The 144,179-nt window shown below is 47.9% G+C and overlaps 2 protein-coding genes and 1 long non-coding RNA gene across 3 annotated transcripts in view; 1 reads left to right on the top strand and 2 right to left on the bottom strand.

Annotated features, from left to right (window-relative positions):
* bmper (BMP binding endothelial regulator) overlaps positions 1 to 27,789 on the top strand; it is a 116,070-nt gene extending 88,281 nt beyond the window's left edge. The window contains exons 13-15 of the mRNA XM_085993737.1: positions 17,120 to 17,456; positions 24,166 to 24,296; positions 25,892 to 27,789. Coding sequence (XP_085849863.1) covers positions 17,120 to 17,456; positions 24,166 to 24,296; positions 25,892 to 26,070 — 647 coding nt within the window. The 3' untranslated portion in view covers positions 26,071 to 27,789. The remainder of the gene's footprint in view (positions 1 to 17,119; positions 17,457 to 24,165; positions 24,297 to 25,891) is intronic.
* On the bottom strand, positions 26,051 to 34,613 carry LOC147115309 (uncharacterized). Its single transcript, XR_015079109.1, has 3 exons — positions 34,514 to 34,613; positions 26,380 to 26,514; positions 26,051 to 26,145 (listed from the first exon to the last, which is right to left on the bottom strand). It is a non-coding gene; the product is annotated as an uncharacterized LOC147115309 (long non-coding RNA).
* Positions 34,614 to 35,274: 661 nt separating this feature from the next.
* On the bottom strand, positions 35,275 to 133,442 carry dpy19l1l (dpy-19-like 1, like (H. sapiens)). The gene is made up of 22 exons (XM_085993736.1): positions 132,973 to 133,442; positions 128,300 to 128,324; positions 121,256 to 121,343; positions 119,400 to 119,537; positions 116,670 to 116,778; positions 116,482 to 116,575; positions 104,573 to 104,630; positions 96,784 to 96,875; positions 96,574 to 96,673; positions 94,385 to 94,462; positions 92,125 to 92,211; positions 89,274 to 89,336; positions 84,962 to 85,042; positions 80,247 to 80,348; positions 75,508 to 75,579; positions 54,261 to 54,316; positions 52,990 to 53,014; positions 50,209 to 50,328; positions 47,993 to 48,167; positions 39,206 to 39,305; positions 36,796 to 36,921; positions 35,275 to 35,677 (listed from the first exon to the last, which is right to left on the bottom strand). Exons 1-22 carry the CDS (start codon positions 133,214 to 133,216, stop codon positions 35,509 to 35,511), a joined length of 2,202 nt encoding a protein of 733 aa, XP_085849862.1. The 5' UTR covers positions 133,217 to 133,442; the 3' UTR covers positions 35,275 to 35,508.
* Positions 133,443 to 144,179: the final 10,737 nt, after the last annotated feature.

Here is a 144,179-nt window from a genome sequence, read left to right as displayed (position 1 = left end):
ATGATGTAGCTTCTACAGCTTTCTGGGATAACAAGCATCAGATCAGTGATGGAAATAACAACAACAACTTGCATTTATATAGCGCATTTAACTTGGTAAAACATCCTAAGGCGCTTCGCAGGACAGGAGCGATTATCAAACAAAATTTGACACCGAGCCACATGAGATATTAGGGCAGGTGACCAAAAGCTTGGTCGAAGAGGTAGGTTTTAAGGAGCGTCTTAAAGGTGGAGGGAGAGGTAGAGAGGCGGGGAGGTTTAGGGAGTGAATTCTAGAGCTTAGGGCCCAGACAGCTGAAGGCGCGGCCGCCACTGGTGGAGCGATGGAAATCGGGGATGTACAAGAGGCCAGAATTGGTGGAGCGCAGAGATCTCAGAGGGTTGTAGGGCTGGAGGAGGTTACAGAGAGAGGGAAGGGGTGAGGCCACGGAGGGATTTCAACACAAGGACAAGAATTTTAAAATGGGAGCTGCTGGTGGACCGGGAGCCAGTACAGATTCCCACGATAAGCTGATTGATGGGCAGCGTACAGTCTGACAGAGTTCAGATGGCTGAGTCCTCACTCCTGGGGGGGATTGTTCGCAGGGAATGAGGTGCAGGAAATCACAGACAGTCGTCCTCCCACCATTCAGTCATGTTCCGTTCACTTACGCAGAACTCCCCTGGTGGAAGCTTGGGAGCACAGAGCTGACCTGAGTCTTGCAGGCTACAAACTATGAATCAGATTTAGTAAGAGCGACAACAACAACAACTTGCATTCATATAAGCGCCTTTAACATAGACAAACGTCCCAAGGCATTTCACAGGAGGGTAATCGGCACCACATAAGGAGACATCAGGACAGGTGACTAAAAGCTTGGACAATGAGCTAGGTTTTAAGCAGCGTCTTAAATGAGCAGTGGGAGGTGGAGAGATAGGAACATAGGAACAAAAGGAGGCCATTCAGCACCTCGAGCCTGTTCCGCCATTCAATTAGATCATGGCTGACCTGCAGCTTAACTCCATTTACCCACCTTGGTGCCGTAACCCTTAATACCCTTGGCCAACAAAAATCTATCCGTCTCAGTTTTGACATTTTCAATTGACCCCCAGCCTCGCTGCTTTTTGAGGGAGCAAGTTCCAGGTTTCCACCACCCTTTGTGTGAAGAAGTGCTTCCTGACATCACCCCTGAACGGCCTGGCTCTAATTTCAAGGTTCTGCCCCCTTGTTCTTGATTCCCCCCACCAGAGGAAACAGTTTCTCTCTATCTAGCCTATCAACTTCTTTAATCATCTTAAACACCTCCATTAGATCACCCCTTAATCTTCTATATCAAGGGATTACAAGTCTAGTCTATATGCAACCTGTCCTCATAATTTAACCTTCTAAGCCCCGGTATCATTCTGGTGAATCTGCGCTGCCCCCCTCCAAGGCCAATACATCCTTCCTGAGGTGCGGGGCCCAGAACTGGACACACAACTTCAGATGGGGTCTGACCAGAGCTCTGTACAGCTGTATCAAACCTTTCACCCTTTGGTATTCCAGCCCCCTTGGGACAAAGGCCAACATCCCATTAGAACTTGTAAATTATTATTTGTACATCGAGAGGTTTAGGGGGCGATTTGCAGAGCGTGAGGTTTTAGGCAGCTGAAGGCACGGCCATCAGTGGTGGGATGAAAGGAGGGGGAGATACACAAGAGGCCAGAGGCAGAGGAACAGAGAGCTTGGGGTTGTAGGGCTGGAGGACGTTCAAAAGCAAGAGCGACCTCCAACCCGTCACCATCGGAATATCCCGAATAAAACAGGAGAGGGAGTTACCTTGAGGTTGGGTTTAAAGGGATAGAGTAGAGGCAGCTTTCCTCTACCATGTGTCGTCACTTGCCTTACCTGGGAGTGCGTGACGTTTACATGGATGCCTAACATGGGCAAGTACTTTATTCCCCAGCATTAACACCCCTCTACTGGGCAGGACAACAATCACCACTAAGATTTACTGGATTGTGGATCCTGGAGGTGAAAAGTAGGTTTTAAGAAGAGAAATTTACAAAATGACTGGACTCATTGCTCATATATTCTATAATTAACACATATCTTGCTTTCAATATTTGAGCACAATTTAAAAACTAGAGCTTTGTTCCTTGCGACAGATCTAAAACACGCCGTGTGTGGAAAATGAGTTAATTTGTAAAACCTTCAGGGAACTGTATGTCTGGGATAAGTTTCCTTCTGCTAGGTTGAATCTGCCAAAGTAAATGACGCACAGCCCTCAATTCCATCTGTGTTGAAAGTATTCAGACCATTTCCAGGTCACTCAGTGGAAGGTTTACCTCAGTAATTCAGCGTCCAATTTTGGGTTGCGAGCCTTTTTCCTCTGGCAGGACTCGTGATGTTTAATTAAAAAGGATAGAAACATAGAGAAATAGGAGCAGGAGTAGGCCATTCGGCCCTTCGAGCCTGCTCCGCCATTCAATATGATCATGGCTGATCCTCTATCTCAATACAGGAAACTCTTTATTATCCGGCACCAACGGGACCGGCGTGGTGCCGGTTTATCAAAAAGTCCGGATTACAGAGAGGTGTAGTTAAAAGGTACGAGAGCTCCGTACACAGCAACAAATCCAGGCTTCCCTGTTGCTCAGCAACATGTGCAGGAACTCCGGCCACAGACCAAGTGTTCCTGTTGCTTAGCAACAAGTGCACGAACCCCAGTTACACAGCCACAGATCCAGGAACTGCCACTAATATGAAGTAAAACTTACCTGAACCTACTCCTGAATTTTGCCGGTTAACACAGATTTCCGGTTATTTAGGTGCCGGTTAAAAGAGAGTTTCCTGTACCATATTCCCGTTCTCTCCCCATAACCCTTGATGCCTTTTGTGTCTAAAAATCAATCTATCTCCTTGTCATGAATCTTATCATGACTCATGAAGTAACACTGGACGGCCAGCTGGTGGCGCCGTCCAAGGAGTATAAATACTCGGGCGTGGGCCCAGCTTGCTCAGGATGTTTCTGTAACCAGGAACTAGTGATGTAACTAGAATCTCATGGTTGTGAAACAGTTGATTAAAGCCTTGTTTTATACTCAAACCAAGTGCTCAGTAGTCTTTTTACATCGCTCCTTCTTAAATATATTCAGTGACTTGGCCTCCACTGCCTTCTGCGGTAGAGAATTCCACAGGTTCACCACCCTCTGAGTGAAGAAATCTCTCCTCATCTCAGTCCTAAATGTCCTACCCCATATCCTGAAACTGTGACCCCTCGTTCTAGACCCCCCCAGCCAGGGGAAACATCCTCCCTGCATCCAGTCTATCTAGCCCTGTCAGAATTTTATACGTTTCCACCAGATCCACTCTCATTCTTCTAAACTGGATGGGTGCGCACACCTCACCCAGGGCTCAGTGAGCAATGCAACAAAGGACCTGAGGTGTAAAACCATTCAGATCAGGGACAGCCATCATTTAGTCCTTGGCCGGTAACGAGTGACTTGAGGCGTTTCAGAGCAACCTTCTCAAGGTCATAGAATCTCATTGCACAGAAGGGGGCCAGTCGGCCCATCGTGCCTGTGCCGGCTCATTGATAAAGCTCTCCAATTAGTCCCCCCACTGCCCCCACCCCCACCCCACCCGTTGTCTCCCCATAGCCCTGCAAATTTTTCCTTTTCAACTATTTATCTTTTTGAAAGTTACTGTTGAATCTGCTTCCACCACCCTTTCAGGCAGTACATTCCAGATCACAACAACTCGCTGCTGAAAGCATTTCTCCTCCTCTCCCCTCTGGCTTTTTTTTTTTAACCAATTATCCGAAATAGAAAAGGTAGATTCCCGCATCACTATCTCCAGTTAAACCACGACCGCATGTCAAGGGAACTTCCTACAAACTAGTAAAAGGGCAAGCTCAACACTGATGTCAGGAAGACCCAGCGCGGTTCAAACCCCACTCCCGAGACTTGAGCACATAATCCAGGCCGACACTCCCAGTGCAGTACTGAGTCAGCGCTGCGCTGTCGGAGGTGCTGTCTTTCGGATGAGACATTAAACCGAGGCCCCGTCTGCTCTCTCAGGTGGATATAAAACATTGTACGGCCACTATTGGAAGAAGTGCAGGAGAGTTCTCCCCGGTGTCCTGGCCAATATTTATTCCTCAGCCAACATCACTAAAACAGATTATCTGGTCGTTACCACATTGCTGTTTGTGGGATCTTGCTGTTCGCAAATTGGCTGCCACGTTTCCTACATTACATCAGTGACTACACTTCAAAAGTGCTTCATTAGCTGTAAATCGCTTTGGAACGTCACGAGGTCATGAAAGGTGCTATATAAATACAAGTCTTTATTCAATTCAAAAGCCCCTCCCCTTAAAGACTGGAGTCATAACCAAGCATTTGAATTTGCTCTGAAGTGTGAGGGCTAGAAATTGTAGGAATTAAATTGTTGTCATAATCTGTGTCAATCCGATTTCATGGGCAAATTTGAATTAGTTTTAAAATAATATTTTCACAATCTGAAAGCTAATATTGTTTCACCGAGCTCATTGCAGGAACAGCTATAAAAATACATCACACACTAGAGCGTGATCAGAACTCCAGAGCGAACTGGGGCCAATCTCAGTCACAGGAAGCTATTAAAGTTCAGGAGAAGGCTCGCGATTTTCTAACGGGCAAAAATCAACATTTTGTTTACATTTTTCTCCTCTTCCCCTGAGCCAATAATAAGTCCTGCCTCTGCCTGTACCCGTGTGTCTGACTCTACCTGTACCCGTGTGTCTGACTCTACCTGTACCCGTGTGTCTGATTCTACCTGTACCCGTGTGTCTGACTCTACCTGTACCCGTGTGTCTGACTCCACCTGTACCCGTGTGTCTGACTCCACCTGTACCCGTGTGTCTGACTCCACCTGTACCCGTGTGTCTGACTCCACCTGTACCCGTGTGTCTGACTCCACCTGTACCCGTGTGTCTGACTCCACCTGTACCCGTGTGTCTGACTCCACCTGTACCCGTGTGTCTGACTCCACCTGTACCCGTGTGTCTGACTCCACCTGTACCCGTGTGTCTGACTCCACCTGTACCCGTGTGTCTGACTCCACCTGTACCCGTGTGTCTGACTCTACCTGTACCCGTGTGTCTGACTCCACCTGTACCCGTGTGTCTGACTCCACCTGTACCCGTGTGTCTGACTCCACCTGTACCCGTGTGTCTGACTCTACCTGTACCCGTGTGTCTGACTCCACCTGTACCCGTGTGTCTGACTCCACCTGTACCCGTGTGTCTGACTCCACCTGTACCCGTGTGTCTGACTCCACCTGTACCCGTGTGTCTGACTCCACCTGTACCCGTGTGTCTGACTCCACCTGTACCCGTGTGTCTGACTCCACCTGTACCCGTGTGTCTGACTCCACCTGTACCCGTGTGTCTGACTCCACCTGTACCCGTGTGTCTGACTCCACCTGTACCCGTGTGTCTGACTCCACCTGTACCCGTGTGTCTGACTCCACCTGTACCCGTGTGTCTGACTCCACCTGTACCCGTGTGTCTGACTCCACCTGTACCCGTGTGTCTGACTCCACCTGTACCCGTGTGTCTGACTCCACCTGTACCCGTGTGTCTGACTCTACCTGTACCCGTGTGTCTGACTCCACCTGTACCCGTGTGTCTGACTCTACCCGTACCCGTGTGTCTGACTCTACCCGTACCCGTGTGTCTGACTCTACCCGTACCCGTGTGTCTGACTCTACCCGTACCCGTGTGTCTGACTCTACCCGTACCCGTGTGTCTGACTCTACCCGTACCCGTGTGTCTGACTCTACCCGTACCCGTGTGTCTGACTCTACCCGTACCCGTGTGTCTGACTCTACCTGTACCCGTGTGTCTGACTTTACCTGTACCCGTGTGTCTGACTCCACCTGTACCCGTGTGTCTGACTCTACCCGTACCCGTGTGTCTGACTCTACCCGTACCCGTGTGTCTGACTCTACCCGTACCCGTGTGTCTGACTCTACCCGTACCCGTGTGTCTGACTCTACCTGTACCCGTGTGTCTGACTCTACCCGTACCCGTGTGTCTGACTTTACCTGTACCCGTGTGTCTGACTCTACCTGTACCCGTGTGTCTGACTCTACCTGTACCCGTGTGTCTGACTCTACCCGTACCCGTGTGTCTGACTCTACCCGTACCCGTGTGTCTGACTCTACCCGTACCCGTGTGTCTGACTCTACCCGTACCCGTGTGTCTGACTCTACCCGTACCCGTGTGTCTGACTCTACCTGTACCCGTGTGTCTGACTCTACCCGTACCCGTGTGTCTGACTCCACCTGTACCCGTGTGTCTGACTCTACCCGTACCCGTGTGTCTGACTCTACCCGTACCCGTGTGTCTGACTCTACCTGTACCCGTGTGTCTGACTCTACCCGTACCCGTGTGTCTGACTCTACCTGTACCCGTGTGTCTGACTCTACCTGTACCCGTGTGTCTGACTCTACCTGTACCCGTGTGTCTGACTCCACCTGTACCCGTGTGTCTGACTCCACCTGTACCCGTGTGTCTGACTCTACCCGTACCCGTGTGTCTGACTCTACCTGTACCCGTGTGCCTGACTCCACCTGTACCCGTGTGTCTGACTCTACCCGTACCCGTGTGTCTGACTCTACCTGTACCCGTGTGCCTGACTCCACCTGTACCCGTGTGCCTGACTCCACCTGTACCCGTGTGTCTGACTCTACCCGTACCCGTGTGTCTGACTCTACCCGTACCCGTGTGTCTGACTCTACCCGTACCCGTGTGTCTGACTCTACCCGTACCCGTGTGTCTGACTCTACCCGTACCCGTGTGTCTGACTCTACCCGTACCCGTGTGTCTGACTCTACCCGTACCCGTGTGTCTGACTCTACCCGTACCCGTGTGTCTGACTCTACCCGTACCCGTGTGTCTGACTCTACCTGTACCCGTGTGTCTGACTCTACCCGTACCCGTGTGTCTGACTCCACCTGTACCCGTGTGTCTGACTCTACCCGTACCCGTGTGTCTGACTCTACCCGTACCCGTGTGTCTGACTCTACCTGTACCCGTGTGTCTGACTCTACCTGTACCCGTGTGTCTGACTCTACCCGTACCCGTGTGTCTGACTCTACCTGTACCCGTGTGTCTGACTCTACCTGTACCCGTGTGTCTGACTCTACCTGTACCCGTGTGTCTGACTCCACCTGTACCCGTGTGTCTGACTCCACCTGTACCCGTGTGTCTGACTCTACCCGTACCCGTGTGTCTGACTCTACCTGTACCCGTGTGCCTGACTCCACCTGTACCCGTGTGTCTGACTCTACCCGTACCCGTGTGTCTGACTCTACCTGTACCCGTGTGCCTGACTCCACCTGTACCCGTGTGCCTGACTCCACCTGTACCCGTGTGTCTGACTCTACCCGTACCCGTGTGTCTGACTCTACCCGTACCCGTGTGTCTGACTCTACCCGTACCCGTGTGTCTGACTCTACCCGTACCCGTGTGTCTGACTCTACCCGTACCCGTGTGTCTGACTCTACCCGTACCCGTGTGTCTGACTCTACCCGTACCCGTGTGTCTGACTCTACCTGTACCCGTGTGTCTGACTCTACCTGTACCCGTGTGTCTGACTCTACCCGTACCCGTGTGTCTGACTTTACCTGTACCCGTGTGTCTGACTCTACCTGTACCCGTGTGTCTGACTCTACCTGTACCCGTGTGTCTGACTCTACCCGTACCCGTGTGTCTGACTCTACCCGTACCCGTGTGTCTGACTCTACCCGTACCCGTGTGTCTGACTCTACCCGTACCCGTGTGTCTGACTCCACCTGTACACGTGTGTCTGACTCTACCCGTACCCGTGTGTCTGACTCCACCTGTACCCGTGTGTCTGACTCTACCCGTACCCGTGTGTCTGACTCTACCCGTACCCGTGTGTCTGACTTTACCTGTACCCGTGTGTCTGACTCTACCTGTACCCGTGTGTCTGACTCTACCTGTACCCGTGTGTCTGACTCTACCTGTACCCGTGTGTCTGACTCTACCTGTACCCGTGTGTCTGACTCTACCTGTACCCGTGTGTCTGACTCCACCTGTACCCGTGTGTCTGACTCTACCTGTACCCGTGTGTCTGACTCCACCTGTACCCGTGTGTCTGACTCCACCTGTACCCGTGTGTCTGACTCCACCTGTACCCGTGTGTCTGACTCTACCCGTACCCGTGTGTCTGACTCTACCTGTACCCGTGTGCCTGACTCCACCTGTACCCGTGTGTCTGACTCTACCCGTACCCGTGTGTCTGACTCTACCTGTACCCGTGTGCCTGACTCCACCTGTACCCGTGTGCCTGACTCCACCTGTACCCGTGTGTCTGACTCTACCCGTACCCGTGTGTCTGACTCTACCCGTACCCGTGTGTCTGACTCTACCCGTACCCGTGTGTCTGACTCTACCCGTACCCGTGTGTCTGACTCTACCCGTACCCGTGTGTCTGACTCTACCCGTACCCGTGTGTCTGACTCTACCCGTACCCGTGTGTCTGACTCTACCTGTACCCGTGTGTCTGACTCTACCTGTACCCGTGTGTCTGACTCTACCCGTACCCGTGTGTCTGACTTTACCTGTACCCGTGTGTCTGACTCTACCTGTACCCGTGTGTCTGACTCTACCCGTACCCGTGTGTCTGACTCTACCCGTACCCGTGTGTCTGACTCTACCCGTACCCGTGTGTCTGACTCTACCCGTACCCGTGTGTCTGACTCTACCCGTACCCGTGTGTCTGACTCTACCCGTACCCGTGTGTCTGACTCCACCTGTACACGTGTGTCTGACTCTACCCGTACCCGTGTGTCTGACTCCACCTGTACCCGTGTGTCTGACTCTACCCGTACCCGTGTGTCTGACTCTACCCGTACCCGTGTGTCTGACTCTACCTGTACCCGTGTGTATGACTCCAGCTGTACCCGTGTGTCTGACTCTACCTGTACCCGTGTGTCTGACTCCACCTGTACCCGTGTGTCTGACTCTACCTGTACCCGTGTGTCTGACTCCACCTGTACCCGTGTGTCTGACTCCACCTGTACCCGTGTGTCTGACTCCACCTGTACCCGTGTGTCTGACTCCACCTGTACCCGTGTGTCTGACTCCACCTGTACCCGTGTGTCTGATTCTACCTGTACCCGTGTGTCTGACTCTACCTGTACCCGTGTGTCTGACTCTACCCGTACCCGTGTGTCTGACTCTACCTGTACCCGTGTGTCTGACTCTACCTGTACCCGTGTGTCTGACTCTACCCGTACCCGTGTGTCTGACTCTACCCGTACCCGTGTGTCTGACTCTACCCGTACCCGTGTGTCTGACTCTACCCGTACCCGTGTGTCTGACTCTACCTGTACCCGTGTGTCTGACTCTACCTGTACCCGTGTGTCTGACTCTACCTGTACCCGTGTGTCTGACTCTACCTGTACCCGTGTGTCTGACTCTACCCGTACCCGTGTGTCTGACTCTACCCGTACCCGTGTGTCTGACTCTACCTGTACCCGTGTGTCTGACTTTACCTGTACCCGTGTGTCTGACTCTACCCGTACCCGTGTGTCTGACTCCACCTGTACCCGTGTGTCTGACTTTACCCGTACCCGTGTGTCTGACTCTACCCGTACCCGTGTGTCTGACTCTACCCGTACCCGTGTGTCTGACTCTACCCGTACCCGTGTGTCTGACTCTACCCGTACCCGTGTGTCTGACTCTACCTGTACCCGTGTGTCTGACTCTACCTGTACCCGTGTGTCTGACTCTACCTGTACCCGTGTGTCTGACTCTACCTGTACCCGTGTGTCTGACTCTACCCGTACCCGTGTGTCTGACTTTACCTGTACCCATGTGTCTGACTCTACCCGTACCCGTGTGTCTGACTCTACCTGTACCCGTGTGTCTGACTCCACCTGTACCCGTGTGTCTGACTCTACCTGTACCCGTGTGTCTGACTCCACCTGTACCCGTGTGTCTGACTCTACCCGTACCCGTGTGTCTGACTCCACCTGTACCCGTGTGTCTGACTCTACCTGTACACGTGTGTCTGACTTTACCTGTACCCGTGTGTCTGACTCCACCTGTACCCGTGTGTCTGACTCCACCTGTACCCGTGTGTCTGACTCTACCCGTACCCGTGTGTCTGACTCTACCCGTACCCGTGTGTCTGACTCTACCTGTACCCGTGTGTCTGACTCCACCTGTACCCGTGTGTCTGACTCCACCTGTACCCGTGTGTCTGACTCTACCCGTACCCGTGTGTCTGACTCTACCTGTACCCGTGTGTCTGACTTTACCCGTACCCGTGTGTCTGACTCTACCTGTACCCGTGTGTCTGACTCTACCTGTACCCGTGTGTCTGACTCTACCTGTACCCGTGTGTCTGACTCTACCTGTACCCGTGTGTCTGACTCTACCTGTACCTGTGTGTCTGACTCCACCTGTACCCGTGTGTCTGACTCTACCTGTACCCGTGTGTCTGACTCTACCTGTACCCGTGTGTCTGACTCTACCTGTACCCGTGTGTCTGACTCTACCTGTACCCGTGTGTCTGACTCTACCTGTACCCGTGTGTCTGACTCTACCTGTACCCGTGTGTCTGACTCCACCTGTACCCGTGTGTCTGACTCCACCTGTACCCGTGTGTCTGACTCCACCTGTACCCGTGTGTCTGACTCCACCTGTACCCGTGTGTCTGACTCCACCTGTACCCGTGTGTCTGACTCTACCTGTACCCGTGTGTCTGACTCTACCTGTACCCGTGTGTCTGACTCTACCTGTACCCGTGTGTCTGACTCTACCTGTACCTGTGTGTCTGACTCTACCCGTACCCGTGTGTCTGACTCTACCTGTACCCGTGTGTCTGACTCTACCTGTACCCGTGTGTCTGACTCTACCTGTACCCGTGTGTCTGACTCTACCTGTACTCGTGTGTCTGACTCTACCTGTACCCGTGTGTCTGACTCTACCTGTACCCGTGTGTCTGACTCTACCTGTACCCGTGTGTCTGACTCTACCTGTACCCGTGTGTCTGATTCTACCTGTACCCGTGTGTCTGATTCTACCTGTACCCGTGTGTCTGACTCTACCTGTACCTGTGTGTCTGACTCTACCTGTACCCGTGTGTCTGATTCTACCTGTGCCTGTGTGTCTGATTCTACCTGTACCCGTGTGTCTGACTCTACCCGTACCCGTGTGTCTGATTCTACCTGTGCCTGTGTGTCTGATTCTACCTGTGCCTGTGTGTCTGATTCTACCTGTACCCGTGTGTCTGACTCTACCCGTACCCGTGTGTCTGACTCTACCTGTACCCGTGTGTCTGATTCTACCTGTGCCTGTGTGTCTGATTCTACCTGTACCCGTGTGTCTGACTCTACCTGTACCCGTGTGTCTGATTCTACCTGTACCCGTGTGTCTGACTCTACCCGTACCCGTGTGTCTGACTCTACCTGTACCTGTGTGTCTGACTCTACCTGTACCCGTGTGTCTGACTCTACCTGTACCTGTGTGTCTGACTCTACCTGTACCCGTGTGTCTGACTCCACCTGTACCCGTGTGTCTGATTCTACCTGTACCCGTGTGTCTGACTCTACCTGTACCCGTGTATCTGACTCTACCTGTACCCGTGTGTCTGACTCTACCTGTACCCGTGTGTCTGACTCTACCTGTACCTGTGTGTCTGACTCTACCTGTACCCGTGTGTCTGACTCTACCCGTACCCGTGTGTCTGACTCTACCTGTACCTGTGTGTCTGACTCTACCCGTACCCGTGTGTCTGACTCTACCTGTACCCGTGTGTCTGACTCTACCTGTACCCGTGTGTCTGACTCTACCCGTACCCGTGTGTCTGACTCTACCTGTACCCGTGTGTCTGACTCTACCCGCACCCGTGTGTCTGACTCTACCTGTACCTGTGTGTCTGACTCTACCTGTACCCGTGTGTCTGACTCCACCTGTACCTGTGTGTCTGACTCTACCTGTACCCGTGTGTCTGACTCTACCTGTACCTGTGTGTCTGATTCTACCTGTACCCGTGTGTCTGACTCTACCTGTACCCGTGTGTCTGACTCTACCTGTACCCGTGTGTCTGACTCTACCTGTACCTGTGTGTCTGATTCTACCCGTACCCGTGTGTCTGACTCTACCTGTACCCGTCTGTCTGACTCTACCTGTACCTGTGTGTCTGACTCTACCTGTACCTGTGTGTCTGACTCTACCTGTACCCGTGTGTCTGACTCTACCTGTACCCGTCTGTCTGACTCTACCTGTACCCGTGTGTCTGACTCTACCTGTACCTGTGTGTCTGACTCTACCTGTACCTGTGTGTCTGATTCTACCTGTACCCGTGTGTCTGATTCTACCTGTACCCGTGTGACTGACTCTACCTGTACCTGTGTGTCTGACTCTACCTGTACCCGTGTGTCTGACTCTACCTGTACCCGTTTAACAGAGGAGCAAATAAATTAACAGAGGAGCAAATAAATTAACAGAGGAGCAAATCTTGCTCCCAAAATGGTGACAGGTATTTCACAGTTTCAGCCGGTGCTGGGGAATCGGGACCTAAACAGTTGCCAAAATGGTATTTGAGCTGCCGAGGTTAATGCCAAATAAAAACAGATGTCTGAATGAAGCCACACACTTGTGTAACCTGAGGTATTCATCGACAATCCCTCCAAGGCCTCAATCCTCCTTATCTCTGTAACCTCCTCCCGCCCTACAACCCTCCCTATCTCTGTAACCTCCTCCCGCCCTACACCCCTCCCTATCTCTGTAACCTCCTCTTGCCCTACACCCCTCCCTATCTCTGTAACCTCCTCTTGCCCTACAACCCTCCCTATCTCTGTAACCTCCTCTTGCCCTACAACCCTCCCTATCTCTGTAACCTCCTCCCGCCCTACAACCCTCCCTATCTCTGTAACCTCCTCTTGCCCTACACCCCTCCCTATCTCTGTAACCTCCTCCCGCCCTACAACCCTCCCTATCTCTGTAACCTCCTCCTGCCCTACAACCCTCCCTATCTCTGTAACCTTCTCCCGCCCTACAACCCTCTCTATCTCTGTAACCTCCTCCCGCCCTACAACCCTCCCTATCTCTGTAACCTCCTCCCGCCCTACAACCCTCCCTATCTCTGTAACCTCCTTCAGCCGCCTACAACCCTCCCTATCTCTGTAACCTCCTCCCGCCCTACACCCCTCCCTATCTCTGTAACCTCCTCCAGCCCCCTACAACCCTCCTTATCTCTGTAACCTCCCCCTGACCTACAACCCTCTCTATCTCTGTAACCTCCTCCTGCCCTACACCCCTCCCTATCTCTGTAACCTCCTCCCGCCCTACACCCCTCCCTATCTCTGTAACCTCCTCCCGCCCTACACCCCTCCCTATCTCTGTAACCTCCTCCTGCCCTACACCCCTCCCTATCTCTGTAACCTCCTCCAGCCCCCTACAACCCTCCTTATCTCTGTAACCTCCCCCTGACCTACAACCCTCTCTATCTCTGTAACCTCCTCCTGCCCTACACCCCTCCCTATCTCTGTAACCTCCTCCCGCCCTACACCCCTCCCTATCTCTGTAACCTCCTCCCGCCCTACACCCCTCCCTATCTCTGTAACCTCCTCCCGCCCTACAACCCTCCCTATCTCTGTAACCTCCTCCCGCCCTACACCCCTCCCTATCTCTGTAACCTCCTCCTGCCCTACACCCCTCCCTATCTCTGTAACCTCCTCCAGCCCCCTACAACCCTCCTTATCTCTGTAACCTCCTCCTGCCCTACAACCCTCCTTATCTCTGTAATCTCCTCCCGCCCTATACCCCTCCCTATCTCTGTAACCTCCTCCCGCCCTACAACCCTCCGAGATCTCGGCACTCTTCTAATTCTGGCCTCTTGCGCATTCTCGATTTCCATCGCTCCACCATTGGTGGCCGTGCCTTCAGCTACCTAGGCCCTAAGCTCTGAAATTCCTTTCCTAAACCTCTCCATCTCTCTCTCCTCCCTTAAGATGCTCCTTAAAGCTTAACCTCTTTGTCTGCCCTAATATCTCCTTATGTGGCTCGGTGTCAAATTTTGTTTGCGAACGCTCCTGTGAAGCACCTTGGGACGTTTTACTACATTAAAGGCGCTGTATAAATGCAAGTTGTTGGATTCATGCTGTACTATTTACTGGGTTCGGATTGGTCGAGCTCGTGGACCCTAGAAGTGAGCAGAGAGAGAAAACTTTCAATCTATTCACCCGGCTGGGTTCAGAGCGCTCTGCCAAAAATGTGAATCATTGTGAAATAGGTTTCTAACGGTTAGCTCATTCTTTGAGCTGTCAGTCACACTGCCAGCATCCTCTGAATGCAAAGCTGTCTTTTGCTCCCGTCCAGCTCATTCCAAATCCCACTGTTGGAACCTGAGACTTATGTTTTGTCGTATGGGTCCCTTCAGCAAAAAACAGCCCTGGAAACAAACACAAGGCACTGCTTCTCTGGGACGGGAATCTCAGAGAATCAGATATTCCCCCACCCCGCACCCCCGTGGCCCAAAGTTCAGAACGAAGCAACATGCCAAAGTCGGATCACTGGGGAAACAGATGTGTTGGATGAAGGTCCAAGTTAGATTGCCAACGAACTGGACACCTCCGATACAAAGTCCTTCAAACCACCAGCACGACAGATGCTTCAGGTATTTAATTTTCCCCTGGCTGCCGGGGGAATCTGACACACGGAGCCTATATGGTGATCGGCACTGAGTACGAGTCGCAATCTCAGCACATTACAGGGGAGAGGAAGGAGAGAGTGAGAGCGAGAGAGAGTGAAACCAACCGTGGTGTTATTTAAATATAGGCGCTGCATTACACTTAAGTGGAAGATGAGCAGAAAGAAGCAGGTTACTTTGTTCCAAAAAAAATAGAGTTTCCTTCCAAAAAAGGAAGATCTGTCAATGTTAACCTCGAAGGTTAAACAACATGTGCACAAATAACAATGAAAGTAAAATGAAAAAAACATTTACCATTTTCTTCCAGCTGCTGGCTCTGTAACGCTGACACTAATCACGTCGCGCAAACTCCTTTTGTTATTATGGCATTCTTCACAGTCACCGGACTCTGACAGAGTATGTGGCTAGTTTACAGTAATCCCAGCTCAATTCTGCAAATCCCAGCTCAGCTCTGCAAATCCCAGCTCAGTTCTCCAAATCCCAGCTCAGCTCTCCAAATCCCAGCTCAGCACTCCAAATCCCAGCTCAGCTCTCCAAATCCCAGCTCAGCTCTCCAAATCCCAGCTCAGCTCTGCAAATCCCAGCTCAGCAAATCCCAGCTCAGCTCTCCAAATCCCAGCTCAGTTCTCCAAATCCCAGCTCAGCTCTCCAAATCCCAGCTCAACTCTGCAAATCCCAGCTCAGTTCTCCAAATCCCAGCTCTGCAAATCCCAGCTCAGCTCTCCAAATCCCAGCTCAGCTCTCCAAATCCCAGCTCAACTCTGCAAATACCAGCTCAACTCTCCAAATCCCAGCTCAGCTCTGCAAATCCCAGTTTAGGGACACCTCCTCCCAAACAATACCAGCAATAAAGCCATGAAGGGCTGCCGTCGGTACATAGACACATTGACTCAACACAGGAACACACATTGAGGAACTGATGGAGCTGGTCGATCGGGACTCTTCCTTTGCAGATACTTAAGTTTTAATTAAATATAAATGACATCAAAAATGAAATGTTCGTCATTTTGTCACATCACAATTACACGCAGTTTAAGCATCTAACTAATTTGTTCAGGATCTCTTGGGACACCTGACCTCTTGCCCACTCAATCACCCCCAACTTTCCCTGCTCGCTCGACATGCTTCACTGGACAAGCCCAGTCAGTTATTATATTTATGTATCTGTGTGAACCCTTCAGTACTGTGGGTCAGTCTGAATCCATTAACAGCGCAACGACTTGAAACCTCTGTAAAATCGGACAAAATTGTAGATTGTCTTTTTCCAAATCAGAATAGATCCAGATTTAAATTTTAAGTGGAAATTTCCTTAGGGATTCTCCGATCGCCTGTCATAATTTTGGTTGGGAGAATCTGAGAGGGGAAAGAGAGAGAGAGGGAGAAGAGAAACAGAGAGAGGGAGAAGAGGAGAGACACAGAACCAAACTGAGAAAGACAAAGGCAGAAAAGGAGGGAGGACGAGAAAAAAGGCGGTAGGGAAATAAAGAATAAAAGAGCAAATGAACTAGTCACTGGGGGAGGGGAAGGATGGGGAAAGGAGCAGGAGGATGGAGGGGAATGTTGGAGTTCAGGTGCTTTGCGTAGTCTTAAGGTTTGATGCACAGTGAGTTTTTTTGTGTGTGAGTGGATCTCGATTTATGTGTCTGGGGACTTGCAATATTACACAATCGTATGTGGCCCACCCACTGGTTTGGACACGAGTGTCTGGCCCCCCCAAGGGCTGAAAATCCCGGCACTGGACAAGATGTGCAAGTAATGGAGACCCAGGGCAGAAAATTGGGCCCATCATTTTCTGGCCCTCGCTCTGACCTGCACTCCCAGTCAGCGACGCTTCACACTGGCAACAGGTCCAAATTCCAGAATCACCCTGGTATGATAGAGAAGGCACAGTGAGGGCACTCGAAGAAAGAAAGTCTTGCATTTATATAGTGCCTTTCGCCAGCTCAGGACGTCCAAAGCGCTTTACAGCCAATGAAGCACTTTTGACGTGTAGTCACTGTTGTAGTGTAGGAAACACAGCAGCCCATTTGCGCACAGCAAGCTCCCAGAAACAGCAATAGGATAATGACCAGATCATCTGTTTTAGTGATGTTGGTTGAGGGATAAATGTTGGCCCAGGACACCGGGGAGAACTCCCCAGCTCTTCTTCCAGTAGTGCCGTGGGATCTTTTACGTCCACTTGAGAGAGCAGACGGGGCCTCGGTTTAACGCCTCATCCGAAAGACGGCGCCTCCGACAGTGCAGCACTCCCTCAGCACTGCACTCGGAGTGCCAGCCTGGATTTTGTGCTCAAGTCTCTGGAGTGAGACGTGAACCCACGATCTTCTGACTCCGAGGCGAGAGCGCTATCCACTGAGCCACGGCTGGCAGTGAAAGGCTGCGTCTTGTCGTGAGTTCCCAGTTTAACACGTTTTTCCTTTGTTTAGGTATCGTGATCTCCTGGGACGGAGACAGCTTTGTGGAGGTAATGGCGGCCCCTGAACTGAAGGGAAGACTTTGTGGCCTGTGCGGAAACTACAACGGGCACAAGCGAGACGACCTGATTGGTGGAGACGGCAACTTCAAGTTTGACGTTGACGCGTTTGCCGAATCGTGGCGAGTGGAAACGAACAAAGTCTGTCACCGACCCCAGCGGAGGCTGCGGCCTCACCTCTGCTCGGGAATCGTAAAGGCCAAGTTCCGCGCTCACCGGGAATGCCAGAAACTGAAGTCCTGGGCATTTAAGAACTGCCACTCGAAGGTAGATTACGTCTTGTTCTACAGGTGAGTTGTTCACCTGCGAGTCTTCCAATTGGCTACAGGCAGCGCCCATCACCCCGTGTCAGTTAAAGTGACCATGAAGCTGTCCGATTGTGGTTCCTCTTAGGCAGTCCCTCGGAACCGAGGATGACTTGCTTCCACATTAAAAATGAGTTCTCAGGTGGCTGATGAGACCAATGCGGGACCTACAGTCTCTGTTACAGGTGGGGCAGACGGTGGTTGAAGGGGCGGGTGGGTGGGGTGCTTGGGTTGACTTGCGCTCCTTGCGCTTGGCTTTCGCCTGCTTCCGGCGAAGAGACTCGAGGGGTTCGGCGCCTTCCCGGATACTTCTCCTCCACTTTGTGCGGTCTTGGGGCCAGGGATTCCCAGGTGTCGGTGGGGATGTTGCACTTTTTCAAGGAGGCTTTGAGGGTGTCCTTGAAGCGTTTCCTCTGCCCACCTGGGGCTCTCTTGCCATGCCGGAGCTCCGAGTAGAGCGCTTGTTTTGGGAGTCTCGTACCGGTTAAAACCCAACTGGTTCACTAATGTCCTTGAGGGAAGGAAACCTGCCGTCCTTACCCGGTCTGGGCCTATACGTGACTCCAGTCCCTCACCAACGTGGTTGACTCTTAACTGCCCTCTGAATTGGCCTAGCAAGTTGTATCAAACCTCTCCCGGCGGCTCAAGAAGAAGGCCCACCACCACCTTCTCAGGGCAACTGGGGATGGGCAATAAACACCGGCCTTGCCAGCAATGCCCAAATTAATATTAAAAATCCTGCTGGTTTTTGGGCAGCGTTGAACAAGCCCCTCCCCCCCCCCCCCCCCCCCCCATGGAGCGGGTAGCCACCACCACATTTTGCGACCCCACGACCCCCACCCCCCTTACTGCACCATGGCCACTCCCTAGTGATGCGGGTGGCCTCCCCCAGACCCCACCAGGCTGTTCCGCCCGGCCCTCACCCCGACAGATTTCTGTGGCCAGGAAGGTTTGTGATTATTACAGGGTCACTGTCCCCAGTAATAAACATTCGACAAACCTTTCACAGGGACAGAGCAGCCCTGCCTCATAATTTGCCACAGTTATGTCCCATTCAAGTGAACAAGTCGCACGTTTTGGAGAGATATACATTAAATTGTGTGTTTTTAAGCTCAGAACAGAAAGACCTTCATAAAGACCGCGCCCCCACTAAACACAAACTTGCCCTGTTAGGGGCACTGTCTGAGGTTTGAGAACAAGCGCCCAGTGGCCTCCTCTGATTTTATTCTGGCGAATCCTGATACTGGGGGCCTGAGCTCGTCAAATGTCATCAGGTGTTTGGATCCGCTCTCCCGAGAGAGACAAGGGCCCATATCTCGCCCATTCCTTGCTGTGGTGACAAGGCACTGGCAGTGAATCTCTGAGCAATTATCACCTTCAGGGCATTGAGTCAACCGTGTGGTGCGGGATTGGAGTCACGCGTAGGCCAGACCGGGTAAGGGCGGCAGATTTCCTTCCCTGAAGGACATTAGTGAACCAGTTGTGTTTTTGTGACAATCCGGCAGCTTCACGGTCACTTTATCTGGTGCCAGCTACAAATAGCCAGATTTATGGAGTTGAATTTCCCAACTTGGCCTAACCATGAATGAGTTTGGTGTTTTTTTGGGTACAGATTTGCTGGAGCGGGTTATCTGCATAATTGAGCAAAGCCGCGGTGGGAAACAAAGACAAGGTTTGGCAGAGGGTTTGAGGGGAGTTGTGATAATCCAGTGAACTGTACGGTGTGTTCCTAAACCCTTCCTGCCTGATATGACTCACCAGCATTCTTCCCGTGAATGTGTGCAGTGCCGCCTGTTGATAGCAGTGGTTGTACAAAACTCTGCCAGAAACAGTTGGTGTCAGAGGAGCGCTGCAGTTGATGGGAGCATCGAGAGAGAGTCACAGGCTGTTCCTCCTCTGAGGAGGCAGTTTAAACAATATGTGAAAAGTATCTGATTCTGGACACGAGTGAGTCACCTGGGAGAGATCACTGGCTCAAACTAAGGAAACATGTTTCACATTTCACCCAGTTTACAAACTCAAGCTTGGTTTGGCAGTTTCAACAGATGGGTCAGTGAGGAACTGATCGGCCAGCTTGATCCACTGCTGAAAGTCAACAGTTGGCGGTTTTAGTGTCTGTTGTGCTCTGGTATTAGAAGTTACTGAGCTAGCCTTGAAGGCAGTGAACTCTTCTTCACGGGACAGGGCTGGGAAAGGTATTATTTCATCTACTGCTCACTTAGATCATTGCAATTTCAAGCGTAAATTCCTGTATCCCTGGGAGACAGCCAGTCTGTTGTAAATACATTTCAGTGTGCGCGTTGCATGAAACCAGCGTTAAAGCACGACCTTCCCTGCTGTTCATCATGGTCATCTTCCTGTACACTCAGAATACATCCCAATCCTGCACAAAAAACATTAAAAAACAGAACGTGAGCTGTGATCAGTGTCTGATAGTGCAAGGCTCCTGTTTCACCTGTTAGTGAGCTGTGATCAGTGTCTGATAGTGTTTCACCTGTTAGTGAGCTGTGATCAGTGTCTGATAGTGCAAAGCTCCTGTTTCACCTGTTAGTGAGCTGTGATCAGTGTCTGATAGTGTAAGGCTCCTGTTTCACCTGTTAGTGAGCTGTGATCAGTGTCTGATAGTGTAAGGCTCCTGTTTCACCTGTTAGTGAGCTGTGATCAGTGTCTGATAGTGTTTCACCTGTTAGTGAGCTGTGATCAGTGTCTGATAGTGTTTCACCTGTTAGTGAGCTGTGATCAGTGTCTGATAGTGTTTCACCTGTTAGTGAGCTGTGATCAGTGTCTGATAGTGTTTCACCTGTTAGTGAGCTGTGATCAGTGTCTGATAGTGTTTCACCTGTTAGTGAGCTGTGATCAGTGTCTAATAGTGTAAGGCTCCTGTTTCACCTGTTAGTGAGCTGTGATCTGTGTCTGATAGTGTTTCACCTGTTAGTGAGCTGTGATCAGTGTCTGATAGTGTTTCACCTGTTAGTGAGCTGTGATCAGTGTCTGATAGTGTTTCACCTGTTAGTGAGCTGTGATCAGTGTCTGATAGTGTTTCACCTGTTAGTGAGCTGTGATCAGTGTCTAATAGTGTTTCATGGGTTAGTGGGCTATGATCAGTGTCTAATAGTGTAAGGCTCCTGTTTCACCTGTTAGTGAGCTGTGATCAGTGTCTGATAGTGTTTCGCCTGTTAGTGAGCTGTGATCAGTGTCTAATAGTGTAAGGCTCCTGTTTCACCTGTTAGTGAGCTGTGATCAGTGTCTGATAGTGTAAGGCTCCTGTTTCACCTGTTAGTGAGCTGTGATCAGTGTCTAATAGTGTAAGGCTCCTGTTTCACCTGTTAGTGAGCTGTGATCAGTGTCTGACAGTGTTTCACCTGTTAGTGAGCTGTGATCAGTGTCTAATAGTGTTTCACCTGTTAGTGAGCTGTGATCAGTGTCTAATAGTGTAAGGCTCCTGTTTCACCTGTTAGTGAGCTGTGATCAGTGTCTAATAGTGCAAGGCTCCTGTTTCGCCTGTTAGTGAGCTGTGATCAGTGTCTAATAGTGTAAGGCTCCTGTTTCACCTGTTAGTATTTGCCCATCCAGCGTTTCAAGAGTTCAGCCCAGGAAAAGGCTGCTTTTCGGCTCCTACTTCAGTCTGATGTGACCAGACATTGTTAATAAAAAAGACTGATTTTTTTTAAAAAACAGCCCATAAATCGTATTTCCCAGGAGTGTGGAGTGGGTGAGGCAGTTTCATGTTTAAATATTAATTCTTCCGATTCATGGACTCTTCCTGATAAAGCAAATAGTCTGGAACTTGTTAACGAGCAAACTTTAAGTTTCTTTTTGCAGGAATGGTGTCCTGAAACGTCGATTACATTTATCATTGGACTTGTTTTAAGTTTGTTCACACTGAGCTGTCCGGCTCAGCTGTGTCCTGATTCTCCACTAGGTGGCAGAGTGAGCCTAGGGTGTGAAATCTGGGCAGACACGAGAGGATTTCTTTTCTCAATATACGCACGGGATTATTTTGTTTATGCTTCTGTGTAATCTCGGGTCTGTTCCCGTTTGTGCCAGGTTTTGTGCCATTGCTGATTACTGTGGGAACACGGGATAGTGAACAGGCTCTCGTGTTTGTGTAAAAGCTGCTTGCACCAGGCTCAGAATCTCAGCTAGTCAGCAGCTCCATAAAGGCCAGAATAAACCTGCTAATCTAAAGGTCCATTTAAACCCCTAAAATCATCCTGTGAAGCGGTCGCTGGCTTGAAATGAATGAACCTGTGCCGAGAATTTTACTGTCTGGCCTTTGTTGGGAGTTGGTTTTACTTTGCAACTGAAACAAGAAAACAGATTATCATTAATTTAGTGTCTTCCCCACTCCGTCCAGCAACATCTAGACTGAGGGACAGACACTGCAATCCTATAAACCAATGTCTAGACTGAGGGACAGACACTCTGATCCTGTAAACCAACGTCTAGACTGAGGGACAGACACTCTGATCCTATAAACCAACGTCTAGACAGGGACAGACACTCTAATTCTGTAAACCAACGTCTAGACTGAGGGACAGACACTCTGATCCTGTAAACCAACGTCTAGACTGAGGGACAGACACTCTGATCCTGTAAACCAACGTCTAGACTGAGGGACAGACACTGCAATCCTATAAACCAATGTCTAGACTGAGGGACAGACACTCTAATTCTGTAAACCAACGTCTAGACTGAGGGACAGACACTCTGATCCTGTAAACCAACGTCTAGACTGAGGGACAGACACTCTGATCCTGTAAACCAACGTCTAGACTGAGGGACAGACACTCTGATCCTGTAAACCAACGTCTAGACTGAGGGACAGACACTCTGATCCTGTAAGTGAAAAGTGTGAGGTGATGCATTTTGGGAGGACTAACAAGGCAAGGGAATACACAATGAATGGTAGGACCCTAGGAAGGACAGAGGATCAGAGGGACCTTGGTGTGCATGTACATAGATCCCTGAAGGCAGCAGGACAGGTAGATAAGGTGGTTAAAAAGGCATATGGGAGACTTGCCTTCATTAGCCGAGGCATAGAATATAAGAGCAGGGAGGTTATGATGGAGCTGTACAAAACGCTAGTTAGGCCACAGCTGGAATACTGTGTTCAGTTCTGGTCGCCACACTATAGGAAGGATGTGATTACATTGGCGAGGGTGCAGAGGAGATTCACCAGGATGTTACCTGGGCTGGAGCGCTTCAGCTATGAAGAAAGACTGGACAGGCTGGGGTTGTTTTCCTTAGAGCAGAGAAGGCTGAGGGGGGACCTGATTGAGGTGTACAAAATTATGAGGGGCATAGATAGGGTGGATAGAAAGGAACTTTTCCCCTTAGTAGAGGGATCAATAACCAGGGGACATGGTTTCAAGGTAAGGGGCAGGAGGTTTAGAGGGGATTTGAGGAAAAACTTTTTCACCCAGAGGGCGGTTGGAATCTGGAACTCTGCCTGAAAGGGTGGTAGAGGCAGGAACCCTCACAACATTCAAGAAGCATTTAGATGAGCACTTGAAACGCCATAGCATACAAGGCTACGGACCAAATGCTGGAAAATGGGATTAGATTAGACAGGGCTTGATGGCCGGCGCGGACACGATGGGCTGAAGGGCCTCTTTCTGTGCTGTATAACTCTATGACTATAAACCAATGTCTAGACTGAGGGACAGACACTGCAGTCCTATAAACCAACATCTAGACTGGGGAACAGACACTGCCAAGCCATAAACCAACGTCTAGACTGAGGGACGGACACTCTGATCCTATAAACCAACGTCCACACTGATTGACAGACACTCTGATCCTATAACCAATGTCTAGACTGAGGGACCGAGAGTCTGAGTGTCTCATACCAGGAAGCTCCAGTGATGGAAGGGATCATGTATGAAGAACTAGGGGTGAGGTTAATCTGGCCAATTGTGGGATTTGGAACATGGAGACAACCAACAGCAACAAAGAATTGCGTTGGTCGCGTTGCGCTCATCTCCCCAGTGATTGGAGTGAGGCAGACGGGGCCTGAGCTACTGCTGAACTGGGTGATGGGTGTCGGGAGCAGAGTCCAGCTCGATGAAAGATTGCATTGCACAGGCTGTGAAACTGATTCCCACCCCCTCCTGCATGGACCCGTCATGGGGAGGACTGAAGATCAAGTCAAGAAAGAAAGAACTTGCATTTCTATAGCGCCTTTCACTACTTCAGTACGTCCCAAGGCGCTTTACAGCCAGTGAAGTACTTTTGAAGTGTAGTCACTGTTGTAACGTGGGAAACGCAGCAGCCAATTTGCGCACAGCAAGATCCCACAAACAGCAATGTGATAATGACCAGATAATCTGTTTTTAGGTGTTGATTGAGGGATAAATATCAGCCAGGACACCGGGGAGAACTCCCCTGTTCTTCTTCCAATAATGCCAGGGGATCGTTTACGTCCACGAGAGAGAGAGCAGATGGGGCCTTGGGTTAACGTATCATCCAAAAAATATGAGGATAGAGTATTGAAGAGAAACACTTAAAAATGAAGATGTAGCGGAGGGAGCTTTAATGTACAGATAGGTGGAATTTTAGGTTTGCTTCTTCGGCAAGTTAAACATCCCGTCGCTCAATTGGTCAATTGCAACGTCAGTCACTCCCTTCTTGGACCCCGTTGCTTCCTTATTTCCTCCGTCATATTCTAATGTGGACGTTGTGTTTCTCTTAGGTCGTGTGTCACAGATATGTGTGAGTGTCCAGTACACAAGAACTGTTACTGTGAGTCTCTGATCGCCTACACGCGAGCCTGTCAGAGAGAGGGTGTCCACGTCCACTGGCGGCCGGAGATGAGCTGCCTCGGTAAGGTCACAGTTATGGACAAGGAGCCGGGCAAATCTGCATGTTGCTCGATCCTTGCAAGAATGTTTTTGTAAACTTTACCACATTGATCTGCTGCAGATGGAGATCTGGGCATTGAGCAACTTCATGCACACACTTTCTCCAGATTTGACCTTTTGTAGCAGAGGTGTGGATTTGTGCGGAGTGGGCGTTTCAGGGACTTTCAGCTTGTTCTTCCACCCCTGGGACCTGTGTTCAAATCCACCCCTGGGACCTGTGTACAAATCCACCCCTGGGACCTGTGTACAAATCCACCCCTGGGACCTGTGTACAAATCCACCCCTGGGACCTGTGTTCAAATCCACCCCTGGGACCTGTGTTCACATCCACCCCTGGGACCTGTGTTCAAATTCACCCCTGGGACCTGTGTACAAATCCACCCCTGGGACCTGTGTACAAATCCACCCCTGGGACCTGTGTTCACATCCACCCCTGGGACCTGTGTACAAATCCACCCCTGGGACCTGTGTACAAATCCACCCCTGGGACCTGTGTACAAATCCACCCCTGGGACCTGTGTACAAATCCACCCCTGGGACCTGTGTACAAATCCACCCCTGGGACCTGTGTACAAATCCACCCCTGGGACCTGTGTACAAATCCACCCCTGGGACCTGTGTTCACATCCACCCCTGGGACCTGTGTACAAATCCACCCCTGGGACCTGTGTACAAATCCACCCCTGGGACCTGTGTTCAAATCCACCCCTGGGACCTGTGTACAAATCCACCCCTGGGACCTGTGTTCAAATCCACCCAGACTTCGTCAGCTGATTGTAAGGGTCTTCGGTTCAATGTGTTTGGGCACAGTTCCCTATCTAGAACTTCCTTTACACCTGGTGTGAGAGCTCCCAATTCTGGGGATTCTCCAGGGCGATCTTCTCAACATGAGGCAAATATTCACCACCCTCCAAACACACGGCATCCTGTTTCGTTTCATAAATGTTCTTCTAATGATCAGTTTATGGAAAGTATGAAAGACTTCACCTGGTTCTATTCTTATCTATCCAGTGATAGCCAGAGAATCACCTGCAACGGCTTCTCTTCCCACTCCCGCATCGTTACCTCTGGGGTCCCCCAAGAATCTGTCCTTGGCCCCCACCTATTTCTCATCTACATGCTGCCCCGCCCCCCCATCTCTAAATTGTCAGATTGTTGTCCCACATCCACTCCTGGATGAGCCGCAATATTTTCCAGTTAAACATTGGGAAGACTGAAGCCATTGTCTTTGGCCCCCGCCACAAACTCTGCTCCTGCTCTGGCTGACATAGGCGAGTCGTAAAGGGGACTCCTCATCTGTTAACCCACCTCATAATCCCTTGGGTTTAGAATTCCCAAATGCAGCAACAGTGAACGATTACTGAAACTACCCCCCCCCCCCCCCAACCCCCCACCCCCCCCCCCCCCAACCCCCCACCCACACCACCCCCCCCCCCCACCCACACCACCCCCCCACCCACACCACCCCCCAGACAAACCAAGGAAAGAAGTTTCACTTCATAACGATGAAACAAAGCGCGTCAGTGTTTTTAAAATCTTTATTCATTCTCCTTTCAGCTACTCAGTGTAAGCACAGCGCTGTGTACGACACATGTGGCCCAGGCTGCACCAAGACCTGTGAGAACTGGAATGAAATTGGCCCTTGCATTAAGCCGTGTGTGGCGGGCTGCCATTGCCCAGCAAGCCTGGTGCTGCACAGAGGACGCTGCATTAAGCCAGCCTTTTGCCCCCGGTGACACGATCGGGGAAATCCAGACCTCGTGAAAGCAGCTTCCTTCACCAGCCTTGGGGCGACTGCTCTGTCATTGTATCTGCAACACGTAAAGAGGACCGCATGTATATTTTCAATATCAGCTAATTGATGGATAACCATTGGACAAAATATGTAAACTATTTGCTGAATGTATAAACAGACAAAATCTTTAAATTAATATAAAGAAAAAGACTGAAACCAGTCAAACAAAATCATTTATTTTACAGTTCTACGGCATTTAAAATACTTTAAAAAGACAATGGGTTTAATATTTAAATGTTGGCCTTTGCACCTGTTTCTGTAAGTGTGCTGAAGACAGCCGACTGCATCAGTGAAGAATTAACAGCTCGAATGGTGTATGAATGAAGGGCAATTCTCTCATCAGGGATTTTCAACATGTTAGAAATGTGATTCTGCGCCTTTTGGTCTGTGGACAGATTTAAGACAAGACGGGGTTTTATTTGATGTCAAGATGAATTGTTCTACTTTCCATCCTTCACCAAGGCAGAAGATAACGGAGCCCAGCAATGGGCAGCCTTTAACGTCTTATTAAAACATTTATCTTGTCTTGAAACAACCCTCAGTTACAGGTTGACACACAAGACCCAGACAGATGTGTGAGTGAAACTCCAAACACAATGTTAGGAGGATAGCATCCAGTGAAGGTGTCTCTCCGCCCTCTCCATCAGCCCCTCCACACAAGATGGTGGCACCCAGCGACTCCCAAACTAAATTCACTCTTTGCTTTCTGATCTCAAGAATTTCTGCCTTTGTATGTTTCAGGCATTTTATCGCAGATCAAACTTGTCATTGCTTTCAGTCAAGATCACCCTCGTTAACCTACAGTGATCACGGAAGGTCTACGTGACTCCATGCTCAGAAACCAATAATGCCACCTGCCGTGGGTTTTACCTCCTTCAAGGTGTACTCAGTCACTGCTGTTTAGGGTGATGCACTGGGAGGGGATGTTCTGGTATGATGGATTTCAGCTTCTTGTCCTATTCCAGAGTGCAGCCTGTTAGAAAATCACGTGACTAGAAATTACCATCAAGAAGCACATGCGAGATTGATCCAGCTCGAAGTTACTGAAGAAATGACCAACACTCAACTTAAGGCACGAAGCAGAGTTGCATTCCGCACACAATGGAGGGGGTGTAAACTGCTAATTGTGGAGAAAAGGTGAATTCTTCGATGAATGTTGCCACACACTCTCCATTGTCCTACATGAAATCCCTGCGGTGACAACAGCACCATTACAAGCAGTGATGATGCCACTGTCCTGGTGCTTGGAAAAGGAGCGAAAAGTGCAAGAGAATAAATGTTCCTGGGCGATCTGACTTCTGTCACTGTGTGACATTCACCAACCCAACAGACTCCATTGCTTCAAGCAATGCAATCACAGTTCTGTACATGTTCTACTAGTGTTCTTAATCAGGGAGTTCCAATGCTATTTTTGTGGGCAAAATCTGTAGCTCTAAAACTTCCTACTGCCTGTTTATGTTTATTTACTTTTTAAATATTCTGTAAGCTATATTTGACCATTTGGTTAATCTTGAATGTTGTGTGGCTGGGTTACGGGTCGACACCTGCCAGTGGCCAGTTTTCCTTTTTTCATGAGATGCAGAATGAGGCAAAAAAGTAAAAACCTGCTTGGAACAACCACAATGGACACTTTTATTAAAAGGGCAATGTCTTATTTCCATTTTTTTTTAAAGAAACATTACTTGATTTCTACATCCAGTGTCAAGGTATAACTAAGTTACTATGTCAACATTCCTCATTCAATTTTGCTACATCAATTGTCAGTGTAGTTGCAGACTCTGGCCACTATGCAGCTCGGTGGAGCAAGTTTCCCAACTCACCACCTTTTGTGGAAAAAAACAAAAATGGCAAATTTGTTTGCGCGGCGCCCGTTTTTCAGGCGCAAAATGAATGCCAAAGGGTCCAATATGGCGTGCAGCATGGGCAAGAACTCAGTCAACGCCAAAAGTGCGTCGCACACCATATTGGTTAGGACACCCGTCAGAAACTGGTGTTGGGCCCATTGCCTGTGCAATTCGGGGGGCCACTTTCTGTAATTGGTTAGTGATTGACCACAGTAGGCAGAGTGCATGTGGTCAGTTCCCTCGGGTGCACAGCTGCCAAATCAGGAGGATTAAAGGGACCACTGGAGCCGCCACTAATAAGGTCAGTAAAACAATCTTTCACTTATCTGAATGTTCAGGAAGTGGCTCCTCGTAGCTCCACATTACAAGTGCTGGCCACCGCAGTGCTCTCCCCTCCCAGCCTTACCTGCTGCCCTGGTCAGTCTCCGGTACTATCCTAATGAGGCTGGCGGTCTGGGTCATTGCATAATTCCACCCCCATGCCAATGAAGAGATTACCCGAAGTGTTTTAGGGTTCCTTAATGCCAGCCGTGACGCAGTGGTAGCTAATTCACACCCGAGTCAGAAGGTTGCGAGTTCAAATCCCACACCAGGTAGAACTCCCCAACTCTTCTTCGAAATAGTGCCATGGGACCTTTTACGTCCACCCGAGGGGGCAGATGGGGCCCTCGGTTTAAAGGCACCTCCGACCATGCTGCACTCCCTCAGTACTGGCACCAAGAATGTCAGGCTGGATTATGGGCCGAAGTCTCTGGAGTGGGACTCAAACCCACAATCTTCAGGCTCAGAAGCGAGAGTGCTACCCACTGAGCCACGGGCTGAGGACGAAGGGTGGATCACCCTGGGCTTTAACTTGTATCCATACTCTACTGACCGTATCTGAACAGGAGGGTTCCCGACTATCCTACTGGTCCATGGTCTGATGGTCAAAGAGGAGGGAAGGTGACACAAAATAAACACAAAATTGCTGCAAGTGAACCTTGTTGGGTATTTTTATAATAGACTAGCTGGGGGTGCCGAGGCTTTTTTGAGGGCATGTTGTTGTTGGAAGGGAGAGAGGGAGCGACTGGGGGGGAAGAGAGAGACTGGGAGTGTGAGAGAGAGACTGGGAGTGTGAGAGAGAGAGTGGGAGTGTGTGAGAGGGAAGGAGAGCGAGAGAGAGAGATTGGGGGGAGAAGAGAAAGAGAGACTGAGAGTGTGAGAGAGAGAGAGAGAGAGACAGACTGGGAGTGTGTGAGAGAGAGGGAAGGAGAGAGAGAGACTGGGAATGTGAGAGAGAGAGAGGGAAGGAGAGCGAGATGGGGGGGAAGAAGAGAAAGAGACTGGGAGTGACAGAGAGAGAGAGGGAAGGAGAGAGAGAGAGATTGGGGGGGGAGAAGAGAAAGAGACTGGAAGTGTGTGAGAGAGGGAGACTGGGAATGTGGGAATGTGAGAGAGAGAGAGACTGGGAATGTGTGGGAGAGAGATTGGGGGGGAGAAGAGAAAGAGAGACTGGGAGTGAGAGAGAGACTGGGGGAGAGAGAGAGAGAGATTGGGAATGTGAGAGAGAGAGAGAAGGAGAGCGAGAGACTGGGAATGTGTGGGAGAGAGAGATTGGGGGGGGGAGAAGAGAAAGAGAGACTGGGAGTGAGAGAGAGAGACTGGGGAGAGAGAGATTGGGAGTGTGAGAGAGAGATTGGGAGTGAGAGAGAGAGACTGGGGAGAGAGAGATTGGGAGTGAGAGAGAGAGACGAAGTGAGAGAGAGATTGGGGGAGAAGAGAAAGAGACTGGGAGTGTGAGAGAGACTGGGAGTGTGAGAGAGGGAAGGAGAGAGAGGGAGAAGGAGAGGAGAAAGAGAGACAGAGTGTGAGAGAGAGAGAGAGAGGGGGACTGGGAGTGTGAGAGATGGAAGGAGAGAGAGTGGGAGTGTGTGAGAGGGAAGGAGAGAGAGAGAGACTGGGAGTGTGGGAGTGAAAGAGAGTGAGAGTGGGAGAGAGAGAGACTGGGCCGCCACGGCCGCTCACCTGATGGCTTTGGGTCAGGCTCTGGGGCGGGGCAGTTTTGTGCGCGGCGGCTCCCGGCACGGCCCGCCGCGGCCGGTGACCTGGTGGCTTTGGGTTGGGCTCTCGGGCGGGGCTGTTGACGCCGCGGGGAAGTTTTGTGTGCGGCGGCTCCCGGCACGGCCCGCAAATCAAGGGCCCGTATTCCCGGGCTGCTAGGCCGCGCCCGGCGCCGGCACAGCTGCTCGAAATGGCCGTCAAAGTAGGCGAGCCTCCGCGCGAAGGGCAGGTGATCACTTCATTTCCTACTGTTCCTAAATACAATTTAAAACTCAAATAAATTGTTATTTTCCTTAGTTCCCTAACACACAGAAAGTGTGGGAAAAAAATCATGAAGAATCAAGATGGTGGCCACTCACCTCGGTTCAGAATGATAAGGCCCGCCCAATTGGTCAACCATCAGGTCACTGAACTGTAGGATTGGTCAATCGTCAAGTCACTCAACTGTAGGATGGCCCGCCCGCACGCGCAATGAACCCGCCCCCGTGACGCAGCGATCGGTCAACTGTCAGGTCACTCGACCGCATGATTAGCATTGAGTGACGTGAAGGTTGACCAATGAGCGGAATTTTGAACATTTTTGGGATACCGTGGGCACGATTTTTGTCTGACGGAAAAGTAAATACGCCTATGACCGGTCCGGAATCGTAAGCTTTCTTTTGATGTGACACGCGTGTAGTTACGCTCTATAACTTTCGAATGTATAGAGAACGGACAGACAGACAGAAGAGCAATTATATATATACTAGCTGGAGTGCAGAGGCTTTTTCAAGGGCATGTTGTTGGAAGAGAGAGCGCGAGCGACTGGGGGGAAGAGAGTGCGACTGCGGGGGGGGGGAAGAGAGAGCGCGACTGGGGAAGAGAGAGCGCGACTGGGGGGGGGGGGGGAAGAGAGAGCGCGCGACTGGGGGGGGAAGAGAGAGCGCGCGACTGGGGGGGGGGGAAGAGAGAGCGAGCGACGGGGGGGAAGAAAGCGCGAGCGACTGGGGGGGGGGAAAAGAGGAGAGCGAGCGACTGGAGGGGGAAGAGCGAGCGACTGGGGGGGGGGAAGAGAGAGCGAGCGACTGGGGGGGGAAAAGAGAGAGCGAGCGACTGGGGGGGGAAGAGAGAGCGAGCGACTGGGGGGGACTGGGGGGAAGAGAGAGCGAGCGACTGGGGGGGGGGGGGAAAGAGAGAGCGAGCGACTGGAGGGGGAAGAGAGAGCGAGCGACGGGGGGGGGGGGGAAGAGAGAGCGAGCGACTGGGGGGGGGGGAAAAGAGAGCGAGCGACTGGGGGGAAGAGAGAGCGAGCGACTGGGGGGAAGAGAGAGCGAGCGACTGGGGGGAAGATGAGAGCGAGCGACTGGGGGGGAAGAGAGAGCGAGCGACTGGGGGGAAGAGAGAGCGAGCGACTGGGGGGAAGAGAGAGCGAGCGACTGGGGGGAAGAGAGGAGCGAGCGACTGGGGGGAAGAGAGAGCGAGCGACTGGGGGGAAGAGAGAGCGAGCGACTGGGGGGGAAGAGAGAGCGAGCGACTGGGGGGAAGAGAGAGCGAGCGACTGGGGGGGAAGAGAGAGCGAGCGACTGGGGGAAGAGAGAGCGAGGCGACTGGGGGGAAGAGGAGAGCGAGCGACTGGGGGGAAGAGAGAGCGAGCGACTGGGGGGAAGAGAGAGCGAGCGACTGGGGGGAAGAGAGAGCGAGCGACTGGGGGGAAGAGAGAGCGAGCGACTGGGGGGAAGAGAGAGCGAGCGACTGGGGGGAAGAGAGAGCGAGCGACTGGGGGGAAGAGAGAGCGAGCGACTGGGGGGGAAGAGAGAGCGAGCGACTGGGGGGAAGAGAGAGCGAGCGACTGGGGGGAAGAGAAGCGAGACTGGGGGAAGAGAGAGCGAGCGACTGGGGGGAAGAGGAGAGCGAGCGACTGGGGGGAAGAGAGCGAGCGACTGGGGGGAAGAGAGCGAGCGACTGGGGGGAAGAGAGCGAGCGACTGGGGGGAAGAGAGCGAGCGACTGGGGGGAAGAGAGCGAGCGACTGGGGGGAAGAGAGAACGAGCGACTGGGGGGAAGAGAGCGAGCGACTGGGGGGAAGAGAGCGAGCGACTGGGGGGAAGAGAGCGAGCGACTGGGGGGAAGAGAGCGAGCGACTGTGGGGGGAAGAGAGCGCGCGACTGTGGGGGGAAGAGAGAGAGCGACTGTGGGGGGAAGAGAGAGAGCGACTGTGGGGGAAGAGGAGCGAGGGACTGGGGGCAAGAGAGCGAGCGACTGGGGGCAAGAGAGCGAGGGACTGGGGGCAAGAGAGCGAGCGACTGGGGGCAAGAGAGCGAGCGACTGGGGGCAAGAGAGCGAGCGACTGGGGGCAAGAGAGCGAGCGACTGGGGGCAAGAGAGCGAGCGACTGGGGGGCAAGAGAGCGAGCGACTGGGGGCAAGAGAGCGAGCGACTGGGGGGGGGGAAAGAGAGCGCGACGGGGAAGAGAGAGCGAGCGACTGGGGGGGGAAGAGAGAGCGAGCGACTGGGGGGAAGAGAGAGCGAGCGACTGGGGGAAGAGAGGCGAGCGACTGGGGGGAAGAGAGCGAGCGACTGGGGGGAAGAGAGCGAGCGACTGGGGGGAAGAGAGCGAGCGACTGGGGGGAAGAGAGCGAGCGACTGGGGGGAAGAGAGCGAGCGACTGTGGGGGGAAGAGAGCGCGACGGGGAAGAGAGAGAGCGACTGTGGGGGGAAGAGAGAGAGCGACTGGGGGCAAGAGAGCGAGCGACTGGGGGGTAAGAGAGCGAGGGACTGGGGGCAAGAGAGCGAGCGACTGGGGGCAAGAGAGCGAGCGACTGGGGGCAAGAGAGCGAGCGACTGGGGGGGGGGGAAGAGAGCGCGACGGGGAAGAGAGAGAGCGAGCGACTGGGGGCAAGAGAGCGAGCGACTGGGGGCAAGAGAGCGAGCGACTGGGGGCAAGAGAGCGAGCGACTGGGGGGAAGAGAGAGAGCGACTGTGGGGGGGAAGAGAGAGAGCGACTGTGGGGGGAAGAGAGCGAGCGACTGGGGGCAAGAGAGCGAGCGACTGGGGGCAAGAGAGCGAGCGACTGGGGGCAAGAGAGCGAGCGACTGGGGGCAAGAGAGCGAGCGACTGGGGGCAAGAGAGCGAGCGACTGGGGGCAAGAGAGCGAGCGACTGGGGGCAAGAGAGCGAGCGACTGGGGGCAAGAGAGCGAGCGACTGGGGGGGGGGGGAAGAGAGCGCGACGGGGGAAGAGAGAGAGCGAGCGACTGGGGGCAAGAGAGCGAGCGACTGGGGGGGGGAAGCGAGCGAGCGACTGGGGGGGAAGAGAGCGAGCGACTGGGGGGGGGAAGAGAGCGAGCGACTGGGGGGGAAGAGAGCGAGCGACTGGGGGGGGAAGAGAGCGAGCGACTGGGGGGGGGGAAGAGAGCGAGCGACTGGGGGGGGAAGAGAGCGAGCGACTGGGGGGGGGAAGAGAGCGAGCGACTGGGGGGGGGGAAAGAGAGCGAGCGACTGGGGGGGGAAGAGAGCGAGCGACTGGGGGGGGAAGAGAGCGAGCGACTGGGGGGGGGAAGAGAGCGAGCGACTGGGGGGGGGAAGAGAGCGAGCGACTGGGGGGGAAGAGAGCGAGCGACTGGGGGGGGAAGAGAGCGAGCGACTGGGGGGGGAAAGAGAGAGCGAGCGACTGGGGGGGGAAGAGAGCGAGCGACTGGGGGGGGAAGAGAGCGAGCGACTGGGGGGGGAAGAGAGCGAGCGACTGGGGGGGGGAAGAGAGCGAGCGACTGGGGGGGGAAGAGAGCGAGCGACTGGGGGGGGAAGAGAGCGAGCGACTGGGGGGGGGGAAGAGAGCGAGCGACTGGGGGGGGGGGGGGAAGAGAGCGAGCGACTGGGGGGGGGGGGGGAAAGAGAGCGAGCGACTGGGGGGGGGAAGAGAGCGAGCGACTGGGGGGGAAGAGAGCGAGCGACTGGGGGGGGGGGAAGAGAGCGAGCGACTGGGGGGGGGGGGAAGAGAGCGAGCGACTGGGGGGGGAAGAGAGCGAGCGACTGGGGGGGAAGAGAGCGAGCGACTGGGGGGGAAGAGAGCGAGCGAGAGACTGGGGGGAAGAGATAGCGAGAGACTGGGGGGAAGAGAGCGAGCGACTGGGGGGGGAAGGGAGAGGAAGGGGGGGAGGGAAGGGGTAGGGAAGAGATAGATGACAATGGTTAAATTATTTTCCACAATGAGCTGCCCAGGAACTTTGCTCAGCAAATGGCACTGTTTAAAACAAGAACCTTGGCCTCCTCTGGGGCTGGACATATTTCTGCAGGTATTCAGGCTCAGGAACACCACTGTATCCTGCCCAAAGCCATTATCTTGGAACGTGAGCATCAACTGCACCCGGGGTGGGGAGGGGGGGATACAAAAATCAGTCTCCCCACCGCCTCATGTGTTCAAAAAATATTGGTACTGGAAATCAAATAACAGAAAATGCTCCTCAGCAGATCAGTCAGCGTCTGTGGAGAGAAGGGGCGGTGAAATTAATGGCCCAGAAACACTTACCTAGCGCGCCGGCAGTTGACCTCTTGGCCTGCGTGGAATGCCTGTCCCAGAGGCCGGCGCGCTGTGCGGGCGTGTCCCGGGGCGTAGTTAGTGCGATGCGTCCCCTGGGATCACGTGAGCAACAGGCAGCCAATCGGAGCAGGGAATACTCCATTCATAAGTCTTGACAGATAGACCTGTCAAAACGTATAAATGCTGAGGCTGTAAAACTGTACTTTACCTTCAAATAAATTAAAAAAAAACATCACACTTTGTAAATAAACTATAAATGACAAATAACTATTTTAAACAAAAATTTAAATTTTTGAAAAAAATAATTTCATAAAAAAACAGGGCTAAAAATAAACTTACCTTGCTTTAAAGTATTTAAAGTAAAAAACCTGTGGAAAAAATGTTTTAATTTTAAATAATTGACCACTTACCTTTGAAAATGAAGTCCTTACGGCTGCTTTTTACATTTCTAAAATGTACAGACTTACCCGCACGTTAAAACCTGTAAAAAAAAAAGTTCAACGCGCGCGCGCAGATTCCCGCGCGCACGCGTTCGACCTCTGAACCCCTTGGTTCAGAGGATCGGAAGTGCCGGTTTCCTGCGTAGTGCATGCAAGATTCCGGCACTTCCATCGGGTCCACGTGTGAGTACTCCGTCCGTACTCACGCGTTGGGACCCGAATTTCTGGGCCATTATATACGGGATAGAAAGAAGCATAACAGAAAATGACCAAAACATTTGCAAAGGCAAATAAGGACAACACCTCACATTTTACTCACAAAATCTTTATTGAGAATAATCACATATGCATAACTCCGTAAAGACATTAAAATACTGTTTATAAAGAAACACTTACAAAGATCATATACTTCTACATTTGTTTCCATCTTCATTCACACCTCCTGTTGCCATGTTCAAGCAATTTGGGATATTTCACCTGCACAGAAATGTTCAACCAGACTTGCCCTTGAAATCCTCTGTTCATCCAAATTACCACGGACTTCTATATCCAGTTGAGGCTTTTCTTTATCTTTAAGACTTTGTAAACTTCATTCTGAAACACAGGAGTAAAGTGGGGACCGGGCGACTGGGAAAGAACAGAACACAGGGGAATTTTCTTCGCATTTTGCACATCTTCCACATCCCAAATTTCTGGCATACTGCAACCAGGCCTGTGAGAAACATAATTCAGTTAATTAACCCTGTAAGCAAAGGCTTGTGCAAATAACTTCCCTGCATTATTACTCAAAACAATGTTACATTCATTTTAAATAGACATTGAGGTCCAAAATTCTGAGTTGGAAGAGCCCATAGCCAGTAATTGGTGTCATTAAATTGATTGGGTTTACAAGCCAGTCAGGTGCTACCCGTTAGCATCAACTTTACTGTCTGTGCGTGGTTCTGACCGGATGCCACTAATTCAGCGCTCACGTCACCATGTATTCCTCCACACCAGTACTTACAGTTCTAATATCAGCACTCAAATGAACTATTCGAATAAAAAGGGCAGAAATAAACCAAAAGATGTTGAGTTTAATGGACTGGATTTCAGTCTAACCACCTCCCCATGGCAATACCATTGCCAAAAATCCCTTACCATCATACTGGGGATAACCATTGACCAGAATCTCAACTGGACCAGCCACATAAATGCTGTGGCCACTAGAACAGGCCAGAGGCTGGGTATTCTGTAGCAAGTGGCTCATCTCCTGACTCCCCAAAGCCTCTCCACCACCTACAAGGCAGGTCAGGAGTATGATGGAAAACTCTCCACTTGCCTGGATGAGTGTAGCTGCAACAAGACTCAAGAAGCTCGACACCATCCAGGACAAAGCAGTCCGCTTGATTGGTAACCTAACCCCACCACCAGTTTAAATATCAATCCTCTCCCCACCGGCTCTAACTGAAATGGCTTGAGCTCAAGTTTTCAGAATCTGAGATGGAGTTGGAGACATGGAAGAGGGAGAGGCGCTTGTTTCAGATGGCAGTGCGTACACTGGCCACTGAGGTTAAAGGGGTGCAATCTAATGCCCATTCTGCAATAATTTTAAATTAAAACTTTACAGGTGTTACAGAAGGATCATTCATTTAAACACAAATGAATCATGGAACACAGAAATAAATGCTACGGAATTAATTTATTCTGTTGCACACAACAGGAACAAGTACCAACAGAAGAAAAATAACTGAGGCAATATTATCCTCAAATTTATATTTCGGTTGGATCAATGAACAATTTAAAGAGGAAAAAGAAAATGATGATCAGAAAAGCTTTAAATCAGACATTTACCTTGTTTTTCTCAAACACCAGGAATCTTCAAAAATAAAATAGTCTATGCCCAATCTGATGAGCCCATTCTTCACTTCCTCCACTGACTTCCGACTATACATAGCGTACACTTGCTTTGTTCTTTCCCTATTTGAGAACAAGCAGAGATTTTGATATATTTTCGAATTCGAGCTGTGGGCGGGGCAAAAACAGTACTTCCATAATGGGAATTTGACGGGGGGGGGGGGGGGGGGGCTGAATGAGGAGCAGAGCAGTTTCATTCAAATTTCAGTACAGTAGATAAAAATATAAACTTAACTATCATTTCCAGTAAGAACGGCAGCACAGGAAGGGACAGTGATGGGTCAATCCTGCAGGATAGGGAGGTACGTGTAACAGATGTTAACTTAGACAAACACACCTGCGGGAAGCGCCTCCAACTGAAATGGCTTGAACTCAGGATTTCAGAATCCGAGGTGGGAGTTGGAGACATGGAAGAGGGAAAGTGGCTTGTTTCAGATGGCTGTCACCTTGCTGGGAGATGGGACCTGGCAGTGCTGGAGGAAGGAATGATGATCATTCATAGGTCAGGGAATGCAAAGAGAGACAGGCTACAGCAGAAAAGTCCAGAGCAAATGGCCTTCCCCAACAAATCTGGAGGCAGTGGTTTCCTAGTGGGGGAGGGGAAACTCAGAACAGGATCATCAAATGGATTAAAATCTGTGAGTTGCTGGGGAGGGGTTAATAATTCTGTGAGGAATGCAGTAATAAATAAGAGACTCAACAATTAGAGAAGCGGACATTATCTTTTGCTGTCCAGACTAAGTTCTCCAGATTTTTTGTTGCTTCCTGAGTACCAAGATCAGAGAGACTGGAAAAGATTATGCAAGGGGAGGGACAGGTCAGGAGCCAGTCATCATGGTTCAAGCTAATGACATAGTAAAAGAAAGGCACAAATCCTGCAAATGGAGCTCAGGAGATTAGAAAGCAGGTTTAGGAACAGGGCTTCAAGGATGGTAATCTCTGGATTTACCCCTAGCCATGTGCTAGAATAGGGAAAGATAGTTAGGAGTGAGGAGCTCAGCACATGGCTAAAGGGATGGGGTCAGGAAAAAAGTTTCCATTTTGTGGAGCATTCTGGGGAAGATGGGAGCTATTCTACATGCAGGAGCTAGGACAGGACAGGAGCGAATGAATTGGGCAAACAGATAAACAGAGAAATGAAGAGTTATTTAAATTAGAAAAATGAGGCACAGTGAAAATAAAAGTAAAAACAGAGAAGGTAGAACTAAAACAATTTGCATAATCTGACCACAAAGCAGTGCAGTAATATCTTCTCTCCACAAATCGCTCAAAATGTTTTCTAAAAAGTTTTTATCTGTCTATTTTTCCTCAGTAACTGAAATTTCTAATGTCTAAAATAAGGATTTAAACAAAATGAAAATTCAAAAACTTACCGATTTTAAAATAGTATGATTAAATTTATTCATTATTGTTTTTTGTGTTTTTAATGACTTCATTAAAGTTTTTACTTGAAGACCTCAGCATCTCACAATAGCCTGGGCTTGGATTTGATATTTGTGCCCAAGAGCCATGATGCTGTGACCTGAATTTGGATTGTGCAGTCTGAGCGTGTACTAATTTCCAAGGATGTGTCACTACGGTTCAGTCAGCTACACTGATGGAATATTGTTCTTCAATTTCTACTCAGCTTTTCAAAATTATTTGAAGAAAAGCTGGACGACAAATTTCAAAAGCTTCGTTTAGGTAAAGTTCATATTAAGCATTTTTTTTAAAAAGACAAAGTGTGTGTGTGTGAGAGAGAGAGAGAGAGACCATGTACAAATGAGAGCCTGCACGAGTGAGCGTGCATGAGTGAAACAGAAAAAAGTGACTACTGATTACATACCTGTTGTAGATTCTGTTTTGTGTTCCTTAAATGTCAAAAAGTGCATTTATTTCTATTATAAATTCTTATGTCCACTTTAATAATGGGAACTGCTCAAATAAACTGGCCACACTGTAATTATACCCTCCTGCCAGTGGTGGTAATGCGGGGAGTAGGTCTGCGTATCCCAGCTTCTCAGCCTACACGTCACAGAAACTCCTAAGCTGCAAGCAACTCAACGTCCCAAGGTGCTGCAAGTATTACAGTCTAACTATAAATAGTATGTAAAATCAGAGAATGCATAACCTTACATTGGGAACTGAATTATATCTTGTGAGCCCTAGTCCAATTAGCCCCACCCTCTAACTCTGCTACAGCTAAACACCGTACTTGTCTCGACTACCAGAGCAAAAAGCCATGGGAATCGACTCGTAATAGGAATTAATTCCCAACCGGCTATTACACCCCTGTGTAATTCAGTACATTGCCTAAAGTTATCACACTTTGAGTGTAATAGTGAGGGAACAGCAAAAGACTACTAACCTCAGCCCTGCATCTTCATAGTGTGGGTGATTTACAATAGGTCGTCCTGTAGATAACTTGATGCTTGCCATTGTGGGCATAGCTCCAGCAAACACAGCATCTGAATGTGAAGGAATGATTTTATAGCTCATCAACACCTCCATTTTATTAATATCTACCTTTAAAAGTCATTAGTTTTCAGTTTCAAAATAAAATGGAATATAATTAAGACCTTGTCAGTCTGTATATACACACACACACACAAATACAATAGGGTACATTTTTCTCTGCTCTGCTCCCAAATAGCACCCCAATTACAGGTGTAAAGCGGGGGAAAAATGGACGTTAAATGTCTTGTGCCTGAATAGCACTGCCCCTGAAACTCTACCACTTTTTTTGCTGTCTACACCACTTTAAATTCTAGGCAAATGGGCACCAAATGACCGGTTCCCTTCTCCTGACCACACAACTACTCCATCCCCACCTTAATAACAAGGGAAGCCTCAGTCAAACCAGCACCCTCTTTCCACACTCTCACTCATTTTCCCTTTCCCTCCACAGTCAGAATCGCTATAATAGATCACCAACACAGCTTTATCTAAAATAATTCACCCCCGGCTCCTCACCAATGTGCTTCCCTTTCCCCTACTACCTCAAGGGCTAACTGCAGGGGCACCCTGACTTTTGCTTGGACTAATGCCGCCATCTTAAATTTCTGCAGCAGCAAGAGTACAGTCACAGGGGAAGACGCGTTAAAGGCTACGGGAAGAGCAGAGAGAAGCAAATCAAAGCTTCAGCCGGTAAAGGACACATTTTAGCTATCTTAAAAAATGCAGGAACGACTGAGCCCCAAGTTCCCAAGCACAGGGCTGAGAAACATCGCCCCCCCATTATCTTTCACCACTCTTTTTAAGTTTCTGGATTGGAGGAAACAGAGTGTACTTAAACAGAGTGTTTTTTGGGGGGAATTCGGAGAAGAGGGTGAAGGAGTTGCTGGTTTTTGCCGACACTTCTTGTAGTGCTTTGTGTTACAGGTAGATATTTAATTTCAATACCCTTAACTTAATCTAGATCAAGTAAGTAGTCAAGAAACCACACTGTAAACTAAGCTACCTAATCACAAATTTAATTAAATAAATCAAGGTTCGATAGGGATGGCAGTGCAGGCGGTGTGCCGCAACTGCAGCATGTGGGAGTTTGTGGAGAGCATTGTGATCCCAGACAACCACGTTTGCAGTAAGTGCCTGCATCTTGAGGACCTTCAACTCAGTTTTTGAGCTGGAGTCTTGAGGTGCAGACATTGCGGGGCATGAGGGATGGGGAGAGTTACCTGAACACTTTGATCCAGGAGGCAGTCACACCCCTTAGGTTAGGCAGTGGTACAGGTCTGGTTAGTGGTCAGGGACAGGAGGGTGTGACTGCAACTCAGGCAGGTAAGGGGAACCCAGGTGAAGTGCTGGAGGAGCCTCAGCCTTTGCCCTTGTCCAACAGGTATGAGGTTCTTGCTGCCTGTGTGGATGAAGGAAAAGCCTGCAGGATGGATGAGCAAGCTGACCATGGTGCAGGAGGCCATTCAAGTGGGGGGAGTGAAAGGGAATGTAGTTGTGATAGGGGACAGTATTGACAGGGGGATAGATACTGTTCTCTGCAGCCGCGAGTTCCGAAGGTTGTGTTGCCTGCCTGGTGCCAGGGTTAAAGACATCTCCTCGCGGCTGGAGGAGAACTTGGAGTGGGAGGGGGAGGATCCAGTTGTTGTGGTCCACGTAGGAACCAACAACATAGGTAGAACTAGGAATGAGGTTCTGCTGAGGGAGTTTGAGTAGCTAGGATCCAAATTAAAACACAGAATCTCAAAGCTAATAATCTCTGGATTGTTACCTGAACCACGTGCAAATTGGCACAGGGACAAACAGATTTGAGGTTTAAATGCGTGGCTCAAAGTGTGGTGTGGGAGGAAGGGGTTTCAGTTCATGGGGCACTGGCACCAGTACTGGGGAAAGAGGGAGCTGTTCCGTTGGGACGGGCTCCACTTAAACCGGGGCTGGGACCAGTGTCCTGGCAAACCGAATAACTAGGGCAGTAGACAGGGCTTTAAACTAATGAAGGCGGGGTGGGAGGATTCAGGAAAGAGTAAATTTAAAAGCAGCAAGAGAATTGTCAAGGCTCTAGAGCAGAGTAGAGTTCTGGGTAAAAATAAGCAGAGTGGGTCAGGAAGGGACAGAGAGAGTAACAAAGGTAATAGGGCATCAGTGACTAAGGTGACATCAGGGACAAATAGAAATAAGTCAAAGCTAAAGGCACTATATCTGAATGCGCGAAGCATTCGCAACAAAATAGATGAATTAATAGCGCAGATAGAAATGAATGGATTTGATCTAATAGCCATTACGGAGACGTGGTTGCAATGTGGCCAAGGTTGGGAACTAAATATTCCAAGATACTTAACTTTTAGAAGAGATAGGCAAAATGGAAAAGGAGGAGGGGTAGGCCTGATAATAAAGGATGGGATAAAGACAGTAGAGAGAAAGGATCTTCGCTCCGAAAATCAAGAAACAGCAAGGGGCAGAACACATTGGTGGGAGTTGTTTATAGACCCCCAAACAGTAGTTGTAATGTAGGGCAGAGTATAAATCAGAAAATTAGAGGCGCATGTAACAAAGTTAATACAGTAATCATGGGGGACTTTAATCTACACAGAGACTGGGCAAACCAAATTTGCAGAAATAGTGCAGAGAACAAATTCATGAAATGTATGCAAGATAGTTTTCTAGATCAGTATTTTGAGCAACCAACTAGGGAACAGGCTATTTTAGATCTAGTATTGTGCAACGAGAAAGGGTTAATTAATAACCTTGTAGTAAAGGGGCCTTTAGGGAATAGTGACCATAATATATCTGAAACTAGGGTCTTAAATCTAAACAAAGCAAACTACGTAGGTATGAGGGGCGAGTTGGCTACGGTAGATTGGGAAACTACATTAAAAAGTATAATGGTAGACAAGCAATGACTAGAATTTAAAGAATACATAATTTACAATAATTATAGATTCCTTTAAGGCACAAAAACCCCACAGGAAAAGTGGTCCAACCCTGGCTAACAGGAGAAGATAAAGATAGTATTAGATCAAAGGAAGAGGCTTATAATGTTGCGAGAAATAGTAAGCCTGAGGATCGAGAGGATTTTAGAATTCAGCAAAGGAGGACCAAGAAATGTAAAAGCTTCTATAACTATGTAAAAAGGAGAAGATTAGTGAAAGTAAATGTGGGTCCCTTACAGGCTGAGACAGGAGAAATTATAATGGGGAATAAGGAAATGGCAGAGAAATTAAACAAATACTTTGTGTCTGTCTTCACGGTAGAAGACGTAAAAAACTTCCCAGAAATAGTGGAGAACCAAGGGTCTAGCGAGAATGAGGAACTGAAAGAAATTAGTACGAGTAAAAAAAATAGTACTGGAGAAATTAATGGGACTGAAAGCCGATAAATTCCCTGGACCGGATGGCATACATCCTAGGGTTTTGAAAGAGATGGCTGTAGAGATAGTGGACAGTATTATCACCATCCCTGGGTATGTCCTGTCCCACCGGTTGGACAGGCCCACCAGGGGTGGCGGCACTCAGTGGTATACAGTCGGGAAGGAGTGGCCCTGGGAGTCCTCAACATTGACTCCGGATCCCATGAAGTCTCATGGCTGCAGGTCAAGCATGGGCAAGGAAACCTCCTGCTGATTACCACCTACCGCCCTCCCTCAGCTGATGAATCAGTACTCCTCCATGTTGAACACCACTTGGAAGAAGCACGGAGAGCAGCAAGGGCACAGAATGTACTCTGGGTGGGAGACTTCAATGTCCATCACCAAGAGTGGCTCGGTAGCACCACTACTGACCGAGTCCTGAAAGACACAGCTGCCAGTCTGGGCCTGTGACACGTGGTGAGAGAACCAACACGAGGAAAAAACTTACTTGACCTCATCCTCACCAATCTACCTGTCGCAGATGCATCGGTCCATGACAGCATTGGTAACAGTGACCACCGCACAGTCATTGTGGAGACGAAGTCCCGTCTTCACACTGAGGACACCCTCCATCATGTTGTGTGGCACTACCACCGTGCCAAATAGGATAGATTCAGAACAGATCTAGCAGCTCAAAACTGGGAATCCATGAGGCGCTGTGGGCCATCAGCAGCAGCAGAATTGTATTCCATCACAATCTGTAACCTCATGGCCCGGCATATCCCTCACTCTACCATTACCATCAAGCCAGGGGACCAACCCTGGTTCAATAAGGAGTGTAGAAGAGCATGCCAGGAGCAGCACCAGGCGTACCTAAAAATGAGGTGCCAACCTGGGGAAGCTGCAACACAGGACTACATGCATGCTAAAAAGCAGAAGCAGCATGCTAGACAGGGCTAAGCGATCCTACAATCAACAGATCAGATCAAAGCTCTGCAGTCCTGCCACATCCAGTCGTGAATGGTGGTGGACAATTAACAGGAGGAGGAGGCTCCATGAACATTCTCATCCTCAATGATGGTGGAGCCCAGCAAGTGAGTGCAAAAGACAAGGCTGAAGCATTTGCAACCATCTTCAGCCAGAAGTGCCGAGTGGATGATCCATATTGGCCTACTCCTGAGGTCCCCACCATCATAGAAGCCAGTCTTCAGTCAATTTGATTCACACCACATGATATCAAGAAACGGTTGAGCGCACTGGATTCAGCAAAGGCTATGGGCCCCGACTACATCCCGGCTATCATGCTGAAGACTTGTGCTCCAGAACTAGCCGCACCTCTAGCCAAGCTATTCCAGTACAGCTATAACACTGGCATCTACCAGACAATGTGGAAAACTGCCCAGGTATGTCCTGTCCACAAAAAGGACAAATCCAATCCAGCCAATTACCGCCCCATCAGTCTACTCTCAATCATCAGCAAAGTGATGGAAGATGTCGTCGAAAGTGCTATCAAGCGGCACTTACTCACCAATAACCTGCTCACTGATGCCCAGTTTGGGTTCCGCCAAGACCACTCGGCTCCAAACCTCATTACAGCCTTGGTCCAAACATGGACAAAGGAGCTGAATTCCAGAGGTGAGGTGAGGCGAGAGTCATTGCCCTTGACATCAAGGCAGCATTTGACCGAGTGTGGCATCAAGGAGCCCTAGTAAAACTGAAGTCAATGGGAATCAGGGGGGAAAACTCTCCACTGGCTGAAGTCATACCGAGCACAAAGGAAGATGGTTGTGGTTGTTGGAGGACAATCATCACAGCCCCAGGACATTGCTGCAGGAGTTCCTCAGGGCAGTGTCCTAGGCCCAACCATCTTCAGCTGCTTCATCAATAACCTTACCTCCAACATTAGGTCAGAAATGGGGATGTTTGCCAATGACTGCAGTGTTCAGTGCCATTCGCAACTCCTCAGATAATGAAGCAGTCCATGCCCGCCTGCAGCAAGACCTGAATGACATTCAGGCTTGGGCTGATAAGTGGCAGGTAAAATTCGCACCACAGAAGTGCCAGGCAATGACTATCTCCAAGAAGTGAGAGTCTAACCACCGCTTCTTGACATTCAACGGCATTACCATCGCTGAATCCCCTACCATCAACATCCTGGGGGGTCACCATTGACCGGAAACTTAACTGGGCCAGCCACCTAAATACCGTGGCAACAAGAGCAGGTCAGAGGCTAGGTATTCTGCGGCGAGTCTCTCACCTCCTGACTCCCCAAAGCCTTTCCACCATCTACAAGGCACAAGTCAGGAGTGTGATGGAATACTCTCCACTTGCCTAGATGAGTGCAGCTCCAACAACACTCAAGAAGCTCGACATCATCCAGGACAAAGCAGCCCGCTTGATTGGCACCCCATCTACCACCTTAAACAATCACTCCCTCCACCACTGGCGCACCGTGGCTGCAGTGTGTACCATCTACAAGATGCACTGCAGCAACTCGCCAAGGCTTCTTTGGTAGCACCTCCCAAACCCGTGACCTCTACCACCTCGAAGGACAAGGGCAGCAGGCACATGGGAACACCACCACCTCCAAATTCCCCTCCAAGTCACACATTATCCTGACTTGGAAGTATATCGCTGCTCCTTCATCGTCGCTGGGTCAAAATCCTGGAACTCCCTCCCTAACAGCACAGTGGGAGTACCTTCACCACAGGGACTGCAGCGGTTCAAGAAGGCAGCTCACCACCACTTTCTCAAGGGCAATTAGGGATGGGCAATAAATGCTGGCCTTGCCAGCGATGCCCACATCCCATAAATGAACGAATAAAAAAAAATACTGGATGCACTGGTTGTCATTTTCCAAAATTCCATAGATTCTAGAATGGTTCCTGCAGATTAGAAGGTAGCAAATGTAACCCCACTACTTAAGAAAGGAGGGAGAAAGAAAACGGGGAACTACAGACTAGTTAGCCTGACATCACTAGTAGGGAAAATGCTAGAATCTATTATTAAGGACGTACTAACAGGGCACTTAGAAAATAATAATAGGATTGGGCAGAGTCAACATGGATTTATGAAAGGGAAATCGTGTTTGACAAATCTGTTGGAGTTTTTTTGAGGTTGTAACTAGCAGAATAGATATGGGGGAACCAGTGGATGTGGTGTATTTGGATTTTCAGAAGGCATTCAATAAGGTGCTACACAAGAGATGATTGAACAAAAAAATAGGGGTCATGGGATTGGGGGTAATATACCAGCATGGATTGAGGATTGGTTAACAGACAGAAAACAGAGAGTAGGAATAAACGGGTCATTTTCGGGTTGGCAGGCTGTAACTAATGGGGTACCGCAAGGATCAGTGCTTGGGCCTCAGCTATTCACAATCTATATTAATGATTTGGATGAGGGGACCAAATGTAATATAACTAAGTTTGCTGATAATACAAAGCTGGGTGGGAATGTAAGTTGTGAGGAGGATGCAAAGAGGCTTCAAGGAGATATAGACAAGCTAAGTGAGTGGGCAAGAGCATGGCAAATGGAATATAATGTGGAGAAATGTGAAGTTATCCACTTTGGTAGGAAAATTAAAAAAGCAGAGTATTTTTAAATGGAGAGAGATTGGGAAATGTAGGTGTTCAGAGGGACCTGGGTGTCCTTGTACATGAATCACTGAAAGTTAACATGCAGGTACAGCAAGTAATTAGGAAAGCAAATGGTATTACTAAAGCAAAATACTGTGGATGCTGGAAATCTGAAATAAAAACAGAAAATGCTGGAAAAACTCAGGTCAGGCAGCATCTGTGGAGAGAGAAAGAGAGTTAATGTTTCAGGTCGACCCGAAACGTTAACTCTGTTTCTCTCTCCACAGATGCTGCCCGACATGCTGAGCATTTCCAGCATTTTCTGTTTTTATTGAAGCAAATGGTATGTTGGCCTTTATTACAAGAGGATTTGAGTATAAGAGTAAAGACGTCTTACTGCAATTATATAGGGCCCTGGTGAGACCACACCTGGAGTATTGTGTACAGTTTGGGTCTCTTTACCTAAGGAAGGATATACTTACCATAGAGGGAGTGCAACGAAGGTTCACCAGACTGATTCCTGGGATGGGGGGATTGTCCTATGAGGAGAGATTGAGTAGACTAGGCCTATATTCTCTGGAGTTTAGAAGAATGAGAGGTGATCTCATTGAAACATACAGAATTTTTACAGGGCTTGACAGGGTAGATGCAGGGAGGATGTTTCCCCTGGCTGGGGAGCCTAGAACCAGGGTCACAGTCTCAGAATAAGGGGTTGGCCATTTAGGACTGAGATGAGGAGAAATGTCTTCACTCAGAGGGTGGTGAATCTTTGGAATTCTCTACCCCAGAGGGCTGTGGAGCCTCAGTCGTTGAGTATATTCAAGACACTGATCGATAGATTTTTGGATATTAAGGGAATCAAGTGATATGGGGATAGTGCAGGAAAATGGAGATGAGGTAGATCATCAGCCATGATCGTATTGAATGGCGGAGCAGGCTCAAGGGGCCAAATGGCCTACTCCTGCTCCTATTTCTTATGTTCTTAGAAGGGAAAATTAGGTAATCCAGTCAAAAGGTTCACAGAATGAGGAAGGGGAAAAAAAACCTTCCAATATAACTGCCTTTGTTGTGGTATCGCAAGTTAAACCCAACCTAGACTGATGGGTGACTCCTCTCCCTGTGAGCTGCAGGAACTCTTACATGAAACAAATTTCAATTCAGCTGTTAGTAGATATGGGTCTAACACACTAATTGGATACTAAATTAGCAATCTCACCTAGCTGGGCTACAGAGAAAGTTGCATGTGGTAAATGGAAATATCACAATGCAATAGGTGCATTAAGGCCAAAAGCAAAATACTGTGGATGCTGGAATGTGAAATAGACGCATTAAGCAACCAGTTCTGAGGTTATGACTAGGGAACATTGTTACAACAGAGCAGTCAGAACTTCATTCTGCAATTGGTTACGTGATCTGCATATCTGACTGGGAGTGTCTGATGGGCACCTGAAATGGGGAAAGCTTCATTCCCAGCAGTAACATTCCTCATTTAATGAGCACAAAAACTCGATAAAAGAAGCTGCAGTGCTCATGAGCCCCGGAGGCAGAATCTACCAGTTACCTCCCCCACAACAGGTGATTGAAATATGTTCCGTTTGGGAGATTTTGATCGGGTACTTTGAGTGCCTAAAGGATGTATCGCAAACGAGTCCTACTCTACACAGCTGTTTACGTTTGTAAAATAAGATAGTTAAACAAGAATGCATTGATTGGTATGTAGCCCTATAGAGGGCTAAAGGCACAGTTTCTTCGCAAAAGTCACTTTTGTAACACTCACCCTTTTTGGTGTTTTCTTTAATCCACTCTAATAATTCCTCCTGAGGGAAGTTGCTGAATTCTCCAATGATGCTCCACTGCTCGTGCAGGTTTATTGCCCCCTGTACAGCCATTGTTGCCAGCATTACACACACAATTATCTGGTGATTGGTTTTACTTCGAATCCAGCCAAAAAGCTTCACAAAAGGAAGGAGAAACAAAAAGCGTGAAACAATCTCCAATGCAACATCTTTTACTTTGGTCAAGAAAATACTGAGTAGGTGTATAGAGAGACAGAGGAGAGAGATAATTTGAAGAATAAATGCATCCAGTGCACAAATACCAACAACCAAGGTGTTTTATACGGAGTCAGTGATTCAAAAGAAGTTATTCTATTTCACAAACCTATATAAAAGGTCAAGGCTTACTGTAGATTCTTCCGCTATTTTGTGTTATGGAAAACACACAGGGAAAAGTCAGCAGCAAATGATCAGAATTGCTGATAATTTCTTTTTCCAGAATTAAGCACACGCAATAAAGGACATTCTCCTCCAACCTTGTGTCTGTCCCCATATGTAAAGCTGCAGTCACCCTGACTGCAGTGTTGGTGTGAAGCAGTTTGGCTTCGCACTGACACGGCAAAGTATAAATGCAGCCAGAATTTGAGCATTAGGATAGAACATGACTCTGAATCCAAGCGGACGGAACCCTTATAGGTGGTGTCACTCTACAGGAAACTTTCGATTAAAGGGCCCCTAAATAACCGGAAATGTCGGTTAACCGGCAAAATTCAGGAGTAGGTTCAGGTAACTTTTATCACTTTTTTTACTCCATTTGTTGCTGTGCAAGGGTGTGGCTGCAGCTGTTGCTAAGCTACAGAGACGCTTGCAACTTGTGCCTATTGTTCTGAAGCTGTAAGCAACAGGGTTTGTTGCTTTATACGGAGCTCTCAGCTCCGTATCTTTTACTCTAGCGTTCGGTTATCCGGAATTTTTGATGAACTGGCACCACGTCGGTCCCGTCCGTGCCGGATAAAAGAAAGTTTCCTGTACTTTGCTTCACATTAAGTGCGGAACTTGGCTCTCAATTCATGCACCCGGTTTGGCATCAGTGCAAAGTGGTTTTGGCTTCACATTGACGCTAAGCTTGTGGAGTGCGCATTCACCCCAAGAAAGTTACCTAGCTAGCACCAATTTCAATTGTAATGTCCCTATTTTCTACTGCGCTGTCTCATTCCACAGCATATAGTCACAGAATCACAGAAACCCCACAGTGCAGATAGAGGCCATTTCGGCCCATCGAGCCTGCACCGACACATATCCCACCCGATCCCCGTAACCCCTACACCAACACATATCCCACCCTATCCCCGTAACCCCACGTATTTAATCCCCCTAACACTAAGGGTCAATTTATCCTAGCCAATCAACCTAACCCGCACATCTTTGGACTGTGGGAGGAAACCGGAGCACCCGGAGGAAACCCACGCAAACACGGGGAGAATGTGCAAACTCCACACAGACAGTCGCCCGAGGCCGGATTCGAACCCGGGTCCCTGGCGCTGTGAGGCAATATAGTGTAGGACAATGAGTGCTGATTTAGAGTGTAATATCACTATCTGACAATCACATCCAAGATCACATCGTAAGTGCAAGGTTTAATTCTGCTTATAACAAAACTCATAATTTGTACTACTGAATACAATATTAATGAATTTATATTGCTGACTTGATGATTTTAATCCAAATATTCTCAAAAAATCACAGAAATCTCAGCACAGGAGGAAGATATTTGGCCCCCATTGCGATTCCAGGGATGCTATTCCCAAGTCCCGCCCTGTCCCTGTACTCTTAACATATTTCTTCAAGTTTTTAATTCCAACCTGAACAAAATCTACCAGATTAAATGCTACATGTTATTAAAATCAAACACCACTCATTCAGCCATGTACTAAACCTTTTAAATTCAGTTAGCGGGTCCATTGTTCTGATTCTAGATTGGGCAGTGTAGAGAGCAGATCATCAGTGAAGAGCTTTCCAGTGAGGCAAAGAAAACCCCAAAACATTGCAGATTTGAAATTAAAACATGCAAAGTCGAAAGTTTGTTGCTTACACCAATACAATACAGCTACTTTTGCTGAAGATTTCAACTTACCGTCATGTAACCGGGTCTGGGGGCTGGGTTGAACAAATGGGTGGAAGTAACAATATTAAACTTCATTGATGAAGCTTATCTTACCTGTCTGGAACAAATTAGAGAAGTCATGATGCACATATGAGGTGTGAGGAAAAGTTTGAGTCTCATGATGAGAATGGCCAGGACTATAAACGCTACTAACTGCAAAACATGATAGACAAGCTGTGGAGACAGAAACACAAATGACACCTTGATGTTACACACTTTCAATCTATCAGCAACAGGTACGATGATTTCAAATATCTACAAGCCCTCCAATACATCCGGTCTAGAGATTTAGGCCCTAAATTAGGCCCAAGACGCACTGCAAAAACTCAGCAAGGCTTCTTCGACAGCACCTCCCAAACCCTCAACCTCCACCACCAAGAAGGACAACAGGCGCAAGGGAACACCACCGCCTCCAAGTCACACGCCAGCCTGACTTGGAAATATATTGTCGTTCCTTCAGCGTCACGGTGTCAAAATCCTAGAACTCTTTACCTAACAGCATTGTGGGAGTACCTTCACCACAGGGACTGCAGGGGTTCAACAAGGCGGTTCAACACCACCTTCTCAAGGGCAATTAAGGATGAGCAATAAATGCTGGCCTTGCCTGCGACGCCCACATCCCGTGAACAAATAATAAAAATTACAGGGTCGCCGCTCCGTGCCGGAAATGCAATGGAGCGGGACCTCAGGTCATTGACTAGAGGTTGACCCCATCCCAAATCCCCAATCCGGGGTCATTTCAATATTGGGGGCAGCACTACAGATTGCCCAGCAGAAAATAAAAGCAGCGCCCTGCTGCTCCATTGAGAAGCCAGAGGCCCTCATCGGCTGAATGGTCAGCAGAATTCTTTTTCTATTTCTCTCCGAAGGGAAACCAGGGCCTGGCTTCTAATGGCAGCTGATCCCCTCTGGGATTGATGACCTTCGTTCGGAAGTATTTTTGGGGTCAGTACAGACCTCGGCCCTGTGCGCAGTGGGCATAAGAGTGGCCAACTGGATGGATTTCCAGAGGTAGCCTGGGAATGCCCCTAAACACGCCTCCAGTGCTGGCTGCAGAGATAGGGGCGTCAAACAGAAGCTGCTCCCACCTCCCCCACAAATCAGGATTTATGTCGGAGGCAAAATGGAGCAGAAGCCTGTCCCATCCGGGTTCTGTGCCAAATTTCTAGCCATCCACGGGGGATCTGCCCATTTTGCGCCCTCCCATCACCCAAGAACTTTGGGCCCTAAATATACAGGGCAAATTTTCTGTAAACTCCTTCATTTATTCTCTATTGTGAACTTTTGTGCAGTGAGAAATGGCAAGAAGATCATCAGCTGCAGTGAAAACCCAATGACATCCCATTTACTCACAATGTAATGGCCCAGAAATTCGGGTCTCCCCGGGTGAGTACGCACGGGGTACTCACCCGTAGGCCGAATGGAATTGCCGGTTTCCTGCATGCACTGCGCATGCGCGGGAAACCGGCACTTCCGATCCTCTGAACGAAGAGGTTCAGAGGTCGAACGCGCGCGCAGGGGAGGCTGCGCATGCGCTTTGAACTTAGTTTTTTTTTTTAAAACAGGTTTTCCCAGGAGGGTAAGCCTGCAGGATTTACATTTAAAAAGCAGGCGTAAGGCCTGCTTTTTGCAAGGTAAGTGGTCAATTAATTAAAATTAAAACATTTTTTCCACAGGTTTATTATTTTTAAATACTTTAAAGCAAGGTAAGTTTATTTTTAGCCCCGTTATAATATAAAATTATTTTTTTTAAAAATTTAAATTATTGTTTAAAATAGTTATTTAATGTAATTTATAGTTTATTTAAAAAGTGTGATTTAAAAAAAAAATTATTTGAAGGTTTACTGCTATTTTGGGCCCATAGTATTTATAAGTTTTGACAGGTCTACCTGTCAATCTTATGAATGGGCTTTTCCCTCCTCCGATTGGCTGCCCATGGCTCACGTGATCCCAGGGGACGCATCGCACTAACTACGCCCCTGGGACACACAAGCACTGCGCGCCGGCAGCTGGGCCAGGCCCTGGAGCGGAATTCCACGGGGCCCTACAGCTCAACTGCCGGCGCGCAAGGTAAGTGCAGGTCGGGGGCTTACACCCGCGGGAAGCCCCCGACCCGAATTTCTGGGCCAATGTCTCTTTCACAGCAAGAGGCTGCCTGGATCGGGCTTCCTCATTGACTGCTGTCAAAGCGGCTCTGTGACTGGCCCAGCTGAGACAGGCTTGCAGTCAGGTCATGTAATTATAAACTTATAAAATTCTGACAGGACTGGACAGACTAGATGCAGGAAGGATGTTCCCGATGGTCGGGGAGTCCAGAACCAGGGGACACAGTCTAAGGATAAAGGGTAGGCCATTTAGGACAGAAATGAGGAGGAATTTCTTCACCCAGAGAGTGGTGAACCTGTGGAACTCTCTACCACAGAAGGCGGTGGAGGCCAGTTCATTAAATATATTCAAGAAGGAGTTGGATATATTTCTTAAGGCTAAAGGGATCAAGGGATATGGGGAGAAGGCAGGGACAGGGTACTGAATTTGGATGATCAGCCATGATCGCATTGAATGGCGGAGCAGGCTCGAGGGGCCGAATGGCCTACTCCTGCTCCTATCTTCTATGTTTAATTATAGTTATGGACAACAACGGATCAGGGAAAAATTAGATTGATGTCGCTTAAAATCTACAGAAAAATGGTTCTCAGCCACTAAAATAAGGGCAAGAGAATGACCAGAAGTTTTCAATGTAATGTTTTTGTAATATGTAATAAACCCAAATGTCAAAATCAGCCATGTAGCAATAACTCCTAAAGTTTGATCATGAAGTGTAAAAAAGTGTTTTACCTCTCCACGGGTTGAAAACCTCCTTCTAAAAAAAAAGAAAATACACATTTTAATTACTAATTAAAACTTTAAGAGAGACAATGACTGCATCCAATAACAGATGGGCTTCAAAAAGGTCTCTCTTTCCTTGATTAAGTTTCCTAACGCACCAAAGGACTGGAGCGGGGGGGGGGGGGGCTGCGATGGCGAGGGGGCTAGAGACGACATCATGCGGAACCCATAAAGCTCGGCTTTCCGCCATGACGTTGCCCTGGGGGGAGGAATTCCCACTGGGGCCCGTGAGGGCAATAAGTTTCGTCCATCACATTCTCCCCTTTGACGTTATGAAGGAGGCAGGGCCGGTGGAGGGGCATCTCCTGCCAGAATTCCAGCGGCTCCCATCTCATAAACGCCCTGGTGATCTGGACACCAGAGAGCGCCTGCCGTCCAGGTCCACAGAGGGCCCAAAGGGGTGTCCAGACCTGGGTCTTGGCCTGGACATCCCAGAATACTGTCGGCAGCATCATAGCAAACCTGTCTCTGATAACACGTTAAATGTTATAAGAGACCAAATTCTAGCCTTAACATTGAGTTCAACGACTTTAGATCATAACCACCTCTTCCATTTTCTCAGACAGCAGGTGCTAGCAACGGTTCTGCTGTTACTTGACCCATTACACATTGCACCATCATCCCTTTTTTTATTTAATCACTCTTGCCTTCCACCCTATCACAGACCGTCCCCTTTTGTTCTTTCGTCTCCTCCCCCCCATCCCTGCCTCTGTACTTGCTTATAAACTGTTAAATCTCTAACTATCTTCCAGTTCGGACGAAAGGTCGATTAACCTGAAACGTTAACTCCATTTCCCTCACCACAGATACTGCCTGACCTGCTGAGTATTTCCAGCATTTTCTGTTTTGATTTTAAAGACTTTTAATCTGCCCAATCTGTCCTCCTATGGCCCAGTTCTTTTGGATGCCCAAGGTGCATCAATACTGGTGGGGGCACCTGACTGAAATAATGACATGGGTTAACCCTGCCCTAATCTCTGACATTCTGTGGAGTCAGGAGAGGAGGGGGCAGGTACAGCGGGATATCTGCTCCATCACACTCATGATGACAGAGGGGATCCGAGGATTTCTGGCCCCGTTGAGCTCAAATGCAGATTGGAAGTTTGTAGGATTACAACTTTCAACTTATCTTTTCATTTGTTCCTCATTTTAAAATCTCTGTGGCAGAAGCTCAATTTGTTGCATTTCAAAGCCCACGCTAACACATTATGGACACTTACTCCTCCACGCTTTCAGGAGAGCTTCCTTTTAACAAACCAATCAGCTCCTTCAAAGTCTGTAAATAAAAAATTAAATCGATTACCATTTCTTGAAATGTTCATAAAAGATTTTGTTCTAAAGCATGTTAAAAAACAACCAAACACCGAACGATTAGGAAAGCACAGCGTACACAGCGAGTAAAAAGAGTTTAGCAATAAAAAGGTGCAAATCCCTGTTTGCTAAACTTCAATATTCGAAGGATGGGGGGCGGGGGGGACTCAGATTAAAGGCTGCTGAAGTGACTCGGCTGCACACGAATGAATATATTCAGATGCTGAAAATTACCCAGGGAGGTGAGGAAGAGGCACTCCAGTAGTGCCAAGATGTGCCCAACCTCTGTCACTGACCCTAAACTTCACAGGTGTCATTCCACCGCTCACCCCCCCCCCCCGCACTCCCTCAAAGAAGTTAGTGTCCCCTGTAGCCCCAGTTGTAAAAGAGCCACAATTAAATAACTAAAAGAATAACAGCACTTTATTTCTTTGGGTGCCTAGGCCATCGTGCCAGCCTGGACTCCCGGGTAGGGTCCACTTTTATCTTTCGCTGGGGTGGCATGTACAACCACCAATCCTAAGCTGGATCCCTCTGGGGATGGGGTAGGGGAAACTGCTGGCGTTGGGAGTCTCTGCCCTGATCCTGCTCCTCTCACGCCGCTAGCCTCGTGAGTGACAGGTGAAGCCACCACCCCTTAATAGCACGGGACCCGCAGCATCCAGATCCCAGTCTGTATTCCCACTGAAACTACATCGCCAACATCCTGGAAGTACCAGGAATGTCCTGCTCCCAAGTTCATTATTTAAATCAATTTTAATAAATCATAAGTGGTCGTGGATAAAAATATCATTTTAAATTTAAACATTTAAAAAAGCTATCATGCTATTAAATACTCATAGAACCATATCATTTACAGCTTGGAATGAGGCTATGCAACTCATTGCTAGCTTTTCAAATGGAGCTATCTGTCCAAAATCGCATTTCCTTGCTTGCTCCCTGTATCCTTTTATATTCTTCTCTTTCAAGCACTTTTCTAATTCCATTTTAAATGATATTATAGACTCTGTGCCTCAGCCACTTCTAGTAAAGTATTCCATGTTCGAATAGTGTGCTTCCACTCCAAGGTGTCAGAAGGTGGTGGGTTCAAGTCCCACTCGACACTTGAGCACATAATCCAGGCTGATACCCTAGTGCAGTACTGAAGGAGTGCTGCACTGTCTGTCTCTCAGGTGGACGAAAGAGATTCCATGGCACTAGTCGAAGAATAGTAGGGGAGTTATACTGGTTAACATTTTATCCTTCAACCAACATCACCAAAACTGACCATCTAGTGATTATTGTGGGATCTTGCTGTGCAGAAATTGGCTGTTGCATTTCCCTCACTACAACAGTGTCAACTCTTCAAAAATACTTCATTCGCTGTGAAGCGTTTTGGGACATCCTGAGGTTGTGAAAGATGCCACGGTGGCATAGTGGTTAGCACTGTTGCCTCACAGCGCCAGGGACCCGGGTTCGAATCCGGCCTCGGGTGACTGTCTGTGTGGAGTTTGCACATTCTCCCCGTGTTTGCGTGGGTTTCCTCCGGGTGCTCCGGTTTCCTCCCACAGTCCAAAGATGTGCGGGTTAGGTTGATTGGCTATGATAAATTGACCCTTAGTGTTAGGGGGATTAAATACGCGGGGATAGAGTGGGATTTGTGTTGGTGTAGGGGTTACGGGGATCGGGTGGGATATGTGTCGGTGTAGGCTCGATGGGCCGAAATGGCCTCTATCTGCACTGTGGGGTTTCTTGTGATTTCTTCTTGTGTAAATGTCATTTCTTCTAATAGGCCATTGTGTGAAAAAATTATTCCAACTCCTTCCTTCATTCTTCTAGCGATAACCCTTAGTCTGTGCCCAGCCAACCAGTGGGAACAATCTTTCATCTCTCAGTGTTCTAGTGAATCAGTGAGGCTCTAATACCCTTCCTACATGCAGATTCCCAGAAATGCACACAATATTCTAACTATGGCCCAAGTAATGTCTTGTACAAATGCAACATCACTCCCATGCTTTTATATTCATTGCCATTACAGGAAACTTTGGTTTATCCAGAGGTTAACTGTCCGGAATGCTCGAGCCACCGGCAAAAATCAGGAGCCGTTTTGTTAGGTTTTTTTTTTTCCGTTGCTTTTTTTTCCCCGCCAGGCAGGCTCTGCAAGGTCTCGCAAGCGTCTCTGTAGCTTAGCAACAGCTTCAGCAAGGTACGCCCGACTGTTTAGAAGCTGTTGCTAAGCAACAGGGTTTGTTGCCAGATACGGAGCTCAAAATCTCCGTATGTTTCAACATTACCGCTGGTTTGTCCGGCAGTTTTGATGGGACGGCAACAGCTCGGTCCCGTCGGTGCCAGATAGCACAAAGTTTCATGTACGTATAAAACCCAGAATTCCTGTTGCCCCTTTTACAACCTGTACTCCCACCTACGTATCTGAATCCCAGCTCTCTCTGCTCCCCCACTCTGCGTTAAGGACCTTACCATTTAGGATACACATCATGCATATTTCACATTTCTCTACATCTGCCCACTTTCCGAACCCAGCCATACCATCCTGCAGTCTCCAGCACGCTTCCTCAATTTGCCATCTCTGCTAATTCAGCATCATCAGCAAACTCCAATGTCATTCCCCATGTGCCTACATCCAGATCATTCATAGAAAGTACAAACTAAAGGTCATATACCTGGGGCACACCACTACCCACATCATGTCAATTTGAAGAACAACCATTTGCTTGGACTCCTTTCTGCCCCCTAGCCTTCGCTCTATCCATGCTGCCCCACTCCCTTTTACATCATGGGGGAAAAATTCGGTATCGCCCCATTTGGGGCGCAGTTATCGGCCGTGCGCAAAGTTTAGCGCCTGGCGCTAATTATCACCTCCGACAGCAAACTTGGCTTTTATCACCCCTGGAGGTGATTGGAGTGCTAAATCAGGCGCTTCACACCTGTCTTAAGGCGCAAAGGCCGCGGAGTGAGGCGCTACCTCAGAGCGCTGGCGAAGCAAGGAAGGGCAAATCAAAATGAACCTGCAAAGTGCTGCTCAGTACCCAAAACTCCTTCACACAGCGTTGAATCTCTCCAGAAGTCTCTCTCTCTCTCTCAGAATGCATGGTGCAAAAATGTCACCGACAAAAAAAGGCAGTAAGCGGTCGCCTTTAAATAGCGCTCCCCCAGTCCCTTTCTGACAGCATAACGCTCTCCTCAACCTGTCGTTGCTAGCGGCAGGCAGTAAGGCAGGGGGCGCCACTCAATATCCAGTCCAGGGCGCTAACGGGGCGTTGCGCACTTGACGGACGTCACAATCTGCCGGTGCAGGAGACTGTGGCGGTAGTGTTTAGCGCCGCCGCAAAATGTCTAGTTAATTTCGCGAGCGGCGCAAACATCGCCGCGCTCGGCCGCTAGTTGCTTTGCGCCCCATTAGTGCCCTCTTAAGGCGCTAACGGGAGGCGCAAACAACTGAATTTCCCCCCCCATGTGGCACCTTATTAAACGTAGAAAGTTCCATTCATCTGTTCAATTAATCATGCACGACCTGTCCTTTACAAAACCACGATACTGCTCCTGATTAGCTCAGGCTGTCCCAAGTGTTTGCTAACTTCCATATGAGGAGGCTGTTTCTTCTGCGCTTTGCACCCAGTGAATGTTCATTCCCCAGACGCACAGCATAGGAAGGAAGGACAGAGACCCATGACAGCAAGTCTTGACTCCCAGGATGTCCAGAGCTTCTTAAGTGGGACAGATTGCCTGTAATAGGTGCAAGCTAAGGACTGCCACGGCAGTAAGGCGGGAGAGGGCTTTACTGACACATCTGTCATGGAGCCTTTCAGGCAAGGCATGCTTATAACTGTGCTACTCATTCTATGAGAAAGAGTTATGAACTTTGCCAAACAAAAGAGAGATGGGATTCTGGGGTCTTTGGTTTTCCAGCTCACACTGCTTTTACAGAGATCATCCATAATAAATATATATAATACAGGAGCCCGGTGTGCTTTTAAAAAAATCTTTACTGAGTTAGTTCTGGAAGTCAGCAGTGCTTTCTCTTTCATGGTAATTTTTTTTTTGTTGAAATTTATTACCTGATAAACACACATTTGTTCTATTCAAGAACTGGAAATACTGCATCCAGTAAATGCATACACTTCCGCTTCAGCCAATCATTTGGATTTCTCAATCAGCCAATGGGGTGTGCTACTGCATTTTCTATTCAGCCATTGGTATTCAATATTAGTTTTCTCATTCAGCTAATCGCGTGCATTGCTGGATTCTCGAAGCAGCCAATCGCACGTTAAAGGAAGTGGACTGTGAAATGCACAATGATTTGGCACGGCGTTTCCTGAAGGCACAGACGGTTGCGGCAGTGTGCTGAGGGCAAGCCTCTTTGTAGCCCTTCCTGGAAGGTAGACATAGGCTGAGCAAGCCTGCGAGTGCACTGAGCATCTGCTGCCCACTCAACAGTGGCGCAAAGAAGGAAGGTGAAAGAGAACCAGATCCAAGGGAGGACCACGGGGGGGGGGGGATATTTACTGGAATAGCATTTATTTTATCATTCTATTATTTAGCACTAAATTCCCATTTTGTTGTGTTATTTACAATTTATAATTCAAATTATTTTCGTGCAAAAGCACGATGTTGAATTATCCGGGGTGGACTGTGATTACCACCTTTTACTGTCGCTCTTTCAAAAACATAGGGGTTCCAATACTCAAACAAACTTCTAACCATCAAACTTAAATAAAACTGCCACTTAGTTTTATTTTCCGATTTCTGGCAAATGTTTTCGTTTTCGCACCATTTTTGAAAAAGTCAAAAATGCTCAACATAAAATTCCTGAAGGTTTTGTTTGAAAAATAAAGAACAGAAATGCAAAGTTCTAATAATGTTTCTGAAAAGTACACCTGCAGAAATGATCTGTCACTGCTCAGCCCTACAGTACAGCACAATAGCAACCAAGCTATCCTTTTCAGGTCAGTACTCCTTCAGCAGAGATTTTTTTTCTATCATTCTTCAGGATGCGAGCGTCACTGGCAAGGCCAACATTTATTGCCCATCCCTAGTTGTCCTTGAGAAGGTGGTGGTGAGCCACCGCCTTGAACCGCTGCAGTCTGTGTGGTGAAGGTACTCCCACAGTGCTGTTAGGGAGGGAGCTCCAGGATTTTGATCCAGCAACAATGAAGGAACAGCCAATGTGTCCAAGTCTTGATGGTGTGTGACTGGGAGGTAATGGTGTTCCCAAACACCTGCTGCCCTTGTCCTTCTAGGTGGTGGAGGTCGCGGGTTTGAGAGGTGCTGTCGAAGAAGCCTTGGTAAGTTGCTGCAGTGCATTTTGTAGATAATACACACTGCAGCCACGGTATGCCAGTGGTGGAGGTGGTAAACGTTTAAGCTGGTGGATGGGGTACCGATCAAGCGGGCTGCTTTGTCCTGGATGATGTCTTGTGTGTTGTTGTAGCTGCACACATCCAGGCAAGTGGAGAGTATTCCATCACACTCCTGACTTGTGCCTTGTAGATGGTGGAGAGGCTTTGGGAAGTCAGGAGGTGAGACACTCGACACAGAATACCCAGTCTCTGACCTGCTCTAGTAGCCACAGCATTTACGTGGCTGATCCAGTTGAGTCTCTGGTCAATGCCAACCCCAGGATGTTGATGGTGGGGGATTCAGCGATGGTAATACCATTGAATGTCATGGGGAGGTAGTTAGACTCTTTTTGGAGATGGTCATTGTCTGGCACTTGTGCAGATAAGTGCATTAAGCATGGAATGAAGAACGGACATTTGGTCTGTCACAGGCTACACGCAATCTTCCCTGAGCCATTATGGTCTTGGTCGTGATATCTCTCTATTTCTCAAAGAAATATATTTCCTTTCCACATCCCTTAAAATGGTTTTGCACACTCCATTATTTTTCTACTTCTGTTTCTAGTTCCACTTAATACTTATAATCTTTGCTGAAACTGTTCTAATAGTACCAAAGTTTGGGTGGCAAAAATCTTGCACAACTGTATCACTTCTGGTCAATTCAACGTTCAGTGATTGGTGGAATCCTGTCAGATGTGTGGCCCATTCGTAAGTGGCTTTGCTAGTAGTGTCCCACAAAAAACTGCATTTGATCTACTTGTAAATTACAGTAGGGGCGATTCTGTGATCTAGCACTCCCAATAGGGAGCAGAGGTCATAGAGAAATAACAACAGAAAATGCTGGAAACACTCAGCAGGCCAGGCAGCATCCGTGGAGAGAGAAACAGAGTTAATGTTTCAGGTCTGGGACCCTTCATCAGAACTGGAAAAAGCTGGAGATGTAACAGATATTAAGCAGGTGCAGAGACTGGGGGTGGGGGGGGGGGGGGGCGGTTTAGGAGGGGAGGAAGGAATAGAAAGAACACCCTGTACTTTTGTAAGAGGCAGGAAAGATAAAATGTTGCAAATGGGAATGGCAAAAATCATACTGCATGAAAAATGGGGGCAGGGATAATTATCTGAAATTGTTGAACTCGATGTTGAGTCCAGCAGGCTGCAAAGTGCCCAATCGAAAGATGAGGTGCTGTTCCTCGAGCTTACGTCGAGCTTCATTGGAACAATGCAATAGCCCGAGGACAGAGAGATCAGAGTGGGAGTGAAGCGGTGAATTAAAGTGACAGGCGACCGGCAGCTCGGGGTCACCCTTACGGACTGAACGGAGGTGTTCCGCAAAGCGGTCGCCCAATCTGCGTTTGGTCTCCCCAATGTAGAGGAGACCCCATCGTGGGCAGTGAATACAGTATACTAGATTGCAAGAAGTACAAGTAAATCGCTGTTTCACCTGGAAGGGGTGTTTGGGGCCCTGGACAGTGGGAAGGGAGGAGGTAAAAGGGCATGTGTTGCATCTCCTGCGCTTGCACGGGAAGGTGCCAGGTGAAGGAGCAGGGCTGTTGGGGGTGATTGAGGAGTGGACCAGGGTGTCGCGGAGGGAGCGGTCCCTTCAAAATGCTGAAAGGGGAGGTGAGGGGAAGATGTGTTTGGTGGTGGGATCACGTTGGAGGTGGCGGAAATGGCGGAGGATGATCCGTTGAATGTGGAGGCTGGTGGGGTGAAAGGTGAGGACAAGGGGAACCCTATCGTGGTTCTGGGAGGGAGGGGAAGGGGTGAGAGCAGAAGTGCGGGAGATAGAACGGACACGGTCAAGGGCCGTGTCAATCACGGTAGAGGGGAATCCTCGGTTAGGAAAAAGGAAGACATGTCTGAAGCACTGGTGTGGAAGGTGGCATCGTCAGAACAGACGCGGCGGAGACGGAGAAACTGGGAGAATGGAATAGAGCCCTTACAGGAAGCGGGGTGGGAGGAAGTGTAGTCCAGGTAGCTGTAGGAGTCGGTGGGCTTGTAGTGGATGTTTGTTGAAAGCCGATCGCCAGAAATGGAGACGGAGAAGTCAAGGAAGGGAAGGGAAGAGTCAGAGATGGACCATGTGAAGGTGAGGGCAGGGTGGAAATTGGAAGTAAAGTGAATGAACTTATCCAGTTCAGGGCGAGAGCAGGAAACGGCACCAATACAGTCATCAATGTACCGGAAAAAGAGGTGAGGGAGGGGACCTGAGTAGGACTGGAACAAAGAATGTTCCACATGTCCCATGAACAGAGAACCCCTCTGAGGAAATACTGGGTGTGCATCATGTGAGCTTCCATCCATTACAATCATTGGATCGAAAATAATGTTTCCCAGTGGGTGATCAGACCTGTGGAACAGGACTCCAGAGCAGGCAGGTTAAGACTGACTCTTTATACAGTCCTTCAGGAAGGCAGTTGATGGACTTTGGAAAAATAAGTCATCACAGAATGATTAATGGGTCCTCCTGGGATTTGCCTGATCGCCCACGAGGCACCAGAAAGAAATGTGACCGATGATTCCTGAACTGGCTATGGATCTCTGTGCCTACCTCCCTGTGGAGGCAGGGGGAAGGGAGGGCTGGTGTACAAGGGTAGAATCAGCTGAAGGATGAAGTGAGCAGATATGGATCTTGCTTAACACAAGGAAAGATGGACAACTTGGCTTAGCATCAGAAATGGTAAATGAAAAAGAGAGCTTGGACAATTGTTCCTCTAAAGAGCAGTTAGATGATGAATGGGAATACTTGTACCAGCTCACTTAACATGGCCACCAAATGTAAATGACTCACGAGGGCAATTTAAAATCCCACACTGAATATATACCTTGTATCAAATGCACAAATTTAACACTTGGAATACAAGCAATAGCTGGCAAGAATGTGGATAAACAGGCAAGTGCACTGCACAACGGGACTTAGAGGGTTAAACTTGGCTTGTATTTCATTGAGTTTAGAAGATTGCGGGGTGATCAAGAACGAGGGGATATAATCTTAAAATTAGAGCCAGGCTGTTCAGGAGCGAAATCAGGAAGCACTTTTTCCACACAAAAGGTAGCGGAAATCTGGAACCCTCTCCCTCAAAAGGCTGTGGATGCTGAGGGTCAATTGGAGATTTCAAGACCGAGATCGATTGATTTTTGTTGGGTAAGTGGATCAAGGGATGTGGAGCAAAGGCGGGTAAATGGAGTTGAGGTAGAGGTCAGATATGATATAAATGAGTCGGAACAGGTTTTAGGGGTTGAATGGCCCCTAACTATCACTAGAAAGTACTAGGCAAGCTAATGGGACTAAAGGTGGACAAGTCCCCTGGACCCAATGGCCTGCACCCTAGAGTCTTAAAAGAGGTGGCTGCAGAGATAGTAGATGCATTAGTTGTAATCTACCAAAATTCGCTGGATTCTGGAGAGGTCCCAGCGGACTGGAAAACTGCAAATGTAACGCCCCTATTTAAGAAAGGAGGGAGACAGAAAACAGGCAACCATCGACCAGTTAGCTTAATATCTGTCATTGAGAAAATGCTGGAATCCATCATTAAGGAAGTGGTAGCAGGACATTTAGAAAAATCATAATATAGTCAAGCAGAGTCAGCATGGTTTTCTGCAAGGGAAATCATGTTTGACAAATTTGCTGGAGTTCTTTGAGGATGTAACGAGCAGGGTGGATAAAGGGGAACCAGTAGATGTCGTGTATTTGGATTTCCAGAAGGCATTCGATAAGGTGCCACACAAAAGGTTACTACACAAGATAAGAGCTCATGGGGTTGGGGGTAATATATTAGCATGGCTAGAGGATTGGCAAACTAACAGGAAAGAGAGTCGGGATAAATGGGTTATTTTCAGGTTGGCAAACTGTAACTAGTGGGGTGCCGCAGGGATCAGTGCTGGGGCCTCAACTATTTACAATCTATATTATTGACTTGGATGAAGGGACTGAGTGTAATGTAGGCAAATTTGCTGATGATACAAAGATTGGTGGGAAAGCAAATTGTGTGGAGGACGCAAAGAATCTCCAAAGGGATATAGATAGGCTAAGTGAGTGGGCAAAAATCTGGCAGATGGAGTTTAATGTGGGAAAATGCAAGGTTATCCACTTTGGTAGGAAAAATAAAAAAGCAAATTATTATTTAAATGGGGAGAGATTACAAAATGCTGAGGTACAGAGGGATCTGGGGGTCCTTGTACATGAATCACAAAAAGTTAGCATGCAGGTACAGCAAGTAATTAGGAAGGCAAATGGAATGTTGGCCTTTATTGCAAAGGGAACAGAGTGTAAAAGTCGGGAAGTCCTGTTACAATTGTACAGGGCGTTGGTGAGACCACACCTGGAGTACTGCGTACAGTTTTGGTCTCCTTACTGAAGGAAGGATATACTTGCATCGGAGGCAGTTCAGAGAAGGTTCACGCGGTTGATTCCAGAGATGAAGGGGCTGTCTTATGAAGAAAGGTTGAGCAGGTTGGGCCTATACTCATTGGAGTTTAGAAGAATGAGAGGGGTCTTATTGAAACATATAGGCCTAGAAATTCGGTGGCGCCCCAAGCTTGCCTGGGCGCCGGAAGTTCCACCCTGGAAGGAGCCGATTGCGCCAGCGCGATATTCAGTTTCAGCGCCCCAACGTGCCGCAGCGTGTCACTGCGGTACTGCAGGCCTTCCTCCCCTTCTTAAAGGGGAGGGGCCTGCACCAGCGCGATCAGAGATTGTGAGTGCCGGCAAAAGAGCCCGGCACCGAGGAGAGGTGCCGGGCTCTTGGGACGCAGCTGGCACTGCCCAGGGCGGGGGGTGGGCTCAGGAGGCCGGGAACAGCGGCGCGAGGAGGTGCTGGCAGGCGGCCAGCAAAAAAAATGGCCGCCCCGCACATCCCCTTTAATTAGCGCCACTACCGCCGGTCGGCCCCCCTGACCCGGTCGCAGATTGCGACCGGCGATACAGCGGGGGGGCGCGACCCAATATCGCGATCGGGGCGGTAACGGGGCGCTGCGCACACCGATGACGTCATCGGTGGCGGCGCAGCACTACAGGCTAACGCCGCCATTAGTGCCCCGCTAAATTTCGCGGGGGGGGGGGGCGTGGCCAGTGGCGCGAAAGCCACTAAGTACTCTCTTTGGGTGCTAACTGGTGGCGCAGCCCACCGAATTTCTGGGCCATAAGATTCTGAAGGGGCTTGACAGGGTAGATGCAGAGAGGATGTTTCCCCTCGTGGGGAATCTAGAACTAGGGGGCATAATTTCAGAATAAGGGGGCACCCTTCTAAATCGGAAATGAGGAGGAATTTCTTCTCTCAGAGGGTTGTGAATCTGTGGAATTCTCTGCCCCAGAGAGCTGTGGAGGCTGGGTCAGTGAATATATTCAAGGTGGAGATAGACAGATTTTTGAACGATAAGGGAGTCAAGGGTTATGGGGAGCGAGCAGGGAAGTGGAGTTGAGGCCAAGATCAGATCAGCCATGATCTTATTGAATGGCGGAGCAGGCTCGAGGGGCCAAATGACCTACTCCTGCTCCTACGTCTTATGTTCTTATGTATGGCCCACTCCTGTTCCTATGAAGTCTGCTTGTATCTTTATATCTAACCCTTCTGGGAACTGAGTCACACTTCTATGTATTTTTGGTGCATTCTCTGACATGCATTGAACTAAACCCTCTGCTTTTCCTCTGCGATATATATATAAATCAATAAATCCATGTAGATCAAAAGACTGTGAAATCATAAAATCTGAGAAAATAATGAGTTGTAATTTTAAATCTTCCTGAAGAAATTTCTCCCACTACGTCAGAACCAGATAAACAATATTACTCACAAGGATCACTGCCCCATCAATTAATCTATAGAAAAACCCAAGAAATAATTACACAAAATTAAATGTTCTTACCCCTCTTTATATCACATACTGATGCCCTTGTCCCAACCCAACTGTCACGGAAATAGAACCTGGTCAGTGTACCTCTATTCAAGTTCTGCAGAGTCGGTCAGGCAATCTTAGGATGTGAGTACAATTAACGTCTTGTACGGTGGAGGGTGAGTATTGAGCTCCCATCCTATCCACCTAAAAGACAATATGTACATCCCTTATGTAGATACAACTACTTTGAGGTCAAATGTATTCTATGTGAACTGAATGCACTAATAACTCGATTAAAAAAATTAACTTTATAACTTAAAATTAAATTAAATTAAACAGCAACGCTGTCTGTCTCACAACAGCTTCCTCATTCTCCGAACTAAAGCATACTACAGGGGTGGACCCATATTGCCAATGGAGAGAAACACAAGGCGATTCCTTTAAGATAATTTGATGACATCGTATTAACCATGCTACATCAATAGTGCTTCTCTTGGGCTGTGCCAGTTGGTTTATCATAGAATCAGAACTGCACAGAAGGAGGCTGTTTGGCCCATCGTGCCTGTATCAGCTCTTTGAAAGAGCTATCCAATTAGTCCCTCTCCCCATAGCCCTGCAAATTTTTCCTTTAATTATTTAAGGTGATTGGCAGAAGAACTAAAAGCGACATGAGGAAAAACATTTTTACGCAGTGAGTGGTTAGGATCTGGAATGCACTGCCTGAGAGGGTGGTGGAGGCAGTTTCAATCGTGGCTTTCAACAGGGAATTGGACAAGTACCTGAAAGAAAAAATTTTGCATGTCCAATATAGCTTTTAACTTTTGGGTGCTATTTGAAGCCTGTCAGGGCAGCTTTACACTTGGTTACCGAAAAGAGATTTTGCAGCAAAGTTGCTCTCTGAAAGTTTGGCTCACAAAGAAGGAACTTGCAATTCAATAGTGCCTTTCACAAACTCACGACATCCCAAAGCACTTTACAGCCAATGAAGTACAGTACTTTTGAAGTGTAATCACTGTTGTAATGTAGGAAACGCGGCAGCCAATTTGCGAAGGCTGTTCCCAGTGGGGTTCCGCAGGGCTCAGTACTGGGGCCTTTGCTTTTTGTGGTATATATCAATGATTTAGACTTCAACGTAGGGGGCATGATTAAGAAGTTTGCAGATGATACAAAAATTGTCTGTTTGGTTGCTAGTGAGAAAGAAAGCTGTAGACTGCAGGAAGATAGCAATGGACTGGTCAGGTGGGCAGAAAAGTGTCGAATGGAATTCAATCCGGAGAAATGTGAGGCAATGCATTTGGGAAGGGCTAAAAAGGCAAGGGAATACACAATAAATGGCAGGTTACTGAGAAGTGTAGAGGAACAGAGGGACCTTGGAGTGCATGTCCACAGATCCCAGAAGGTAACAGGACAGGTAGATAAGGTGGTTAAGAAGGCATACGGGATACTTTCCTTTATTAGCAGAGGCACAGAATACAAGGGAGGTTATGCTCAAACTGTATGAAACACTAGTTAGGCCACAGCTGGAGTACTGCGTACAATTCTGGTCACCACATTACAGGAAAGATGTGATTGCACTCGAGAGGGTACAGAGATTTACGAGGACTGGAGAATTTTAGCTATGAGGAAAAATTGGATAGGCTGGGGGTTTTTTTTTGGAAGAGACGGTTAAGAGGAGACTTAATTGAGCATAATTATAAAATTATGAGGGGTTACACTGAATCTTTATAAAGCACTGGTTAAGCCACAACTGGAGTATTGCATCCAGTTCTGGTCACCACACTTTAGGAAGGATGTGAAGGCCCTCGAGAGGGTGTAGAGGAGATTTACCAGAATGGTTCCGGGGATGGGGGATCTTAGCTACAAGGACAGGTTGGAGAAGCTGGATTTGTTTTCATTAGAGCAAAGGAGGTTGAGGGGTGATTTGATAGAGGTGTACAAGATTATGACGGGTTTGGATAGGCTAGACGGGGAAAGGCTGTTCCCACTAGTTGATGGTAGGGGACACAGATTTAAGGGTTTGATACAGGGGGGGTGTGAGGAAAAACATTTTTATGCAGCGAGTGGTGAGGACCTGGAACTCGCTGCTGACGGAAGTGGTGGTAGCGGAGACACTCGATGTTTTCAAGGGGAGACTGGGTAGGCGCTTGAGGGAAATAAACTTGCAGGGCTACGGGGATAGAGCGGGGGAATGGGACTGACTGGATTGCTCTGCAGAGAGCCGGTATGGACTCGATAGGTTGAATGCCATCCTTCTGTGCCGTTAGGACTCAGTGACTAGATAGAGAGGATAGGAAGGACCTATTTCCCTTAGCAGAGAGGTCAGTAACTAGGAGGCATAGATTTAAAATAATTGGTAGAAGGATTAGAGGGGACTTGCGGAGAACTTGGATATGCACTTGAAGTGCCGTAACCTACAAGGCTACGGGCCAAGAGCTGGAAAGTGGGATTAGGCTGGATAGCTTTTTTTCGGCCGGCACAGATGCAATGGGGCGAATGGCCTCCTTCTGTGACGTAAATTTCTGACTCTATGAACAGCAAGATCCCACAAACAGCAATGTGATAATGACTAGATCATCTGTTTTTAGTGATGTTGGTGGAGGGATAAATATTGGCCAAAACACCAAGAGAAATACACACTGTGGCATTGAGCCTGACGCCTATTTCTAGTGCATTAAGAACAGATGAGCTAGTATTCACTAGTGCTGGTGTATTAAAGTATTGTCAGAGTTGTTCGCAATGTTGTCCATTCCGACTGGACGCTCAATAATATTTTAACACCTATGACTAGGGCTGTATATCTGCATTTAGTTCAGAGTCCCTGGAGCTCTGTGAAGTCAGGAGATTTGAAGGTATTTTAAGAAATTACCTACACAAACTGTGGAACACGTTTATGAATTGCATTGGTGCATCGGGCCCTTCCGAACATGCAGAACTCCTGGGACTCTAGGGGGAAAAAATGCATACTTTGTACAGCATACAACTCAACCAAGAGCTAATCCAACACAAAAGAACTATGGCCAATAAACCTGCCTATATACTCCATTCTATAAGGGAACCAGCTTTTGAGGGGGGTAAAAAAACCTCTGCCCCCATTTTTTTGGACGGCAGCAGTTGCTGATGATTCCGATATTCCCCTTCACACCTCCTCTGGACCCATCTTTTGTTTACTTGTCCCATTACCAGCTCTTTTTGCCTCGCACCATCATCCCTTTTGTCATTTAATCTCTCCTGCTTTCCACCCTATCACAGACCTTCCCTTTTGTTCTTTCCTCCCCTCCCCCCTTTCCCTGCCTCTGTACTCGCTTAAAACCTGTTACTTCTCTAACCTTTTCCAGTTCTGACAAAAGGTCATTGACAATGTTCCACCAAATCTGCACAGGTGCGCGGCCACGCAGCGATCAGGAGGCCCTGCGCAGGCCGCTCACCAGCGGTTCCACTGGACAAGATACCGCGCATGCATGACCGCTGCAGCAAATTTAAAGGGACTGTGCACCAAAGATAAAAATCAGAGGGAACATTGGTCATTGACCCGAAACGTCAACTGTGTTTCTCTCTCCACAGATGCTGCCTGACCCGAGTATTTCCAGCATTTTCTCTTTTTATTTGAAAGGGTAAAGTTGGTCTAAATAAGGCGCTGGTGAAGGATATGTCCGAGAAAGACTGCTCCAGCACCAATGATTTGACCAGCACCATGGCAGTGGCTTATGCTCCAAGGCCAGGCAGCACTGCAGCTACTGAAACATGCACTGGGGAAACCAAAGGCACCAACTTGAGGTATGATTACGTGTCTGTAGTTTCCTCCCATTCAAATGACAGCCTATTCATTTGAAGAATGAATGAATTAGGAAAAGTCACTTTTTGGATTTCTCTTATTTTAATTAACAAACTAAATGCATCATTGATTGCTTCATCTTCCATTTATTTATTACATATAGTTTTACAACCATGCTCTTTGATTTGATTTGTCCTTGACTCATGGGCTTCAGTGCATAATCAGTTAGTATTCAGCACATATTCAATTACACAATGTCTGCAAAATATACTGAGTTTGACCAAGTAGGCAATTGCAATAGTTCTTCTGTCTTTTGCGAATAGAGACTTTAGCTGACGAGGTCTGTCTGGAACAGCACAGTAATAGTAATAATTACTGGTGGGATCAATGTTGTCCAGGGGATCGTGAGAACACCCAGCTCTTCTTGGAACAGGGAGATGGAGCCTCTGTTTATCAGCTCACCTGAAAGACGGCACCTCCACATTGCAGCACTCCCTCAGTACTGCACTGAAGCGCCAAGATTATGTGCTCAAGTCCTGCTTGGGGCTCGTGCTCACAGCCTTCTCTTTTGGAGGCAAGGAGTGTGACCTAGTCAGCCAAGTTGACGCTTGGATCCTACTCACTTGGATTTGCATTAAAGGTCTACCAAATGTTTAAGTACTTCAAGCTTTAATTTGATTTAACAACAGAAAACGCTGGAAAAACTCAGCAGGCCAGGCAACATCCGTGGAAAGAGAAACAGAGTTAACGTTTCAGGTCGAAGACCCTTCGTCAGGACGGAGAAAAAAAAGCAGGAAATGAAACAGATTAAGAAGCAAGTTAAAGGGCTGGAAAATGGGGGAGGGGATGAAAGAACAAAAGGGAAGGTCTGGGAGTGGTGAGGAGACATTAAGAAATATTCAAGGCGAGACGAGATGGTAATAGGACAGGTAAAGAGACAAAGGATGGCTCTAGATGACGTGTGAAATGCGCTGGCAGAATGAAAGACAGCTGCCATGTGGGAGGGAAAAGGAAAAGGCACAAACCAAAAGTGTGGATAAAAAATATATAAAAATGTAATAGGGGCCACGGTAATGATCTGAAATGGTTGAACTCGATATTGAGTCCGGAAGGCTGTAAAGTGCCTAATCGGAAGATGAGGTGCTGTTCCTCGAGCTTACGCTGAGCTTCCGTGGAACAATGCAAGAGGCCGAGGACGGTGAGGTCTGAGTGGGAGTGGGGCGGTGAATTAAAGTGACAGGCGACCGGAAGCTCGGGGTCCCCCTTACGGACTGAGCGGAGGTGTTCCGCAAAGCGGTCACCCAATCTGCGTTTGGTCTCCCCAATGTAGAGGAGACCGCATCGTGAGCAGCGAATACAGTATACTAGATTGCAAGACGTACAAGTAAATCACTGTTTCACCTGGAAGGGGTGTTTGGGGCCCTGGACAGTGGGAAGGGGGGAGGTATAAGGGCATGTGTTGTATCTCCTGCGCTTGCACGGGAAGGTGCCGGGCAAAGGGGAAGGGGTGCTGGGGGTGATAGAGGAGTGGACTAGGGTGTCTCGGAGGGAGCGGTCCCTTCGGAATGCTGAAAGGGGAGGGGAAGATGCGTTTGGTGATGGGATCACATTGGAGGTGGCGGAAATGGCGGAGGATGATCCATTGAATGTGGAGGCTGGTGGGGTGGAAGGTGAGGACAAGGCATTTCACACTTCATCTAGAGCCATCCTTTGTCTCTTTACTTGTCCTATTACCATCTCGTCTCGCCTTGAATATCTCTTAATGTCTCCTCACCCCTCCCAGACCTTCTCTTTTGTTCTTTCATCCCATTTCCCAGCCCCCTAACTTGCTTCTTAATCTGTTTCATTTCCTGCTTTTTTCTCAGTCCTGACGAAGGGTCTTCAACCTGAAACGTTAACTCTGTTTCTCTCTCCACGGATGTTACCTGGCCTGCTGAGTTTTTCCAGTGTTTTCTGTTGTTATTTCGGATTTCCAGCATCTGCAGTATTTTGCTATCGTATTAGTATTTAATTTGATTTGTTTGCTTTATACTGAATTACATGGTCAAGCATACTTTTAATCTATAGTTTTATTTAGATTGATGACTTTATACTGTTGTAGATCTAAAACACTTTTTTTTGCTGCCCGATTTTAATTTTTTCTCTTTCATGTTTGCTAGGTCCCTCAGTGCTGTACACCATCCACTCCCTATCCGACAGGCCAGCCACAAAGCCTGCTCTCAGTGACCCAGCCTACGACCTTCCCTTCCTGTGGAGAAACCCTTGGCTTTTGTTCAGTGCATCTCTGGATACAAGGCTGAAATTAGTAACTTGGTCTGGATTTGTAGGTAGGAACTCTCATCTACCAACATATAAAATACAATTTTAAAAGTTTCTAGTCACGTTGTTATGTCACACATCACTGGTAAGAGTGAGATTTTGTTTTGAGAAAGACGTTTACGTTACTAACCCACCAAAATGAACAGAGACACATATTACAAGGTTACATTTTTTCACAAAATTGGACAATCACAAGAAATAACTGAGAATTCAAAAGGCTGGTTGAATGTTAGCACTATGCACACTAGTGTAAAATCAGTATTATTAGTAGTGATGCTACTGAGCCACAAGGATTAGGAAGGTCTGTGCTACATTAGCCAGTCTCAGCTAGAGTAGCAGTGAGGTGCTACAATTGACCACAATGTCGCAGGATAAAACTAGGGGGGGAAAAAAAGGAGAGAATAATTGAGTTCTCGCTTTGGCTGGGAATGTGTATCTGGAGGTTGGATGAGATCAGGTTCCGTTCAGCTCCAATGCTGGAATAACCCAATGACAACAGCTATCTAGGATCACATATGAAGAATGTCTGATTGGGCAAGGCACTAGGGAGCTGGCAATATGCTATAGAACGTAAGAATTATATGATTTAGGAGGAGTAGACCATACAGCCCCTCGAACCTGCTCTGCCATTTGCTAAGATCATGGCTGATCCTCGACTTCAACTCTGCTTTCCCACCTGATCTCCATATCCTTTGATTCCTTTAGAGTCCAAAAATCTATCGATCTCAGCCTTGAATATACTCAAAGACTCAGCATCCACAGCCCTTTGGGGTAGAGAATTCCAAAGATTCACAAGCCTGAGTGACGAAATTCCTCCTCATCTCTGTCTTAAATGGCCGACCCTTTATCCTGAGGCTATGTCCCCTGGTTCTAGACTCTCCGGCCAGGGGAAACAACCTCTCGGCACCTACCCAGTCAATTCCCCTCAGAATCTTATATGTTTCAATGAGATCACCTCTTATTCTTCTAAACTCGAGTGTACAGGCCAATCTACACAATCTCTCCTCATAGGACAACCCTCTCGTCCCAGGAATCAATCTAGTGAACCTTCGTTGCACCGCCTCCAAGGCAAGTATATCCTTCCTCAGATAAGGAGATCAAAACTGTGCACAGTACTCCAGGTGTGGTCTCACTAAAGCCCTGTACAATTGTAGCAAGAACTGTATACCAGTAATCACTCCTCCAGAAGGCGACGGATAAAGGGACATTTCACAAATTAAATATGTTCATTTCTACTTGTGAGTTTTAACAAATGAGGAACAATCTAAATAATACATCAACATTTGAACAATGGTATTATTTATTCAGTTAACAAAGGCAGTTAACAACTAACTAATATGTTTGATTGTCATACGCTACTCAAATACAAGAGGTGACATGAGAATCCCTAGTGTTTATATTTCACTTTAAATTTATACTACTTGAAATCAAAGGAAAATCTAGAAATTAACTTTTGGTAGAAATATAAATGTAGAATAACCTGGAAAGCAAATTTCTTTAATGATATCAGAAAGCATATAAAAAGGGTACGGAAGTACTTTAATATAAGAGCATGTCTCATAAACATGCTTTAAACTACTAATGACAATGTCCCCTATTCTGTTGTGTTCTTACTCTGAACCTGGCACTACAATTGTAGATAACTTCAGGATGGGCAGCAAGGAAAATTAAGACTAAATTATATTGAATTTATCGCCAGTCTCATTTGTTTTCTGGACTACATAGAAGATAGGAGCAGGAGTAGGCCATTCGGCCCCTCGAGCCTGCTCCGCCATTTAACGAGATCATGGCTGATCATCCATGGTTTCCAGTTACAGAGAGGATGTCGAACTTCTGCCAAAAGTATCTATTAGTTCCAACATTAATCATCTTATCGACTGAGCTACAGGTTAATTTCAGCTTTTCTAGTCAGAAAAACTGAACCTGAAGAATTAAAATCAATAAATCTGTAATAAAATTAAGCGACGGGTTCTCTTTAATAGTGAATAAATTATTTTAAGTAACCACAATCCATCTGGATGGTTATCTGAAAATGTTAAATATTTTAAATATACACACATATTATAAATAGATGTGATTACTTCGTGACGAGAGAGAGAAAGAGATAAAGAAATAGAGAAAGAGAAAGGAGAGAAAGAAAAGGTAGCCTGCTATATTGACAGCCTACGGACAAATCCTGGAATGGGGATGTAGTCATGGGAACAGCCCTCCACTTCCTGAACACACAGGAAGATGTCATCAATCCAGTTCAGTCTCGCAAGGGAAAGCGCGCTCATTAGTTAGCCCCGTATTGTGGGGTACTGTGGCGTGCTTTAAGTTTATCTATAGAAAGGGAAGTAAAGTAGGTGAAATTCAATTGCAACCGTTACTCAGTACATTCACTTGTTACAGCAGTTCCAGTGCTGCGAGAATGATACGTCCTTCAGGCCAATGAAGGAATATTTGCTAGTCCCAGAAAGGTAAAATAAAATTGAACAAAAGTGAAAAAGAGCTTTCTCTGTAATGTATGAACAAGTAGAACTAAAACTGGTGACAGGAGAACAGGACCAGAGGTGCAGCTCAGAATGAAGGCTGGTGGGAGATCATTCAAATAAGATGCAAACCACAGTGGCCCCAAATTATTCTGCTTCTGTGCTCCTCACGACAGCAATTCCTGTGTGTGTGAAGGTTTAACAAGTGATGCAGTGCCTTTATCCAAGATCATTACATTAAACTGTATCTTAATAACTAGATAGCATCTGGTGAAACAATAAACCTGCCCTCAGCCTGGTATTGATCACCACGTGAGAATGACATCTAGGGTTCAAAGTTGATCATAGAATAGAATAGAATGATACAGCACAGAAGGAGGTCATTCGGCCCATCATGCCTGTGCCGGCTCTTTGAAAGAGCGATCCAATTAGTCACCCCCACCCTCCCGCTCTTTTCCCATAGCCCAGCAATTTTTTTCCTTTACAAGTATTTATCCAATTCCCTTTTGAAAATTACTATTGAATTTGCTTTCACCCCTCTTTCAGGTAGTGCACTCCAGGTCATAACAACTCACTGCGCAAATTTTTTGTTCCCTCATGTTGCCTCTGATTCATTTGCCAATTACCTTAAATCCTCTGGTTGCCGTCCCTTCTGCCACTCGAAACAGTTTCTCCTTATTTACTGTAACAAAACCCTTTTTTACTAAAGATTTTCATATTAACTGGAAAACACTAAACCATTCCAAATTGCACAGGGTTCGAGAGTGTTCACAATACTTTGTGCAAAGATCTGGACATGCATACACTGAAAGTCAGACCTCCACATATTAAAATGGTCTGGCTGGTGCTCCCCTCATCTTGGCCTGGTCTGCACTGCTCAATGCCATTGCCTCTGCCACCTTCACCACCAATCATTCATTGATAACCTTTAACAATCCGTACCTGTACCTGCCAATGTTCTGGGGCAGTGAGTTGCTCATTGCCTGTTTAGAACAGAGGCAAGGGCGTGTACGAGGTAGCTTCCTGAAGACAAGTGCTTGTAATGTGCTGCCACAACAACAACAACATTTAAACTAGGGTTTGTCTCATCATAGGAATATAAACGTTAAATGTGAGAAATAAAACTGTATAAGGAATATGATGGAGTTATAATTTAGTGCCCCACCCTATACAGATGCAAGTCAATTAATAAAAAAACATAAATTTTTTTAAACTATTTTTCCAATCATCGCTTTCAGACCCACTTTAAAGAAAGCGATTACACTACCTCCTGATTCGGGAACATTTTACAGGGGGAATATCACTGACAACTGGGTCACTAGTGTGGAGTTGTTTTTTTTGCATACGTTAGCATGCATGGAAAGAGGGGCAAATATCTCATTCAGAATCGATCAAAAGTCTTAACTAAAATTATAGGACTTACCTTTGAAACTATAACAGCAAAAATGCAGGCGGTGACTGGAAGTAGTAGGGTTTTTGTGTATCTTATAGGAGTCTGAAAGCAAGAAACAAAAGGCAGATTAACAATAGTTATTTCTTTCCACTAAATAGACCAGCTAGGAAAAGCCAGGATAACGTCCGGTGCCCGTGCTGCCAGCAGGTAGCCTCACCCAGCTGCAGGTCAGACTTACAGAATTACCCCTCGAGACTTTTGCAGCAAAGGCCCTTCATGGCTGGCTTACGCAAGAAAGATTAAAAACCAAGGCAAATTCCATTAAAGAACTTTTAAACCCAATTACTGTTTTAGAATATTTCAGGTATTACTGGCCAGAATATGAATTAACAATTTGGAAATGTTAGGTCACTCAATTACTCAGAAAGCCTGAATAGGCTAACTGATCAGAGTTAGACTACAGCGTCAGAGGGATCCATCATATACATCAGTTTAGGCCCATTAGTCAAATTGGGAGGCACAGGATCCCTTTAAAGCTTTACTTAACTTTGAGAGAGCCAAGTGATTTACCTACAGTCTCACGCTGCACAAGAACCCAATCTTCAGTAGAGGCAGAGAAGCCATCTTGCATCAAAGAGGAGAAATAACGCATCTAAACTGAATCAGCAACGTCCAAATACTCGAAATCACAATTGGAAAATTGGAATAGGAGTCTGAGGCTCAACACATGAGTGTTTCAGTGGAGCCTGGAAAGCCCCGAGTGTGTACAAATAGGTGCCAAGAGAGTGCAATGCTAGGAGAGGACAATGTTTTGAGACTTGATTACAGTCAGTAAGGCCGTTAGTTTCAAGGTCTTCAGGATGGGCATTAACCCAGAGACAACAGAAGCGTCCCCAGTGCACAATACCCACCAGGATAAGCACTGTTCCTGGTACAAATTTCCAAGATTAGCAGACGTAAGGTTACACGATGAAATAACTTAAAAAGGAACATAACGTTACAGAGATCATTAAGTGATGTTGGCAAGAAGGAGCAGGAATCAGTTCAAACTATTTGTGACAATTGTAAAGTGTTAAAATTTACACTTTTCATAAAGCTTGCTTCTTGTCAGAAGACAACCTGATTTTCCAGGTCCTTTTCCTTACCCTTGATATCAGGGAATGCTGCCCTACAGATTCCCATCCAGAATAGGATGAAAGAATAAAATGAATGTCAAGCAAACACTTGATGGAGCTTGGTTTAAGACTTCAATAAAGTAAAGATTGCACATAATGCAATATTGTAGGACTCTCAATCCATGGTTGTAAGGTGACTGATTTGTCTTCATACCATGAACGAGCCACTTGCCCAAAGAACCATCAGAATCAACAACAAGAAGTATTTATATAGCACCTTTAACATAGCAAAACATCCCAAGGCGTTGCACAGGAGTATTTGAAGACAAAAAATTTGACACCGATCCACATAAGGATAAATTAGGGCAGGTGACCAAAAGCTTGGTCAAAAAGGTAGGTTTTAAGGAGCGTCTTAAAGGAGGAGAGGTAGCGAGGTGGAGAGGTTTAGGCAGGGAATTCCAGAGCTTAGGGCCAAGGTAACAGAAGGCACGGCCACCAAAGGTTGAGCGATTATAATCAGGGATCACCAAGAGGGCAGAATTAGAGGAGCGCAGATATCTCGGGGGGTTGTGGGGCTGAAGGAGATTACAGAGATAGGAAGGGGCGAGGCCATGGAGGGATTTGAAAACAAGGATGAAAATTTTGAAATCGAGGCACTGCTTCAAAGGGAATGCCTGTGGGATCATTCCCTTCCTTATCTCTACTTTGTATCGCTACTTATCTCTACTTTGCCCTCATTTGGTGTCATTCCTACCTGTCCCAATCAATCCCCCTGGGCTCGATGACCATAGCCCTGGCAAGTTCAGGGGCAATTCCAAGGACCTCAATGGAACTCACACCAGCTTTCTGTTAGTAACAGTTCCGTTAAGGCATTACAAGGGCATAATGAGCGGCAATCCCAGGAGCTCCACCAAACAAGCCCCCTGGACATGGGGGCTCAGGCAAAGGAATCGCCAGTTTCCACCTGGCTGGAATTTACAGGCAAGTTGGATGAGGTAGAAACCTGCCCAGAATCCCAGCCCTTGTCGGGCAATCCACCCAACTTCCGCCCTGGCACGACCGGAACTTTGGGCCGGCTAATCTTCCCAATTATTTTTCCTCACCCACAAGTCTGATGGGATATGTATCCAAACTCTTTGGATTCTTCTTCTTACTCATAGATAGGTCATAAGTGCAGAAGAGAATGAAAGGGGAGCATACCAGGGTTAATCTTCCCCTCCCCGGACTGCCATGCTAGTTTCACAATAACACAAGAAATAGGAGCAGGAGTCGGCCATTCGGTCCCTCGAGCCTGCTCCGTATTCAAGGGGGCACGGTGGCATAGTGGTTAGCACTGTTGCCTCACAGCGCCAGGGACCCGGGTTCAAATCCGGCCTCGGGCGACTGTCTGTGTGGAGTTTGCACATTCTCCCTGTGTCTGCGTGGGTTTCCTCCGGGTGCTCCGGTTTCCTCCCACAGTCCAAAGATGTGCGGGTTAGGTTGATTTGGCTATGATAAATTGACCCTTAGTGTTAGGGGATTAAATACGTGGGGTTACAGGGATAGGGTGGGATATGTGTCGGTGCAGGCTCGACGGGCCGAAATGGCCTCTATCTGCACTGTGGGGATTCTGTGATTCTGTGAAGATCGTGGCTGATCTTCTACCTCAACTCCACTTTCCCGCACTATCCCCATATCCCTCGATTCCCTTAGTGCCCAAAAATCCATCAATCTCAGTCTCGAATATATTCATCAACTGAGCACCCACAGCCCACTGGGGTAGAGAATTTCAAAAGATTCACAACCCTGAGTGAAGACATTTCTCATCAGTCGTAAATGGCTGACCCCTTATCCCGAGACTAAACCCCTTAGTTCTAGACTCTCCAGCCAAGGGAAACAGCCTCTCAGCATCTACCCTGTCAATCCCCCTCAGAATCTTATATGTTGCAATGAGATCACCTCTCATTCTTCAAAACTCCAGAGAGTATCGGCCCATTCTACTCAATCTCTCCTCATAGGACAACCCTCTCATCCCAGGGATCAATCTAGTAGTTGCATCCTCTCTAAGTACATCCTTCCTACCCTAGATCTCTTAAACACAGACATATAGAATTTTTTTTCCTCCAGAAGATTTACCTCAGATATGGTGGCTAAACAATTCAGGATCCCTTGAGGCCCTTTCCTGGGAACAATGTTTAGGTTTTTCTGACATCGCAGAGTTCCAGCATCTCAAATTCTTTCAGCAAGCTGTGTGTCCACCTTTTTTTCTTTAATTATAAAGAAGCCCATGAGAATTGCGCTTTTCTGTAACTTTGCCGTTCTCCTGGGTATTCCAAAGGAAGTCCTTCAATACAAAGTCAGATGAGCCCATGCAGGAGAGCATACTCTTTCCTCAAGAGCATCAAAAACAGGCCATGGCAATCTGCACATTACACATCAGTGAAAGTGCTCTCCTTACAGACTCCATTTGTCCTACATCAGATTGAATCTGCACTATTTGTTGGTGGATAAACGTTATTCAGTCCACTTGTGTAGTAATCCTCATGTAGCATGCACTCTGTCTCAATAATACTACTCCCCAGATTTCTTTTCAGGCAGTTCTTTTCTCCTAGAGGAATTTTTCCATACTTGTGTTACTTGGAACATGACTTAAGAATTTTGAAGATGATTAAAATAAAGAGTGCTTCCTCACTGGCCATGGATATCTAAGGTTTATCAAACATGGCAGGGGTGGAGGAAACACATCTTGGCTTTTCAAAATTTAACTTGTGGCAAGTCACAAAGGAGGTCAAACAGAAAAGCCACAAAACTCAGTGGCCATCAGAGGCGACAAAAGGTTAAGGACCGAGTTAGGGGATACAACTTCGGGGATAGATAGTAAGGGCATAGCCAAAGGGAAGGAGCAATCCAGTTAGTCCCACTCCCCCGCTCTTTCCCCAAATCCCTGCAATTTTTTCTCCATCAAGTATTTATCCAATTCCCCTTTGAAGGCTACTACTGAATCTGTATCCACCACCCTATCAGGCAGCGCATTCCAAATCCTAACCACTCGTTGCATAAAAAAGTTTTCCCTCAGGTCGCCTCTGGTTCTTTAGCCAATCACCTTAAATCTGCATGTTGTCTCGGGCGATGACCCTTTGCAGTCATAAGGTGGGGACTGAATATACACGCTGGTATTAAACCACCCTTCCTGTATTTTAAATGGGTTAACCCCCAGTAGACAGAGGAATCTTGTACCAATGTGTTAAGCATTTGCACAAAAACAATGTTTACAGTAGTTTCCGGGCTATCATGTGTTAAAAAAAGTTTTACATCTTTTCTTGGCTCTTTTTGTTGGTATTTTTCCTGAGGTTAATAAGTCGCCCCTGTTGTTCAGTCTGCCTAGTCTAACACACCACTGCTGCTGAGAGAGTGGCTGCCAAGTGCTACTCACTGGACTCCATCAATACCCACCCTTTCACCAGCTTCTTGGAGGTGCTTTGCTACGCAGGCCAATAATCACTTGCCCTCGCACACTTCTAGTTGGCATTCCCTTGCTTAACAAGACTCAGGCCAGGATATAAACAGAGCAGGGATCCAACCTGCATGCTTCCACTCTGTTCACCAAGCACTAGTATCCCAATGCTCACTGCCATTGCACATAAATACATTTTACATTCTTAAATAAAAGATCACCTCACTCTCCATGAAATCAAACTCCACAGCACATGTGTACATCAGGGTGTCAAAATCCTTGTAGTTGGTGAATTTAGATTTCAGTAGATTACCTATGTGCGCCTGGAAGCAAAGAGAAACAAGGTCACACGTGGGTAGAACATTCCATTGTCTCACTACACGCTGTACTGTTTGCTCACTGGGAATGACCTATGGCAACAAAGCATCAGTCTTGAAACTGAGCACCGACATGGATCAAAGCTCAGAATGAACTGATGTGGGAAACAAATCGATCAGAAGAATACAGACATCAATTAACCTGGAAGAAAATGCATTTCAAGACCGAAAGCAAATGTTAGTGATTGTGCAAGGTCATCTTTGCAACTCAAAAAAACTTGTGTTAATCTAAACTTAAAAAAAAAAACTTACAAACAATAAGAGAATTGACAAGGGAAATGTGTCAAAAGCCAATGCGCATATGACTGAACACGATCCAGGTGTACTTGACGACAGAAAGAACTGCTAACAACAGGAGTCTCTGGTAAACTCACAAAATTCTGCACTCCCAGTGAGGAAGGGAGGGCAGGTTGGTGGCAGGATTACAAAACTGCAGCCCCAGCTCTCAGACCTGCAAATAATAAAAATCACAACAGAGAAGGTCATAGACTTAGGTAGCAGCGGGGAAATTAAAAACCAGAGCGTGTCAGGAAGGGGCAGAAGGTATGGAGTAAAAGGTAAAGTAATAAAAAGGGCAAAAGCAGGAACTAAATGTCACAAAACATCTTTGAAAGTTCTCTATCTGAATGCACGTAGCATTCGTAACAAAATAGACGAGTTAATGGCACAAATAACTACATATGGGTATGATCTTGTGGCCATTACAGAAACATGGCTGCAGGGTGACAATGCCTGGGAATTAAACATACCAGGTTATTTAACGATCAGGAAGGACAGGCAGGAAGGAAGGGGAGGTGGGGTGGCTATGTTAATAAAGGAAGGAATCACTGTAATACAGAGAAATGATATTGGGTCAAAAGATCTGGATAATGAAACAGTTTGGGTGGAGGTAAGGAATAATAAGGGGAAAAAAACACTAGTGGGCGTAGTCTATAGGCCTCCGAACAGTGGCAACTCTGTTGGACTGAGTCTCAATCAGGAAATAGTTGAGGCTTGTAATAAGGGAACATCTATAATTATGGGGGATTTTAACTATCATATTAATTGGACAAATCAAATTGGGCAGGGCTGCCTTGAGGATGAGTTCATTGAGTGTATTAGGGATGGGTTTCTTGAGCAGTATGTAACTGAACCGACCAGGGGGCAAGCAACCTTAGATCTGGTCCTGTGTAACGAGACGGGATTAATTAAAAATGTCCTAGTAAAGGATCCCCTTGGAATGAGTGACCATAACATGGTTGAATTCCATATTCAATTAGAGGGTGAGAAGGTTGGATCTCAAACAAGCGTGCTAAGCTTGAATAAAGGAGACTATGAAGGTATGAGAGCGGAATTGAGTAGAGTGGATTGGGAAAATAGATTAAAGGGTAAGACGATACATGATCAGTGATGTACATTTAAGGAGTTATTTTACAACTTCCAAAAAAAATATATTCCACTGAGAAGAAAAGGGTGTAAAAGAAAAGACAGCCATCCGTGGCTAAGTAAAGAAATTAAGGATAGTATTCGACTAAAAACAAGGGCATATAAGGTAGCCAAATCTAGTGGGAGGAGAGAGGATTGGGAAAACTTTAAAAGACAGCAAAAAATAACAAAAAGATTGATTAAGGGAAGATAGATTATGAAAGTAAATTAGCAAAAAATATAAAAACAGATAGTAAGAGTTTTTATAGTTATATAAAAAGAAAAAGGGTGGCTAAAGTAAATGTTGGTCCCTTAGAGGATGAGACCGGGAAATTAATGGTGGGAAATATGGAGATGGCAAAAACACTGAATGAATATTTTACATCAGTCTTTACAGTAGAAGACACTAAGAATATCCCAACACTGGACAAACAGGGGGCTAAAGGGGGGGGAGGAGCTAAACACGATCAAAATCACTAAGGAAGTGGTACTCGGTAAAATAATGGGACTCAAGGCGGATAAATCACCTCGACCTGATGGCTTACATCCTAGGGTCTTGAGGGAAGTGGCGGTAGGGATTGTGGATGCATTGGTAATAATTTTCCAAAACTCCCTGGACTCGGCAAAGGTCCCGGCAGACTGGAAAACTGCTAATGTAACACCCTTATTTAAAAAGGGCAGTAGACAGAAGGCTGGAAACTATAGACCGGTTAGCCTAACATCTGTGGTAGGTAAAATTTTGGAGTCCATTATTAAGGAGACAGTAACAGGACATTTGGATAATCATAATTTAATAGGACAAAGTCAGCATGGTTTTATGAAGGGGAAGTCATGTTTGACAAATTTGCTGGAGTTCTTTGAGGAAGTAACGTATAGGGTGGATAAAGGGGAACCAGTGGAGGTAGTGTATTTAGACTTCCAAAAGGCATTTGACAAGGTGCCACACAAAAGATTATTGCTTAAGATAAAAAATCACGGGATTGGGGGTAATATTCTGGCATGGATAGAGGATTGGCTATCTAACAGAAGGCAGAGAGTTGGGATAAATGGTTCATTCTCAGACTAGCAATCAGTAACTAGTGGTGTTCCGCAGTGGTCAGTGCTGGGTCCCCAACTCTTTACAATCTATATTAACGATTTGGAGGAGGGGACCAAGTGTAACATATCAAAGTTTGCAGATGATACTAAGATGGGAGGGAAAGTAGTGAGTGAGGAGGACATAAAAAACCTGCAAGGGGACATAGACAGGCTAAGTAAGTGGGCTGAGATTTGGCAGATGGAATACAATACTGGAAAGTGTGAGGTTATGCACTTTGGCAGGAAAAATCGTAGAGCAAGTTATTATCTTAATGGCAAGAAACTGGAAAGTACTGAAGTACAAAGGGATCTGGGGGTCCTGGTGCACGAAACTCAAAAGGTTAGTATGCAGGTGCAGCAAGTGATTAAGAAGGCCAATGGAATGTTGGCTTTCATTGCTACTGGGATAGAATATAAAAATAGGGAGGTATTGCTTCAGTTGTACAAGGTATTGGTGAGACCGCACCTGGAATACTGCGTACAGTTTTGGTGTCCATACTTAAGAAAGGACATACTTGCTCTCGAGTCAGTACAAAGAAGGTTCACTCGGTTAATCCCGGGGATGAGGGGATGGACATATGAGGAGAGGTTGAGTAGATTGGGACTCTACTCATTGGAGTTCAGAAGAATGAGAGGCGATCTTATTGAAACATAAGATTGTGAAGGGGTTGGATCGGGTGGATGCGGGGAAGATGTTCCCGATGATGGGTGAAACTAGAACTAGGGGGCATAGTCTTAGAATAAGGGGCTGCTCTTTCAAAACTGAGATGAGGAGGAACTACTTCACTCAGAGGGTGGTAGGTCCATGGAATATGCTGCCCCAAAAAGCTGTAGAAGCTACATCATTACATAAATTTAAAACAGAAATAGACAGTTTCCTAGAAGTAAAGGGAATTAAAGGTTACGGGGAGCGGGCAGGAAATTGGACATGAGTCTAGGTTCGGATCGGTCATGGCCCTGTGGGTAGCGGAGCGGGCCCAGGGGCCGTGTAGCCTGATCCTGCTCCTATTTTGTGTGTCTAATTCTGTTAGATTCAGGAGATGGTTCTGTGATAGTGGATTGGCGGTTAGGATCAGATCAGCCATGATCTTATTGAATGGTGGAGCAGGCTCGAGGGGCCGATTGGCCTACTCCTGCTCCTATTTCTTATGTTCTTATGTTCTTATGTAATCCCTCTGAGCACTACTCCCGCACTGGGAGCACAGGACTGGTGAACTAACCCCTCAAAGCTCCCAGAACAAGGCCCCGTGTACAGCAGACCTTTGGGAAGATTACATGGCCAATATTGCTCCTCTGTCTCACCAAACTCTTTCAGTAAGAAGCATTCCAGGGTATTCTTTTCTACACTTGGACAATGGAATATTCATTTGGGTGGGAAGGATGAAGGAAAATTAAAACATACAGGAAACTTTCTGGTATCCGGCACGGACGGGACCGACCTGGTGCCGGTCCATCAACAATGCCGGATAACCGAACGCTATAGTTAAAAGATACGGAGCTTCTGAGCTCCGTCTAAAGCAACAAACCCTGTTGCTTGCTTCAAAACAATCGGCACAACTTGCAAGTGTCTCTGTAGCTTAGCAACAGCTTCAGCTACACGCTTGCACAGCCACAAATGAGTAAAAAAAGTAACTAAAAGTAAAAAAAGTTATCTGAACCGACTCCTGAATTTTGCCGGTGGATAGAGCGTTCCGGTTATTTAGTGGCCGGTTAATCGAAAGTTTCCTGTAACTTGGTAGCTTCTGCACCACGTGCCTTTGCTAGCCAAGGGTCTGCCTGCCTCTCTCCATAACTGATCACCAGGAAGTGTGCAACAGACTAGAATGACTGGGTTTCTGATTTTAGCTCTCTGCTGGGAATTGCTTGGAGTCTCCCAGCAAATAGCACAACTAAGACTGCAGTGTCATCACACAGAACACAAACCACTCCCACAGCGAATAGGAGCTCCAACTGTGCTGACCCACAATCAACCAGTTCCATAAATTCATCCCCCATATACTGTCGGCTAATCAGCATTGTGAATCGGAATCCTTTCTTTGTGCAACTTTTGCTATTTCTTTCATAAAATAGATACTTACATCATCGGTAACTCCTAATAATCTAGAAGCCACGAATTTGAGGATTATAGTTCCAATGAGCCAGACAGTTCCTTTAGCCACCTGAAAAAATTTACATATATCGGACAGTTTATATTTGCACAACTGCATTCCACTTTCACAATAAATATAAATTGCAAATCTCAGTTAGAGCATCATTACTTGTTTGATTCTAATATAGACAGGCTTTACAATCCCAGAATGAAAGAGCAAAGAATAAATGGAAACAAACTAGCAGTATCTTCATAAATAATAGCACGGTTATTCGGAAGTATAATATTATGGCTTTTCCAGATCCAAAATTAATCTGAAACAAAAACAGATATGGAACACTATTGCTAATTCTGCTTACGTCAGCAGTCTCTCCATTGAAAGGAAATTCATCTATCAAGACCTGCATGTCCTAGAATAAACAGAAGTGACAGCACAGGAAGAGGCCATTAAGCCCATTGTGCCAGTACTAGCTCTTCAATTGTAGCTATATAGTCTCTCTTTTCTCTACTCTTTCCCCATATCCTTTTATATGCCTCATTTTCAAATATTTCAGATTTCCTTTAAATGCTGTTATAGCATCTTCCTCAACAGCCACTTGTAATAAAGTATTCCATGTTCCAATAATCCGGTGTGTGAAAAAGTTGCTTCTAATTTCCCTCTTTGCCTATCTAGTGATAATCCTCAGACTGTGCTCACCCTGCTCCCAATTTATCAATCAATGCAAACAATCTGAAACCTTTATTAAGTATCTGCTTAATCCTCTATATCCAAGTAAAAAGCCCCAATTTTTCAAGCCTTTCTTCATAATTATAACCCATCTTTCCAGCCTTACCCTAACCCACTGCACCCTTTCCAAGTTTCCAATATTCTTCCCATAATGAGGCAGCAAGAACAGCACACAATATTCCAACTGTGGCCGAAGGTGTCAGGACTCTCGCCTCCGAGTCAGAGGGTCGTGGGATCAAGCCCCACTCCAGAGACTTGAGCACATAATCTAGGCTGACACTTCGGTGCAGTACTAAAGGAGTGCTGCACTGACTTTCGGATGAGATGTTAAACCAAGGCCCCATCTGCCTGTTCAAGCACATGTAAAAAGATCCCGTGGCACTCCTGAAAGATTAACAGAGGAGTTCTCCCAGTGTCCTGCCCAACATTTCTTCTTCAACCCTCATCGCTAAAACAGTTTAACGGCCAAATGATATCACTGCTGTTTGTGGGATCATGCTGTGTGCAAATTGGCTGCCGCGTTTCCTACATTACAACAGTGACTACACTTCATGGAGATATTCCATTGAAAGTGTGCGCGGGAGAGAGGACTGAGGCACTGGTCTGGTCTGAAGGCTGCTGGTAACCACGCTACAGGCTGGGAAACCTGCACTCCCTTCAGCAGAGTGGCCTAGCAGGGATAGAAGGTGGTAATAGGACTTTTCAAAATTATCCAAAGTTTTGAGAGGGTAAACACTAAAAGATTGTTCCCACTGGATGGTAAACCGGTAAGAAGGGGCAGACTGAGGAGCATTACTAGAAGAACAAAACAGAAAATCAGAAGATTCCCGCCCCTACACAGTGTGTTATTCGATCATGGAATGGCGCTACCGTGGGAAGCTACTGAGTTAGGGACTATAGCAACATTTCAGAGAGGACTGGATCAATATTTGAATAGGCATACAAGGGCAGGCAAATAGGATGAGTAGCTGTCAACAGGGGCAATTGGCCCAATGGCTCCCTTCTGTGCTGTAAATTCTTTTAAGTAAAAATTCAAAATTCCTGGTCACGGTATAATTTTGTTGTTGGTGTCAGCCTGCACTGTCGGACGAGACGTTAAACCAAGGCATCGTCTACTCTCTCAGGATGTAAAAGATCCCATGGCACTATTCAAAGAAGAGCAGGGGAGTTCTCCCCGGTGTCCTGGCTAATATTTATCCCTCAACCAACATCACTAATAAAAACAGATGATCTGGTCATTATCACATTGCTGCTCGTGGGATCTTGCTGTGCGCAATTTGGTTGCCGCGTTTCCCACATTACGACAGTGAGTACTCTTCAAAAGTACTTCATTGGCTGTGAAGTGCTTTGGGACGTCCTGGGGTTGTGAAAGGCGCTGGAGAAATGCAAGTCCTTTGTTATTTTCTATCAGCGTTATCATTCTTTGTAATTGCTCAAAGTATGAAGAAATGTTCAAATTCACTCTGGTGGCTCTATCTGGTCATTATCACATTGCTGTTTGTGGGAGCTTGCTGTGCGCAAATTGGCTGCTGGGTTTCCTACATTACAACAGGGACTACACTTCAAAAGTACTTCATTGGTTGTAAAGCGCTTTATGACGGCCAGAGGTCGTGAAAGGCGCTATATAAATGCAAGTCTTTCTTTTTTGTATAAAAAGTACCAGCATTTTGAACAATTTTCCTTCCTTTTGACATCCAGTAGTGCCTGATTCCTTACAATCTTAATCTGCCGTACAACAGGATTCTTAGAGAAGCTGGAATTCTGGCCAATTATTAAATTATCCCTGCAATTAATCTCTCAATCACCAGCCAAAACATTGGCTTCCAGTTATAAGAAACCATCCATCAGTGTCAACTCTCCTGGGTTAGGAACATAGGAATGGACAATGGGCACTTATTCACTCCGCCAACAAACCAACAGGAAGCAACATCAAGGAAACTTCAATTCCTGTAAAGGCCTGATGTGCAACAACACCACTGAATTTGATAAGAGTTGACCAAAACAAAGCCAGTTATAAACAGTCTATGGTGGCCTGCAATTTTACAGCCAACTGATGTGAATAAGCTCCTGTAAAATACACAGCTCATTACTGGGGTTCTGCTCATTGAAATTGAATGGAAATTCCCATTGGATACGTATTAATGTCGCTGAATGGCATTTTGATGGCTTGTGCAATTTGAAATCGGAATTACAATAATGTTCAATTTCATTAAAATATTTGCATATCTTCCATATTGCTGCTGCTGATTCGCCCGAGGGCCTGTGCGCATGCATGCCCTGCTGATGCATGGCGGGTCATATCATGAGGGGTCTGGACAGAGTAGATGGGGAGAAACGGCTCCCATTGGCAGAAGGATCGAGAACCAGAGGACACAGATTTAAGGTGATTGGCAGAAGAACCAAAGGTGACATGAGGAAAAACTTTACACAGCAAGTGGTTAGGATCTGGAATGCACTGCTTGAGGGGGTGGTGGAGGCAGATTCAATCATGGCTTTCAAAAGGGAATTGGATAAGTAACTGAAGGAAAAAAAGTTGCAGGGCTTCGGGGAAAGGGCGGGTGAGTGGGACTAGCTGAAATGCTCTTGCAGAGAGCCGGCACGGGCTTGATGGGCCGAATAGCCTCCTTCTGTGCTGTGACCATTCGATGATATGGTAGCTGGAATGGGCATTTTAATTTTAATATTAATTTCATCTCTTTCAGCGATGTTAATGGACAAAATGTATGGTTTTGAGCACAGCTCAAGTTCTAACTTTCCCCTTCTGTTTCCTATTCTCTGCAACAGGCTCTCCTTGTCATCTTGGCATGGAGTGCCTGCAGTGATAGGAAGGGAGTGGGCCCCTGATGGAACCTAGACAGCAGGAGGAAGTGGGCTAGAGCCATTGAATTAACACAGTGGGCAGGCGAGAGTGGGCTTTGCGCCCCTGGAGCAGCACAGGGAATGGACAAGACCCACTAGACCAGCGTGAGGAGCAGGCCAAAGATGTTGGAGCAAAATGGGATGGGGAGAGTGAGAGAAGGGAGGGAGGGAGGGAGGGAGCTGCAGCAGGCGAGGGCGCAGGATACTGTTAATTGCTTCACACTGGCCAGCTGTTTTCAAGGCATGATCAACTCCAAATCCTCTGCCAGTGTAGGGTCTTTCACACACTACACTCTTACGGTTCCTATATGCATTACCCTACAATCAGTCACACTAATATCCATCTACCACACCAGCCCAGCCACAGGATCGATTCGGCTCAAGAAAGGGCTCAACATTGTGAAAGAGTTTTGTCATTGGGTCTTTTTTTCGTAAATTTAATTTTTCTTGAGATATTTAAGTAAATGTTTATTGATTCATTGCTTTTCAATGAATTTGAAATTGGAGCCAGCTAGTATAATTTGTGTGAAATTTCAGAAATCAACATGTGATGTGACCTGTGAACGTAGATACAACCCTTGGAAATGGGATTCCATAAGCCAGGCCACATTTTTACGCTCTGAAGACCGAGTCTGGGAAGTTTCACATTAAGTTGCTACAGGTTAACATATTTTAAAATATTACATCATGCGTGTCTGTAGAAAATGCAACTTACCCACGAATAAACAATACGCTGTGGCCAATATGCTGAAATACGTGATCTGAAAGCAACTATTCCCTGAGGGGAGGGAAAAATTATTGTTATCAATGATCATCACAGGCTACTAGCAATTGAAAACTGGATGGCATTTTATTTCTGTGAGGGTAGGATTATAAACCAAAACCTAACTTTTCCATACTTTGCTGTCTCCTACTCTAACTCATTCTTTCCCAGTACCTTAAAACTGTCCAACTCCTCATCTCCCTCAGTCTTTCCTTCCTCCTTCAACCTGCACGCTTTAAAACCCCAAGTTTGGAGTCACCTAGCTATTTCTTTCCCTTAAAATCTAACTAGCAGTTATTCTCCATTTTTCACTGTTTTATTTCCACATTTAACTATTAATTCTGCTTCAGCTACCCTCCACATGGGAGCTGGGGGCCCCAGTGCAAAATAAACACCCTTTGGATTGGCTGAAAACTGGCTCCAAAAGGTTCATTTCTCAGTGAATCAAAACCCTACTCTCCAGACACCAGTACAGTTCTGTCATACAAAATACTGCGGATGCTGGAAATCAAATAAAAACAGAGAATGCTGGAACTGCTCAGCAGGTCAGGAAGCATCCGTGGAGAGAGAAACAGAGTTAACGTTTCAGGTCGGTGACTTTTCGTAAGATCTGGAAAAAGTTAGAGATGTAACAGATTTTAAGCAAGTGGAGAGGCAGGGAAATGGGGGGGTGGAAAGGACAAAAGGGAAGGTCTGTGATAGGGTGGAAGGGAGGAGTGATTAAATGACAAAAGGTATGATTGTACAAAGCAAAAGGAGATGGTAATGGTAGGGAAACAGAAAGCATTGAAGATGATCAAGGTAAAGGAGACAAACGGAAATCCCGTTGGAGAGAAGAACAGAACTTCTTCAAGGTGGGCATTCCAAGAAGAGAAGTGGTAGTGAATTAAACACTAATACCGACGAAAGGTCATCGACCTGAAACGTTGGGCTCAATTTTCATTGGGCCGTTGAGGTGGGATTGGAGGCGTGTGGGGGGTTAAAATCGCGAAATCGGGGGGCACAAACCCATCCCGCCCCCAACTCGCCTCCAAAGGAGGTGGATACCCGACCTGTGCTGGGACCCGCCTCCGAGGCGGGAAGGGGATTAGTGCCAATTAACTGCCTGTTAACAGGTAGTTAACAGGCAGTTTTTAGCCTAATACCTATTTTTATCCCTGAAGTGTGGGATTCCTGACGGCTCCAAACCACGCCAAGTTAGCGAGGCAGACCGTCGGGCTGAAGGGTTCGAGATGTCCGGCGTTCAGGTGAGTAATGCGTGCATGAGTGCAGAGGTAAGTGTGTTTGGTGTGTGTAAAGTGTTTAAATAAGTTTTACTTACCTTTACTGCCTTCCTTCCTTCAGGTCTCGGGAGTCCCTCATCTCACCGGCACAGAAAGCAGAATGGCTGCGAGCTGTCAAAAATTGCAGCATTCAGCTTTCTGTTCTGGAGAGATCTCTAAATCAGCCTGAGAGGGAGGAATTAACTTAGTGTACAGATTGTCAATGTTTGACAGCTTCAAAAAGCTCTTGACAGATGAAATGTCAATCTGTGACGTCACCTGTTGCCGGGGGGGGTCCTTAATTGGCCTGCTGAGCCAATCAAGTGAAAATCGCGTGGGTTGGCCACAACTCGATGGAGGCGGTATTACAATCCCAAAAGTTGTTGTCCCACCTCCTACACGCCTCCAGTATGAAAACCAAGCCCGTTAACTCTGTTTCTTTCTCCACAGATGCTGCCTGACCTGGTGAGTACTTCCAGCATTTTCTGTTTTTATTTCAGTTCGGTCATCGATGCCGGCGCAGACTCGATGGGCCAAATGGCCTCCTTCTGTACTGTACTATTCTACGATTGTATGTGACCAGCTCAATCTCTGACAGTATTGTATTTTCAAGAGGTTACATGCACGGTTTTGAAGCCATTGTATATGTTGATTACACAGTGCTTGTGGGAGGATTACATCGATGACGCATCTTGCCATAGCATGCTTTCCCCAGAGTAATGGGGGTTTAAGGACTCAGCGATTGTGCTGGGTGAGAGGCTGGCCTGTGAGTGGCCCTCCTGGCTAGGGTCACTGTTACTGCTTTACGTTCTCCTCCTGGGTGGAGGCTTGGATTTTGGAGGGAGATTCAGCCAAGTGATCCTCCAAAAATGGGCCCTGGCTGCTTGGTATTTCTTCAGTTCCAGGTGGGGCCAAACATCACTTGTTTGGATTGGGTTATGTCCCACAAGCACTTCTAGGCTTGCTGTGCAGAGGCCTGCACTCTACACTGTGGGCCATGCACCTTCTTTAAGCTAGTTCTGACAGCCATGCTAGCCCACATGTTGTGGGGGCTACTTGTTCGCCAGCGAGTAGGGCCGGCAGACATTGGGCTGGGTCTGCTGAAATTGTGGGGCCAAGAGAAGGGAGGGGCGGGGCCTGGGGTGCAGAGCAAAGTGGGGCACACATATCCCTATTTGGGCCCTTGACCGAAGGGAATGCAGGGGAGCTGAGGTCACTGTTGCTGTGGGGATGCAAAACTGAAATTGAATCCACTTCCTGAATGTGTCAGCAGAATCCATTCTTTTGAGTGTGACGGGAAGGGTTTTCCACACCATCCCAGGGGAGAAAGCATTACACCATGGAGAGAGAGGGAAAGTGGGAGAGACAGACATGCCCTAGTGAAAAAGGCCTGGGAGCAAGTTCCCTAATCATTATCGTGGCTGCCGTACATGGAGAGCAGGCCAAGTACCTTGAAAAGAAAGCAAGATTTAATTTGGTGCTAAAAACCTACAATTTAAACTGGATAAAGATTTAAGTTCCACTGGACACAGTCTACTTACCCAAACGATTGCCAGAGATGAAGCATAATAGGAGCTTAACAGCATGGCATTTCCAAACATCAGCACAAAGCAAACCAGCAGGGATATCTGTGGAGAGCAGAAATAAAAGGCAAGAGATAAAATGGTTGAAAACAGAGGAACTCTATCCCGCCACATCCCAAGAACTAGACTTCCTCAACCCAAAAGACACCTTTAAACACACATCACCCCATTACAGGAAACTTTGGTTTATCCGGAGGTTAACTGTCCGGAATGCTCGAGCCACCGGCAAAAATCAGGAGCCGTTTCGTTAGGTTTTTTTTCTTTTCGTTGCTTTTTTTTCCCCACCAGTCAGGCTCTGCAAGGTCTCGCTGAAGCTGTTGCTAAGCTACAGAGACGCTTGCAAGGTACGGCCAACTGTTTAGAAGCTGTTGTTAAGCAACAGGGTTTGTTGCCAGATACGGAGCTCAAAATCTCCGTATGTTTCAACATTAGCGCTGGTTTGTCCGGCAGTTTTGATGGGCCGGCAACAGCTCGGTCCCGTCGGTGCCGGATAGCACAAAGTTTCCTGTACATTCAGCTATATATTGGCAGGCTCCACAGAAAGCCTGGGAGCAAAATCTGTATGCTCAGCGAAGAAAGGAAGAACGGAGAATAAAATCGGAGACAAACCGTCAACTGCAGTGAAATACTGGAGGACCAACTCAAATTTACAGACCGAACATGTTGTACGAGCTCCCCAGATGCTACACTCCCCAATTTACGAGCAGTGGAGCGGGACCTGCTTCTCCACACCACCCGATCCTGTCCTAAATCTGACCAGTCTCAGCACGCCACAGAAACCATAGCCTTGCAATCCCCACAGCTACTTCCTCACCCTTTGGGTTTGTTCCCGGAGGCAATTAAATGCCCTGTGCAGTATACAACTTGTGTTGTTAGTGGTCAGAATCAGATCCCTTAAGAGACAAGGCTGCAGAATTTTCTGATGTGTTCTTGAATACAGATTGCAGAAGGGAGATTTGAAAAATGATCAGCAACTTCTGGAGATTGCTGCTGATTATCTAAGTCAGCACAGAGAAACTTTGCACGGCCCTTTTGTTTAGATAACTCTTTATCTTGATGCCATTAACTCTAATCTTCCTTACCTGTGCGTGTGCTGGCTGAAACCAGCTGTATGTCAACAGATAATTCTTCCAATCCCAGTTCTTCCATTAATTAATCTATTTTAAAAGGTCCACTTCAATTAAAAGTTTTTCGCTAAAACAAAAATATTTCTGATGTTTTTTAATCTAATGATTTTACTGTTGTTAAAAAAGACAAATTGATGTTTTTTTTTTGATGAAATTCTCTTCTTTCTACACTTTGAATACAAATCTGAGAGAAAGCTAAGAAGAGTTCTATCATCACTTACTACAGGATGGATTCAATAGACCCTTGTCACTGAAACCAACACTGGAAGCAGAGCTGGATTGTGAAGCAGTAGACAGTGGCTCCAGCTCAAAGGTTTATAAATAATCCCAGCACAACATCCTTTCATTAAGTGAGAGACTTGGGGATTTCCCCTTTTTATTCCCCATCGCCTCAAAAGTGGAAGACAGCAATTGGTTCAGCTCTGGCACCCTTCCATTTGTACCCAAGTGAGTGGCCCAAAGGAAGACAGTGGTGCTTGTGACCTGGAAGACCAGTCTGTTGCATTCAGTAGCCACATCTTCATCTGCAAGCTGGTTGGGACCAAATGCCAGAACTCCGCTCCATCAGTAAAAGTCAGTGCAGTGACAGGATATCTGTAAATCACGGTTGCCTTACACCATAAGAATCACTTTGGATCTGTGCTCAGATGATTCTGATTATCACCTTGCAATTCAGTGGAAAATAAAGAGGATAAACACAGACACTTCCCTCTCCAGGGTAACAGAGAAAGTACCCAGTACCAGATTACTGGGGTCCCAGGACTTAGTGTAGACAGCCCACTACCCATCTGTTAGGGATAAGGAATAAAAGTTATAAGCAGAGACTTGAAATACCAGAACTAATCTGACTGGAGCAGAGAAGGCCAAGAAGAGATCAAGTGTTTTTTTGAATTATGAAGGGTTTAACAAAGGATGAATAGGAAAGACCGTTTCTATAATCACAAACTTATGTTCAGCTAAATGGAACTGTATTTATGCAGCAGCTGTGCCTATTGTAAAAAAAAATCCTAGTTTAATATCTGTATTAACACATTTCAGTTTTACTTATGCAGCAGTGACTCGATGTGAATAAGGAACACAAATCATTTTACCATGTGAGCATAAAGGATGTCCAGCAGCTTGGAGGCGGCAATATAGCCTAAAACATACGTTGCAAACAGTGACGCAATCTAAAAGAGTAAAAGAAGAATTTCAGTACAATGGCTTAACAGAAGGAAAACAACCATAAATCAGAATAAAGGAGGATCACTGACCAATCCCCTTTTAGAGTTATGGAAGTTATTTAAAAAGTGCACATACCTCACACAAATATCATGCAAGCCAAAACATACAGTCACAGTGAATTTATTCAAATGAGTGAATATATTTACTATTAGCTTCAAAACTATTGCATTGTATTAAACAACGCAGCAACTTGTTTGGTAAACTGAAATGCAGTTTCAGACCAATTAAGTATTCACAAGAAAAATTTCTATTTACTTGATGTCAGAATGCTTGAATTCCATCGGGACATCATGGTGAATTGGCCTCACAAAGCAGACAAAATACAGGGCGTCTGCTGCCGCCAGGGAACCGACAAGCACAAACTATGTTAAAAGTCGCGGGTCGGTGTGCTTTGTGTTAGTGTTTCTGCCCAATCAGATTGCGGAACCAACGATGATTGCCCCTTCAGCCAATCACATTCCAAATCTTCATATCACACACTATTCTCTCCTCAACCAATCAGAGCCCAAAAAATTGTCACTAGTGACCAATCAAATCTCACCCTGTCAAAAATCACTGTGTTGTACAGCTGCTGTGACAATTGCTCACACCCCACTGTACACCCCTCACAGTATTAACAAGTAAAAAATTCAACGACTCACTGAAATCCTACAAACTTAGCCACAAACTGTCCCATTCAACTACCAATCACCTAGACACTTGCTCCCAAAGCAAAGAACACAGCCTTGATCTCTTGTACAAGTGGACAGCACCCGGTCCAAATTGGGTTAATGTACAGAAAGCTCATATTGCAGACTATAGGCATGTGCATGTTCCCAAAACATCCTGGGGCGTCTCCTGCCCCCTTATCACAATCTGCTGGGTGGTCACAATATGCCTCGTCTCCCCCTCCCCCCAAAAAAACACAACACAAAAGGAGCAAACAAACAGAATAAAGAGAGAAACAAACTGTTCATAGGAACGATAAAAATAAGAGTGACAAATAGTGACAGAGATAACGAGTCAGTGTGACAGATAAGAATGAAAAACAACAAATGAGTGACAGACAAGAATAACAGTGTGTGTGAGAAACAAGAGTTACAGGGATAATGAGCGACAGTGACAGATGAGCGACAGTGACAGGAAAGGATGAGAATAACAGGCAGAAAAATGCAAGAGGGAAACAGGAGAGAGACAGATGGACACGGCCAGGAAGCAGCTCTTCCCAGGACTCCCAAACCGCAACGCAGTCCTTCAAACTCGGGTGCAATAGTGGCAATGGTTCCCCCCGCCATTGCTTAGTCCTTGCGCCTGCCTGACCGATAAACCAGGCCGCAATGAGAAATAAAGTGGTAACATCAGCTAAGTACAAGTAATATATAGGAGAAACAGTGCTCTGAGCCATAAACTACTCGGGAGCAGCACCCTGGGAGACCTCTGGGCTGTTATAGTTTAACCAGACAAAGCATCAAGGTCACTGTTATGCACTCTAGCCCACTCAGCATGGTGCAGCAACTTGAATTAATTATTAAATGCAGCACTATACAAAAACAGACTGTGTACTTTATAAATCTCAGTTCCCAGGCCAAGTGGGAATATGTTAATGATATAAATTGTAGGTCTACAAGTGATTGACAGGATCCTTCTGCTCACATGTTTCTGCATAGCATCGAGAACTGGGACCTTAAAAACTACTCCACACTCAGCAAAACATTAGGTCTGTACAATGACATCTTATTAAAGCAGGAGCAGTTTGTAATGCACTGCGAGTTTAGGTCATTCAGCACAACACTGATACAGTTGCAAAACGGCATCAGCTGCTCGTGAAATCGCCTGAAGTTTTCAAAGTAGAATTGGGTGTAAAAATCACAAAGATCAAGGTCTTAAAATTAAAAACCTCAAAATAGCACCCTAAAAATTAAACGTGTTTTTGGTTATGTTTCTGTACGTGAACCAGAGATGACACTGCGCATCGGCAATGTTCCAGTTTGTCTGTTTCATTTTAAATACCTAAACTGATTCTTTAATGTTGAAAAGGCAATCGCACCCTCTTAGTATTTTCAGCAACATTCCTTACCTGTGTGAGTAGCACAAACTGTGCAAACTGCCATGGAAGCATGAAGAGGATATTCGCAATACAAAATGCAAACAAGGTCTTCTTTTCCACAGAGACACTTCTATTCAAAGAAAAATACGCAAATCAAATGTTTCAATGTAGGCATTACCTGTGATTGCACATGCACGAACATAAGGAGGAATTCTCAAACAGTAAGATATGGGTTAGTACCTTAGTATGTGGGTTAAAAGCAGCATCTGCGGGATTAGGAATGGGTAGGAGAAGCTCTCACGGAGAGGAGGGGTCCACATGACTCTTGTGCACTAAAATGAAAGCACAGCTGCTCAGCATACAGATTCTCAGTAAATTAAAATCCAATACATTACTCAAGTCTTGTCCTTTCACCAAATGAACTACTTGCTGCATCCCAAGCAGATGGGAACAATGACCTCAGCGCCCAGTAACATTCCCCCAGATACTCTGCTTGATGTCCCAGTTGACATTTGTAACTCTTTGACCATTGGAAAGGTGTTGGGAGAATATTCAATTATTCAGTGACTAGTCAAAATGTCATCATAGTCATAGAGTCATACGGCACAGAAGGAGGCCATTCGGCCCATCGAGTCCGTGCCGGCTCTCTGTAGAGCAATCCAGTCAGTCCCATTCCCCCGCTCTATCTCCGTAGCCCTGCAAGTTTATTTCCCTCAAGTGCCTATCCAGTCTCCCCTTGAAAACATTGTGTCCACGTCCACCACTTCCATCAGCAGCAAATTCCAGGACCTCACCACTCGCTGCGTAAAAAAGTTTTTCCTCACATCCCCCCTGTATCTCTTGCCCAAAACCTTCAATCTGTGTCCCCTAGTCCTTGTACCATCAACTAATGGGAACAGCCTTTCCCCGTCTAGCCTGTCCAACCCCGTCATAATCTTGTACACCTCTATCAAATCACCCCTCAACCTCCTTTGCTCTAATGAAAACAAATCCAGCTTCTCCAACCTGTCCTTGTAACAAAGATCCCCCATCCTCAGAACCATTCTGGTAAATCTCCTCTGCACCCTCTCAAGGGCCTTCACATCCTTCCTAAAGTGTGGTGACCAGTTGTGGCCTAAACCATCTCTTTATAAAAGTTCAGCATAACTTCTCTACTTTTGTACTCAATACCTCTATTTATGAAACCCAAGATCCCATATGCTTTGTTAACCACTCTCTCAATACTTTATGTCCTGCCACCTTCAGGGACCTATGCACATTAACTCCCAGGTCCCTCTGTCCCTGCACACTCTTTAAAACTGTGCCATTAAGTGTATATTGCCTCTCCCTGTTCCTTCTGCCAAAATGCATCACCTCACACTTTTCTGTATTAAATTCCATCTGCCACTTGTCTGCCCATTCTACTAGCCTTTCTATGTCCTGTTGTAGTCAATTGGTATCATCACTGTTTGCCACACCCCCAAGTTTGGTGTCATCGGCAAATTTAGAATTTCTACTCTGTATTCCAATATCCAGGTCATTTATATACATCAAAAGAAGCAGCAGCCCCAGCACTGACCCTTGGGGAACACCACAGTCTACCATCCTCCAGTCTGAAAAACAGCCATTTACCACAACTCGCTGTTTTCTGTCCTTAAGCCAATTCCTTATCCAAGCTGCCACTGATCTACCTATTCCATGAGCCTCAATTTTGTTAACCATGGGAAGATAGTAGGCAGATACGCAAGAGCACAAGGACCAAGTTTAAATAATGCAGCACTGTTGCATTACATTTGTTTCTTTGCTAACTGGCTGCTTCCCCCCCACCCCAACCAATTTTCTCTTCTTCTGAAGGTGTTGACTTCCCGTTGGGGGTACGGTTCAATGGGTGCTGGGTGCCTTTCAGTACCTCAACCAAGTGGTCATTATTCAGAGACGAACCAGGACAGTGCACACTGGCAGGCTATTTGACCATGAGGGTATCGGCGCAGAGCTCAATCTATCTGCACCGTCCTCATTTGCTCATTCAATTTCATCTCTGGCCCAATGGCAGCGCGCCCACCCGAGAGTCAGAGGTTATGGTTTCAAGCCCCACTCCAGAACTTCAGTGTATCATCGAGGCCGATACTTTCGGATGAGACATTAAACCGATGCCCCGTTTGCCCTCTCGATAAGAGATCCCACGGCACTATTTGAAAGAGATGGGGAGCTCCCAGTGTGTCCCTCAATCAATACCATACAGAATAACTGGTCGTTAACACCATACAGAATAACTGGTCGTTTATCTCATTGCTGGTTGTGGGACCATGCTGTGTGCAAATTAACTAACTTCAAAAGTAATTCATTGGCTATTAACGTGCTTTGGGATATCCAGAGGTAAAAGGCACTATATAAACACAACTTCTTTCTTTTCTTCCTTTAAATGCAGGACTGCACCAGATCATGAACCACTCACAGGCCTCCATTTTCACCAACCACTGAACAACCCATCAGTGGGAGAGCATTTTGGTGGTAGTGATCAGAATTCAGTTAGATTTAGCGTAGTTATGGAAAAGGACAAAGATAGATCAGGAGTAAAAGTTCTCGATTGGGGAAAGGTCAATTTTACTAAGCTGAGATCCGATTTAGCAAAAGTGGACTGGAAACAGCTACTTGAAGGTAAATCAGTGTCAGAGCAGTGGGAGGCATTCAAGTAGGAGATAGTGAGGGTTCAGAGCAAATATGTTCCCACAGAGAAAAAGGGTGGGACTCCCAAATCTAGAGCCCCCTGAATGTCAGGGGCATAACAGGATAGGATAAGGCAAAAAAGGGAAGCTTATATCAGATACCCAGAGCTAAATACTGCAGAAAGCCTAGGAGTATAGAAAATGCAGGGGTGAAATTAAAATGGAAGTTAGGAAAGCAAAGAGGGCATGAAAAAATATTTGCAAGTGAAATCAAGGAAAACCCAAAGATGTTTTATAAATACATAAAGAGCAAGAGGATAACTAAAGAAAGAGTAGGGTGTATTAGAAACGAAAAAGGAAGCTTCTGTGTGGAGGCGGAAGATGTGGGTATGGTTCTTAATGAATACTTTGTGTCTGTCTTCACAAAAGAGAGGGACGATGCAGACATTGTAGTTAAGGAGGAGGGGTGTGAAATATTAGATGAGATAAACAGAGTGAGAGAGGAAGTATTAAGGGGTTTAGCACCTTTGAAAGTAGATAAATCGCCAGACCCGGATGAAATGTATCCCAGGCTGTTAAGAAAAGCAAGGAAGGAAATAGCAGAGGCTCCGACCATAATTTTTCAATCCTCTCTGGCTACAGGTGCCGGAGGACTGGAGGATTGCTAATGTTGTACCGTTGTTTAAAAAGGGAGAAAGGGATAGACCGAGTAATCACAGGCCAGTCAGCCTAACCTTGGTGGTGGGCAAATTGTTGGAAAAAATTCTGAGGGACAGTATTAATCATCATTTAGAAAGGCACGGATTAATCAAGAACAGTCAGCATGGATTTGTTAAGGGAAGGTCGTGTCTCACTAACTTGATTGAATTTTTTGAGGAGATAACAAGGAGGGTCGATGAGGGTAGCGCGTTTGATGTAGTCTACATAGATTTGAGCAAGGCTTTTGACAAGGTCCCACATGGCAGACTGGTCAGAAAAGGAAAAGCCCATGGGATCCAAGGGAAAGTGGCGAGTTGGATCCAAAATTGGCTTAGCGGCAGGAAGCAAAGGGTAATGGCCGACAGATGTTTTTCTTACTGGAAAGCTGTTTCCAGTGGAGTTCTGCAGGGCTCAGTACTACATCCCTTGCTTTTTGTGGTATATGTCAATGATTTAGACTTCAATGTAGGGGACATGATTAAGAATTTTTCAGATAATACAAAAATTGGCCGTGTGGTTGATAGTGGGGAAGAAAGCTGTAGGCTGCAGGAAGATATCAATGGACTGGTCAGGTGGGCAGAAAAATGGCAAATGGAATTCAATCTGGAGAAGTGTAAGGTAATGCATTTGGGGAACGTTAACAAGGCAAGGGAATACACAATAAATGGCAGGATACTGAGAAGTGTAGTGGAACAGAGGGACCTTGGAGTGCAAATCCACAGATCCTTGAAGGTAGCAGGACAGATGGATAAGATGGTTAAGGCGGCATATGGGATACTTTTCTTTATTAGCCGAGGCACAGAATACAAGAGCAGGGAGGTTATGCTTGAACAGGATATAGCACGAGTAAGACACAGCTACAGTACTGTGTACAGTTCTGGTCACTACATTAAAAGGTATGACGGTAGACAAGCAATGGCTAGAATTTAAAGAATTAATACATAATTTACAACAAATATACATTCCTTTAAGGCACAAAAACCCCACAGAAAAGTGGTCCAACTGTGGCTAACAAGAGAAGTTAAAGATAGTATTAGATCAAAGGAAGAGGCTTATAATGCTGCCAAAAAGAGTAGTAAGCCTGAGAATTGGGAGGATTTTAGAATTCAGCAAAGGAGGACCAAGAAATTGATAAAGAAAGGGAAAATAGAATGAGTGTAAACTAGCGAGAGACATAAAAACAGATTGTAAAAGCTTCTATAGGTATGTAAAAAGGAAAAGATTAGCAAAAGTAAATGTGGGTCCCTTACAGGCTGAAACAGGAGAAATTATAATGGGGAATAAGGAAATGGCTAATGAGGAAATGGCTGAGAACAAATACTTTGTGTCTGTCTTCACGGAGTCAGTCATCAAGTATATCAAGGCAGAGATTGATGGGTTTTTGATTATTATGGGAACCAAGGGATATGGGGATAGTGCAGGAAAGTGGAGATGAGGTAGAAGATCAGCCATGATCTTATTGAATGGCGGAGCAGGCTCGAAGGGCCAAATGGCCTACTCCTGCTCCTATTTCTTATGTCCTTATGTTTATGTTCTCACATTACAGGAAATATGTGATTGCACTGGAGAGGGTACAGAGGAGATTTACGAGGATGCTGCCAGGACTGGAGAATTTTAGCTATGAGGAAAGATTGGATAGCCTGCAGTTGTTTTCTTTGGAACAGAGGAGGCTGAGGGAAGACTTGATTGAGGTGTATAAAATTATGAGGGGCCTAGATAGAGTGGATAGGCAGGACCTATATCCCCTAGCAGAGAGGTCAGTAACTAAGGGGCATAGATTTAAAGTAATTGATAGAAGGATTAGAGGGGAATTACGGAGATCTTTTTTCACCCAAAGGGTGATAGAATTCACTGCCTGAAAGGGTGGTAGACGCAGAAACACTCATCACATTTAAAAAGTACAATACAGGAAACTTTCTGGTATCCGGCACTGACATCAAAACTGCCGTAGAAACCAGCGCTAATGTTAAAACATACGGAGCTTTTCAGCTCCGTGTGAATCAACAAACCCTGTTGCTTCAAAACAGTTGGCCGCAGCTTAAAAGCCTCTCTGTAGCTAAGCAACAGCTTCAGCTAGACCTTGCAGAGCCTGACTGGAAAAAAAAAGCAACGAGAAGTAAAAAAACTTATAGGAAACGGCTCCTGAATTTTGCCGGTAGATAGAGCTTTCCGGACATTTAACCTCTGGTAAAATGAAAGTTTCCTGTACTTGGCTATACACCTAAAGTGCCGTAACCTACAAGGCTATGGACCAAGAGCTGGAAAGTGGGATTAGGCTGGATAGTTCTTTTTCGGCCGGCACAGACATGATGGGTCGAATGGCCTCCTTCTGTGCCGTAAATTTTCTATGATTCTATGAACCCTGGCTCAACCACTGCACTCTACTGACCAATCCCAGGAGCCCGGTGCTTCTGCGCTGCACACCTTTCTCAACCAGTAACTGGATTCTGGCCTGACTCCTGCATTGGCCTGAGACCAAGGGGGAAAAATTCAGTTGTTTGCGCCTCCCGTTAGCGCCTTAAGAGGGCGCCAATTGGGGCGCAAAGCAACTAGAGGCCGGGCGCGGCGATGTTTGTGCCGCTCGCGAAATTAACCAGACATTTTGCGGCGGCGCTAAACACTACCGCCACAGTCTCCTGCACCGGCAGATTATGACGTCAGTCGAGTGCGCAACGCCCAGTTAGCGCCACGGACCGGATATTGAGTGGCGCCCCCTGCCTTACCGCCTGCCGCTAGCAACGACAGGTTGAGGGGAGCGTTATGCTGTCAGGAAGGGACTGGGGGAGCGCTATTTAAAGGCGACCACTTCCTGCCTTTTTTTGTCGGTGACATTTTTGCACCACGCAGTCTGAGAGAGAGAGAGAGACTTCTGGAGAGATTCAACGCTGTGTGAAGGAGTTTTCGGTACTGAGCAGCACTTTGCAGGTTTATTTTGATTTGCCCTTCCTTGCTTCGCCAGTGCTCTGAGGTAGCACCTCGCTCCTCGGCCTTTGCGCCTTAAGACAGGTGTGAAGTGCCTGATTTCGCGCTCCAATCACCTCCAGGGGCGATAAAAGCCAAGTTTGCTGTCGGAGGCGATAATTAGCGCCAGGCGCTAAACTTTGCGCACCGCCAATGATGGCGCCCCAAATGGGGCGATAACGAATTTTTCCCCCCCAATTATTTTCAGGAAGAGTCACTATCGCTCATATTATTTCCCCACTTCTCTGTGCCACGTGTGGCTGTTAGTTGACGACAGGACCAGACTTGTTTGGTTCCTCTCGCACAGTCAAATAGCCGAATGTTTATCGTTAAGGCTCACACCTGAATGAAGGCTGCTTGGATGAGGTCTCAGAGGGTGACTGGAACCATTCCCCAACGAGGAGCTTCAGGAGGAATAGAGAGGGTGGGGGGGGGGGGGGGGAACTGGTAGGGGGCAAGTACACAGGAAAAGGGAGCTGGATTTCCAATTTAAGTGTGGTCCTTGGCAGATTGATCAAAGAGCAGCAGCATGTGTCATGTCAGTGGGCTGGAATATCCTGCATTCCATTCGAGGAAATCGGCGTGCTGGGATGGATAAGGGAATTACAAAATTACAATTAAAAACTCTATTGCTTCCAGATGGTGAGTTTAGAATGGATAAATTAATCGACATTATCTTAAACACAGCTGATCCACGCTCAGTGGGGAACTGTATTAACATTTTGGGCATGTGGTGAATGAACTGAACATTCCTGTATTAGAAGTGCCATTATACTAACGTTGCCATTAAAATAAACTGTAGATCTGGGTGGGCAAAGAGAAGAGACATTAAGATCATATACCGACTGTGTATTTCTCTCAAAACCTGAAGCATTTGTTTCACCTTCTAGTCTAAAATGAGGATTGCAATCTTGGTGTTGATGGGAATATAAAAAATACTCAAATATTTAGTTTTTTTGAGTCACAGTTTATCCCCTAGTGTATGTTTAACAGACTCACTTGCTAATGGTATTTTTTAATCGCAGATGTAACAGTACAAGATGTAAAGCTTGTATATTTTCTGTACCAATGAGGAACATTTGACCTCACTCTCTAACGCCTTTTAAAAAAAAAGTGAAGCCAGATGTCAAAACATATAGATTTTATTTGAATTTGTTTAAAATGCTTTGGTCCCAGCAATGCTCAACACTCAAAAGTCACCAGCCACACATGTAATAAGCTTCAACAGTTATTAGCTCAGCCCCTAATTTGAAAACTAGATGTGAATTTTCAAATTGACACACTGGGATGTGGGGAGCCAGTGGTGTTTGAAGATAGGAGAGGCAGAAGGGAGGGGGGTTGGAAGAGGGTGGGGCTTAGTGCAGGTGAGAACATGGGCTGCAGCACTCTGGGTGAGCTGAAGCTTCAGTGATGACCACCATAAGGTCAAGAGTGAAGCATTCAGTTTGATACGCAACTCCTCCAATAATGAGGTATCAGAGGGTGACTGGCTCCTCAGGAACCATTCCCCAACAAGGAGCTTCAGGAGGGGAGGGGAGGGAGGGGAACTGGTAGGGGTCGAGGACACAGGACAAGAGAGCTAGATTTCCAGCCTATAGCAAGACCTGGACAACATCCCTAAAATTTCCTCGTCCAAAGGGGAAATGTTCAAGACCTCAGAGTGATGCTGAAATAAACACGGGAAAATTTAAGGAATTTGAAAAAAATGTAACTTTTACACTTACCTCACTGTGGTTAAAAAAAAAGCAAACGACAGTGATCACTCCGCCAAACCTGCTCCCACTGGAAAAGAAAAGACAAGGACATAATTTACAATTTCATTCCTCTATTGTGAGCATACAATTTTAATTTCTTTTGAAGTTTCATAAGTTGATAAGCCATAGGGATGTCAGAGAAACAGAGTTAATGTTTCAGGTCAATGACCTTTCGTCAGTTCTGATGAAGGGTCACCAACCTGAAACGTTAACTCTGTTTCTCTCTCCACAGATGCTGCCTGACCTGCTGGGTATTTCCAGCATTCTCTGTTTTTATTTCAGATTTCCAGCATCCGCAGTATTTTGCTTTTGTAATAAATATATACTAGGGCTAAAATAAAATGCTGGAAATACACAGTAAGCCTGACCAAAGAGCTGGTCAGTTTAAATAGAGTTTAAACTGACCAGCTCTTTGGGAGGGAAACATGATCAAATATTTGGTGATCTGGTTATCTCAACTCGATTCGAATATTTTTATAAAGCCATTTCATCCAATACTTAAAGCCAGCCTACTTTGTTGGTTTCAGGTAATATGGTGAGGCTGTCAGAGCATCCAGTAATTGCCACTGTTTGTTCTATAGTTAGCCTGTTTAGAAACCAACAGAAATTCAATCTGTCTTCATAAAATAGACCCTGTGAAGTTTAGCTTCACTGAAACCCGCAAGGATCCCGTTTTCAAAACCAGAAATACTGTGACGTTTTCAACTGACCCCATTCTGTGGAGCTCCCCTTCAAGTTGGAGGTTATGTCTACAATTTGAAAATAAATTTGGGAAGAGGCTACGCAGATTACCCAGATAAGAGAGACCATTAAATATACAGCTAGTAAACTAGATAAATTGGCAAAGAGAGGACATCAGACGGGGAACAGGCAAATAAGTACAGGTAGACGATCCTTTATCCGAAAACCTCAGGACCAGCCGTGTTTCGGTTTTCGGAGAATTTCGGATTTCGGAAGGTGGGTCGGCGGGGGTCCGGGGTCCGCGGGGGGGTCGGGGCCGGCGGGGGGGTCGGGGTCGGCGGGGGGTCGTGCACACGACTTACGCTGACGCTCAGCGTAAGTCGGTGGGGGTCGGGGTCGGCGGGGGTCCGCGCGCACGACTTACCCTTTATCCGAACTTCCGAAACCCTCTCGTTCAGCGTAAGTCATGCGCACGACTTACGCTGAACGAAAAAACCTTCGGTTTTTAGAGGGTTTCGGTTTTCGGAAGTTCGGATAAAGGGTAGTCTACCTGTATAAGTACACAAATTAATTACATAGAAATTACAACAAGGAAACAGGCTGTTCGGCCAAACCAGTCTGTGCTGGTGTTTATTCTCCACAGGAGCAGTGTCCTAATCCCATGTACACGCCTGCTCCCATATCCCTTTATTCTCCTTTCCTTCAATCACTTATCGAAGCTGTTCTTAAATAGTCTCTGCTTCAATCACTAACTCCAGTAGTGATTCCACAGCCTCACAACCCTGTGTAAAAAAGTTTCTCCTGCTCGCTGCCCTAAATCTCTTACTTTTAATCTTGTATCTATGTCTCCTTGTGAATCTAAACAAGATACGAGCAAGTTGAGGGTGTAATACACATATCAACAGGCTAGAGAAGATTAAATCATAGAATCCTAGAAATTATTGGCACAGAAGGAGGCCATTCGGCTCCTCGTGTCTGCGCCGCTCGCAAAAGAGCTATCCAGCCTAATCCCACTTTCCAGCTCTTGGTCTGTAGCCTCGCAGGTTACGGAACTTCAAGTGCATAGCCAAATACTTTTTGAATGCGATGAGGGTTTCTGCCTCTACCAGCCTTTCAGGCAGCGAGTTCCAGACCCCCACTGCCATGGAATTGAATAGAGTGCACAAAACACAACGTCCAGCTTAAAGGGGAAAAAGCTGCTTTCAATTAACTCTAAAAACACAATGATCGAAAAAAAAACAGCTATCAGTAGATGCTACGATGCTGGGTTTGTTCAACAGGAGTGCCCTCTGGTGGAGTTAAGCACATCTGCCCTTGCTGCTCTACAACCCATGAACGGATTCAATTCACTCCACATTTTGCTGCACATTATATCACCGGACACAACTTAAACAGAGAAACAGGTTAACTACAATATCAATGTCAAGAAATACTCCTCTTGTCACATGAGACTCACCAGGACTAAAGCATAAGCCCCATTAAAGAAAAACAGGGTCTATTTATTTTGTACGGTCCTCCCTGCATTCACCTCACGGCCAGGAAATGTTTGCTCTTTGCACTGATTAACATCCTGCACAGACTGAATCTCATCTCCTATAACCCATCCGACAGCCTGTACCCAAACATTATCCTACAGTCCACACTAACACTTCAAGTAACCATCCTCCTGTTCAGGTGGATGTAAAAGATTCCATGGCACTATCTGAAAGAAAAGCAGGGGAGTTCTCCCCAGTTTCCAGACCAATATTTATCCATCGACCAACACCGCCAAAAACAGATTATCTGACCATTTACAACAAGGCTGCTTTGTGAGCTTGCTGTGTGCAAATTAGCCGCCGCTGTCCCTACATTACAACAGTGACTACACTTCAAAAGTACTTTACTGGCTGTAAAACGCTTTGGGACGTCTTGAAGTTGTTTCTTTTCTTAGTTAAGGGTACAATTGATAGATAGGCAGCACTTGCGTTGCAGATATGAAGTCGTGATGTAAATATGAACTACTTAAAAGGTATTTCGATTTTATTGATATATAAAGTCACTGTGGACCTTTCCAAACGCACATTTTTTGTGCATCAGGTACTGTGCCTCATCACAAAGGATGATTCTATTCATAAAACGTGAAGTTAAAGTCTATGCATTCTGCCCTATTCTTAACAGATGCAACAGACTGATAATGACCTGGCACCTCTTCTTTTACTGGGGATGGGGAGTAGGGGAAGGGACTATTAAATGACACTTAAACCACTAATAATTTTGTAATAGCTGTTTCCATCACATGGTTAATTTTCCACATTATGGCCTAGAAATTCAGTTGCGTTCGCCAGCCGTTAGCGCCTTAGGAGTAGATCTCGAGCGCTAGGCACTTAGCGGCCGGGCGCAGGACGATCTGCGCCTACGCCCAACTTCAGTAGACATTTAGCGCCGGCGCAAAGTGTTTGCGCGCGCTCAGCTGCGCGCGCAACTTATGACGTCATTTCGTCGTGCAACTCCCTTTGTGCGCCCCAAACCGGAACTTCAGTCGCGCCCGCCCAATGTGGGCGTGGCGGTGTTAAGAACTGTGAAGTGGAACGCAGCAGAGGCCCTGCGGGCCTCGGGGAGCGCTAATTAAAGGGCACTTACACTGAACTATAAAGGTCAGCCATTTTGCTGCAATGACTTTTGTGCAACGGATTTCTGGACAGAGACCAAGGAAGAGACCTTACTGATTTGGCCCAACATAGGAGAGGTATTTTTGGCTTCTGGCCAGAGCTTGGAAATTTGCCTCATTGTTTGCAAGTATATTATGGGGGCTGCATGGGGTTCCAACTCTCAGTTCCAGCATTATGTGCGAAGGGCTCGCAGACGCTGTGTGAGAGGGGCAGCCATGCCTAGACGCAGAGGGGGCATCAGGCGTCGGCAACGTAGGCCTTACCCACTCAGGGAATACCGCCAGCAGGTGTCCTATCTCACCATGACTGCCGCGCAGTGTGTTAAGAGGCTGCGCTTCAGAAGGGAGGTGGTTGCAGAGATCTGCCAGCTGCTTCACAGAGATCTGCGTCCACAGCTGATGTGCAGGACGTCTCTGTCGGTGGAAGTGAAGGTCACGGTGGCTCTGAACTTTTATGCAAGCGGCTCCTTCCAAGCCGCTGCTGGGGACATAGCTAACATATCCCAGTTCGCCGTGCATCGCTGCATCCGGCAGGTCACCGATGCCCTTTTCACAAGGAGACACCAATTCATCTCCTTCCCCATGACCCTAGAGAGGCAGGAGCAGTGTGCAGTCGGATTTGCGAGGATCGCCGACTTCCCCATGGTGCAGGGAGCCATTGACTGCACGCATGTGGCTTTGCGGGCACCTATCGACAATGCCGAGGATTACCGCAACCGGAAGGGCTACCATTCCCTCAATGTACAGCTGGTGTGTGACCACAGGCAGCGCATCCTAGCTGTCAATGCCCGCTTTCCAGGCAGCAGCCACGATGCATTTATCCTGCGCCAGACTACTGTGGCTGACATGTTCCAGGCACAGCCTCCCCCAAGAGGATGGCTTATCGGGGACAAAGGCTATCCTTTGTGTACATGGCTCATGACCCCGCTCCGCGCGCCCAGGACCCCTGCTGAGGAGGCATACAACGAAAGCCATCAAGTCACAAGGAACATCATAGAGCAAACGATTGGCGTCCTCAAGCAACGGTTCCGCTGCCTGGATCGCTCCGGCGGATCTCTGCAGTATTCGCCGGATAGAGTCTCCCAGTTCGTCATCGTTTGCTGCATGCTGCACAACCTGGCTATCTGCAGGACTCAGGCACTGCCACCTCACGTTGGACCACCACCTCAGGAGGAGGAGCAGGAGGACCATGTGGAGGAGGAGGAGGAGTACCAGCCCAGGAGGGAGCCACAAGGTCCAAGGGCCGTCCGTCGCCGGCTTATTGAACGACACTTCTAGGCCCCCTGTCAGGGAATGGCTTGTGGCAATGAAGGGACATGAATGCAGCCGCTCCGCAAGCCCTCAGCCGGTTAACGCAACAACCACTTCAAACATCACACATGGACAAGCTGAATAAAGAAAAAGCTTTATTGAACAAACTCAGGGCCCTTCCCACATGAAACCCAAAAACAGACAACACCCCCAAAAAACAGTCAAACACATGACTCACTCCCACAACCTGGGGAGGAATAACAAAAGTTTTGCATCCAAATGGCCTTCATCCTCGGCCTTACCAAAACAACCCCCCCCATAGACAACACAACCACCCCCATATAAAAAAACATTTGGCAACACACTCTACTTTGTGTGCCGAGAGGGCGAGTCCTTGTCCAGCCTTTTCCGGCCCCTGGCCGACCTGCTGCTCCGCCTCAACCTGGGCCCTGTGGGTGCTGCAAGGCTGGGGGGAAGGCTCCTGAGGGGCACATTGCGTGACGGCAGATGCCCTTGGGGGTCGGCCTAGACGAGCTCTGGCCCTCGAGGGGCCGGCTGCTGACTGCTGCAGCTGTGGCTGGCCAGCATCAGTCTCTCCAGCAGCTCGTGGCAGCTTCGCTGGGGGAGTGGCAGTGGCGGCTGCAGCAATGGGGGCAAGCTGGCTGATGCCAGGCGCTCGCTGCTCGCCTGAGACACTGGCACTCAGCCGGGCTGGCACTGCAGCAAGCGCAGCAATCTGCTGAAGGCCAGACCGCTGTGCTGCTGCAGCGCGGCGGGTGCCCTGGCGATGCCTGCCTGACACAGCGAGTGTGGCAGCAGTGAGTGCCCGTACTACCCTGGTCTGTGCCCGCATCAGACCAGCCAGTGACTGCACGGCTCCACTGATCAACTGTCCACTCGCTGCCTGTGCTGCCCTGAATTCGGCCCAACTCGCGTCCTGCGCTGCCCTCAATTCGGCCCGACTCACGTCCTGTGCTGCCCCGAATTGTTCGAGACCCCTGGCCTGTGCTGCCGCGAGTTGTTCGAAACCCCTGGCCTGTGAGGCCCCGAAATCGGACACACTATGAGCCAGGGACTCGATGGCCTCAGGCAACCGTGCCACAACCCCCATGAACTCGGTGTGCCGACGATCCGAGTCCGCGGACATTTGATCAAGGAGGCGCACCTCCTGGGCGAGGACCGTCTCCGGACTCTCCCTCTGGGGAGAAGGCCGCCGAGCTGCCCGACCCTTCCCGCGTGGCTGGACGCCACTGGGCCCAGCAACTACACTCCCCTGCAACACTTCCCCCCTCTGGGGAGAAGGCAGCCGAGCTGCCCGACCCTTCCCGCGTGGCTGGACGCCACTGGGCACAGGAGCTACACCCCCCTACAACACTTCCCCCTGGCTCTCCTCCAGGGAAGACGTGTCCCCTCCATTGCCATCCCCTGGCGCGGATGAGGGTTCCCCCGATGGGCCGCCTTCCTCTTGCTCCTCCTCGTCCTCCTCTTCCGAGGGACTGTCAGTCGCAGCCTCAGGGACCTCCTCCTCACCAGCTGAAAGCAGGAAAGCACAAGAGTAGCTTTAGAGTGAGGACAGGGCGTCAGCGAGGGAGGCATGAGTGGTGGCATTCTGCGCATTGGTCGGACAGTGGCAAAGGATGTAGATCTGAAGCGCAAGGGGAACGAGAGAGGTCCAAAAGGTCATGTCCTTACCATTGGGGCCCAGCACAGGGTCGGCATCTCCACATGCAACGGGGCCAATCAGGCGGCCACCCATGAGTCGACCCACACGCTCCTCCAGGTCACTGAGCTGCTGGAACTGGGGACGGCCTCCCCCGGTGACAGTCCGGCTCTTCAGATTCTGGGCCAGCTTGGCCTGCAAGAGAAAGGACGGCCTCTAAGTACAGTGTGGTGCCCTGTTGTTGTGTGCACTGCCTCCCATGGTCGAATAGCTTGGCCAGTGTGGTGCCCTGTTGTTGTGTGCACTGCCTCCCATGGTCGAATAGCTTGGCCAGTGTGTAAAGTGCAGAAAGTGCAATTGATGTTCATGCCAGTGCCATAGCTGCTGGATGAGGGCTGGCCATTAGGGCTTTGAGGTCCCTTTGCCCATAATGTGAGGTGCACATGCAAGGATGAGGAGGACACTGGAAAGGGTACTCACCCTGACAATCCGAGTGAGGTCGTTAAACTTTTTCCGGCATTGGACACCAGTCCTGGGGACATCGCAGGTGGCTGTGACCCTCTGGGCGATATCCCTCCAGGCTCTCCTGTACACCCTGGTGGCAGGCTTCTTGCCACTGTCCGGGAACAAGATATGGCGTCACCTCTCCAAAGCCCTAACCAGCACCTTTAAATCATGGGCAGAGAAGCGCTGCGCTCGCTCACGGGCCCTCTGCATCCTTCCTGGCGCTATTTCTCTCCAGCAGCAGTGTTTAGGCCTAGCTGGAGGGCTGCAGTATCCAGGGCGTGGCAGCAGACCAAGTCGACCCTTCCCCCTTTAAGAGCTGGCCGGCGCCAGGGTGTCTGCTGTCAATCAAAACATGACCGCACCTGCGCTGCGCCCGGCCTCGGCGGTATCAGTCTGCACCGCCGGCTTAGCGCCTAAAGATAGCCGTGCATCGCCAGTTTTAGCGCTCGAGCAAACTCCTTGGCCAAAGCTACTGAATATCGGCGAAGTGGCCTCCACTTGCCGGCGGGCGCAAACTTTAGCGGCCGCCCGACTTTACCGCCCCAAAAGTGGCTATACTGAATTTCTAGGCCTATATTTGTTAACTGTCATTTCACACTGGATTAGAGGCGCGTTTCAGTAGTGTTGCTTCCCCTCCGACTGGTAATCTTCCAGGAGTTCCTCTTTAAATATGTTGGATATGTACAATAGATGTACTACATCGTCAGGGTATTAAAAATCTATGAAATGCAAGCAGCAAATCCAATCTGCAAAGCAGATTAGCAATACAGGAAGTAGCAGGGAAAGATCCGGGTCCAGAGCCATTGAAAGGGAGTTATCTGTCAGCAGGTAATAAAAATCCTTCAGGTTTTCCCTCTCCAGCTCTGTGGATTACTCAACATTTAACAGGCTTAAACACTCTTGAAAGTAAAATAAAACAACCTGATTGAAAGCAGCTCAATGGAAAGAGAACTTTAAATATCAAAAATGATTTTTTTTTAAAAACCTCAGCGAGTTGTTGTGACCTGGAATGCGCTGCCTGAAAGGGCGGTGGAAGCAGATTCAATAGTAACTTTCAAAAGGGAATTGGATATATACTTGAAAGGGAAAAAATTGCAGGGCTCTGGGGAAAGAGCAGGGAGTGGGACTAATTGGATAGCTCTTTCAAGGAACCGGCACAGGCATAATGGGCCGAATAGCTTCCTTCTGCGCTGCATCATTCTATGACTTCTAGGCACTACCTATCTAGTTTTACTTCTGATTACAATGTGTGAAACAAGTGTGAGGTTTTTTTTTTGTAAATTAAACAACTTTATTGGTTCCTTGCAGTTGCTGAAAGTTCACAAAGTTTTAAATTCTAGTCATTAACCTTTTCTTAGTAAACACATTAGGAAGGTGAAGTACATCTGTGCCAAATTAAATGCATTATAGATCTCCACATGGACTTTGCATTTTATTGATTAAAAATGTGGAGCTGGAAATGCACAAACAAAAGGGAGGTTATTGCCATTATGAACACATAAGATTCAGTGTGCAAACTGATTAAACTGGTCAGCATTAGGTTTGTACCATTTAGTGCACTCACTGAAGATCTTACCAAATGTACAACATTTGGAGATGTTAATCCACATCAAGCATTCTCTCCCTCGAAGGCACTCCTCGCTGAGGTACTGTTCTATAAGTGTCCTCCGGTACCTTGCATTATTCAAGAAAGGCTTGTATTTAAATACAGGTAGACTACCCTTTATCCGGACTTCCGAAAACCGAAACCCTCTAAAAACCAAAGGTTTTTTCGTTCAGCGTAAGTCGTGCGTACGAACGAAAAAACCTTCGGTTTTTAGAGGGTTCCGGTTTCGGAAGTTCGGATAAAGGGTAAGTCGTGCGCACGACCCCCCGCGGACCCCGCCGGCCCCGACAACCGCCGACCCCCCCGCGGACCCCGCCGGCCCAGACAACCGCCGACCCCGCCAGCCCCGACCCCCCCGCGGACCCCGCCGGCCCAGACAACCGCCGACCCCCCCGCGGACCCCGCCGGCCCAGACAACCGCGGACCCCGCCGGCCCAGACAACCGCCGACCCCCCCCGCGGACCCCCCCGCGGACCCCGCCGGCCCCGACAACCGCCGACCCCGCCAGCCCCGACAACCGCCGACCCCCCCGCCGGCCCCGACAACCGCCGACCCCGCCAGCCCCGACAACCGCCGACCCCCCTGCCGGCCCCGACAACCGCCGACCCCGCCAGCCCCGACAACCGCCGACCCCCCCGCGGACCCCGCCGGCCCCGACAACCGCCGATCCCCCCCGCGGACCCCGCCAGCCCCGCCAACCGCCGACCCCCCCGCGGACCCCGCCGGCCCCGACAACCGCCGATCCCCCCCGCGGACCCCGCCGGCCCCGACAACCGCCGATCCCCCCCGCGGACCCCGCCAGCCGCCGACCCCCCTGCGGACCCCGCCGGCCCCGCCAGCCCCGACAACCGCCGATCCCCCCCGCCGACCCCCCCGCGGACCCCGCCGGCCCCGACAACCGCCGATCCCCCCCGCGGACCCCGCCAGCCCCGACAACCGCCGATCCCCCCCGCGGACCCCGCCAGCCCCGACAACCGCCGACCCCCCCGCGGACCCCGCCGGCCCCGACAACCGCCGACCCCCCCGGCCCCGCCAACCGCCGACCCCCCCGCGGACCCCGCCAGCCCCGACAACCGCCGATCCCCCCCGCGGACCCCGCCAGCCCCGACAACCGCCGATCCCCCCCGCGGACCCCGCCAGCCCCGACAACCGCCGACCCCCCCGCGGACCCCGCCGGCCCCGACAACCGCCGACCCCCCCGCGGACCCCGACAACCGCCGACCCCGCCGGCCCCGACCCCCGCCGACCCCGACTGACTTACGCTGAGCGTCAGCGTAAGTCGTGCGCACGACCCCCCGCCGACCCACCTTCCGAAATCCGAAATTCTCCTTTATCCGAAACTCGGCTGGTCCCGAGGTTTTCGGATAAAGGATAGTCTACCTGTAGCGCCTTTCACGACCTCAGGATGTTCCAAAGCGCTTTATAACCCAATGAAGTACTTTTGAAGTGTAGTCACTGTTGTAATGTAGGTCGCCATGTGATGAGTGCAAGCATTCAGTGGTACAGAGAAACACAGCCAGGCTCAATGCTATCCGCACCAAAGACACACACACACTTCCAACGGGGGTCACTGGGTAGCAATCAGGAACAGGAACCATGGCTGATTTCCCCCTCTAGCAGAGAAACTGAGACCAATTGCAACACCCTTACTATTGCCCTGGCTGACATCAGCTAACTTAGCACAAACCAGGCAGCAAAGGTGGGATGCTCCAATTTATATGGCTCAGCTTCTCACTGGGGCACTAACAGTAAATTTAACATCTTACTCCCATAATTTTCTATTACAGATTCATTTCTAAATTATATCAATAGGAGATAAAAATCAGGAAAAAGTGAATGTGGAAAACAAGTGAAGGAGGCACAAGTAAGCTTTGAAATGTAATCCATTCCTATCTCATCTATGTAATTTGTTCAAACAAGAAGCTTAATTTCCAAATTCAAAAATGTTTCCTTTGTGAGCGTAGACGGCTTCATTATCTGAGAGACTAGGAAAGCTGGGCTTGTTCTCCTTAGAGTAGAGAAGGTTAAGGGGAGATTTAATAGAGGTGTTCAAAATTGAGGGGTTTTGATAGAGTAAATAAGGTGAAACTGTTTCCACTGGCAGGAGGGTCAGTAACCAGAGGACACAGATTAAAGATGATTGGCAAAAGAACCAGAGGGGAGATGAGGAGACTTTTTTTTATGCAGCAAGTTGTTATGATCTGGAATGCGCTGCAGGCACTGCCTGAAAGGGCGGTGGAAGCAGATTCAATAGTAACTTTCAAAAGGGAATTGGCTATAGACTTGAAAAGGAAAGATTTGCATGGCCACGAGGAAAGAGCAGGGGAGTGCGACTAATTGGATAGCTCTTTCAAAGAGTTGCCAAAAGCATGATGGGCTGACTACAAGTGCCACAATCATAGAGTATATGGTTGGTGACTGACTAGTACAGTTCCATTGCTGTGGTCAGAGTGGAAACTAGACTAAAGGGACTCAAAGGGATTGTTGTCGGAGAGCTGAACATGCCACTTGGAGGTGACGATATGTTCAAGGACCTTAGACAAGGAGGGAAGATTGGTGATCGTCCAATACGGGGGGGGGGGGTCAAGGGTGAGGTTTTTGAAGCAGTGATCATGAAAGTTTTGAAAGAGAGTGGGACAGTGCCTAAACCGAGGGAGCCATTAACAATGTCAGCGAGCATTGGGACCACGAAAGGTAGTTGAGTAGCTATGAGTTAGGTAGGGAGAGGATCAAAGAGACAGAAGATGGATCTCATAATAGAAATGAGCTTCAAATGGGCAGTGGAAGGAAGGTGGGAGAGAAGCTGCAAAATGACAGGGAAGTTGTGATAAGGATGTGGTCAACAACAGGAGGGGAGAGAAGGGGGAGCTGGCATCTAATGGAGATGCAGTCTTCGAGACAAAGAAATCCATGAGCTCCTCTGATGTTAAGGGGCGAGAACTGAAGGTGCAAGGGAGAGGGTTCCAAGGAGGCATCTATCAAGGAGAAAATGGAGTCATGGGTTGTTCTCACTCTCTGGAATGATCCTGGAATAACAGGTGGATTTGACCAAGGGGAGGGAAGTACAGGAATACGAGTCACAATCCAAACAAATTTCACAGTAGATAACAAGACCAGTTGTTCACCAATTGCACTCAAGTCTGCAGCCCTCAGACTCGCTAACACCACATATATTGCAAGGAAGTGAGACTTTACCAAGATTCAAACTAATGCAACCTCCTAACACACAATTTACAAAAGGCATCTAATATATTCATTGTACCTTAAATGCGCACAGGTATTTATTAACAAGAATTTCTAAAAAGCTTGCACAGAGATATATCAATAAGAGCCTGTCTCAAAATGCAGTCACTGGTTCACTGGGCCCACCACGTTCCCATAGCTACTGGTTCATTGTTAAATGACCCGCCCCACACTAGCCTGGCAGCGCAAGTGATGGACTCCAGCACAATAACAACATTTCAATCCCTCCTCTGAGCCAACTTGCAGTATGTTCATTTATTAATGGCACTGTAATATCCTCTTACCTCAAGTACGCCCCATAGAGGAAAAATAGCGACATCATGAGCCCATTTAAAATAAAAACAAATGTTACATAAAAGTAGGCAGGGTCTCCCATTCCTGTCAAACAAATAAAAACACATTTCAGTTCACCACCTGCATAAATATTTAAAAAGCAGGGAATAAAAATAGGCACAAAACATTAAGAACTTGCCTTCACAACTCTGCACAGGGCTGAAGCCCTGCCCTCGTTCCACATTCCAGCATGTTTTGGTTGAAATGCCAACAGCGATGAAAATGCGGTACCAGCTGCCCAGTACAACCTACCGAGAGACGAGGACAGGTTTTCCCATTATACAAGTTGCAATTTTAAACTGAACACTGCACTTTATGTTGCTACCATTGCAAATCAAATCTGGAAATAACGTCTTAAACAAACACTAGAACTTTAACTAATAAAGTCCCGATTATGGGGCTCATCACCCAGGCATTAAATAGCATTCCTTTTGACGTTTGGTTACAATCACACAAGTTTGCTGATGAGGCTGTTGTCAGCAACATCTCTACAATTTTTTTTTTTCACACAATGAAAAGTATGACCATTTAAAAAAAAAAATCATTCATTGATGGGATGTGGGCGTCGCTGGCTAGGCCTGCATTTAGTGCCCACCCCTAATTGCCCTTGAGAAGATGGTGGTGAGCCGCCTTCTTGAACCGCTGCAGTCCATATGGTGTAGGTACACCCACAATGCTGTCAGGAAGGGAGTTCCAAGATTTTGGCCCAGCGACAGTGAAGGAACGGCGATACAGGTCCAAGTCAGGATGGTGTGTGGCTTGGAGGGGAACTTGTAGGTAGTGATGTTCCCATGCGTCTGCTGCCCTTGTCCTTCTAAATGGTAGAGGTCGCGGGTTTGGAAGGTGCTGTTGAAGGAGCTTTGGCGAGTTGCTGCAGTGCATCTTGTAGGTGGTACACACTGCAGCCACAGTGCGCCGGTGGTGGAGGGAGTGAATGTTGAAGGTGGTGGATGGAGTGCCAATCAAGCGGGCTGCTTTATCCTGAATGGTGTCGAGCTTCTTGAGTGTTGTTGGAGCTGCACTCATCCAGGCAAGTGGAGAGTATTCCATCACACTCCTGACTTGTGCCTTGTAGATGGTGGAAAGGCTTTGGGGAGTCAGGAGGTGAGACACTCGCCGCAGAATTCCCAGCCTCTGGCCTGCTCTTGTAGCCACAGTATTTATATGGCTGGTCCAGTTCAGTTTCTGATCAATGGTAGCCCCCAGGATGTTGATAGTGGGGGATTCAGCGATGGTAATGCCATTGAATGTCAAGGGGAGATGGTTAGAGTCTCGCTTGTTGGAGATGGTCATTGCCTGGCACTTGTGTGGTGCGAATGTTACTTGCCACTTGTCAGCCCAAGTCTGAATGTTGTCCAGGTCTTGCTGCATATGGACACGGACTGCGTCAGTATCTGACGAGTCTCGAATGGTAGCAATCCCAGCTCAGTGTCAGAAGATCGTGGGTTTGCGCCGCTCTCCAGAATCTGAGCACAGAAGCTAGACTGACACTGCAGTACCGAGAGAGTGCTATGTTGTTGGAAACATAGAAGATAGGAGCAGGAGTAGGCCATTCGGCCCCTTGAGCCCGCTCCACCAGTGAATGAGATCATGGCTGATCATCCAAATTCAGTACCCTGTCCCTGCCTTCTCCCCATATCCCTTGATCCCTTTAGCCTCAAGAAATATATCCAACTCCTTCTTGAATATATTTAATGAATTGGCCTCAACTGCCCTTGTGTGGCAGAGAATTCCACAGGTTCACCACTCTCTGGTGAAGAAATTCCTCCTCATCTCTGTCCTAAATGGCTTACCCTTTATCCTTAGACTGTGACCCCTGGTTCTGGACTCCCCCGCCATCGGGAACATCCTTCCTGCATCTAGTCTGTCTAGTTGGAGGCTCCTTGCTTTGAGTAAGATATTAAACTGAGGTCCCGCCTACCCTGCTGCTGGTTCAGGTGAATATTACAAATCTGGTGACACTATTTGAAGGGCAGTGACTCCCAAAAGTGTTTTGGCCAATGTTTCTCCCTCAACTATTACCCCTAACCCCCCACCCCCAAAAAAAAATCAACTGGTCATTCGTCTCATTGCTGTTTGTGCGCTCGGTTGCAAAACGACTGCCACATTAGCCTACCTAACAGCAGTCGATGCACTTCGCAAAGTAATTCATTCTATATGAAGCAATTTGAAACGTATCAGAGACACATGATAAGATGTCATATAAATGTAAATAAGAATAGTGAAATGTCCCAACATATTTCAGAGCCCAACCAAAAGAGGTGAGAGGAGCTGACTGAAAATGTGGTTCTGAAGAGGCTTTAGAAGACAAGGAGGGAAAGCTAAGTTCCCGAGCAGGAGAAGGGGAGACACATAGTAAACCAGAGATGCAAGAATGAAGGACACAAGATGGGACAATAGGCCGAAAGAGGTTGCAGAGGTAGGGTGGAAGACCACGGAGGGATTTCTAAACGAAGACAAGAGATTTGGAATCAAGGTATTGAAGACGGAGAGCCACAGGAGATCAGTGAGGACAAGAGTGATGGGTGTACAGGGCTTTGCACAAGACATGATGTGGGCACTGTAGTTCTGAATGTGTTAGCGTTTGTGTACCGTGGAGCCGTGACTGAGTTAGACTTTGTGTACTGTGGAGTTCTAAATGAGTTAGAGTTTGTGTACAGTGGAATAATTGAGACCGAGGAGAGCAGAGAAAGAGGACAGCACAGGAGAATGTTAAATAATGCTGGAATTCCCTCACTGTTTGGTCATCACTTTGCCCATTTTATCCCTTATCCTGCTAAATAAACAGGAGCTAAATGTAATGTTAGCCCTGGTTTGAAACTAGATCTCATATAAATAGAGAATTCAATATTTCATGAAGATAACCAACCTCTGGATAAAGATTGAACCGCTTCAAGGTGTTGATAACCAAAGGATATTCAGTCAGGTGATCATTCATTATATAACTTAAACCTTCAAAGTATGAAGGTGCTTCGATGATGGTCTTAAAGAAAGAATAATACAAGCCCTAAAACCAGAAAATTTGTTTAGAAACATTATAACTAAACATGATGAAGGCAGACTTTTCCAAACATGAAATGCCAAGAAAGCAGACTGAATTCCAGCTAATTCACCACAATTCTATGGAAAGAATACTTCCTGCAACACTATGACATTTTCAATTCTGTAATAATTTCCTACAACAGTACTGTGTAACAGTCCTCCCTTTCTGCATGCTAACTTCTGACATTTCCATTGCTTTGGAAGCTGAGGGATTGCAAAATGTCAACTGATTAAAAAAAATTTTAAATCACAATTTCATTAGGTTTTTTTTCCAATATGAACAGATTTTATTACTAAATCAACTGACAGTGACCACCGTACAGGAAGGTTATGTAAACATACATTGCGCACATCCCTACAAACTGCCATCACATCTGTGCTATCACCCCTGCCCACTGCAATAGATGTTTGCTCATTACAGTCTGCCTGCTAGTTCCACATCACAGGACACCCAGCTGGGTTTTATTGCCTTTGGTTCTTCTACCTTTGCCCACACAGATCAGTAACAGTTTAATGCTCTTAAATTTTTCTAGCTTCACCCATGTCTCTATATGCTACCCTTCCCTGGTTAATGTTTTCTAACACATTCTTCCCATGGCGTCTGGTGGGAAGGGAAATCAATTTCAACACCATAATAAGTAACCAGCTGACTATTAGAAATGCCAAAAGCAAGCTCCTGGTGGCCCAGTTCCATCCCTGATCTTTGCCGCGTTACCTATTTCAACCCAGGGTTTGTTAGGGGGGGGAGGGGATGTAGCACTAAGGCAAAACTGACTCCGTTTTCTTGGACTAGAAAGGGCGGGGGGGGGGGGGTGGGGGGTGGTCAGGGGGAGAACCCAGTGAGTCCCAGTATGGAAAGCAGTGATCAGTAGCACGGTGCATTAGATCCACAATAGGCTGTACGTGTTACGAGGATTTATGCCCATAATGACACTCAATTCAGCCCCACTGTCATGGACAGATGCAGAACACATTAAGGGAAAGGAACAGCAGAAATGTAGGTGGAGTTACCGTCATCAGTCTCACAGGCACTGGTTTCACAGTGTCAGGGCACCACATTGAGTCACAAGGAAAATGGAAACAAGTTATTTTGAGGGGGGGAAAAAAAGTACCATTGATATTTTCTAACCACTGCGTTTGTGTTCAAAGAAGATGAGCGCCCCCTTAACAATGCAACGCCCTGTAAAGGCTTTGAGTGCTCGAATTCTCTGGGAACAGAATTTAGTGCTCACTGCAGAATTTCTCCCCCTTGTTTTCCTCCCATAAACTGGTTTCCCCCATTGTAACTGTAACCAGTATCAGGTCACACCAATCCTCTAATCTCCATCGATATGCAACCTTCTTTATGAATGTAAAACTATTTTTCTTAATCCCACGTATTTCATCTGCATCTGTGTAAAAGGTGTGAAATGCAGGGGGATTTTGTTACCCCATTGATTTTGGACTCGCAGAACCGCTCCCGTTGCAGAAACCCAGTGCAATTTAGCAGAGTGAAAGCTGCAAACCAATGGGGGAGTAGAAATGGTACAAGTGAATACCAATTTCTGATTCAGCAAACCAGCTATTGGTAAGCTACTGCTTGGCTGCCATTTAGCTGTCTCGCCTGGCGAAGTCAGGTGAGCTAGCTATACCGGGGACTCAGAGGCTAATCACAGTTAACACTAATATAAATCAAATGCTTACCATTTCAGTGCGAAAAGCCATTTCTCTTTCTAGTGTCGAGAGGTGAGAGAAATGTCGATTATTTTCAAAAAGACTAGATATATGGTACCTATGGTAAATTAGAGCAAAATTGAACATTTTTAAACATTGCTTCCACAGCGGAGAAAAGAGCCATGAAATAGCTGCTGATTTAGCAAGCGCATGCAATTCTATCACGGTGAACAGTGATTAACAATATAAGAACATAAAGAGGAGCAGGAGTCGGCCATACAGCCCCTCAAGCCTGCTCCGCCATTCAATAAGATCATGGCTGAACTTCTACATCAACTCCACCTTCCTGCCCCATCCTCATATCCCTTGATTCACTCAGGGCGTGAAAATCTTCGATCTCAGTCCTGAATATACTCGACGACTAAGCATCCACAGTCCGCTGGGGTAGAGAATTCCAAAGATTCACCACCCTCCTCATCTCAGTCCTAAATGGACGGCCCCTTATCCTGAGATTATGACCCCTAGTTCTAGACTCTCCAGCCAGGAGAAACAGCCTCTAAACATCTACCCTGTGAAGCCCTCCAAGAATTGTATACTTAACTGGGTAATGGCTTTCAAATAATGTATTAATGCCTTTAATCTATTCAATCTTCCACTGGTGGAAGAACAATTACAAGGAGCAGACACAAGACAATTCTCAATATGATTGCTCAAGCAAGCAAGCAAATTAATAGCAGTAACAACTGCAGACCTGATATACACATCAGACCCTGGGGAAATGTCTGGTGAGAGAATTTGCTTAAACTAATGGACTTTCTTTTCCCCAGGAACACAACACAGACAAAACAGGCTCAGATGAAGAATGCCCTTCAGCCACTTGATCTCATCCTTTCAGAGTAAAAACTTAGCATCTTCCCGTTCTTTTAAACGAGTCCAGTGCCCTGACCTCAGCTACCACTCCTGGCAACCTGTTGACCACACATTGGCCCAGTAATTCCGGGCACAACGCGTGAGTACGGACGGGGGTACTCACGCGTGTGCCCGGAGGAATTGCCGGTTTTCAGCATGCACAGCGCATGCGCTGAAAACCGGCATTTCCTGTCCTCTGACCCAAGGGGTTAAGAGGCAGTGCGCGCGCGACTGCACAGGCAGCGCGAGCGCAGTGAAATTCCTTTTTTTCCCCCAGAGTTGCCCGAGTGTAAAGGCCTCTGGTCTTTACGCGTGGAAAAACCAGACGTAAGTATTTAGTTTTACAGGTAAGTGGGCTTTTAGTACAATGTAGAAATTTTTTTTCCCACAGGTTTGTTATTTTTAAAGAATTTACAGTAAGGTAAGTTTAGTTTTAGACCCTATTTATTAAAAATTTATTTTTTACAAAAGATTGATTAATTGTTTAAAACATTTTAAAAACTTATTTATAGTTAATATAATCAGTGGGATGTTTTTAAAAATTTTATTTAAAGTTATAGTGTTTTGGCAGCCCATACTTTTCATGAGTTTGACAGCTCTTACTGTCAAACTCATGGATGAGTTTCCCCTCCCCTGATTGGCTGCACAGTGCTCACCTGATCCCAGCCGGCACATCGCACTAACTATGCTGCTGGATCAGGTAAGCACAGCGCGCCGACATCGGAACCGGGCCAGTGACAGGAAATGCAAGCAGGCCCGGGCTTCAGATGTCGGCGCGCAGGGTGAGTGCAGATCGGGGGCTTGCACGCGCAGCAAGCCCCCGATCCTAATTTCAGGGCCAATGTGTAAAGAAAGTCCTCCTGACCTCTGTCCTAAATTTGGCTTTCATTTCATGCGTGCCTTTCTCTTGCTCTCTGGTCGACTTAGAAGTAACATTTACTTTCGCTGTCCCATTAAGTTTCTTCTATACATTTGAAATACATTTTGAAAATTGAATCAGTCACGTCTTCAGAAAAAGCTCTACTGCTTAAAAGATCCCATGGCACTATTTCGAAGAGGAGTAGAGTTCTCCACAGTGTCCTGGAGCCAATATTTATCCCTCAACCAACAATACTAAAAACTGATTACCTGGTCGTTAGCACATTGCTCTTTGTGGGAGCTTGCTGTGCACAAATTGGCTGCCACATTTCCTACATTACAACAGTGACCACACTTCAAAAGTACTTCATTGGCTGTAAAGCGCTTTGGGATGTCCTGAGGTTGTGAAAGGCACTATATAAATGCAAGTCACATTTGTTAAACGCGACTTGCATTTACCAAATTTGTGCTGGCTCTCCTTGATTAACCCACACATTTCTAAATGCTTGCTAATTTCATCTTGAATTAGGATTCTAAGAGTTTGCCCACAAGTGACATCAGACTAACTGCTCTGTAGTCACCCGGCTTATCCTCCAAACACTCTTGAACAAAGGAGTTACACTGAAAGGTCTCCAGTGTTTACTAACTCCCTCACAATGACTATCACAACTCTCGTCCTTTGTCTCTAGGTACAGGAAACTTTGTGCTATCCGGCACCGACGGGACCGAGCTGTTGCCGTCCCATCAAAACTGCCGGACAAACCAGCGCTAATGTTAAAACATACGGAGCTCCGTATCTAGCAACAAACCCTGTTGCAACAGCTTCTAAACAGTCGGCCGTAGCTTGCAAGCGTCTCTGTAGATAAGCAACAGCTTTAGCTAGACCTTGCAGAGCCTGACTGGTGAAAAAAAAGCAACGAAAAGAAAAAAAACTTACTGAACCGACTCCTGAATTTTGCCGTTGGATCGAGCATTCCGGACAGTTAACCTCCGGATAAACCAAAGTTTCCTGTACACTGGTAGTTCAAGCACCCTTGGGGGGGGGGGGGGGGGGGGGGGGAATTGATTAGCTTTCAGCCCCTTCACCCAGCTGGCATCTCTGCTTCACCACTAAAGCCATAGATCACACAGGACACGTGTTTAAAGTGGGACGGTACCGTGTTACATTTCTCTCTGATAAAATCCCCCAAACAGCACTTATTTTAGCATGTTAACCATTTCCTCTTCACTGTTCTACTCATCCTCCATATGGGTCCCTGAGGGTTTAGACTTCTTCCCAACCCACCACTCTTGCTGTTACAGTATCCAGTTCTCTCTTGGCAACCCAATCTCTTTTTTGACCTGCTTTGGTATAATTTTGTACTTCTCCCAATGGTCACCCTCCCTTCTCCGTCCAAACTTTGTACAAAAGAAATATTTTCCCTAATCTCCCTTTTAATTTCCTGTTAGTAAGATTCCGACCTGTGATTAATTAGAGAGAATATACCTCAGCAAAATACAAAGGGAAAAGCTTTTTTTTAAATTGACATCTCCTAATAAAATGTAACACAACCAGCTATGGGGAGAGAGAGCAAATATTAGCACTAATGCATTTAACTATAAGCTGTAATAAATTAACCTAGCAACGGCTGTGGGAAAATTTGAGTATCTATTTAGATCAGATTTATATATCCTGATCCTGCTTCCCCACTTCTCCCAGAAAAGTAAGTGAACTCTTGACTGGATATCCAATCAATCGGTGCTTTTCCCCCCATCAGCTGGTGCTGTAAGGAAAGATATTCCAGTAATAAAACCAATCGTTTATTATATCCGCACTCTTCTCCATAGAATCATAGAAATTTATGGCCATCTCTTGGCTTTTTAAAATTATTGCCCATCCCTAATTGCCCTCGAGAAGGTGGTGGTGAGCCGCCTTCTTGAACCGCTGTAGTCCGTGTGGTGAAGGTACTCCCACAGTGCTGTTAGGTAGGGAGTTCCAGGATTTTGACCCAGCGACGATGATCTGATCCGTTGATTGTGGGATCGCTTAGCCCTGTCTATAGCATGCTGCTTCCGCTTTTTAGCATGCATGTAGTCAGCTATTGCAGAAATACTGTCTGCATTTCCATAATCATACCAGTTATTAAATAGTATGCGACAGTATTTGACACAATCCCTCTATACCTCCATCCCCCACCAGGATGGCCTGAGGACGCTCTGCTTCTTCCTTGAACAGAGGCCCAACCAGTCCCCATCCACCTCCGCCTGGCTGAACTTGTTCTCACATTGAACAACTTCTCCTTTGACTCCACTCATTTCCTCCAAATAAAAGGTGTTGCTATGGGAACCCGCATGGGTCCTAGCTATGCCTGCCTTTTCGTGGGATATGTGGAACACTCAAAATCAAATCAAATCAACTTTTATTGTCATTGTAGTGCACAAGTGCAGTACAACGAAATGTAGGCTTGCGGCTCCCGAGAGTGTACATTTGGATTAAGACATTTAAACATTCAACGTACATTTGGCTTGTAGTATATTAACATAAATATAACCATAATAAAGTGCATTGGCAGATGTGCAGGCTTTAGGGTTTATTTGTGGAGTTCAGTAGGATGACAGCCCTGGGAAAGAAGCTGTTCTTAAATCTGGTCGTACGGGTGCGAATGCATCTGTAGCGTCTCCCAGATGGCAGGAGGGCGAACAGACTGTGGCTGGGGTGGGTAGGGTCTTTGATGATGGACCATGACCTCCGTAGACAGCATTTCTGGTATATGTGCTCTATGGTCGGTAGCCGGGTGCCGGTAATGCGTTGGCAGTTTTGACTACCCGCTGCAGGGCTTTCCGGTCATAGTAGCTACAGCTGCCATACCATACTGTGATAGTTTGTCAGGATGCTCTCTATAGTGCAGCGGTAAAAGTTAGAGAGGATCAGGGGTGACAGATTACATCCCTTCAGCCTCCTTAGCAAATATAGGTGCTGCTGGGCCTTCTTCACCAGAGAGGAGGTGTTGAGGGACCAGGAGAGGTCTTCCGTGATGTGGACTCCGAGGAACTTAAAGTCCTACTCAGGTCCCCTCCCTCACCTCTTTTTCCGATACACTGATGACTGTATCGGTGTCGTTTCCTGCTCTCGCCCTGAACTAGATAATTTCATTCACTTTGCTTCCAATTTCCATCCTTCCCTCACCTTCACATGGTCCATCTCCGACTCTTCCCTTCCTCGACTTCTCCATCTCCATCTCTGGGGATAGGTTATTGACAAACATTCACTACAAGCCCACTGACTCCCACAGCTACCTGGACTACACTTCCTCCCACCCCACCTCCTGTAAGGACTCTATTCCATTCTCCCAGTTTCTCCGTCTCTGCCGCATCTGCTCTGACGATGCCACCTTCCATACCAGTGCTTCTGACATGTCTTCCTTTTTCCTCAACCGAGGATTCCCCTCTACAGTGGTTGACACGGCCCTCGACCATGTCCGTTCTATCTCCCGCACTTCTGCCCTCACCCCTGCCCCTCCCTCCCGGAACCACGATAGAGTTCCCCTTGTCCTCACCTTTCACCCCACCAGCGTCCACATTCAATGGATCATCCTCCGCCATCTCCAGCGTGATCCCACCACCAAATGCATCTTCCCCTCACCTCCCCTTTCAGCATTCCGTAGGGACTGCTCCCTCCGCGACACCCTAGTCCACTCCTCTACCAACCCCAGCACCCCTTCCCCTTCACCAGACACCTTCCCGTGCAAGCGCAGGAGATGCAACACATGCCCTTATACCTCCCCCCTTCCCACTATCCAGGGCCCCAAACACCCCTTCCAGGTGAAACAGCGATTTACTTGTACTTCTTGCAATTTAGTATACTGTATTCGCTGCTCACAATGTGGTCTCCTCTACATTGGAGAGACCAAACGCAGATTGGGTGACCGCTTTGCGGAACACCTCCGTTCAGTCTGTAAGGGGGGACCCAGAGCTTCCGGTCACTTGTAGCTCCTATGACCGGAAAGCCCTGCAGCGGGTAGTCAAAACTGCCCAACGCATTACCGGCACCCGGCTACCGACCATAGAGAACATCTACCAGAAACGCTGTTTACGGAGGTCACTGACCATCATCAAAGACCCTACCCACCTCAGCCACAGTTTGTTCGCCCCCCTGCCATCTGGGAGACGCTACAGATGCATTCGCACCCAAACGACCAGATTTAGGAACAGCTTCTTTCCCAGGGCTGTCATCCTACGAACTCTACAAATAAACTCTAAAGCCTGCACATCTGCCAATGCACTTTATTATGTTTATGTTTATGTATTACAAGCCAAATGAATGTTGAATGTTAAATGTCTTAATCAAAATGTACACTCTCGGGAGCCGCAAGCCTACATTTCGTTGTACTGCACTTGTGCACTAACAATGACAATAAAGTTGATTATTATTATTATTGTCACTTTAATTCACCGCCCCACTCCCACTCAGACCTCACTGTCCTCGGCCTCTTGCATTGTTCCAATGAAGCTCAATGTAAGCTCAAGGAACAGCACCTCATCTTTCGATTAGGCACTTTACAGCCTTCTGGACTCAACATCGAGTTCAACAATTTCAGATCATAACCTGGCCCCTATCATATATATATTTTTTATTTATCCACACTTTTTGTTTGTGCTTCTGTTCTTCTCTCCAACACGGCAGCTGTCTCTCATTCTGCCAGCATAATTCACACTTCATCTAGAGCCATCCTTTATTAACCTGTCCCATTACCATCTCCTCTCGCCTTGAATATCTCTTAATGCCTCTTTACTTCTCCTGCCTTCTATCCTATCACAGACCTTCCCTTTTGTTCTTTCATCCCCTCACCCCTTTCCCAGCCCCTAAACTTGCTTTAAAATCTGTTCCATTTCCTGCTTTTTTCCGGTTCTGACAAAAGGTCTTTGACCTGAAACGTTAACTCTGTTTCTCTCTCCACAGATGCTGCCTGACCTGAGGAGTGTCGCCAGCATTTTCTGTTTTTATTTCAGATTTCCAGCATCTGCAGTATTTTCTTTTTGTATTAGTATTTGACACTTGCCCAGCTTATAAAAGTGAATGCTTGCATAACCCCAAGGAAACAGAATATTCGGTGCCTAGCCATGAAGTAACTTATAATTTTCACTCACAGGGGTGGCTACAAATTGCTCTTCATTTTGTCACTTTAAATTATTCAATCTGACAGGTTTATGGGACTAAAAATCATAACTCACTGGAAGGCACTGGATTCTGTACCTACACAACAGGTTTGACCACCTTAACAAACCAATCCCAAATATACATTTGGAAAAAAATCAGTTAACACTTACCAATGTAAACTTCCTGCTATGAGAGCTGTAAGAGAGAAGGAACAGATCAGATCAGTAGTAGATTAAAACTCAACTTACTTCTTAAAACTGTTTACAAAAGCTTCAGACCCTGTATTTTCCAGCAGATATATATAATAGTTAAAAGCTGTACAAATGCAGTTAGGAACAGTAAGAATGCAACTAGCTATGCAATTTACAGAAACCCCTCCACATCTCTCCTTGTTCCCTCTCCCCATTCACTCCTCCTCCCTTCCTTTCCTCTTAGCCCCTCTTTTCCACCATCTTCTTTCCCCACCACTTCTCCCTCCTTCCCCTCATCCTTTCCCCCTTGCCCCCTCATTTCCCCCAGCTCCTTCTCCCCCATTCCCACTCTCCTTCCCCCTCCTCAATCTCCCCCCCTTCAATTCCCCCTCCCCACTCACCTCTTCCCCACTCCCCCATCCCTTACCCCATTACCTCCCTCCCCCTCCCCCCCTCCATTATCTCTCCCCCCTCTCCATTACTTCTCCCCCTCCCCCCATTACCTCTCCCCCTCCTCCTCTCTCATAAGAACATAAGAAATAAGATCAGGAGTAAGCCATAAAGCCCCTCGAGCCTGCTCCGCCATTCAATAAGATCATGGCTGATCATCGACCACAACTCCACTTTCCCGCCCGATGTCCATATCCCTTGATTCCCCTAGAGTCCAAAAATCTATCAGCCTTGAATATACTCAACGACTCAGCATTCGCAGCCCTCTGGGGCAGAGAATTCCAAAGATTCACAACCCTAAGTGAAAAAATTCCTCCTCATCTCAGTCTTAAATGGCCGACCCCTTATCCTAAGACTGTGCCCCCTAGTTCTAGACACTCCAGCCAGGGGAAACAACCTCTCGGCATCTACCCTGTCAATCCCCTTCAGAATCTTGTATGTTTCAATGAGATCACCTCTCATTCTTCTAAACTCCAGAGAGTATCGGTCCATTCTACACAATCTCTCCTCATAGGACAGCCCTCTCATCCCAGGAATCAATCTAGTGAACCTTCGTTGCACCGCCTCCAAGGCAAGTATATCCTTCCTTAGATAAGGAGACCAAAACTGTGCACAGTACTCCAGGTGTGGTTTCACCAAGGCCCTGTACAACTGTAGCAAGACTTCCTTACTCTTATACTCCAACCCCCTTGCAATAAAAGCCAACATGCCATTTGCCTTCCTTATTTCTTGCTGTACCTGCATGCTAGCTTTCTGTGTTTCTTGCACGAGGACACCCAAATCTCTCTGAACACCAACATTTTAAAGTTTCTCACCATTTAAAAAATACTGATTTTTTTTCTTCCTACCAAAGTGAATAACCTCACATTTCCCGACATTATACTCCATCTGCCACCTTACTGCCCATTCACTTAGTCTATCTATATCCCTTTGCAGACGCTTTGTGTTCTCCTCGCAGCTTACTGTCCCACCTAGCTTTGTATCAGCAGCAAACTTGGATATATTACACTCGGTCCCTTCATCTAGGTCATTAATATAGATTGTAAATAGCTGAGGCCCCAACACTGATCCTTGTGGCACCCCACTAGTTACAGCCTGCCAACCTGAAAAAGATCCGTTTATCCCTACTCTCTGTTTTCTGTCCGTTAACCAATCCTCTATCCATGCTACTATATTACCCCCAACCCCATGAACCCTAATCTTGTGTAATAACCTTTTATGTGGCACCTTATCGAATGCCTTTTGGAAATCCAAATATACTACATCCACTGGTTCCCCTTTATCTACCCTGCAAGTTACATCCTCAAAAAACTCTAAGAAATTTGTCAAACACAAATTTGCCCTTTCATAAACCATGTTGACTCTGCCTAATCATGTTATGATTTTCTAAGTGACTTGATACCACTTCCTTAACAATGGATTCCAGCATTTTCCTGACGACTGATGTCAGGCTAACTGGCCTGTAGTCCCCTGATTTTTCTCCCCTCCTTTCTTGAATAGCGGTGTTACATTTGCGTCCTTCCAATCCACTGGGACTATTCCAGAATCTAGGGAATTTTGGAAGATCAAAACCAATGCATCCACTATCTCTTCAGCCACCTCTTTTAGAATCCTAGGATGTAGGCCGTCAGGTCCAGGGGATTTGTCAGCATTTAGTCCCATTAGTTTCTCTAGTACTTTTTCTGTACTTATATTAATTACATTAAGTTCCTCACACTCATTAGACCCTTGGTTCCCCACCATTTTTGGTGTGCTTTTTGTGTCTTCTACTGTGAAGACAGATACAAAATATTTGTTTAACGTTTCTGCCATTTCCTTATTCCCCACAATAATTTCTCCTGTCTCAGCCTCTAAGGGACCTTTTGCTACTCTTTTCCTTTTTACATACTTGTAGAAACTCTTAGGGCTCCCTCCCCCCCTCCCATTATTCCTCCCCCCCTCCCTCCCATTATTTCTCCCCCCCCTCCCCCTCCCATTATTTCTCCCCCCCTCCCCCTCCCATTATTTCTCCCCCCCTCCCCCTCCCATTATTTCTCCCCCCCTCCCCCTCCCATTATTTCTCCCCCCCTCCCCCTCCCATTATTTCTCCCCCCCTCCCCCTCCCATTATTTCTCCCCCCCTCCCCCTCCCATTATTTCTCCCCCCCTCCCCCTCCCATTATTTCTCCCCCCCCTCCCCCTCCCATTATTTCTCCCCCCCCTCCCCCTCCCATTATTTCTCCCCCCTCCCCCATTATTTCTCCCCCCTCCCCCATTATTTCTCCCCCTCCCCCTCCCCCCCGTTATTTCTCCCCCTCCCCCCCGTTATTTCTCCCCCTCCCCCCCGTTATTTCTCCCCCTCCCCCTCCCCCCCGTTATTTCTCCCCCTCCCCCCCCCCCGTTATTTCTCCCCCTCCCCCCCCCGTTATTTCTCCCCCTCCCCCCCCGTTATTTCTCCCCCTCCCCCCCCGTTATTTCTCCCCCTCCCCCCCCGTTATTTCTCCCCCTCCCCCCCCGTTATTTCTCCCCCTCCCCCCCCGTTATTTCTCCCCCTCCTCCCCCGTTATTTCTCCCCCTCCTCCCCCGTTATTTCTCCCCCTCCTCCCCCGTTATTTCTCCCCCTCCTCCCCCGTTATTTCTCCCCCTCCCCCATTATTTCTCCCCCTCCCCCTCCCCCATTATTTCTCCCCCTCCCCTCCCCTCCCCCATTATTTCTCCCCCTCCCCCCCCCGTTATTTCTCCCCCTCCCCCCCCGTTATTTCTCCCCTCCTCCCCCGTTATTTCTCCCCCTCCTCCCCCGTTATTTCTCCCCCTCCTCCCCCGTTATTTCTCCCCCTCCTCCCCCGTTATTTCTCCCCCTCCCCCATTATTTCTCCCCCTCCCCCTCCCCCATTATTTCTCCCCCTCCCCTCCCCCATTATTTCTCCCCCTCCCCCTCCCCCATTATTTCTCCCCCTCCCCCATTATTTCTCCCCCTCCCCCATTATTTCTCCCCCTCCCCTCCCCATTATTTCTCCCCCCTCCCCTCCCCCATTATTTCTCCCCCTCCCCTCCCCCATTATTTCTCCCCCTCCCCTCCCCCATTATTTCTCCCCCTCCCCCTCCCCCATTGTTCTCCCCCTCCCCCATTATTTCTCCCCCTCCCCCTCCCCCATTATTTCTCCCCCTCCCCCATTATTTCTCCCCCTCCCCCTCCCCCATTATTTCTCCCCTCCCCCATTATTTCTCCCCCTCCCCCATTATTTCTCCCCCTCCCCTCCCCATTATTTCTCCCCCTCCCCTCCCCCATTATTTCTCCCCCTCCCCTCCCCCATTATTTCTCCCCCTCCCCTCCCCCATTATTTCTCCCCCTCCCCTCCCCCATTGTTCTCCCCCTCCCCCATTATTTCTCCCCCTCCCCCACCCCCATTATTTCTCCCCCTCCCCCACCCCCATTATTTCTCCCCCACCCCCATTATTTCTCCCCCTCCCCCATTATTTCTCCCCCTCCCCCATTATTTCTCCCCCTCCCCTCCCTCCCCCTCCCCCATTATTTCTCCCCCTCCCCCATTATTTCTCCCTCCCCCTCCCCCATTATTTCTCCCTCCCCCTCCCCCATTATTTCTCCCCCTCCCCCTCCCCCATTATTTCGCCCCCTCCCCCATTATTTCGCCCCCTCCCCCTCCCCATTATTTCGCCCCCTCCCCCTCCCCCATTATTTCGCCCCCTCCCCCTCCCCCATTATTTCGCCCCCTCCCCCTCCCCCATTATTTCGCCCCCTCCCCCTCCCCCATTATTTCGCCCCCTCCCCCTCCCCCATTATTTCGCCCCCTCCCCCTCCCCCATTATTTCGCCCCCTCCCCCTCCCCCATTATTTCGCCCCCTCCCCCTCCCCCATTATTTCGCCCCCTCCCCCTCCCCCATTATTTCGCCCCCTCCCCCTCCCCCATTATTTTGCCCCCTCCCCCTCCCCCATTATTTCGCCCCCTCCCCCTCCCCCATTATTTCTCCCCCTCCCCCTCCCCCATTATTTCTCCCCCTCCCCCTCCCCCATTATTTCTCCCCCTCCCCCTCCCCCATTATTTCTCCCCCTCCCCCTCCCCCATTATTTCTCCCCCTCCCCCATTATTTCTCCCCCTCCTTTCTCCCTCTCCCCCCCATTATTTCTCCCTCTCCTCCTCCCCACCACTTCTACCTCCCCATCCCTTTTCCCCCTCCATTCCCATCCCCCCTTTTCCCCCTCACCGAGTACGATGGTGGTCCCCAGCCAGTTGAGCGACGACTCGGTGGGGCCGCGGTTGCTGGTCACCCATTTGCTGGAGTGGCCCACCACGGAGGGCTTGGTCTTCGGGGCCGGGCACTCCTTGCGCTTCTCCCGCCGCGGGCTGGCCACCTTCAGCGCAGCCTTGGAGCTCGGAGGCGGGCAGCGCTCCCTGTCCTCGAGCGATGCTCGGCTGTTCCTGGAGCAACTCCGGGTCTTCACCGCCATGTTAGGCCACGCTCACAGCCTGCTCTTCCTCCTCCTCCCCAGGGCGGGCCTAGGCCTGAGCCTCGGGCTGTGCGTGGCGGGCGGGGGCGGGGCCGGAGCTTCACTCGGGCAAGCAACAGCCGCCGTCACCAGGGCAACATCATCAACACCAAATCGAACGCAACCTAGACAAGAAGCGACTCCGAGCACAGAGAAACCAAGTCAGCCAGACTCCCAGCCCTAGCAACCCATTCCTAGCAACCCAGCCTCCTCCCTTTCACCGCGGAGTGGCAGGCAGTGACATGGACCATGTACAGCAGGCACCTCAAAGCACTGGAGAGGTACCACCAATGCTGCCTCCGCAAGATCCTGCAAATCCATTGGCAGGATAGGCGCACCAACGTCAGTGTTCTCGCTCAGGCCAACATCCCCAGCATCGAAGCTCTGACCACGCTCAATCAGCTCCGATGGACGGGTCACATTGTCCGCATGCCCGATACGAGGCTCCCAAAACAAGCGCTCTACTCGGAGCTCCGACACGGCAATAGAGCCCCAGGTGGGCAGAGGAAACGCTTCAAGGACACCCTCAAAGCCTCCTTGAAAAAGTGCAACATCCCCACCGACACCTGGGAATCCCTGGCCCAAGACCGCACAAAGTGGAGGAGAAGCATCCGGGAAGGCGCTGAACACCTCGAGTCTCTTCGCCGCGAGCAGCGCAAGGAGCACACGTCAACCCAAGCACCCCACCCACCCGCCCCTTCAACCACCGTCTGCCCCACCTGTGACAGAGACTGTCGGTCCCGCATTGGACTAATCAGCCACCTGCGAGCTCATTTTTAATGTGGAAGCAATTCATCCTCAGTTCCGAGGGACTGCCTAAGAAGAAGAAGAAGAGTGGGGTACCGCAGGGATCAGTGCTAGGACCCCAGCTATTCACAATATATATTAATGATCTAGACGAGGGAACTAGATGTAATATTTCCAAGTTTGCAGACAACACAAAGCTGGGTGGGCGTGTGCTGTGAGGAGGATGCCGAGAAACTCCAGGATGATTTGGACAGGTTGGGTGATTGGCAGAAGCATGGCAGATGCAGTTATAATGTGGATAAATGCGAGGTTATCCACTTTGGTGGCAAAAACAGGAAGGCAGATTATTATCTGAATGGCAATAGATTGGGAGAAGGGGAAGTGCAACGAGACCTGGGTGTCCTTGTGCACCAGTCGCTGAAGGTAAGCATTGCAGGTGCAGCAGGCGGTTAAGAAGGCAAATGGTATGTTGGCCTTCGTAGCAAGAGGGTTTCAGTACAGGAACAAGGATGTCTTGCTGCAGTTGTTCAGGGCCTTGGTGAGACCACACCTTGAGTATTGTGTGCAGTTTTGGTCGGCTTATCTGAGGAAGGATGTTCTTGCCATGGAGGGAGTGCAGCGAAGATTCACCAGACTGATACCTGGGATGGCAGGAATGACGTATGAGGAGAGTTTGGGTCAATTGGGCTTATACTTGCTGGAGTTTAGAAGAATGAGAGGGGATCTCATCGAAACTTATAAAATTCTAACAGGAACAGACAGACTAGATGCAGGAAGGATGTTCCGATTGGTCGGGGAGTCCAGAACCAGGGGTCACAGTCTAAGGATAAGGGGTAGGCCATTTAGGACAAAAATGAGGTGGAATTTCTTCACCCAGAGAGTGGTGAACCTGTGGAATTCTCTACCACAGAAGGCAGTTGAGGCCAATTCATTAAATATATTCAAGAAGGAGTTAGATATATTTCTTAAGGCTAAAGGGATCAAGGGATATGGGGAGAAGGCAGGGACAGGGTACTGAATTTGGATGATCAGCCATGATCTCATTGAATGGCGGAGTAGGCTCTAGGGGCCGAATGGCCTACTCCTGCTCCTATCTTCTATGTTTCCATGTTTCTATGTAACAACCCAGCCTCCTCCCTCCCACCCCTAGCAACCCAGCCTCCTCCCTCCCACCCCGAGCAACCCAGTCTCCTCTCGCCCCCAGCAACCCAGCCTCCTCCCTCCCACCCCTAGCAACCCAGTCTCCTCCCACCCCTAGCAACCCAGCCAGCCAATCTTCAATAAGCTTTGCATTGCTGCCTGACCCTGTCAGACCATCTGATCTAAGGAAGGTCCAGTGTACTTTTTTGAGCAACCCATAAACAAATAGACTGTAACTAAACTTAAAACATTAAATGAAACTTAATAAATTAAATTAAAATTTGGTTGCTGGGGGTGATGATGCACTCCAGTCGAAGGGCCAGTGTAAAGCCGAGGGCCAGCTTTCAGGGGGTGCCACTGGAAATGGACATGTCTTGGTTGCAGTACGAGTGGTGTGAAGGTTGGGAACATCTTTCTACCTCATTAACATTGAAAGCACAGGCCCTGCTCTGCCTATTTGTAAAAGCACCAGGCATAGGAACATTGGATCAGGAGGAGGCCATTCAGCTCCTCGAGCCTGTTCCACCATTCAATTAGATTATGGCTGATCTGTATCTTAACTCCATTCATCCGCCTTGGTTCTGTAACCCTTAATACCCTTACCTAACAAAAATCTATCAGTCTCAGTTTTGAAATTTTCAGTTGACTCCCAGCCTCAACAGCCTTTTTGGGGGGGGAAGAGTTCCAGATTTCCCCGACCCTTTGTGTGAAGAAGTGTTTCCTGACATCACCCCTGAACAGCCTCACTCTAATTTTAAAGTTATGCCCCCATGTTCTGGACTCCCCCACCAGAGGATATAGTTTCTTTCTATCTACCCTATCGACTCCTTTAATCATCTTGTCTTTCAGATGCGGCCCCGCCTGCTCCCTCAGGTGGACGTAAAAGATCCCAGGGTACTACTTCGAAGAGCAGGGGAGTTCTCCCGGGTGTCCTGGCCAATGCTTATCCCTCAATCAACATCACTAAAACAGATTATCTGGTCGTTAGCACATTGCCGTTTGTGGGGGCTTGCTGTGTAAAAATTGGCTGCCGCGTTTCCTACATTACGACAGTGACTACACTTCAAAAGGTACGTCATTGGCTGTAAAGTGCTTTGGGACATCCGGTGGTCGTGGAAGGTGCTATATAATTGCAAGTCTTTTTTTCAACTTAAACCCCTTAATTTTCTGCACTCAAGTCAATACAACTCTAGTCTATGCAACCTCTTCTATGTTAAATTCGGTGACTATTGACTGATGTCATCATCATTAAAAGCTAATAAGTGCCCCCTTCTTAAAGGAGCTTGACCAATAAACTGTAAATTAACCAAATTTTTTTAAATGATACTTATCAAATCAGATTAAAATTTGGTCCCGGGGGAGTGATGAAGCACTCCAGTCTCTCCGGTTGCAGAAGGCCTCAAGTGTGCTGGTGGATACTGTGTGCTCCCTCTCCAGGGACACTCGGGCACGAACATAGCCGCGGAAGAGAGGCAGGCAGTCAGGCCGAGCGACCCCCCCCGCCCCCCCTCGACTGCGCGCTGCCGGGACCTGTGGATGGCCACCTTGACCTGGCCCAGGAGCAGTCGTACAAGGAGGTCCTCCGACTTAGCCAGACCGCTCCGCACCAGGTGAATTCTAGTTTATGCAACCTTGTCCTTATAATTCAACCCTTTTCGCCCTGGTATCATTTTGGTAAATCTGCACTGTACCCCTCCATGGCTAATACATCCTTCCTGAGGTGTGGTGCCCAGAACTGGATGCAGTGCTCCAGATGGGGTCTAACCAGAGCGCTGTTCAACTGAAGCAGAACTTACTCCCCTTTGTATTCCAGCCCCCTTGACATAAAGACCAACATCCCATTAGAGTTTTAAATTATTTTTTGTACCTGTCCACTAACTTTAAGTGATTTCTGTACTTGAATCTCTCTGCTCCTCCACAGCTCTGAGCTTCTCGCCATTTAGGAAATACTCTGCTCCATCTTTCTTAGGTCCATAATGGATGAGCTCGCACTCCCCGGGGTCCCAGGGATACCAGGGTAGTGTAAAGGAGGCAGAAACTTGATGCAACAGGTCTCCTCTCTGCAGCATCCGGGAAATGAACATAACCCAGGCTGCCAAGAGGAATGCCGGGCCCACGAGGGTCAAAGGACACCGGGCCAGGCTACCTGAGCAGCAGCATTAGAGGGACATCCTGCAGAAGGTCCATCGCGGGGTTTAGCTGCTGCAAAGCAAGGGTTAGCTGCACGGGGATCATAGTGACAACAGCCACCTGGCATGCACCTGTCACTCACCTGACACCTAGGAGGAGCACGAGATTAGGGTACTAGGTCGCACTTCAGCACCAAGAGGTAGCTCAGTGCTAAGAAACACTAGGCGCACACACACACTGACATGCACGCGCACACACACTCTCACACCCACACTCACACACAAAATATGGGTTGTGATTGAAATGATTAAGCTGTGAGTGCAGGCATTGTTCCTGGCAAAGTTTGATGTGCCTTTGGTGAGGTGGTGTGTTGATGTGTACAGGGTGGGATCTGCAGATGGCATGTTAATGGTAGGACGGGGGCGGGGTTAATTGTCAAAATATAGTCAAAAGAAGCTGTGAATGCAAAAACTGGAAAATCTGAGCTATTCATCGGCATGAGGGATGCTATGTAAATAAAGAAGAAATAAAAGAAAGAACTTGCATTTCTATAGCGCCTTTCACATCCTCAGGACGTCCTAATGAGCTTTGCATCCAATGAAGTACTTTTGAAGTGCACACGCAGCAGCCAATTTGTGCACAGCAAGATCCCACAAACAGCAATGTGATAACGACCCGATCATTTATGTGGAGCTGTTGATTGAGGGATAAATATTGGCCAGGACAGCGGGGAGAACTCTCCTGCTCTTCTTCAAAATAGTGCTGTAGGATCTTTTACGCCCGCCTGAGAGAGCGGAAAGGGTCTTGGTTTAACGTCTCATCCGAAAGGCAGCACCTCTGACAGTGCAGCACTCCCTCAGTAACGGCACTGAAATGATGTCGAAGTTTTGCCATCTGAAACCTTTGTGTGCGCGATCCTTGTAAATCTCCTGTGTACCAGTGTGAAAGGATGCAGGAGTCACCTCCATATGGCTTGTGAACATTAGGATGTGGAGGTGGTGGAGAGAGGAGTGATAGACAGTGGTGGTTGTACAGATGGTCTTCAACCATCCCCTTGCAGGACGCGGTGTAATGATGTAGTGCCAACTTTAGAACTGTAGCTCATATACGTGATATATTTCCTAGGTGGGTCTGAAAGACATGTTCACCCTTTTCCCCCCCCAGAAAATGACATAGAATTTATGGCATAAAACAGGCCATTCAGCCCAACAGGTCCACAGGAGCCTCCACCCACCCCTCTTCATCTAACCCAATCAGCATATCCTTCTAGTCCTTTCTCCCTCATGTGTTTATCTAACTTCAGCTTAAATGCCTCTATGCCATTCGCCTCAACCACTCCCTGTGGTAGCGAGTTCCACATTCTAACCACTCTCTGGGTAAAGAAGTTTCTCCTGAATTCCCTATTGGATTCCTTAGTGACTACAGGAAACTCTTTGGTATCCGGCACCGACAGGACCGGCGTGGTGCCGGTTTATCAAAAAGTCCGGATTACAGAGAGGTATAGTTTAAAAGGTACGAGAGCTCCGTACACAGCAACAAATCCAGGCTTCCCTGTTGCTTAGCAACATGTGCAGGAACTCCGGCCACAGACCAAGCATCCCTAGGAGCCCCAGTTACACAGCCACAGATCCAGGAACTGTCATTAATATGAAGTAAAACTTACCTGAACCTAGTCCTGAATTTTGCCGGTTAACAGAGATTTCTGGTTATTTAGGTGCCGGTAAATCGAAAGTTTCCTGTATCTTATATTCATGGCCCCTAGTTTTGGACACCCCCCCCCCCCCCCCCAACCCCACATGTGGAAATATATTCTCTATGTCTACCCTATCAAACCCCTTCATAATTTTAAAGCCCATGAGATATTTTAAAGATATAGGCCTAGAAATTCGATATGGCCCGAAAACTGGTGGTGTCATGGACCAGCGCTATTTGGCCGCACCCATTCACAGTGGTGCAGGCAGCACACAAAATTCATGCTGCCTGTTCGTTTGCCTGATCAGAGTGCTGATCTCAGCGCTAAACGTGCTGCTGGTTAGCTTAGCACTCAAGAGGTGGGCCAATATTGGGTGCAGTCTAATGGCCAGTAATATTTGGCCTAGTCACTCTCCACCACTTAAAGGGGAGATGCTTTGATGCTCCAGCGCATCGTTGTCCTTAGAATGGTTACAGCACAGAAGGAGGCCATTTGGCCCGTCGAGCCCGCACTGGCTCTCTGCAAGAGCACCTCGGCTAGTCCCACTCCCCAGCTCTGTCCCCGTAGCCCTGCAATTTTTTTGCTTCAGGTACGATTGAGTCTGCCTCCACCACCCTCTCAGGCAGTGAATTCCAGATCCTAACCACTCACTGCGTAAAAAAGTTTTCCCTCATGTCGCCTTTGGTTCTTCTGCCAATCACCTTGAATCTGTGTCCTCTGGTTCTCTACCCTTCTGCCAATGGAAACAGTTTCTCTCTATCTACTCTGTCTAGACTCCTCATGATTTTGAACACCTCTATCAAATCTCCTCTCAACCTTCTTGAAGAAGGAGAACAACCCCAGCTTCACCAGTCTATCCATGTAACTGAACTCCCTCATCCCTGGAACCATTCCTGTAAATCTTTCCTGCATCCTCTTTTAGACCTTCATATCCTTCCTAAAGTGCGGTGCCCAGAATTGGACACAATACTCCAGTTGAGGCCGAACCAGTGTTTTAGAAAGGTTCATCATAACTTCCTTGCTTTTGTATTCTATGCCTCTATCTATGAAGCACAGGATCCCATAAGCTTTTTTAACTGCTTTCTCAACCTGCCCTGCCACCTTCAACGGTTTATGCACATATACTCCCAGGTCTCTCTGATCATCAAAAATAAACATGGATACTGAATAAAAGAAAGTTTTTTTATGGCTCCATTTCTCTCCATACCAACTCAAAAAACCTAACTCTTGATGAATCACTTTGCAGTGCGATGATAGGTTTTCAGGAGGCAAACATGAACTTCATCCGGACCACAATGAGGTCAAGGAACTGGCTGAGGGATAAATATCGGCCCCAGGACACTGGGGAGAACTCCCCTGCGCTTCTTCCAATAGTGGTTGTGGGATCCTCTACATCCGCCCGCGAGGTCAGACGGGGCCTTGGTTTAACGTCTCGTCCAAAAGAGGGCCCCTCCGACAGTGCAGCGCGCCCTCTGTACTACCCCTCCGACAGTGCAGCGCTCCCTCTGTACTACCCCTCCGACAGTGCATCTCTCCCTCAGTACTGCCGCTTCGACAGTGCAACCCCTCCAACAGTGCCGCACTCCCTCAGTACTGACCCACCGACAGTGCAGCGCTCCCTCTGTACTACCCCTCCAACAGTGCATCTCTCCCTCAGTACTGCCGCTTCGACAGTGCAACCCCTCCAACAGTGCCGCACTCCCTCAGTACTGACCCACCGACAGTGCTGCACTCCCTCAGACTGACCCTCTGACAGTGCAGCGCTCCCTCAGTACTGACCTTCCGACAGTGCAGCGCTTCCTCTGTACCACCCCTCCGACAGTGCAGCGCTCCCTCAGTACTGCCCCCCCGACAGTGCAGCGCTCCCTCTGTACTACCCCTCCGACAGTGCTGCGCTCCCTCAGTACTGACCCACCGACAGTGCAGCGCTCCCTCTGTACCACCCCTCCGACAGTGCATCTCTCCCTCAGTACAGCCGCTTCGACAGTGCAACCCCTCCAACAGTGCCACACTCCCTCAGTACTGACCCACCGACAGTGCTGCGCTCCCTCAGTACTGCCCCTCATGCAGTGCAGCGCTCCCTCCGTACTGCCCCTCCGAAAGTGCAGCGTTCCCTCTGTACTGCCCCTGCAACACTGCAGTGTGTTATGTATTGTGTGTTCTACTGTGTGTTCTCCTCCCACCTGTGGTGGCGCTGTCACAGGAGATAAATGGTTGGGTATTCTCTCGGTTAAGTTTAGCTCTCTTTGTTCGGAACTTGCCAGAACTTCCTTTCCTTCCAATAAAGCACTTCATGTTTGAATCTCTGAGTTCTGAGTCCTAAATTGTGTCTAGGTAGAAAGGTACCGACACAACACAGTGCTTCTTCAATACTGCCCCTCCGACAGTGCGGCGCTCCCCCCATACTACCCCTCCAACAGTGCAGCGCTCCCTCAGTACTGCCCCTCCGAAAGTGCAGCACTCCCTCAGCAGTGACACTCCGACAGTGAAGCTCTCCCTCAGTACTGCCCCTCCGGCAGTACAGCAGGTCCTCAGTACTTCCCCTGCAACAGTGCAGCACTCCCTCAGTACTGACCCACCGACAGTACCGCGCTCCCTCAGTACTGCCCCTCCTGCAGTGCAGCGTTCTCTCTGTACTGCCCCCCCGACAGTGCAGCGCTCCCTCCGTACTGCCCCTGCAACACTGCAGTGCTCCTTCAATACTGACCCTCCGACAGTGCGGTGCTCCCCACGTACTACCCCTCCAACAGTGCCCCCCACGTACTACCCCTCCAACAGTGCCACGCTCCCTCCGTACTGCCCCTCCGAAAGTGCAGCACTCCCTCAGCAGTGACACTCCAACAGTGAAGCTCTCCCTCAGTACTGCCCCTCCGAAGGTGCAGCGCTCCCTTAGCACTGCCCCTCCGACTGTGCAGGGCTCCCTCAGCACTACCCCTCTGACTGTGCAGGGCTCCTCAGCACTACCCCTCTGACAGTGCAGCGCTCCCTCTGTTCTGCATATCCGCAGTGCAAAGCTCCCTCAGGACTGCCCCTCCAACAGTGTAGCTCTCCCTCAGTAGTACCCTCTGACTGCATTGGAGTTTGAAGACATGGCTCAGCAGCAACACGGAGAACGAGCCAGAAGTTTCTCGGATGCAGCTCTCAAGGCATTGGTAGTGGCAGTGGAGAGAAGGCGGGGTGTCCTGTTCCCGTAGGGTAGCAGGAACCCATCAAAGGCCACTTGCAGAAAGCTCTGGCAAGAGATAGCTATGTACGTCATGGCCAACAGCGTCGAACGACAGACCTAGATCCAGTGCTGAAAGAAGTTTAATGACCTCACACGGCAGGTCAAGGTGAGTGAAGACTTCAGTAAATGCCGTATCCCACCATCTGCACCACAAGCCTCACACACTGCTCAATGCACCACACCCCCATCACTCACCTACCAACAATCTCTGCCTATCACCACTCAGACCTCACAATCATAGCTTCACTTCACCCTCGCAACCTTACCACTGCTGCAACACTCACACCCACATCTCAGACCTTGCACACACTGACAGCTATTCAACTATGGCAGGCACAGCACCCAAACACATTGCACCACACTCACTGACACACACATCACCCAAACACATTGCACCACACTCACTGACACACGGCCCTTTCCCTTTCAGGCCAAGGTGGCACGGAACAGGAGGGAGCAGCGGCAGACAGGAGGCGGCCAAGCCACTTTAGACACCTTGAGCCGACTGGAGGAGGCGGTGCTCGACATCATTGGAGGGGAAGTCACCGGGGCTGTGGCAATGAGCAAAGTTGAAGCCCTTGGGGACAATAACGCTTTGGTCATTCCTAATCCTTCTTCTCACATCCCGCTTCCCCCTCATCCCACAACCTCTTCTCACTTACAAGCTGCTGATGGTGTGTGCATGGATAGCTTGCTTTTGCCACCCCTCCCTTCACCACAACTCCACTGTTGTACCTTTCTGCTTTCAGATAATCAAGAACTGCCAGCAGCGCAGCCTGTCCCCAAAGTGATGGAGGAGAGTGGAGATGAAGAAGTAGGCACACCACCGCTGCATCTGACACTCGCAGACACCAGCTCAGAAACTGGCACTGCGTGGAATATAGAAGGTGTTATAGAGGTGGGATCTGCACATGGTGAGTCACCGGGCACGAGTGGGCTGCAGCTACGCCAGGGGGAAAGGGTAGCTCAGGTCCCAGCTCCCCGGAGGGCAAGTTCGCGCACAAGTTCTGCTGCACACGACTCAGATGAAGACCTCGATGGGGCGGCCTTCAGATGAAGGGTGATGGGCCTCCACACGGAAATGCTTGGTCATTGCAGAGAGCCTCTTGTCAATGTCAAGGAGCATGGAGGAGTCCGGCTCCAATATTGGACGGGGCTTTGCGCAGAGCTTGGAGCCCATGGTTTCCAGGCTGGAAATGATGAATAACTCCAGGAGAGACCTTGTGGACCAAGCCATGATGCTGCGTGTGATGGACGATGTCACGACTTCCATTGCAGCAGAGGTGGAAGCGACCCAACGTCACAGTGCTGCAGTGGAAGCTCAGACTGCTGCCATCATCATTGGGTTTTTGAGTCTCGAAAGGGGCTTGCAGGGTGTCACAGCAGGCCAGCAATCTGTCCTCCAACAGATTGCTAAGAATGCTGAGGCGCCATTCCAGAGGACTGGCAGTGGGTCTGTGGAGCAGGAACCTGCTGTCTTCTCTCAGGATGACAGCATACCTACTCCCACCACTGCCGCTCCGCCATTGCCCTTGCTGCTGCCTGTCATCCAGCCAGCCTAGACTGCTGCCGCCCATGCCAAGGTGGTGCAGTCTACAGCCAGGCCTTCTAGGTCCAGAGCTGTTCAAGGCCGTCCTGCAAGGTCATCTGTAATCTCCCCCATGGAAACTCAGCAGCCTTCAACTAGCCATGCTGCAGCTATTGGGGGAGAACTGCATAGGCACACTAGAGTAGGATAGGGCACCCGAACGCCAGGCACTAAGGGATTGCCCAAGGGTGATTAGTTGATATTGTACTGTTAATTGAATACTTATAAATTTATTAATTTTGTTTGGAATGTTTGTTTTGTGGTGGCTCTCATTTCAGCTTTGTGCCCAGGAGGACGCTGTGATGCTCTGTGACAGAGGGATGGTATGATGGGGATGTGGTGAGCAACAGGGATCTGGGGTTTCATTCTTTGGAATCGGAGTCTGATGAGGCACTCATGG

This window comes from Somniosus microcephalus, chromosome 7, assembly GCF_052327205.1.
Source record: "Somniosus microcephalus isolate GS21.2 chromosome 7, FLI_Smic_1.0, whole genome shotgun sequence".
Lineage (NCBI taxonomy): Eukaryota > Metazoa > Chordata > Chondrichthyes > Squaliformes > Somniosidae > Somniosus > Somniosus microcephalus.
This window is presented reverse-complemented; position numbering and strand designations above follow the sequence as displayed.

Excerpts from the sequence above, each read along its gene's own strand:
- dpy19l1l (XM_085993736.1), bottom strand. The coding sequence starts at position 133,216 with ATGGCGGTGAAGACCCGGAGTTGCTCCAGGAACAGCCGAGCATCGCTC. Across the intron at positions 96,876-104,572 it reads TTTTTTTTAACCACAGTGAG|TGCACAAGAGTCATGTGGAC; the intron begins GTAAGTGTAAAA and ends CTTTCATTTTAG. Across the intron at positions 48,168-50,208 it reads CTCTAATTTGTTCCAGACAG|CTTTTTGGCTGGATTCGAAG; the intron begins GTAAGATAAGCT and ends CCTTTTGTGAAG.